This window comes from Nycticebus coucang, chromosome 4, assembly GCF_027406575.1.
Source record: "Nycticebus coucang isolate mNycCou1 chromosome 4, mNycCou1.pri, whole genome shotgun sequence".
NCBI lineage: Eukaryota > Metazoa > Chordata > Mammalia > Primates > Lorisidae > Nycticebus > Nycticebus coucang.
Window position 1 is genome coordinate 6,848,898 of NC_069783.1, and position 144,179 is coordinate 6,993,076.

Genomic DNA, 144,179 nt, shown 5'->3' on the forward strand with positions numbered 1-144,179 from the left:
AGGGCTGGTGGGGAGGGCAGGGTGCTGGTGGCCACCCTTCCAGAAGGCAGCCACTGGTGCTGACTATGCTTTGGAGCCGATTGCCCAGTGTAATGCAACTTTCCCATTTTAACGTGACCAAAATCAAAACACTAACCATTCTACAGGAAATAAAAATCAGTTGGGACGTGTCAGGTGGCTGCTTACGTTGGACCTACCAAAACTGGAGTCTTTAAAAGTTGACCATCTGTAAGCTATGATGGCCACCTGTGCTGTCTCCTTTAGAATTGAACTAGTGGAAACACCTTTGTATTAAAATGTCTGTACCCATGTTTCACAAAGTACTGCTCCCTGGGACACTCGTCCTCAAAATGATCCTTGGGGAAAGAATTCCAAGGTCAAATGCTTCTGAGGTTAAAGGATCCTCAGGGCCCTGCGACACTTCTCCAGTGGATTTTTGAACTTTGCTCACCCCAGCATTTCCCAAATGCTGGCCATGGGAACCTTCTTGTCCCAATACCTGTGTCTGTGGAATGGAAGCGAGGTCGGCAAATCTTTCCTGTGAAGAGCCAGAGAGTAAATATTTTAGGCTTTGCAGGCTACATGGGGCCTCTGCCTCTTATTTTTCTGTTTGCTTTGCTGTGTACAAAGCAGGCATTTGGCCACCGGCTGCATGCAGCCATTTGCTGTCTAGCTTTAGAATATTTTCCCCTGACAAGCAGCTGCCAGCGTGGCCTTCTCCTAACACCTCATCTGAATTCTCTTGAGAATCTCTCACTCCTTCCCTTTGGGAAGTCTCTGGAAATCGTCTGTCCTCATAAAGTCATTTCCTCAGCAATCCCAGGCAAATGCTAAATGACAATGAGCATTGTTAGAGATGCCCTATCATGCCCAGTGGCGGTCACTCTCTGTGGGTCCAGCATGGTCACGTGCGTGTGCCATGGGTGCTGTGTGGGCTCTCAGGAGGTCTCTCAGGAGACGTGGTGATGGCCGTATTCAAACCTGGGCTATCCAGCTGCAGCCAGCTGTGTAGTCCCATCAGATGGCTGGCAGGCTGAATGGCCCCTGACAGGGATGATTCTAACCAACTGCGCAGCAGCCACAGAGCAGAGAGCCGCATGCCAGGGCCACCTGTGCAAAGTGTCATCACTGGCCATAGACCAGCTGTCCGCCCCCACCACCCAATCCTTGCTATGGGTTTTTCCCATAGAGCTATGACTGGTAAGGGCTCCAAAAATCGAAAACACCTGGGTTGAAATCTTGTTTCCATCATAACACCATTTGTGTGATCTTGGACATGTTAATAGATCTCCTTAAACCTCAGTTCTTTGACCCCAAATACGGCCCCACCCCCTGCCTCCCTGGCCATGTTGCTGGGGCCCTGAGGCCAGGGGGAGGCTGGAAAGGGGCTGCTCCTCGTCCCTTCCCCTTCCTCGCCCCTCCAGGACCCAGCTCCCTGTTGCCACAGACGCAGAGCAGGACTGCCCGCCAGCCTCGGCTTCTACCACAGCTGCACTGAAAAAGCGAAACACAAAATAAAACCCAGCAAAGAGGCCTGTGCAGGCTGGGGACATACAGAGGGGAGTGATGCGTCCAGCCAAGGAGCAGGGGGGACCTCACAGGGGCCATCTGAGCTGGATTCCTGAGGGAAATAAGATTTGACCAGTTGGAGAATGGAGGAAGACAGATTTGGGGCAGAGAAAACAGCAGGGGACGATGTGTCCTTGTGAACACCTGGCTGATTCCAACCAGGGCCTGCAGTCCAGGCAGGGCTCTGCACACGCACCCTCTCTCACGCCCAGCAGCCTCTTCCTCAGCCATGGAATGAAGCTCATTCTGCCAAAAAGAGCAGCCATTGTGTCCACAGCCTGTCTCGTCTTTGAGAACAGAAGCCCCCAAGGATGAGCTGTGGCCTTCTCATCCCTCTCCTCCCTGCAATGTGTAAAGCACGTGACTTTGCACTTGCCTGCGTGCTCAGCCTTCAAACGAAGCTGCTGAAAATAAATCTAATAACAGAGAAAACAGGTTTATAACAGAACACTGTGGATTTTCCCATCAAAGCCATCTTAGCCCCACCTCCTGCTGAATTCTTCATCTCTAAACTGCGTTAAGATCACTTGGTCCTCTAGCATTCTGCCAGATGCTTTCATTAAAAATATTCTATTTAAGCCTCAAGGTACCCTATTTTCTTCATTTACAGATGAAAAACAAATCAAGATTCAATTAATTAAGTAGTGTACCTAAGCACACACATCCCTCCAGCGGCTCCCATTCCCTCGACTGTACCGGATACACAGAATTGAGAGCATGAACTCCAGAGCAGCAAGGCAACGCCAGCCCCAGCCCTCGCCCTCCCACAGCCAGGGGATCTGTGCTTCCCCTTCAGACGCACATGCTCACACACGCGGGGCTCAGAATATTAAAGGTGTGTCCGCTGAGCCCTGCTCTTTCTGTTGTGAGGACGCAGAGGAGAAGCACGAAAACCCCAAACCCTCCTCTGTGTTTCTTTCCTGCCTTCAATAAAGAGGAACATCCCCATTTGCGCTCACAACGCCAAGTACAGTTTATTTCCTGCTTCCAAAAGTCCCAGGGAGAAAACGGTTTCCCGACCTTCAACGAGTCTGTCATTCCCAGTAATTTCCCCGGAATTTTTGGTGTCCTCAAAAATTTTCCAATTGCAAAACATTGCACAGAGCGAGCTATGCCGTCACCAGTGAGTGTTGACCTGTCCCTACCATCACTGGTGCCCTGAGCTGCCCTCGGGCAGCTGTGACTCTTGATTCTGTCCTATCATCTTTACCATATGTGCTTGTCAAGTGCCCGACCCTGCTGGCCCTCAGGGAACTGAGAGGGACAGGCCTCAGGCCCAGAATCGTTGCCGTCCTCAGGACGGGGAGCAATACTCCCTGGGCCAGAGTGTTAACAGCTCTTCTCTGTGGTCCCCCAGAGGGTTATAAATGCCCTGGCATTTGTTTACCCACACTAGACAGTAACCAACATTCAGATAAATGAAGTTGGCTCCTGCAAGATTTATGATATATTTCTATGCTTAGCAATGTTTTATCAGGAAGTTAGCATAGGATAGCATAAAATCCCTCACATACAGACAGAGCCACTATGAGCCCCTGGGCAGGCACAGGGGGTCAGATGGGACTGTCAGCCTCTCAGGGAAACTCAGAGGGAACTTGCATAAGTTGTACCCGGCTGGCTGGCAAAGAGCATTAGCAAACTACATCAGGGCTCTTTTTTTTTTTTTTTTTTTTTCCCATTTTATTTACTTTGCTTTAGGTTTCTCATTTTGAAGAGGCAAGGTGGTAAGTGAGACCATGTGAGGGGCCTTGTCACTAGACAGCCCCCACCCCACCACCCACCCAAGTGAGGAATTAGGGAAGGAAAATGAGGGTTGGGAAAAGTGGTGGGAGTTTAGTGTGTCTGGTGAGGCTGAGGGCGTGGGGGAAGCAGCCTGAGGAATCCCACCTGGAGGAGGAGGCCAGCTCAGGCCGGTGCCACGAGCCCGGCTCCGTGCAGTCTGGTCAACATCTGGAATGGATATCAGAGACGCAGGTGGCCCTGGCTGGCGCTCGGATCCACCTTTGTACTTTCGCTGCAAATTGAAAAGCAAAACAGACATCAAGGATATATTTATATAACTGTCTTCAAGTTGCATTTTCTACTCCCATCTGCTGCACGTGGTAAGTTTCAAGTGTTTTCTAATAAAAAAAAAAAAAAAACACGGGAGGGCGGGATGAAGTGGCAGGCAGGCGGGGATGCGCCTGTGTGCCCAACACATGCTCCTTATTCGGTGGGGAGCCCAGGCTTTCTTGCATGTCATTTAAAGAAGTTAAAACATGCAGTCTCTGAAGGTTTTGCTGTTTTAAATTTTTTTTAATATTCTGATATTTTACATGTGAGGCTTATCCAAAAATTTTCACTAGAGCACATTAAAGAAAAGGAGGGCATGTGTCTTACATCCTTAAACTCCTGGCCGTGGTGGAGAAAGTTGCACATTTGTGTCGTTTTAAGTCTTTGGAGAAAAGAGAAATGTGGAGGCGTGAGATGGTGGAACGAGATATTTAGGGAAAAAATACAGTGTAAGATAGGAATACATCAGGTCGATCCAAGATAATTTGGGTTTGTCTATATTTAGGTGAGGACATGAATCCAGATGTGACTTTGTGAGTTATTCACGAACGAAGCTGGAACCACCACCAGCCAAGTTTATCACAGAGCTGGGTAGCGCAGTTACCATCCAGGGCTGGAACCAATTCTTCACTATTTCAGCTAATCAGGAAGGAGAGAAAGAACTGGGGTGGAGGGATTCTATACACTAGTCCACACTTAAACATGGAAAGCAAGGTAATGAATCACAGGACAACTACCCAGATAATTCAGGATTATTAAAACCAACAAACTAAAATCAGGCCTACACATCTGGATGTGGTGGGTAAAAGTAAGGTGTTCTCCTTGCTTTAATAAGCTGGATGTTTCTCTCTGCTTATCACTTTGAAGGGGACAATGCCTGTCGAATATTGGTAGAGAAAAGGAGGGTCCAGTTCATCTGTGGACAGGTCCTCAATCTGTGTTTCTCCTGGTGATTTTTATATATATATATATATTTTTTTTTTTTTTTATTAAATCATAGCTGTGTCCATGAATGCAATCATGGGGTACAATGTGCTGGTTTTATATACAATTTGAAATGTTTTCATCACACTGGTTAACATAATCTTCATGGCATTTTCTTAGTTATTGTGTTAAGACATTTATATTCTACACATAGTAAATTTTACATGTACCCTTGTAAGATGCGCCGTGGGTGTGGTCCCACCAATCCAAATGCACATGAGCTCCTGCCAATCCAGAAAGGCCACGCCCCACAGTAATGGACCCAAGGAAAAGCCCATTAGTAACTTGCATGACTCCTCGGAAGGCAGTGGGGCTGACTTCAGACTGTGGCCAGGAGAAAGCAGGAAAAAGAGCAAGACCTTGAAGTGAGGGAGACACAGCTCACATCTGGGCCCTGCCACTTGCTGCTGGGTAACCTCGGACAAGTTACGTAAGCTTTTTCCTTCTCTATTACCCCATCTGGCAAATGACCCTGACAATAAGTGTGTCACAGGGTAGTTAGAAGAATTAATGGGTTACCATTTGTAAAATGTTGAGAGTGCACTTTTAGTAAATGACACATATTTTTACTATCCTACATCACTAATCAAATAAGTAACATTTGTGCCACCACTCACACCCTGCATACCCTTTGCTGGCGTCCTAATTTATCCCTGCATTCTTTTCCCTTCCAGGGAGGTCTCAGCCTTAAGATCTTGGTCATCAAACTCTTCAGACACCTCCTGTCTAGTGATCAAACTTGTTGCACCAAGCAAAATCTGTTTATCATGTTGCTCGTACCTGGATCAGCACCTCCTGTTAGCAGAGGGGTGGCAGCTACTGTGTTCCCCCAGTGGGAGCTGAAAGGCACCGGGATGTCTCAGCTCTTTCACTGGACGGCCCCTCTCTACAGTGCTTTGAGTTCACTCCCCCATGTGTGAGATCTGACTTGGGTATGAAATCTGCTAGCCCGACTAAAGGTGACATACAGAAGTGACAAAAAGCATTTCTGTGATTGTGAAAGTCTTCATCTCCAGAGAGACAAAGCCATACATTTGCACAAACCATTAAACTTGGGAACTCTTATTTTCAGGAAACATATAATTATTTTACTAAAAGAATGCATGCTTTAACTAAAAATACGTAACTATATTTCTTGGAGACAAAGTACAGAATTCGACCTCCGTCCTTCTCCATACAAAGAGAAAAGAAAAATCCCCAAATCTATAAAATACGGCTTCGTGTTCTGCTTTCTCTGTAACGTAAAAACCAACAGCAGGCAGAGGCAGCCCATGGTTTTATAGGGTTCATTCGAGCCTGGGTCACTCCGAGAGCAGTCGCCTCGCATCTGTCCTGCACAGGCACAGAAGCCAGCCCTGGCGGGTGGGACAGCTGGGGCAGAGGAAAGGGCCCTCCCAGCTCCCTCTACAGAGACTAAACAGAGATTCTGGCAGGAGATGCCTCATTTCCATGAGTTTCACTCATCTAAACAGAAGGAATCTGCAGGGTAAAGGGAAGCGCAAACACTTACATTCTCAGCACCACTGATTAAATCAGAGCCCACACGGAAACTGCTGACTGTGTGTGCTTGCCTCAGTTTCCCCCATAAGACAAGGTGATGACATCCCCAAAGGGCTGCCTCCCGCTGGCAGTGAGAGGCTGCCTGAGGGCTCACCAGCACAGCTTGGTGAATTTCACTGATTCTCTACATCATTTAAAAAGCAGACTGTGTTATGAGAACAATGCTGGGGCAATAGATAAAAAAAACTCCTCTAATTCTGAAGCTTAAAAAAAGTGTATCCAGGTAGTTATAAAAAAGCTTTTATATGTATTTATAGTAAAACTAAAAAATATTAAATATATTTATTTGTATGCATGGTTAACTATGATTTCCAGGAGGACTTTGGTTTCGGCTGAGCTCCTGCACTAGGCCCAACAGACCAAACAAAAATGGAGTTTCTCGGGCTAAAGTGCCTCACCACTGAGCCAAAAGTCAGTTCATCTGATCTTCCAAGAAATCAGGGGAGAGCAGTATTAGGCAACTCCCCAAACAGGCCAGAAGCCCTCTCTGTTTTAACCCTCTAGAGAAAGTCAGTCTGAAGTGACCAATCTGCATTCTGTCATCCTTTCCCGCTTTCTTCAGCCCTTTCTGTCTCGAAAGCCAGCCTGCTCCGCTCAGCCCATCAGAACACTCACTGTGTCTCCCAGGGTGAGGGTAGCCCAGCTCTGAATCACACACAAAAGCCAGTTCAGATCTTTAAACTGAATTTGTTGTGATTTTGCCTTTTGACAACACACACACACACACCCCCAATATTTTCCCGTTTTCAGCCCTCAAGTTTTCTGCTGTCTTTTTAGTTGGGGGAAGTTACAATTACATCAAATTTTGTAACTTAAAAAAAAAAATCATTTTCCCCAAGGTTAAGCAAACACACTGCTATTTGGCCATGAACTTTGGTTGTTCTCACTGAACTGACAAAATTTCCAGTTTTGCTCAATTTCCAAAAGAAGATTTCGACTCTTACCTAAACTGTGTTTGTGCAAAGAGGTCAGGAGCAAGCCTAAAAGAATTTTTGGATCCAGAAGAGAGTAGTCATGCTTTCTGTCATTCTGAGACAGGCATGGAAAATTACAGCACAGATGTTAATACTGGACCTTTCTTCCCCTTCCCAATGCCCCGTGATGCTATTGAACAAAACCAGAAAGAAGGGGAGGAAGGCAAAGGCCCCTGTGGTCAATGACAAAAGGGGAAGACTTTGGGTGGTCCCTCGGGCTAAGAGCAGCCGAGAGAGGGAGGATGCCAGGGGCAGCCAGCGGAAGCTCGCAGCCTCACTGGAACTCGGTGGAGGAGCCGGGGCTGTGTGTCTGAGAGCACTGATTCCAACAGGGCTGGAGCAGGCATGGGTCCCCTCTGCCACCCACTGCCTGTGGGCTAGGAGCAAATGCCACTCCTGCCTCCGCCCTGCACCTGTAAATTGGGAATCAAACAGTGACTCTCATAGCAATGCTGGGAGGATTAAATGGCTCATAAACAGTAAGTGTTCAGAACAGCACTTAGCACATAATGTGTTTAAAGCATGGTGCAAATAAAATAAAATAAAGACTCAAAGGAATTATTTTCCATACTTAACAGTGTTAAGATGCAAAAGCTAATAGTGTGAACTAGTTGCCAGGGTCCAGGGAGAGGGGGAGACGGGGAATGACTACTTACTTCATACAGGGCCTCCTTTTGAGTTGATGAAAAAGTGCTGGGTGTCACTGAATGCCACATTTGAAAATGGTTATTGATTAATTTTGTTCTGTGGCTTTTACCTGAATTTTTTTTAAAGATAAAGGAAGAGAGGAAAGCAGGGAAGCAGGGAGGAAGGGAGGAAAACATTTGGTAGCTATGGACCTAAATGGTCCTAGAAAAGCAAAGCTTTTGAGAAAAATCCCAAGACTCAAAGGTGACGCTACAGTGGCCTGAGAGTCGCAGCTAGTGGCCCAGCCATTCCTGGGTGTCCCTGGCTCTTTGTCTGTCTACAGTGGCAGAGTCTTGTCAGAACAGCTCTACATTCTTCTGCTACAGCTCATTTGGGTGCCCTCAAAATCGCAAGATATTCAATCTGAAGGAAATACACTCACACCCCAAACCCCTCTGACATCAGGGAGAACAGAATTCCTGCTGACTCTGTCCTCTGGGGAAGGTCTTCTTCAAATCCACATGAAGCCATTGTGGAGGACAAACAGCCCACTCCTGTTCTGTTATCGGAAGATGGTAAGAGTCACTGGCACCTATTCAGGCTCAGAGAAGCAGTGGAGACCCCCTGACCCCTAAGCCCACCTCTTTTTCTTAAAAGAAGAAAGGGCAGCAGCCACCTCCACCTCGCACACCTGGAGGCAAAGGAGGAGCTCACGGGTCTTGGAGGTGAGGCGGGATGGAGCAGGCCAACCAGCAACCCAACCAGCAACCCAAACACACCTTACAGCTCCCCAAGCAGCACGCACCTTTCAGCCAAGTTCCCACGGCCTCCCACATGCAGGTACAGGGCAGTGCCCAGCTCAGTCCCGGTGTGATGGAGCTGCCCAGGCTTCTCCAAGTGGCCCGGACAGGTCAGTGAGCAGCCAACAGCCAGCAAATGTCTTCCAAGCCCAGAGTCCGTCACTAACACATCCTTGCTTTCTTTTCAACTTTGTTCAAAGTCTCTCCCTTTATCCCGGTGCTATTTTCCAAGATCATTTTTCCCATCATCACATTCATTCATCCCATAATATATACTGAGGACTTTCTATGTGCCAGAGCATGCCAGGACTTAGAATGTGAAAATAAATTAAAAGTTCTTGTGGCACGGTGTGATCCCCTACAGCGGCTGAGGCGTTGCCCCGACTCCATCTGAACCAGTGGCTCAGAAAAGTGGGGCTCCTCCTAAGTCTTCAGCCGTGGCAGAAAGACAGGAGATAAGAAAGGCACCTCGTGAAGGGATTTCCCGCAGAGGCAATCGCCAAAATTAGATCAATTGGAAAAAATCCATTGCAGCGTATTTAAATTATTTTTTTCATTGCTGAATTGTGTTTATCTTTTAAATGAGCTAAATCATGGAGGGGGGGAGCAAGAGCATGAAAAAGATCAAAGGTGGGAGGGGAAGAGGAGAAAAGGGAGGAATTTATAATTTTGTTCAAGGGGTCACAGAGCAAAGAAATGTGAGAACAAGCTCATGGTCAGTATGAATGAGGTCAGAGTCTCGGCAAGCGGTAGTTCCTGGGTAACTAACGGTCAGAGATCAGGACCGTACGTGTGCGTCACCGGGAGTGACTGTGACCATACAAAACGTGTCTTCTTCTTGCCCTATTTTACAACTACATTTGGTTCTAGAAAATACTTTTACCAAAGTAACAAAGCCACCAAGAAGATAAGGAGCCCCCACATGAACTATAATCAACCACAAGCTAGGGCAAACTTTAAAATAAATAAAAGAGTGGAAGTGACTGGACTGTTCCTGACACAAAGAAATGATAAATGTCTTAGGCGATGGATACCCCAATTATCCTGATTCCATTAACTCACATTGTATGCCTGTATCAAAACATCACATGGACCTCATAAAGATATACAGCTACTATGTACCCATAATATTTAAAAATAAAAACAAAGCCACAAGAAGATAACTGAGGGGGAGAGAGCCCAGGGCAGCAGGTGGCTGTCCACTAACTTCAACCCAAAAGTACCTAACTCACATTTGTCTTCAACAATGAGAACAGATGTCACCATCTGCCTCTTGAAAGACTAAGCTTTAGGTTCTCCCAAAAGAGATTAAAAAGAGTTCGGGGGCCATCAACCTTCGACGTGAGTTGTATGCTATAGAAAGTTAAACTCAGGCTCTCAAGATTATTTTTAATCCCCAACTCTGTAATTCTCAAATAGTCACTCTAACAGAAAATTTTATAGACTCAAAGTTCAACAGGAATAAAAGGCTGGAACCAAACACTGTTCTCAGATGACAGGTGAGTCTGCAGAAGCTGCAAATCTACTAGATGTTATCACCGCAGAGAGGCCGCCGAGGAGGAAAGGCGGATAATTTACTAAAATTCCATTAAGGTTCAGAAACCCCTAAAATACGTTGGTTGGGTTGGGAATCTGCCTTCCCTCCACCTCCACAGTTCAACTGATCCATAGCTGGAACAGAAACCTCCCTCCTGCCATCCACATATCTCTCTGATAAAAACTCCAACTTCAGTCCAAGGGCCCCCGCAGACGGCACCGTGGAAAAAGTCTTCACTTCAGAAGAACAATTGTCTGCTGCTGCAGAAAGAGAGTAACGCCATTCCTATGAAATCTATAAACTCAAAACAGGGACACAGAACTAGTGGTTGCCAATAACTTTAACTTCATTTATCTATATTTGGCAAAAATTGTGCTGCAGCTGGAGATGAAATGCTGAGCTCAATAACTGCAGAGACGTGCGCTCCAGAGCAGCAATTACCACTCCGCACTGCCTGGGGTAAGATTTCACTTTTATTTATTATATTTAAAGCAACTAACGCCATACAGTACAGACGGCATTGTCTATTCCAGCAGTGGCTGCTCCTCGGAGCACCTCCACCTTGCTATGTGTCCACAAGGAGTGCTTTCAGGGAGGGAAAAGAGCTCTCTGGAGGCCACATCAACGCAGCGTAGATGGCAGCCCCACCGCCAAGTGCACCTCTCCTTTGTCCATCATTGGAAGAAACAATTCTCATTTTCAACTCAAACTTGGCTTATCACATACTGTGTACAACTCTGATGATGCCTCTTTTTTCTTTTTATCAGGGGAGATATTGATAATTATAATTGGAAAGCTGAAGAAGATGACTATAAATATCTCATCAGCTGCCACAGAGCTGGGCGGGTAGAGAGAGGTGGCAACCCACACCTCGGAAAGTGGTTGATGGAGGAAGAGAGACCTCCCAGCCATTGTCTACCCAGCCCACATCTGTTCCTTATAGCGGCTGATGATTTTCATAGAATCATAGAAATTAGAGCTGGAAAAGACCGATTAGTTCATCCAGCACAGCTCTCTGCCGGGGGTGGGTGATTCTCGAGGAGCAAGATGACCTCTTTGTTCTCCCGTGAAGCTGCTACATTCACAAGTGGCTTCCCAGCAGAGGACGGCTGTAAGTGGACTCCAGAGGTAAAGGGTCGAAGCATTGTTAAAAACCCACCTCTGTATAACCATCGTCTTTTATATGTTTCTAAGACATGGCAAGATGGAATGTTAGCAATTTACAGAGCTGAGCACAAATTCCACTAGGAATATTCAAACTCAATTCAGAGGAAACTTCAGATTTTTTTTTTTTTTCCAAAAAAAGGAGGAGTAAAGAGCTGGCCAGGCAGTTATTGAAGTTATTTTTTAATCCAGTTCTAAAATTGTTTCTGAAAGTTGAACTCCCTGGGATTTAACACACTTTTTATTTGTGACCGTCTCTCAGATTTTTTATATCATGACTACCTAGCTCCACTTTTGAGCTACTAAATAAATTGATTTCTATTTTTGAAACAAATCCCTTCTTGTGTATTTGATACTGCTTTTTTGTCTCTGAAACAAAGCCCAAATATCTGTCTGACCGTGGAATGCCCTACCTACTTTATCTGCCCTGGGCTATCAACACCGCAGGACACACAGCTGCCCTTGTGCTGACTTGGTTTCTGATTTCCATTCATGCTCTTTTCTCTCATGGAATCTTTAACTGGAGAGAACCTCCACTGTTTCACCTCCAATCTATGCTTCCTAATCAGTGGGAACCAGACCTGACTTTTTCTATCTTGTCCCTCTGTTACTCATGTAACCAACTTCACATGTGTTCAAGATATTCTGCTGATCACACGTGACTCAGTAAAAGCCAACTCTGAAAGTAGGAGCTCGCCTTTTAGAGGTACATGGTCTGAAAAAGTGAGCAAAAGAGACTGCTGAGTCAGCCTCGGAACACCAGCCATTTGGGATATGAATTAACAATCTCACTCCTTCCATCCACACATTGTCACCCTCCTTCACCGAGTGATTAAGTCATACTTGAATATGAAATATTTTGACACAGGTAAAGCACTTCTTTGCATTTCCAAAGGAAAATTTTTTTTCATACAATCGTATTTGGAGGAGTCGCAATAACCCAAGATTTGTTGGTGATTATTACTTGTCATTACCATCATCAAAAGATATTTAATTAGAATCTATTTCACATGTGACATATGAAGAAAGACAGATGGTCATACTTACTCAACAGGAAGTAATTTTTGAGCTCCTATTACATGAAGCACTGTGCTGGGAAGGACATGGAAAGTGGAGTGCGACACAGCCCCATCTTTGAAAAGATCATAGGATTATGAGAGGGGCAGGGAAAGACTCTCCCTGGAGCCAGTATGTTAAGAGAGGCAAGTTCAAAGCCAGATGGAAGCACAGAGGAAGGAGGGGATGACTTGGTTTTACTTTCCAGAAACTCCCACACTAGTATAGGTAATAATTATGTCAACGTGGGGAGCAATGGTCTATAGAGTGAGCAATTTGCTTAAATATGTGTAGATTTCATGATAATTTTCATGAAAGATTCAGATTTTCACTGAGTGACTCTATAACTCAAACACAGGGCAGCAGGTTGTAACGGAAGAAACACATTCCTTTTCAGTTTTAACTCAGAAGTTGTCTACAGTCAAGGCAATGAATGGAAACTGGGAAAACCAAGTTTCATCTGTCTTGTCATGTATGTATTGACTAAGTCATGCCGGGAGGGTCACTCATTCACTTGCTTACCATGGTGTGGGTGATTCTCACTCCTGACGGTCCCGTCACATCCCTAAGTACAAGTTTCTACAAAGCAGGCATAGAAGTACCTACTTTTCCCTGAGGGAAATTAGATAAACACTTAACCTGAACAGTCTAATCCCAATAAATCTGCAAAGAAATATTATTGAGCGATTATCTCCTAAATACACGAATTTAATCAGTTTCTTAATCATCTGTCCATGTTTACATATGGTTAAAGACATTAAGCTGACGTGCTTCCAAGTATCTTTTTACCTGTCATGCATTTCCCATTTTATTCCATGGATATTTAGTTGCATTTATTGTGTGATGAAGCCTGGACGAAGTATTAAGGGAGACTACAAAGAGGCCCTTGACTAAAAGGGCTTAATTTTAGGAGATAGGCTTAAAATTATCTTTTTGATACTTTGCATTGGTTCTATGTCTAATTCTGCTAAGTTTCATGCGGAAACTTCATTATAACAAACCATGTGGTCCTACTAGAGTCACTCTAGCCAGGCACAGTTATGAATGTCCTTTCCCACCTGTGCAGAAATTTGCTGCCATATATCCTTCTGTGAGTGAGCAGGGCTCTTCGGGGGTGGCCTTGAGCATCTACAGTACCAAAAAGCTATGTTTTTCTGCTTCTAAGAGATTCAGTGAAAGATTCCGCTGCATTCACCTGTCAACTCCCCGAGGGATTTCCCTTCTAAAACCGATTTGTTCCCCCTGTCTCTTCTACCTAGGAAATCATGCATGGCCCACAAACTGACTCTCTTGGCCTGAGAAATAAGATTACAAACTGGCATTTTCTTGCTTTTCTTTTCTCTCCACCGAAAACGCAGGCTGCCCTGAGGACTTCTGGGGTGCAGCCTAATAACATTCATTCTCTTCTTCCTTTCCAACTTCATGGGCTCGTAAATAGTGTTTCTTACATCTTTGCTGTGTTTCCTCGTCCTTGACTTTCAGTGTGGGAGCCTCAACTCATTCCCATTTAATAGTAAATTATTTCAAGGCTACCCAGTGGATCTGATCTAAGCAGACAGGAAGCAAAACCGAGCTTTGGCTGAGTGACCCACCAACACGAGGGCCAGTGGCTGGGCCATTTTGGAAACTGCCTTGTAAGTTACTTCACTCTCTCTTTTACTCATCCTTTTTTTCCAGTTTATGCAATTTTGCCAAACAACTTTGAATTCATGAAGGCAAAAACCATGTCTGATTCATCTTCTCACATCCCTTATACCAAGCACCATTCTGGAAAATGTCCACCAATTGCTGATCATCCCGCTGCCCTCTAACCAGTAATCTTTTCGGTTAATGTGCTGGTGAACCGTACAGCCCACTACCCAGGAACCGGTGGAGGCCAGCTCTTCCATGATGAAACTGGACCAGCAATCTTGGTCTTACCAGCACTACCCTCAAACAACAAAGAACAGCCACAAACAAATGAATAACCACATCTGAAGACACATGGGGTTCCAGAAGATTTGCATTTGCGTTTGCATTTTCGCTCTGTTTCTTAGATTATAAAGATTTGGGTAGTCTCTACCTGACCAGCTATGCTACTGGGTAACTTTAGGCAAATTACTCAACATCTCAAAGCCTCAGTCTCTTCATTTCTATGAGATGGGTGAAGAGCCAACATCTCAGGGTCCTTTCAGATGTGAAATTCTTTATTAGGTTTCTGCCAGTGATCACTAAGCAATGATGGGATAAGGTGAGCTGAAAACCAAATATTTACAGTTTATTCATTTCTAGAAAGAAATATTAAAACTTTAAACAAAGTGCCATGCTGGGTGATAGAGGGGTCCTAAGAGAGGGCACGAAAATGCTTTGGGAACTGGGCCCCTTCTCTGAATGACACCTTAAAATTATCTTGCAATTCAGGAAAAGACATGGGCTGGGGAAATTCAGCAATTGTGGCCCTGATACCTCGTATTTAACCAGAGCTGTACACAACTGCATCACTGCTTTGTTAGGGCCAGGCTTTGTCGGGGCCAGACAGGTCTCACTTCTCTCAGTTAATGTTGCTGCAAACTTCACGCCACTACCTTCATCCTGAGGAAGACCAAAACTAGGTCTGCTCTCCTGGGAACTACGATTTGCCGGCTCTGTCAGCACTGGGATTCTCTCCACAGGGCTCCCACTGCCCCGGGCACGGGGTCCTTTCCAGTGATGCCATTCTATCACGATCGTCTTCCGGGTGGAGCTGCCCCTTCCCATTGACCTGCACCTGTGCCGACCTCCAGCGTAGGTGGGTGGGGCACCTGCTATGAGGACACTCACTCTTCACCTGTACCAAAGCCAAGTGTTGCAGGCCTGTCAGGTGCTTTTAGAACACCATTGTTGAAAAAGAAACAACTGCTTGTGCAAAAGCCAGTCTCACATCTGAGAAGCTGACATCACCTCAGATTCGCCCCTTCTTGTAACACTAGAAGGACCTAGAAAAAAGAACCGACCTTGAGCAGTATGTCAAGGTCTCTGGCAGAAACATGCAGAAAGCTGAGGCAATCTCAGCCCCTATTAAGACTCTGTCCTTCCTCTACCTCTATTCTCTGTGTATTACAGTGGCCAGCATGGCCTCCCATGGGACTGTCCTCTTCCTGAGGGCAAGGACAGTGCCCCACCCAATGGCTGACAGCAGGCTGGGTGTGTGCAGACTGCAGGTAGGAAATTCAGTGTGACTGGTAAGGTGCTGAACGCTGCTCAGTTAGCTTCACGGGCAGTAACTTCTGTAAGCCTCAACATGACTTAAAAAGAAATGTGGCGGTCGGGGTTCTCCAGAAACAGAACCAACAGGTTTGAGATTTATGGGGTCTGACAACTAAGTTCTCAGACTTGCCACCGTGTGCTCACCTTGGCAACACTGTACAGACAGCTCAGTAAGGTTTCATAACCTTGGTATATCAGTGTCTCCCAGCTGTGTGCCTGTCTGTGTGTGGTGGTGTCTTGCTGAGGGCCGTTCATTATTGTTGTCACGTGTCTTGGTACCATATAATGACAGCTCTGAGGATCATTCCAGAAGTTCCAAAATTGCTTTGAATCTTGGACAAAGCAAGGTGTTAGTGTGTAGGTTCCCAAGGGGAGGACCTCAAAGGTGACCATAGTGATATTCAGCAAAGAGGAATGTCGCACTTTTTCTAGGATGAGTTCATGAAGGTAATTGTCAGACTGTGTATGTGTGTGTTTATGGACACATAAATGCGTGCATATGATAATATATGTATGTATATATAATAGGTTTACACATGTTATGTGTGCGTTTGTGTGTGCGTATATATGAGAGAGGAAGAAAGAAAGCGGGTGGAGGGAGAGAGAGAAGGTGCGGCTTGTGAGGACGGGCTCCTGCAGTGGTGGGGCTGCGAGCCTAGACTCTACACTGTCAGGGTGCCGGCTGGAGACTCAGGGAAGTCTCATGTTGCCACCTGAGCCCAAAAACAGAATTCCTCCTTCCTCAGGCCCTCCACCCCACCCCAATCCTTTTCTTTCAGGGTCTTCAACTGCCGGGAAGAGGTCCACCCACACTGTGGAGGGTACCCTCCTTCCTCCAAGTCTACTACTTTAAATGTCAATCTTATCTAAGAAAAGACCTCATGGAATACTATGCAGCCTTAAAGAAAGATGGAGACTTTACCTCTTTCATGTTTACATGGATGGAGCTGGAACATATTCTTCTTAGTAAAGTATCCCAAGAATGGAAGAAAAAGTACCCAATGTACACAGCCACTATGAAACTAATTTGAGACTCTCACATGAAAGCTATAACCCAGCTACAACTTAACAATAGGGGGAAGTGGGAAGGGGGGGTGGGTAGAGGGAGGGGGATGGGTGGGATCACACCTGTGGTACATCTTACAGGGGTATTTGCAAAACTTGGTAAATGTAGAATGTAAATGTTTTGGCACAGTAACTGAGATAACGCCAGAAAGGCTATGTTAACCACTGTGATAAAAATGTGTCAAATGGTTTATGAAGCGAGTGTATGATGCCCCATGATCATATCAATGTATACAGTTATGATTTAATAAAAAATAAATAAATAAATAAATAAATAAAAAATAAAAGAAAATAAAAAAAAAAAAAGAAAAGACCTCCATGGAAAGTCAAACCTTGTGCTTAACCAAATATCTGTGTATTATACCCTAATCAGGTTGACACATGATTAGCACTTTATCATCAATATTTCCTCACTAAAAACATTTTTAACAGAACAACATGTCTAACAGAGCCACCTGCTCATTCAGAATCTGCATACACCTGTGTGCTGCAAAGGCGTCAGAATAGCCTGCAGGTGGCCTTAGTGAGAACCTGCTCGGCAGGGTCTTCGTCACTCATCCCGTCCAGCTTTGGTGCCCCCCCCGCCCCCACCCCCTGCGACCACCCCTTCGTATCCTCTCTCCACACCGTGGTCATGGCCTGGCAGCGGTTCGTGCTTCACATATGGAAGCGTGGCCCCTGCTGGCGTCTCCCCCAGGGTACTGGCAGGGACCGTGTCAAGTCTGCTTCCCACCACCCTCATTCTGGTAGAGACAACTTTGCCCCAACTGCCCCATGTTTGCTCCAGGAGGACAATGTCCTAAGTGTTCTTCCAGGGGGCACCAGCTTCCTCTCTGCCTCCTGGAGAAGATAAGTGATTCTGTCTTCTGGGCTCTGACATCATTGCAAATGTATGAACATTGGCCTGAGGCTCGATAAATCTCAGCCATCGTACATTCTCAACTTTTGCTCAGGCTGCAATTCCTCTGCTTAACAAAAAACAGTTATAGGCCAGATGAAAGCAATTTTTCCATATGGCACCTTTATTTTATTTTCCAGTCTCTGTGTAAAAGACCACACCGCTCACCTTGCAGCTGTCATAGCACACAGGAGTGTTGCCGTCCACATGGCCCTTCCGGGAAAGGGTGTACGTTGCCTGCAGTTCTCACAGGACACAAGGCCTCCCCACTCCTGTCCCATGTGGTGCAACCTTGAGAAGTGCTGGACAGCAGCAGGGGCACAGACCATCGAGGTGTTGGTGTCACTAGGGGTGGGACTTGCTCAACATCAGACAAACCGACATGAAGGACCTACCAAGTGCCAGGAAATCCAGCTACTTAGTGAATTTACATCTGTGTCTAAGACAACCCCATCTTGGCCCTCCCGAATCTTACATTTCTTCAAGGATGCACAGTTAATCACTGCAATTACAATGGTGACGCAGCTACCAGAGAGAAGGGCTGAGTGTCAGAGAAACAAAACCCGGGGCCTGGACAGGCTGGAGGTCAGTATAGGCCACCCGAGAAAGTCAGATTCTGTTGAAATCTCAAGTGTGATTAAGAGTGAACTTGGTAAAGTAGAATCCAGAGAGATTTATAGGCTGAGTTGAAAAAGATGTGGGCCTGGCCCCAGCCAGGAGGGGAACATTGTATTCCAAGAAATAAAAAAGTGCCCAGTGGCTCAGGAGTGCAAAGCCAGAACACTGGGATCTTGTAGGCTGTGTTAATGATTATTAATTTTGTCCTCAAAGGCGAGGGAAGACCCAGAAGTAAGCTTAGGCAAAGGGTAAGAAGATAGTGGGAGACCAGAGCAACTGAGATTCAAACGAAAATGGGAACATCCACGCTCATGGCAGCCCTGGAAGGAAGGAAGAACCCAAATGCCCCGCAGCCACTGAAGGGATAAACAAAGCGTGGTACCACCACAGCCACAATGGGACATTACTCAGACATAAAAAGGAGCAGGCACTGGCATGTGCACACGTGGGTGAACCTTGAAATCACGCCAGTGACAGAAGCCAGTCATGCGAGACCACACATGATGTGATTCCACTTGTAGGAAACATCTGAACAGGCAAGTGTGTAAAGACGGAGCAGGCTAGTGACAGCAGGGGCTGGGGGAGGGAGGAGCGCTCAGTGACCTCTTAGTTACATTCTTCTTTTATCATGAAGAATTCTGAGATGAGGCTGGGTACAGTGGCTCATGCCTGAAATCCTAGCACTCTGAGAGGACAAGGCAGGTGGATTGCTTGAGCTCAAGAGTTCGACACTAGACTAAGCAAAGCCAGACCCCGTGTCTCTCTACCCATTGTGGTGGGTGCCTATAATCCCAGCTATTCAGGAGGCTAAGACAAGAGGATCACTTAAGCCCAAGAGACTAAAGTTGCTATGATCTATGACTCCAGGGCACTCTGCTGAGGGTGAAATAGTGAGACTCTGTCTCAAAAAAAAAAAAAAATTCTGAAACTAGATAATGGATAATGGTGATGGTTATGCAACATTATGAACGCACTTGAGGCCTTACTGAACTCTACCTCTAACATGGCTAAAATGGTAATTTTACATTATGTATATTTTACAACAATAAGGAAAAAAAGAGCTGATTAAGAAGGATGAGAAGGCTGCTGTGGTGATTCAGACACCACTTGAGCACAGCTTGGCCAAGGGCAACAGGAGAAATCTTGACCAACTGACTGATGGAGCAGCTGACAACTGGCAGGCTGGGGTTTCATCACCGTGGGGCTGCAACCCACAATGGCAGGAAGCCCAGAGAGCTGGACAGCCAGCACCCAGGAGGAGGTGTGCTGTCAGGACAGCAGGTGAGGCAAGCACAGAATGCAGAAAGGGCCCGAGTGGGACCCATAGTGAGGAGGCCTCACCCACAGGAAAGGGCCCCCCTCACAGCTGCAGGTGACGGTTGCTGAGTCAGAAAGTGTCCCGGTATCACCAGGTCTGAGAAGCTTCAATAAGGATTTTTATGTGAAATTCCCAAATGTTTAAAGTACCAACTCCCTCGAAATCTTTGAAATTAACTTGGGCCCTATAAAATGTATCCTACTGGGACTGCTATTTAGCTAACACTCCAAAGTTCAAAATGGCACCAAACCATTTTAAAACTAGTCTTCTGCCTTTAAGAGGTTTATTAGGCTGGACATGGTGGTAGGATCACTTGAGGCCAAGGGTTTGAGAACAGCCTGAGCCACATAACAAGACCCCATCTCTACAAAAAAATTCAATAGTTTTACGGGGCTGGTGGTGTGCATCTGCAGTCCCAGCTACTGGGGAGGCTGAGGCAGGAGGATCCTTTGAGCCCAAGAGTTTTTTGAGTTTGCTGTGAGCTGTGTCACTGCACACCTGCTGAGAAATAGAGGGAGACCTTGTCTCAAAAAGGGGGAAGAAGAGGAGGAGGAGGAGGGGAGAAGAAGAGAGAGGAGCAAAGACAAAGAAGAGCAGAAAGAGGGTGGGAGGAGAGACGGGAGGAGGAGGAGGGGAGGCGAACGCAGCCGGGGACGCGTGTCAGAGGAGTGGGTAGAGCTGCACCCTGAGTGCTGAGAGCGCAGGGAGCAGTGAGGTGACACAGAGGGAAGGATAGTGGGGGCGCACAGGGAGTAAGGGGACGCGTCACAGCCCTGTACCCACGCACGAACATGCAGTGCAGGACTAGGACTAGAGGCACGGAGAGAACCAAGGCCTAAAGTCTCAACATGGAACCAAACAGGACCCAGCACCTGGGACGGGCACACCGCGTTGACCCCAAGGCACAGGGCAGCAGTGAGTGGCAGAAACCAGGTGGGAAGGGCCAGCAGAGCAGCCCAGGGTGCCTCCCTCTGTCCTGTCTGCCACTGGTGGGGGAGGGACTCTTGCCCTAGGTTTATGGGCATGGCCAAACATAGGACACATGACCATGACACTGGACAGACTTGCAGCAGCCCCTCTGGTCACATACACTCGTAGCCTGTAGAGAGGACACAGGCCACGCAGGGCTATGTGGGGGGAACGGGGGGCCACGCCCCTAGCCCCAACCCTATGCTTCAGCCTCGCCAGCTCCCCTGCCCCACAAGGCAGCAGTAGGGAGCCGGGGGCCCTGTTCTCTCCCCCCCTTCTCCCTGCAGCCTCTGCTGTGGCTACGCAGGCTGGCTGTGTTGTTGGCGAACGCACACTCCAGCACTCACCTCTACTCCTGCACGTCTTCTACTCAGCAATCCTGAAGGTAGGTATTATAAGCTCCATCTCACAGATGAGAAAATTGGGTTCAGAGAGGTTAATTAACTTGCTTAAGTTCCAACTGTGAACAAATACCAGACCGGAGCTGGGATGGTGAGTCTCTGGCCGGAGAACCCAGCCTTGTCTCCCGAATACCACCGCTTCCACCCTGGAAAGATGGATCTTGCCATCTCTGCCCCTTCCTTATCCCAATAATGTGAACTTTCTGTCTCCTTTAAGTCAGAGAGACAAAGTGCTCCACAATGTTCATGAAAATCAGTCCCTCTGCCGCTTAACAAATCATCTAGCATCTGACCATATACCTACCCCCTTAGGTTCTTCATCAGAAAATATCACAAACTATTTACCATTATTTCCTTTGTAAGTTCTCCCAGATAGAAGCAAATGTTCTTGAGTGTAGAGACCATCTTCTACAGAAGCACACACGTCACACACACATGTACATTCTGGTATGTACGTGTGTGTGACGTGTGTGCATGTGTGATGTTCATATTTGTACGACGTGTACGCACGTGTGTCCTAGTCCCTTTAATCCTGAATATGTATGTCCTATAGAAACACCTATCACATTCCTATGATAAATGCTTATTAATGTGTAAATAAAATTAATATTAATTCATTTAAATTTCACAGATAATACTCCTATAGACCATTTGATGCTTTGGAAAGCCAGATATCCTAACTACAAATGAAGGAGGTGGGGGCGAGCCCAGGAAAGGATTCCCCTCCAAGCTGGACGATGAACTGAGGTCCCTGGGTTCCTACGGAGCATGGGCACACCAGACTGCAAGCACCTGCAAGCACCCTGGACTCAGTTCTCAAGTTACGTCAACTGCTCCCAATCCAGCTCCTAAAAGAAGCCTCTATTGGGGGCAGGGGTGCTGACCCGCTCCTCCTCCGACCCTAACATGGCCTTTCTGGGACTTGTCTTGTTGGAACACATTCGGGATGGTCCACAAGGCTGACAGAGGTGTTGGTTAGCAGACCAAGACACCCCCTGCACAACCCATGCCACCACGGCTGTGAGTCACCATGGAAGGCGCCACAGTGGAGACGGAGGAAGACAGAGGTGTGTGAAAGGGAGTGATGTGAGGCAGGATTAAAAGACGGGGCCATCAGACGCCCCCCATCAGCTCCGAGGAGCAGATGAGCCGCCGAGAACCTGGGTAAAGCTCACACACTGCAATTCTCCTTCTGTGCTTGGGGACTGTCAGTCATAAAAGTCACACTACTGGACGTGTCCTGGAGAGAGGAAACCCACATTGCTGGGGGTTTCAAAGTCTCTCCTGCCTGACTCGGAGCAGGTCACATCCCTGCTGTGACTCAGTCCTCTGCCTTCACGGTGGAAACAGCAGCTGTGCCACTGGAGCCCTGGGAGATTGAAGGCAATACACATGAGAGCACTCAGCGAATCAGAATGAGAACGTGTGCATGTTGAATGAAAATAACAATAATCACGTTTTTGAGCTTCTTTCTACGTGTTCGCTTACCTGAAGAGCTTTAAATGAATTACCTTCAGAAAATAACTCCGTAAGGAAGGAAATTTTATTACCCTCATTGTATAGGTGAGAAAAGTGGCTCGTAGACAAATTTAGCTGCAAAGGTCATGCAGCTGAGGGGTGCTGGGTCCTTATTATTAACCTGTGATGACAGTGTGTGCAGGAGCTGAGGGGGAGGAGGACATGTGTTTCCAGATTGTCTTGTTTTATCCTCACAGCAACCCTGTGAGGTAGGTGCTGTCGTAGCCCATTTCACAGGTGAGACAACAAGTCACGGGAGGCTGACCAGCTCCCACCAGAGGAACAGAGGGGACAGCCGACATGGGCCTTGGGGAACCAGAGATGGTTTGTTAGGATGACAAAGAGAAGTGCCTTACAGACAGGCTTCCTCACTCACTGGCTCTATGACCTTACACATGCCTCAGTTTCCCCATCTGTATCACCAGGATAATAATAGCAGCAACCCCATGGGTTGTCGTGAGGGTTAAATACGTTCATAAGACACATAGGACCTGCTGCTCAGGGCGTGACCTGAACCCATACCAGGGGATTCCCTCCCAACAGTGCCCAGCGGGGGCTCTGTAGTGCTTATTTGTGTTATCATCAGCACTGGGGCACCAGTGATGCCTGGAAAACAGACCAGGTAGAGTCACCTGGGGTGAGATTGTGACTCTCAGCCGAGGAACTCAGGAGTCCTGGGGGTGACAGAGGGACGTGGAGAGGCTGGAGCGGCAGGGCAGGGAATGTGACCAAGACCACAGTTCAGAATTCTCTTGAGAAGAAAGTCAAACAAGCAAACACCCACACGTGAAATGAACAAGGAGCTGGCCTCCGTGTGCCCCGGGCCCGGGCTTCCCCGCACAGCCCTGGAATCTGAGGACAAAGCCTGCCAGGCCCATGTGTCCCATGCCCGGCCCACCGAGGGACCTCTGGGCAAATAGAAGTTTCTCCTGCTTATTCTCCCCCACTAGCAGGTGAGGACCTGAAATGAATCAAAAGAGACAATTCATATAAAAGTTGTGTTAGAAGCTGGGAACGCTATGCAAACATGGGGATTCATTATGGAAGAGGAATTACCTTCTCAAGGGAAAGACCCCTGGACCCCCATAAGGAACCCAGGACTGGCATTCAGACTTCTATTTCAAGAGCAATAGCATGCTCTTGAATAGCAATTCTGCATGTTTCTGGGGCAGAGGCTGAGGATGGCTAGGGAAGGCTGGGAAGAGTCCAACACATGTTTTTACAGCATCCTTAGAAGATTCTAAAGAGAACTAGAGATTTTGCTTGGTCGTTCTCAAAGGTGCGCGTGCATCAGAACCTTCCAAGGGTAGTTCAGATGCAGGCCCTCCTCCCAGCCCGCCTGGTGCCACCAGTGGGTCAGGGCTATGCTAGTTTGCTCAGGCTGCTGTAACAAAGTTCCACGAAGGGAGAAACTTAAACAACAGAATTTTATTGCCCAACAGTCCTAGAGGCTAGAAGCCTGGGACCAAGGTAGTGGCAAGGTTGGCTCCTTCCAGAGGTTGTGAGGGAGGGTCTGCCCACAACTGTCCCCCACTTCCCTTAGTTTTCCAGCCCCCTTTGGAGGTCCTTCGTGTGTACACATGGCACCCCAGTCTCTGCCTTTGTGCTCACCTGGTGTTCTTCCTCGTGTGTGTGTGTGTGTGTGTGTGTCTCCAAATTCCCCCCTTTACCAGGATACCTGTCATATTACACAGAGACCCACCCTATCTGGCATGACCTCATCACATCTGCAACTACGTCATCCCCAAATACAGTCACATTCTGAAGTACTGAGGGTTTGGACCTCAACATATAAATTTTAGGGGAACACAATTCAACTCCCAACACCTGCCTTAGCTTGTTCACAGTTCAGAGCCCTCAAACCCTAATTCTTTGCTTTATAGTATTAATGAACAATCCCTAGCACATGGCTTGCTTCCTCTGCACCCCTTCAGCTCCCTCTAAATACACATTTCTTTGCTTGTTGCACCTTTGCTCCCGGACTCCTGCAAGTCGTCTGGGAGTAGAGCCCTGGCCCCCAGCAGGGCTTCTCAGAGGGGTCCCCTGTAGATGCCCACCTCCAGGAAGGCGCCTTCATAGCTGAGCGGTGCTTTGTCCCTCCTAGATGATTCCCAGGGCAATTGCCTTCCCTGTGTATCTACAGAGCTGAAAGTCTGCGGTTACCATGGTTAATATTTCTGACTTGATTGGCACCACCAGTAATTGAACAGTAGTCTCCGGAATACAGCACGCTCTGTTCATTAGCTCCTATTCAAACCACATTATTTTTTTTTCTGCTTACAAAAAAAAAAAAAAAGAAGAAGAACAAGAACAAGAAGAAGGAAAGGAAAAAGAAGAAAGGAAGAAGTAAAGAAAAGACAGTCCTGACTGCAACAACGCCATGTTGCCATATGAGACGTTGCAGTTTTGCTTGGAGGGTAAAATCGTTTTAGACGGAATGTAATGTTGTACCAGCGCTGGCCCCATTGAGAATGGTGAGATGTAAAGTGAGAAATCTTAATTTTGGTGGCACAGTCGCACAGAATCAGAGCTCAAAATCAAAACTAGCCGAGTCCCAGTGTTTGTGTCAGGAAGGCAACTGCTTGTTTACCACCCTGTCGAGATGCAAAGAGCCGCCTGAAGCCCGGCCTCCTGCAGGTCTATTTATACCCCCCACCCCATCCCAGCCTTTTGGAAATCATTTGTGAGCTCCTGGATGCCTTCATTGGGAGAATTAATAAAAAGGGCATGGCTGTGTAAAATTCTTGGATTTTAACCTCAGGTTTCTACTTCTCATAATCTTGACGCGTGTTTTGTGTGTGTTTACGCGGGAGATGCCTGGCTTTGCTTCCCTGGAGTCCCACTCTCCCTTCCACCAGCCCCACCCACAGGCCCAGCTATCCGCAGGCACCTATGGGAAGAATCATGCTTTAAATAACAAAGAAAATGCAAAAGTAAGAAAAGGTGAGGTTCTGGGTTTTGCTATTTTTTTTTTTTTAACATTCCAGCATTTAATTACAAAACTATTCTGCTTTATAATTTCTGGCTTATGTGATGGGAAATTGTGAGGCATCAAAAACTTAGAACTTCCTTGTCCCTTAAGGGGCCCTCATCTGTGCCTACAAATGACACTATCTGGGCTCCCATGGAGTCTCTCTTTGTCATATCCAGCTTCAACTCCCACCTCCCGCTGTTTCTAGAACTCCCCTCCCCATGAAGACCTGTGTTGCCCTCTCCTACAGCAGGCACTCTTGACTTCGTGTAAAACTAACTTCCTGAAACAAATTATATTTCATTTCCTGAGAAAATTGGCAATGTTAAAATTATCTCTATCTAGAAATAGAGTTGAAAAATTCAAAGTCCAATGACTACAACCACTGCAAAGCTTCGTTTCTCTAGCACTGGTTTAAGAAATACGAGCATGGGGTGCCCACAGCCACCCTGCACTGTCCCCCACAGCTCCTGGGCTGCCCCTGCCCTGTTCTGAAGGTTCCTCCGGGAAGACACTGCCTAGCCCTGAAGGCCCAGATGCACTTGTCTTCAGCTGGGCTAAATGCAGCAGACCTAAACTCACCCAGCCAGCTCTTCCACCACCCAGACCCTAAAGTCCCCCAGCGGTCCACAGCCTACATCAGAAAGACTGATCTCCAAAGCTGCTATTCCAATGTCACAGCCTCCCGCCCCAGAACTTCCTTATGGAGCTAAGAGGCTTGCATACGTTGCCTGTGCTCCTCCCTTTCACCCATCTAAACTTCTCTCCAGCTCCAGCTCCAGCTCAGTCCTGGGTTCTTCAGTTCCCAAAGCCCTCTCTGCCTCCCTCCCCACAACCAGGTCAGCCCTGCCACAATACCTGGGCCAGACTGAGTCTGTCCAAGGCCTCTGGAAGCCCCATGTCGGGGGGCTGTGAAGAGCTATGGAGCCCAAGCACAGAGCTGGTGTGCATTCAGCAAATGCCTCAAAATGCCTTAGAATCTGTGTAAGGAAGAAAACAGATACAGAGTATTCTGCTCTAAAAGTTTCTTCTCAGCACAAAATGAAACTCTTCTCCTCTTTAACTTCCTAGGACTCAAGTTACATGATGTGCACTTCCCAAATCCAGGAAGGCTGGTGGGGTGTTCCCTGGGCACTGTCTGGGCCTCTGCTGGGTCTCAGGTCATTGATTCTGGCTCCACCAGCTGTGTCTCTTGCGTTACATGGGGGTAAAGTTACAAGAGGACAGGGACCCTCCCAGCCATGGCCTAGTCCCAACCTCAGACATTAGCCCCAGTGGGCTGCATCTTACTCTGCAGACACCACAGGCCCTGACCCCGCCTTAACCCTGCCGCCTGCACCCCAGCCCCCAGCTCACTCTGCCGGGATGTCCTTCCCTCGTGCTGTAAGCCCCACCTCTGCGCTCCCTTTCCTCCTCCACCCCGCCTGAGCCTGAGGCGTCTGCAGCCCTGGGAACCAGGCTTTTCCTTTTCTGTTTGCTTTGCTGTGCCTCTTCTCTCCCCACTGAAGGTGAGATTCGTCATTTTCTTTCCTCAGAGGAATTTCTCTTATGCTACACCTCTCATCCTTTTGCCTTTAGTTTCTCAAATACCCAGTGTGGAACTTCAGGGAAAACTGGAATCAACAAGAGAACAAGTTGGGGCCATAAAACACCCCTCACCCCACTGCCCATCCCTCTGATAAGGCGTTGAATGTGAGCTGCAGAGCTCGGTATCTGGAAACAGCCCGAACAGCAAAAAAGGCGAACAGCTCTCTTCTCTAATCACAGGAGATGCGAATTCTGACATGACAAATCCCAAGTATTTTAAATGTTAGTAAAATATTTCCAGTCCAAGCAGATATTTAAATGAGATCAAGTTTTCTAAGAGTTTAGCGTTGGGAAAGACCTGGGAAATGTTACGGTAAAAACTCCCTGGCTTTTTCTGTGTATTCTCTGATTAACTCGACTGGCAACATGCACCTCTAAATGAGGCTAAAGACACAGGTTTACTTGCTGTGTTGACCTCCTCCTTCCTCAGCAGAGGGCCAGCCGCAGCCAGGTATCTGCCCAAAGTCAGGGCTCTGAGCAGAACCCGTTCTCAGAGCACAGGAGCACAGGTCCAGCCTCACAACAATAAAGGAACAGACCCACACATCAAAGGAAGGACAAGGGACAGAGCGACCCCCATGGCTTAATCACAGTTCCAGTCTCTGCCCGGGGCTGCTGCTGCTGCCACATCAGGTGGTCAGGTGATGCTCCACAGACCATCACAGCAAGGGGGCACAGGATGGGTAGAAGAGAGCAAATGACAAGCCCCCCACCCAGAGGAACTTCTGGACAGTGGGCAAACATATCTGCTGGGCACTCTGTCCCTGGTCTGCACCCTCTGTTGACCCAATGTCCCCAGGTGCCCCGTGCGACGTGGGTGGCACTTCCTGGGCTACCTCTTGCCATGTGCTCCTAGGAAAGTTTGGTCCTGGGTTCTGGTCTGGGGCCTTCACTCCCTCTGACATCACTGCATCTTGCTTCTCACTGGTGTGCGTACGAGCGTGCACACTCAGAGGCACATGCACACACACACACGTGCTCTTTCCTCTCCATCTAAGCACACTACTCTCAAAGTTCATTTTTCCAGAGGCAACCACAGAGGCCAACAGAGTGTCCAGTGTAGCCATGAAAATCATCATTATTTTGAGGAAAATAGAAATGGAGCTTTTATAACTTAACACCCATTTGCTCTTGAGTTTCTCAAACACCCAGTGTGGAACTTCAGGGAAATCTGGAATCAACAAAAGAACAAGTTGGGACCATAAAACACCCCTTGCCAGCAAATAATTTTAATTCATTGAATCAGATTTCTATCAAACCCCAGGGAAATTTTGATTTGAAAAAAAAAATTATTTATATATGTGCTGTCTCCAAAAATATGTGTGGCAATTCAACATGGCTCTCACTCCAGCATCTTCTGATGAAGCAAGTGGTACTTTCTATTATTTATTTATTTATTTATTAAATCATAGCTGTGTACATTAATGCGATCATGGGGCACCATACACTGGTTTCATAGACCGTTTGACACATTTTCATCACACTGGTTAACATAGCCTTCCTGGCATTTTCTTAGTGATTGTGCTAAGACATTTACATTCTACATTTACTAAGTTTCAAAGCAATGCTCTTCTGTAGGCGATTTAGTCAGCACACCTAATAATAACCAACTCTTTATTATCTAGTTTTATTTTATCCTCTGTGAAGGTTTTCATTTCTAGATCCTCACTCTGGGCGTTTCCAATCTCTACTCAGCATACACTGAGGAATTGAATTAATTTTAATTTTATTCAATGTTTAAATTTAATGTGGTGCTCTGTTTAAAATTAAGATTATGTACAAATCATAATTTATAATGCATTCTAGAGTAAACTATTACCTGGGGTTTCTATTTAGTAAGCTAACTTTTTAGTATTTTAATGAGTGTGTCAATGGTCAAACTGACCCTCTGCAACAGAAAAGGAGCCCAGCCAGGGTCAGAGGGCCCCAGAGGCCGCGCCAGTTGCTTGCAGGTTCTTCGTCTCACTGAGCCTTGCAGTTGTGGGGTGGGTGTCCCAGGGAGGGGCTCTGGGATCTTGTGACAGTCTAGATACTGTCCTTGCAGCCACATCTGCCCCAGCGAGTTTGTGGAGGTCTGTGTTTGCCGTGTCTTCAGTGAGAGGCGTGCAGGAAGGCGAACGTGCTGAGAAGAGCCAACGGCTGGTCTTTTCTATTTAAGGGAATCTCAGAGCACGTGCCATAAATCATCCTCGCCCCAGCTTTCCTACGCACGCTGAGAAGGCCCGAGTCCACCCTCGGGCTTGGTCTCAGGGGCGGTGCTGGTCCCAGGGGCTGCTGACCTGTCCAATGTTTGGTTTGCGAAGGCCACAGCCAGACAGGGACCAGGTCACCCCACACCTGATACTCTCTGATCCACTCAGGCAGTAAGTGGCACAAGAACTCTGAGTGCCTTTATTTTATCTTTTTTTTTTTTTTTAAATAAAAGGGTACTCAGAGTCTCCAAGGCACCAAATTTTACTGAACACTCTAACCTCCAAACATCCATTCTCTGTGAGAAGAATATTTGTCCTGTATTCTTTAGGCCTCTTCTTTTCAACAAAGGCTCCCTCCCCAGCTCCCGTTAAGGAGTCTATTATTTTCCCACACACAAAAAAATTATACATAATTTTTCAGTACATGAAGGACTCTCCTCGCTTGGTTCTTTCCCATCTAGAAGCTAAGGTGGGGAAGAGTCAACATCTGACTTAGCCACAAAGCGGGCCACCCAGAGTGTGCCTGTTCCCCGGCACCTTCTGGTTCAGCTGCACCTTCCAGAATCCACAGGCTCCGGCCATGCAGCCCTGCTGCTTTCCTGACCGCCAGCTTTTCTTCCCCAGGCTAATATTCCCAACATGCGAACAGGTGCATTTTAAGAACAGAGCACAATTCTCGTCCCCCAGTTTGGCACACTAAACTACTGGCCAAGATATATTCTTGGGACAGCTTTTTAAAGTCTGTCTGCAAACAGCGCGGAGATTAAATGCATCTCCCCAGCCTGAAAATGGGGATGGCGCTTCTTGCAAAGAGCAGCCCGGCAGGCCAAGAAGCTCCCAGCCTGGGCTGCACACCCGTCAGTCAGTCTAGACAGCCACAGCTCTAATTTTGGAAGTAAAGGCGATTCGTAAAGGCCACAAGTGGTGCGACTGCAGGTACATCTATTGTGGGCACGATTAAGTAAGTGAGGCTATATTTATGAATTCAAAACAGCTTAGTCATCCTTTAAAATCAGAGTTAAAAAGCCAAACCGGAAATATCCATATAGTTTCTCCTTTTAAGTTACCAGGTTTTATATAATGTATGTGAATGAAATGTATTTTGCAAAGTGAGAATAGTTTCTTTGTATTTAATTAGGAAATAACAGCATTTCTGTGGTTGCTGGAGAGTCTACACAGATAGACACCGTCTAATTGGATCTCTTTCTCCACTCTGGGTTTTCCAAGTTCTCTTGTTTGTAATCCTGTTGCTGCGTTCATTAGAATATAGAAATGCTGCTGTCTTGGCCTGACATTCCCTGCTAGCTGCATTATGGTGTGATTAAAAAAAAGAAAGCGTTAACTAGGAGAATGTGTTCCTTCCCACACCCAGCCTGTGGCGGCAGCACATATGTTAACTCTTTCTAGTTTTGGATGAGAGTGGGTGAGCATGAGACTCAGTGCTGGCCAGCTCCTGTCCTTTTTTTTTTTATTAGCACAGAAAATTGATCTAGCAAATATCTTCTTATGGTTTCACGATGCTTCTGTACGTAACAAGAGTAACAGCCTATCATTTTATGCCAAAGGAGAATTTTCACATGAAAGAAATCACTGCTGTGACCATTTAGAATGGAATATTACACACCCCGAAAAATTAAGTCTGTAAAATGAGCTATGGACATTTTAATTAAAATAATAGAAAAAAATCTTATTTTAAAATTATTTTGACACTGAAAATGGAAAATATTCTGTAACTATATGCAGCTGAGAGTATATCGCGTAACTAGAATCACACAGTGTTTACGTGAGACTTTATGTGCGTGTGTGCGCTGTCTACCTACACAGGTAAATGTGATGGTGTCTGCTGGGAAGATCAGGATGATTTTTAATTTAAAAATATGTTCTTATAGATTCTAAACTTTTACAAAGACATCATATTTTTACAGGCAAAAAAAAAAAAAACCTTGTTAAAAAATCACATTTCAAATAAAATACATTTATTTCAGCAGTCCCATGGGCAATAAAGGAACAAAGCAATATTGCCTAGTTCTCTAATTCTGGGGATATTTTAGCCTTTCCAAATAATAATTCACAGGTAATAAAAGGGAGAGATATTTCCCAAGAGGTTCAGGAAAGCCACTCTTTCCCGTGACTCATGATTTTTAAAATTACGCTCCGAAAGCAAAGCAGAGAGAGGAACAAGAGCCCCCGCCGCTGGGAAAGTGCCCCTTTCCATGTTCTTCTATACTGTGGTGAGCCATAAACAGCCACCGTGAAGGAGCTGATGACGTAGTATCTTGTTGCCACAATGATTATTTGAAAAGTGAAAGGCTCAGTCAATTCATCATACTGTAAGGACTTACCAGAGGCCACTCATGTCCCACTAGGGGACATGAGGGTGCAGGATGCACCAGCAAGAACCTACTGGTAGAGGATCAAAGATTCACGCCGGAGCATTTTTACCTGAGACTTTTTGAAATCATTGTTCCCTTTAGAACAGCGGTTTTCTCAACCTGTGGGTCGTGACCCACAGGAACTGTATTAAAGGGCCGCGGCATTAGGAAGGTTAAGAACCCCTGCAAAAGGTTGGTATCGTTCCCTAAGGATTTGAACAAAGTGGTTGCACGAATGTGCACGTCTCGATGTAACAAATCAGCCTCCTCCAGCTTGCTTGCCCTGGTTCCCAGATAGCTACCCAAACCAAACAAACCTCAAATCCTTGACCCGTGTGTGTTGTTTTATTTTTCTTCTCCTTCTTGGGAAAGTGTACTCTGTACACAGTGCATGATAGAAAGTACCCCAAATATGTCCCCAGAGAAGTTGACCCAGCACTCCCTTTGTCCCTGCCCCTGGCTGGGGCTGTCATCCCGCCCTCTTCTCTCCGTCTCTGCCTTAATGCACCCTCAGCTGTAAGGAAGGAAATTAGTACAGGCAGAGAGAACAATGAATACACTGTAATTTTTACAGTACACTCACAGTAATATTGTGACAAACCGTTCAAGAATAGCAGAGAACAAGATCTGTGTTTTAAGAGCTACTAAAGGATTTACCATGTCCAGGGCCTTGAACATCGTAGGTGCTGGATAATTACGTGTTGAATGAAAAACAAACAAAGGAATGAATGAATGAATGTGTGAATGAATGAAAGCAGACAGTATCTGAGGAAATCCAGGGGATTTTTTTCTACTATGTTTTTCAAGAAAGCTCTCTCTCTCTCTCATGCATTTCCCTTCTCCCTGTCTTTCTCCCTTTCTCTGTGTATATATGTGTGTATATACACACACACACACACACACACACAGGGTGGCCATAAAGTTCATGTGCAATTTTAAATTGCACACTATTTTAAATTGCATACAAATTTGATGGCCCCCGTGAATATGTATGTACGTACGTGTGTGTATATATACTTATATATAGAGTAAAGTGCTTTTTTTAAATTTAATCAAATATCTTTATTTCAAATCACAAGCCATTAAGAAATTTCAAGCAGACCACAAGATACAACACAGTAATAAGGTTATATCAGAAGAATCTCTTTAAAAGTCAAAGTAAATTTTCCCAAATACATTTTTATTAAAGAGAATAAAGTATGTCTAAGGTTGTCAGAAGAGTCCACATCTAAAATGCAAGTTTCTCAGAAACAAAAGTCTATTGCTAACCCGCCCACCTTTTGCATACGTATTTTCCAGTACAACATAGTCCGGTGAATACCACATTTAGAATGGCAGTTATAATGGTGTATGAAAAAAACAGAATAATTGTGGAATTTCTTGGACTTTACATTATCTCTTTATAACACAGAAAAGATTAAATAGCAAGAGCTAAAACAAGTGATATGACACGTAAGCCACCAAGCAGGCAATCGTCACATAAGCTCTGAGCTATATTTGAGGGATCATTTCAAGTATTTAAATATTAATTCCCTCATCAAAGTCTATAAGTGTAGAAAAAGATAAATTAGATTTGGCACTAGAATCAAGTAGAATAAAACACAAAAAATTGAAAAAGCTCTTTTATATAGATTGAAAAAGACTTTTTAAGTACATTTGCAATCCAGGTTCTTGTTAATCTTACCTAAAATAATACAAGTATTTAGGTACAGTTTCTTTTAAAATATGCATATTTAAGAATATACTGAGTCAGAAAAAAATAGGCCTATTTAGAGAGAAAATATAATTGAATTCTAAGACTTCCCCAAGTACTGCCGTGTCATTTCAGCCTGGCTCTTAGATTTTACAGTAGCGTTTTCTGGAAAATACTTTAAATCATGTTAAAATTGGAACTCGAAAATCAAAACTAGGTTAACTTCAGCAGCAGTACCAGTGCTGTTTCCCATATCCCAAATTTCCCTCCTCCTCACAGGTATGATAAACTCCAGTGAGGTGGGAAGGTTTACGTAGATCTTAACTAAACGTGGGAATGAGGAGATTCTCCCTAACCTTACAATAATTTTATAAAGCTTTCTCGCTTAAAACAATATGTGATCCTGATTATAAAGATAATACCTCCTCATGTAAAAAATTATTGAAATTACAAAATGTGAGAAAAGAAAAACTTATCTTTGGTACTTGGTTCTGTCCTTTTTTGAGGCCATTTTGGGGTCATCGTGTATATAATTTGCTGCTTAGCTTATATTTTAACATTACATCTCTAGCACTCCGTATGATATTAACTGCACTTAAGGACAGAATTCACAATATATTTAACTATTTCCCTACTCTTGGACACTAAGGTGGTTACTAATTTTTTGAGATAATAAATAACATTTTAGGAAATGATAACAGAAATGCTATGTTGCACTATGAAATTAAAAACACAACATGCAAATTGGCACACAGAAGATGATTGAATTTATTTTAGACAGGTAGCAAGGTTTTTATAAATCATGATTCTACCCATTTCTTTTTAATATGATCCAAAGCTGTCATGAATGTGGCTTTGAATGCTTCCCTATTCTCACTGATGAAGTGGCTGGAAGGCAGACGTTCACTCAGATTCCTGTGAACATGTTAACCAACGTGTTAAAAATTCACCCGACTCTTCTAGCACCAAACTCAGCCTTTTCCTTCATGTACATGAGAATTAAATACATATTTTTTCAAAAAGTCAATTAAAGGCTAGTAACAGGATAAACATCACTCTCCCAGTTTGCTGGTCTAATACCACAACCAAAAGGAAGAAATGACCTACATTTAGCATATGCATTCTTTTTTTTCAAAGATATTTTTATTTATTTTTTTTAATTAAATCATAGTTGTGTACATTAATGCGATCATGGGGCACCCTGTGGTGCATCTTACAAGGGTATATGTGAAACTTAGTAAATGTAGAATGTAAATGTCTTAGCATATGCATTCTTAATGATCACTTTTTTTATACTTATTAATTTACAAACCATCAGCCAAGATAGGCCACTTTGTGCCTCAGTTTAGAACAGGACAAAAAATTAACAAAGAAAAGAGCAAGACCCAAATAGTAGTGGCCTAACAGAGAGAAATCTATTTCCCCTGCGGCCAGCGGTCCTCATTGAGTTAGCTCAGACTTCAGAATGTTTTCCCTCATGCCCCCTGCTTACCGACCAGAGCTTCTGCTGTGGATGGCTGGGAAGAGCAGGCTCGGAGGCAGCCCTAGAGGGTCAGAGACCCACCCAGGAGTGACACACACCGCCCCTCTCTACGTGGGGTCCTCACCAAAGCAAATCACAAGGCCACAGTGAACTGCAAGAAGGCAGAGCTCATTTCTCCCATGCGTCTGACTGTTGGGAGAACCAGATACTGGTGAGATCTACTACTATATAGATCAAGAAACTTGCCAGGCAGTGACATCGCCGCTTCCTCTCTACAGATGCAGGGACTGCCTTTTCCCCACTTGATAAAGGAGAAGTTGACCCCTCTGCTCCGGGGTGGTCTCAGCTACCCGGTTAACTACTCCCAATAGTAGTTCACAGCCAGGGCTTTGGTATATGTGAAACTTAGTAAATGTAGAATGTAAATGTCTTAACACAATAACTAAGAAAATGCCAGGAAGGCCATGTTAACCAGTGTGATGAAAATGTGTCAAATGGTCTATAAAACCAGTGTATGGTGCCCCATGATCACATTAATATACACAGTGATGATTTAATAAAAAAAAAAAAAAAAAGACAAGGAGTTAGTTAATCTTGACTGCAGAGCAAGGGATGTTTTTGAAGGAGGGTCTACAGTCAAATATTAATTGGATTCAAACCCCAACTTGGTATCCCAATTAGATGGTTGACATTGAAAAGTGTGTACCTCCGTCTCTGCCATCAGAAACTGACTCCAGGTGACCTTTCACTGGAAAGGGAAAATAGCCAGTGGTTCTCACGCTGCGGCCTTCCTTTCTCTGTGATTCCCCTTCACGATCTTCTCTGAGGACCATCTAGTTCTTCAGGAGGACAATAATAATATGGCTACTCACAATAATAAAAAAACTTACACAATATCACCAGATGTGAGACACTGTTCTGAGTACATGTTACCTACGCTCGGCTCTCTGTATCCGTGGGTTTCACATCTGTCACTCAACTAATCATGAGCTGAAAATATTTGGGGAAAAATTGCATCTGTGCTGAGGGTGTGCTGTCGTTCATTTTCTTGTCATTATTCCTGGCCAAAACTGTACAAGTACACAGCAATTTGCACAGCATTGACACGGTATTAGGTCTTAGGAGCAATCCAGAGGTGATTTAAAGTATACAGTAGGGTGTGTGCAGTCTACAAGTACAGACTGTATCATTTTACATCAGGGACGTGAGCTTCTGAGGATTTTGTTACCTGCAGGGAATCTGGGAACCCGTCCCCCATGGATACAGGGTATGACCATATTGTTCACGAGTCTTCACATCAACACTTTGAGGTAGACACTATTGTTTGCCCCATTGCAGAAGGAGAAACCGAGGCACAGGGAAATGAAATGTTCTGCCCAAAGTCACACGGCTAATAAGTAGAGGAACAACATTCAGAGCACAGCCATTGGCCCCAGAGATCCTAGTCACTGTCACTGTACCAAGAAAGGTGCTTGGGGTATGCTCTGGTTGGTAACTCCCCAGATGCACACAGAACGTTCAGTGTTTCCACTAACAGACACAGACCTTGCCCAAGGCCACCACTGTGAGCAGCAAAGGAGGATTTGAACCTGGCTGAGCACAACTCCACAGCCAAAGCGCTTCCTCTGCTCCGGGGCTCTGCTGCCTTTTCTGACCTAAGACCTCAGACCAAGATTTTTCTCCTGGTTGTATTTCTATCAGTAGTGATAATTTATTTCTTCCTACATGGCCTCTCATTTCACTTCACTCTGCAGCCCTCTTATAAAGAGCTTTATTGCTTGCTGCCTTTGACCTTGCTTTGAAGACTTCTTTGTCTGTAGTGGGTTTTTAGCTCTCTTCAGGGAAGCTATTTAATTCAGAACCTCTCCCCTAAAGAAATTTGAATCCCTGACAGCTGACACTCATATTTCCTGTTAAATTCTGTGTTCTCCAAGTGATAATTGCCCTTGAGATTTCCTAGAAGACTTAACCCCGAGCTCAGCAGATTAAAACCTGCCTTTTCCCAACTGAGGTCTGTTTTTACAGCCCTTTCCATGTGGAAGCAGAGGGGAATTACCTGTTCCTCTTCTCTCCTGGCAGCTAAAAAATAGGCCAGGTCAGAGGTAACAGGATAAAAGGTACTTTCCTTGGGATAGAGCTCCCAGAGTCACCCCATGGACTTAGACGAGCCTCTCATTCCCTGATCATGACTTTCAATCCAAGCTTTACCTGATATGTCTTTTTCCTGATAGAAATTTGGAGCTATTGCTGTCTTTAGGAGCTTTTGATAAATATGCAGGATGACTAGAAGCTATGAAGCATAAATGAATTCACAAATATTTGCTACAGGACTATAATTTAATGAGAGCATTATAATTTACTAAGTACCATTACAGCGGCATCACACCCTATTAACCAAAAAGAAAAATGTATGCAGAAATTTTTCTTTATTATTCATAGTAGTTTTCACTGTCTGATTACCTCTAGAGTGAAATGAATATTATTATCATTTTAGCTTCCAGATTCAAATAATCTAAAACTAAGTCAAATTCTAGTCTCTCCAAATTTAACTCATCCAAAATCCAGTACCAGCAAACTGAGGTCCAATTTCTAAAAGTCTCCTTTCAAACATCACATTCACCACATAGCTATCCAAAATAGCTTCCATTTTTATACAGCAATAAACTAAGAATTACGTATCGAGGTTCAGCTGTGTGCGGATTTTACAGGGCTAGATACATTATATAAATATATGGGGAGGTGTGTGTTCTAATCTGAGCATCAGTCTTATAATAAAACTATTCTGTTATCTACTCTTAAGATGAGAAAATAAAAGTTTAGAGAGACCCAATGTCATCTAACTGCTTTCCGAGAAAGCTAATCCGAGGGACCCAGCTCTTTCTGCCACTGGAATCACCTGTCGGTGTGGAGTTTCTCCAATGGAGACAAAACAGGAAGTGTTTTCCAAGATGCTGTACAATCCTGCTCCAGTTGGTGACTTCCTGCCAACATTACTGATTAATGACCAAAATGGTAGCTCTCCAAACACAAAACTGGTGAACCAGCAAAGGGACAGGCATGGACTCCCTCGCAGGCCCCAGGGGAGGGGCGAACTTCTGTGATCTTCATTCCAATGGAGGTGTTCTAAGGGTTCTAAAGGGGCACCACTTACTGCGAGAAGTTCATGTTCAGCCAGCGTTTTCCCCTGCCAATCTTTACAAAGCCCAGCACTCTTAGAACACAACATGCTAACTAAGTACTTGCTCCCTGGTTTTCTTAGGGATGTAGCGAGAGTTCCATGGGAATCTGCATGTTTGGGAAGAACTGTCCATGGTTACCAGGACAGCCCTCCTTAGCTTCTTTTCCCATCAGGCCTCAACCTTGAAAAAGTACAGGCCACATATCTGGAGGCAAGGGTAGCATATTTTGAACAGTGCTAATCTTCAAACAGTGATAGCCAGAGGAACATGCATTGCTTATCTGAGGATCCACAGCACTGTGGAAAAGGTCCCATTCCAGGGTGGCACCTGTGGCTCAAAGGAGTAGGACGCCAGCCCCAAATACCGGAGGTGGTGGGTTCAAACCTGGCCCTGGCCAAAACTGCAAAAAAAAAAAAGCAAAAACAAAAGTTCCAACTACACACAGTTTCTCAGGCCATGCTAATTTGGTATTAGAAATAAGGTCCAACACAAATGACAAAACACAACTATAGTCTAGCAAGGGGGAGGGAGAGGAGGGCGATGGGAGGACGGGAGAGAGGGGGTAGTTGGCGGGATCTCTCCTAATACACACAAGGTGAGGGTGTTCAGCACGGCCCCTGGGTGAAGGGCTCAACTACAACTTGAACTTTACCTTAAAATTGAAAACAGTGTAACCTAAACATTTGTACCCTCATATAAATTTCAAATAAAAGAAATAAGGTCCAAAAGAAAAAGATCAGGGTCGTATTATCGATAAAAGTTACACTTCCCAGCTGTCACCCCCATGCCACAAAGCAGGGATTACATCTTCCTGAAAAGTTTGCTCCACCCTAGAAGACCTGAGGGTGTCCTGTCCACCACCCACAGCCTCCACTGTCTTCCTGGTACCAAACACCCTTTATGACAACACTGCTGGAACCTGCTCCAGAACCAGCACTGCCACGGCTTCCAGGGCCAGCAAGACCCTGAGACTGCCCAGCCCAGGCCCAGAGGTCAGGGCATCACAGGAAATATGCTGAAAGACAATTTTAAAACTCCTTCACACATGATGTCAGGGCCCAGTGTATCCCTAGTAAAAAAGCAGCCACCGTCCCCTCTAGGACAAGAAAGGAAGGACCAAGCCTGCCCTCCCAGCACCGCCAGCCCAGGCACTGGGCTGAGCAGAGCCTTCTTGCCGTTGTCCCTCGTCTCTGAAGCACATCCCTAAATACACACGTGTGCTCTTCCTCATCTGCCCCACCCTCTCAGGTGCCACTATGTGGGGCTGTTTATCTCTGCCTCCCATTTCCACTGCCCTTAATACAGGGCCCCACTTCCTGAGGCTGTGTGGCCCCAGGAACCCTGCCGATGGGTTCTGAGGAGGCTGACATCCCCGTATACCTGTCCTGAGAGTGAAAGGACACTCCTGGCTCACTTCAAGTCACTCTTTGGCACAGCTTTGGGGCCAGGATGCCAGGTGGCCCTGAATACCCTCCCTTCACACCATAGCGTACCTAGGGAGCGGCCCGTGAGGACGTGACGAGGAGAATGTCCCTCACAGGCAGCATGACGTCCTCTCCCCTGTGTGGCACGGTTGTATGTACAAAAATATGTTTATACAACAGCAAAACAAGTATTTCCAGACAAATGGCAAAGGAAAAGAAGAGTTTTCTAGGCATATGTTAACCATAAGCTGACATCTCCACTATACAAAGACCAAGGCTTATGCCTCAGACAATCCCAGAGCCTCCAATGTCATGCCCTCTGTGAAGGGGAGGAAGATTTCCCCTGGAGTTTTGCAATACAGAAACGCGAGGACTGAAAACCATGTTCCATAGAAACATGCCTCTGGAACATGTTTAGTGAGAAAGTAGCAGGTGCTTTCTGGGTGAGGCCTCAAGGAACTCGAGTGAGGCAGTCAGGCTGATGTGTTCCTTGGGAAAGTGAGTAGAACTGAAAAGGGGCTACAGGGAAGAAGAAAAGGAGGCTGAGGTGAGAGGTCTGAGCAACACGGAGAACGCTTGGGCCAAATTAGAAGAATAAATGAGGGAAAATTCCCCAGAGCAGGGACTAGCCAAGACTTTTCAAGCAGAGGAAATGGATTTCCACTGCTCTCATACGAGGCACAGACACTCTACCCAGACTTCTGGCAGAGTCTTCCCCCTCCCATCTGTGAGTCAGTGGTGCTCAAAGGGCAGACGTTAAGAGTGGTCTCCACCGATAAGGGAGGTAAAGAAGAAACTCAACACACACAGGAGGGGAAGCAAAAAGTAAGCAAGTAGTGAGAATTTAGAGGAAGTAGGAACACAGGTCAAGAAGTGGCTGGGAGAAATATAAACCGCCCAAATCCTAAGCCTCAAAATTGCCAGGGATATTATAAAGAGCAGGTAGAAGGGATCCTTGCCTAAACCTTAAAGGATCAGATGACCCTCAGCAAACTGTAAGAGTTATAGACATTGAGAAGCAGAAACCTAGTTTTCATATTAAAAAAGTCTTCAGCCATACTAATAAACAAATCAAAATTAAAACAAAGATATTCTTAGCTAATATTAATACTATTGTCAAAATCCAGGTATATTGTGTGAAGAGCTTACATTTCTACCAGTAAGAGTGGGATACCTTGTAATATGTGGGGCATTGTATAGAAATTTCAGAAATGTTGGACATTAGCAGCGAGGCCCATGTCTCCTTATATTCACGTTAATAAAGCTTAAAAACAAGCTTCAAGGGACATCTGCTTTTGGAAAGAGGGAGTAGACATACTTTTCTCTATTTCTCCATTAAGTAACTAAAACCCTGGGAATTATATGTTTAAATAGAAGGAAAAAAACATAAGAGGGCTTTTAAGGTGGAGAGAAGGCTGAAGGATAGTCAGGGACCTTGGGGCCCAGGACCCCTGAGTTTTCATTTTGCTTCATATATTCCAGTTTCAAGCTAAAGAAGTTGGCAATAGAGAAATGCCAACAGGTACAGACCAAAAGAACCCCCACAAAAGCCTGTTCTCTCTAGCCAGAGGTCCAGGAAAGGGTAGGCCTAGGAATAGAGAAACTTTTAGACACTACCTGCTCTATGCCACTCAAATATCACAGAAGGAAATTATGGCCCCGCCCCACACCTACTCCAGCAAGGGTCAAGTGTGGGAGCAAGACCACCATTCTTCCCAGGCTGTAACCAGGCACCTATGAACCCTGCCTGGAGAGGGTGTATCCAGGAGGAGGTTCCTGCAGGTGGTAATGACCCTTCCTCAACTCCTCAGGGGCAGTGGTGACAGTGTGAGGAGGCCTGATTTTTACCCTACCTCCATAAGTAAGTGCCCTGCCCCTGAGCAGAGTTAGAAATTTCTGCAAGCCCAGTGGTAAAGACTTCACCCATGCAGGGTCAGCAGAAGTTATAGGAAGAGCAGCAATGAAGCACTCCCATCCTCGGTGTTGTCAGCAGAGGCCCAGCAGAGAGCTGGAGAGTCTGCCCAAACTTACTGGAACAAGAAGCCCCTGCCCGACTCAGGTGTCACTGGTGGCTGTGTGGCTGCATGGCTGCATGGGGACCATTAAAGTATGCCCCCACCTGACAGCAATGGGGGGTGCCACCTCTCTTCCCCTGGAGGAGGATGCTAGAGAAATAAGGTAAAAGAGAAGATTTCAACACAATCCACAGTCTCATGATATTCAAAATGTCCAGGTTTCTGTGAAAAATGACTCATCATACTACAAAACAGAAAGATTTCAAACTGATGGAGGGTAAAAAAAAGTCAATAGACTCTAACACCAAGATGACAAAGAAAGTGGAATTATCTGACAGAAGATTTTACAGCTGCTCTTATAAGCAAGCTTAAAGCAAATTAAAAATCAAAAGCCCCAACAAAGAGATAGAAGACATTAAAATGGAGCCAAATGGAAATATTTGAACCAAAAAATATAATAACCCAAATTTTTAAATAAAAAAAAATTAATGATGCTCTCAACTGCAGAATAGAAGGGAAAAGGAAAAAGAAACCAGTGCACTTAAAGACAGAAGAACAGAAGCTACCCAATCAGAACAAGAAAGAAAACTGTGAACGTTTTCTCAAGAACCTGAGGGACTCTCTTCTAGTATTTTTATAATTTCATGTTTTAAGTTTAAACCTTTTATCCAGTGAGAATTGTTTTTTGTTAATGGTGAAAGTTGAGGGTCCAGTTTCAGTCTTCTACAGGTCTCCAGCCAGTTCCCTCGGCACCATTTGTTACATAGGCAGTCAATGCCCCACTGAATGCCTTTGATAAGGCTTATCAAAGATCAAATAGCAATAAGTAGCTGGTTCATCTTTTGGTTCCCTATTCTGCTCCATAAATCTACCTATTTTTGTGCCAGTACCATGCTGTTTTGATCACTATAGATTTATAGTATAGCCTGAAGTCTGATAACGTCATACCTCTTGATTTGTTTTTATTTCTGAGTAATGTATTGGCTATTTGAGGTTTTTTATGATTCCATATAAAATGAAGTACTATTTTTTCAAGATCTTTAAAGGATGACATTGGTGCTTTAATAGGAATTGCATTAAATCTATAGATTGCTTTGGGAAAATGCTTGAAACAGTGGCCTGAGAAAATATTTTATGAGGAGGACCCCAATGGCAATTGAAGCAAGACCAAAAATATATTACTGGGATCTGATCAAACTGAAAAGCTTCTGCACAGCCAAGAGCACAATAAGCAAACAGACAGCCTTCAGAATGGGAGAATTTCCAGGTTATGTTTCCAACAATGGTCTGATAACTAGAATCCATAGAGAACTCAAACTAATCAATAAGAATAAAACAACTCCATTTCTATGTGGCAAGAGACTTAAACAGAAACTTCTCTGAAGAAGACAGGTGCATGGCCTACAAACACGTGAAAAAATGCTTACTAGAGAAATGCAAATCAAAACCACTTTGAGATATCATCTAACCCCAGTAAGATTATCCCACATCACAAAATCCCCAAATTATAGATGTTGGCATGGATGTGGAAAGAAGGGAATGCTCATACAGTGCTGATGGGAACACAAGCTAATTCAGCCTTTTTGGAAATAAATTTGGAGAATATTCAAGGAACTAGTAGACCTACAATTCAATCCTGCAATTCCTCTACTAGGAATATACCCAGATGATCAAAAATCATTTTATAACAAAGACATTTTAACCAGAATGTTTATTGCAGCCCAATTCATAATTTCCAAGTCATGGAAACAGCCCAAGTGCCCATCAACCCATGAATGGATTAACAAATTGTGATAAATTTATATCACAGAATACTACGCAGCCATAAAAAAGGATGGAGACTTTACATCTTTTATGTTTACATGGATGGAACTGAAAAATATTCTTTTCAGTAAAGTATCTCAAGAATGGGGAAAAAAGTATCCAATGTATTCAATACTGTCATGAAACCAATATATAATCACCTATACATTCGTATGAATGGTAAAACACAACTATAGTCCAGAAAAAAGAAGGGAAGAGGAGGGGGAGGGGAGGCGAGGGAGGAGAAGGAAGGTTATTTGAAGGCACCTCACCTATTGTGCACAATGCAATGGTACATTTCAAAACTATTAAGAGTATAAATGTCTTACCACAACAAATAAGTGAGGTGATGGTTATGTTAATCAGTTTAATGTAAGTATTCCACATTGTATACAAATCAGTACATTGTACCCCATAAATGTACACAGTTGTGATTTAATTAAAAAACAAAAAAAAAGGAACCTGAGAGACTGTAACATAACATTAACATTCCTGCCATCAACATCTTGGGATGAACAGCGAGGGCTGAAAAAATACTTGAAGAAATAATGGTAGAAAACTTCTCAAATATGGGAAAAGGGACAAACCTCTAATAGGTGAGCAAACCCCAAAGAAGCAAGTGCAAAAAAAAAAAAAAAATCAAAAGACATAACACAGTCTAACTTCTGAAAGTACAAAGAAAGATCTTGAAAGCAACAAGTTATAAATTCTATTTTACCTGTAGGAGAAAAAAAATCTGAATGACAGCAATATTTCTTTTTACAAAAAGAAACCCAAAAGGCACAACATTTTAAGTGCGGGGGGTGGGGGAGAACTGTTAACACAGAATCTTGTATCCAACAAAAACTATTCCTAAGAAAACAGGGGGAAATGAATGCTAGATACGAAAAAAAAATTGAAAGAACTTGTCAGAAAAATCTCTCCTAAAAGAATGGCTGATGGAAGTTCTCAAAAATAGAAAGGAAATGATAAAGAAATGAATCATGGAACATAAGGGAGGAAGAAAAACCAACAAGTAGAAATCTGGGGAAACACTGTCTATTTCTTCTCCTCTTAAGTTTCCTCAGTTATGTTTGATCACTGAAGCAAAGATATGCAGATAATAATGTTTGATGCCATTCTATATTTATCTGGAGGAAATATACATATTTAAGGACATTATATTATTAAGGGGACTATAAAGGGATGTAAAGGGAAATAAGATTTCTTCACTGTACCTAAGCTGGTAAGATATTGACACTTGAAATAGACATATTTAAATACACATACAGTTAATAAACAACCAGACAAAATATCAGCAAGGATATTAATGAGCTCAACAAAACCATCAACTAACAGAATCTAATTAACATTTAAAAAAATACTCCTCCCTCCCCTCCCCGACCAAAAAAAGTAGCACCATACACATTCTTTTTAAATACTCACAGAACATAAACTGAAACTATTTCCTGGGCCATTAAAACAACAAACCTGGCTGGCACCCACAGCTCAGTGGCTAGGGCGCTGGCCACTAACATGGGGGCTGGAGGGTTCGAACTGGCCCAGGCCTGCTAAACAACAATGACAACTACAACAAAAAAATAGCCAAGCATTGTGGGAGGCGCTTATAGTCCCAGCTACTCGGGAGGATGAGGCAAGAGAATCACTTAAGCCCAAGAGTTTGAGGTTGCTGTGAGCTGTGATGCCACAGTACTCCACTGAGGGTGACATAGTGAGGCTCTTTCTCAAAAAAAAAAAAAAAAAAAACTCACCAAATTTTAAAGTGAAATCACATGTGTGTTCTCTGTTCCCAGTAGAATCAAACCAGAAATCATAAACAAAAAGATGGCCAGACATGGTGACTAACACCTATAATCCTAGCACTTTGGGAGGCCAAGATGGGAGGCTCACTTGAGGCTGAGCGTTCAAGACCATGCTAAGCAGCATAGCAAGACCCCCATCTCTACAAAAACTTTTTAAAAAAAATTTAGGTGGGCATGGTGACATGCACCTATAGTCCCAGCTACATTTGAGGTTGCAGCAAGCTATTATGATGCCACTGCCCTCTAGCCCAGGCAATAGAACAAAACAGTGTCTCAATAATAAATAAATAAAAGAGAAAAGGAACATCTCAACATACCAAGAAACTAAACAACATATTTCTATATAGTCCAGGGGTTAAAGAGGAAGTGTTAAATAGAATAAAAATATATTAAGTTGAATGAAAAATGATATAATAAAATTCATAACGAAGAGCTAAAGCAGTGTTGAAAGGGTATTACATCACTATGTTTGCTTTAGAAAAGAGAAAGATCTTAAGTCAATAATCTAAGCTCCCACTTTAACCCAGATACAGAAAAGCAAAATGTACCCAAAGGAAGAAAAAGAAAAGAAATCCTAATTATACAGGACAGAGAAAAGTAGTAAAACAAAAGAAATGGTTCATTGAAAAGATTGATAAAATTGGCAAGTTTCCAGCCAGACAAAGAAAAAAAGAGATAAGTAATAAATTGCTGGGTGGTGCCTGGCCTGTGGCTCAGTGAGTAGGGCACCAGCCCCATATACCAAGAATGGCAGGTTCGAACTCGGCCCAGGCCAAACTGCAACAAAAAAATAGCCGGGCATTGTGGTGGGCACCTGTAGTCCCAGCTACTCGGGAGGCTGAGGCAGGAGAATCGCATAAGCCCAAAAGCTGGAGGTTGCTATGAGCTACGACGTCACAGCACTCTCCCGAGGGCGACAAAATGAAAGCTCTGTCTCTAAAAAATAATAATAAAATAAATAAATAAATTGCCACTACCAAAAATAATAGAAGGCTATCAGTACAGTCCCCACAGATTTCAAAAGGACATAAGTGAACACTGCAAATCACCTTTTATATATATAAATTTAACAACTTAGATGAAATGGACCAATTAATCCAAAGTACACATGATCACGACTGACCAAAAATGAAATACATAATTTGCATGGCAAAGAAGGAAATCAAACGTGCAATTTAAAATATTCTAAAAAGATGGAATGGAATATTCTATATGATGCTGTCTTAATGTCAATACTCGGTGATACTGTACTGTGGTTTTGAAACATACTACCTTTGGGAGAAACTGTGTAAAAAAAACATATGGAATCCCTTTGCACTATTTTTACAACTGCATGTGAAGCTACAATTGTTATAAAATAATTGTAAAACATATTAAAATTTCTCAATTGCCACTAACCATTACATTAATTTTGGCTATAAATTATAAAATTTAAAGAAAACTTTGTATCATTAAAGGCTTAAATTATAAAAAAAATTCTTAAATAAAATAAAGTTTCTTAGGGTTCTAAAGAAACTGAGAAAACAAGAGCCATCTTAACCTGAACGAATAAGAAAATATTTTTCAGTGATCGCTTCAGCAGCACATATACTAAAATTGGAACCATACACAGTAGATTAGCATGGCCCCTGCGCAAGGATGACACGCAAACTCGTGAAGCGTTCCATATTTAAAAAGAAAATATTTTTCAAAGCAGAAATCAATAAAATTTAAAACTGAGGACCAGAAAGAAAATCAGTAAAGCTAAAAACTGGTTTTACAAAAACATAAATAAACCTGATACATCTCTACCCAGATTGATCAAAATACAGAGAATGTGTAGCTTTTTTTATTTGTTTTTTGGCTGGGGCTGAGTTTGAACCTACCACCTCCAGCATATGAGGCCAGCGCCCTACTCCTTTGAGCCACAGGCGCTGCCCGAGAATGCATAACTTGTTGACCAATAATGAAAAAAGAGACATCACTACAGGTAGGTACTCTAGACACAGAAAAGGCAATAAGGAAATATTTTGAATAACTTCATGATAATAAATATGACAATTTAGATAAAATGAACAAATTTCTTGAAAAATACAAATTATTAGTACTGAAATGAGAAAAAAAACATAATACAGCAGAACCTCCATAGCTGACCCCCTCCCTACATTGACCACTCCCTTTAACTGACCTAATTTTCACAGACCAGACGCACACTCTGTGTACCTATCAGCACAGCAGGCCTAGCTCCTTATTTTGACCTGTCTGTATGTTGACCAGTTTGTTACAATCCCTTCAGTGGTCAACTTACAGAGGTTCTACTCTGTTTGAAACATATTTCTGAACTATTTGAAGTCCTATATTTCAATTGCAGTTGAAATTGAATTTATAATTGAAATACATCCCTACAAATAAAACTCTAGGCTCAAATGGCTTCATTCATGAATTTTATCAAACTTGTAAAGAAAAATATTGATTCTATATGGCCTTTTACATGATTTTTAAAAGGAAGAAGTACATCTCAATTTATTTTGTGAGACTAACATTACTGTGTGACCAAAACAAGACAAACCTGTTTTTTCTTTAAATTATACAATATTACTCAGGAATATAGAATAAAAAAGCAGAACTAGAAAAATGCAGCATTCTTCAATGCTGATTCCCAAGTCTTCCTGGATTTAATAATTTCCTCCTAGTTGCATTTACATTTTTCTGTCATTTATTAAAAACTTTTGCTCACGCACCTGCTCTTTGCAAAGGACTACAGGATAGTGGCCATAGCCCCTGCATGTAAGGATACCAGTAAATCAATAGGTCTGCATTCATCTGAGGCACAGCCAAAATCAAATTATACCTGGAAATCATCTCTTAGTTACCTTCTTGTCCTCCTCACACTTTCTCTCTCTCTCCTCTCTCTCTCTCTCTCTCATACACACACACACACACACACACACACACACAATCTTCTAGCAAGTATTCCAAAGAAACAAACTGTTAAAAATTACAAAGGAATACATTCTTTCATTAGTTCATCATTTCATCTTTGTCAATAAAAGACAATTAATTTTTGCTCTGTTTATATTTTATGTTAAATAATCCTCAGCCTTTAATGTTGATTCCACCTTCTTCCAATTCAGCATTGGTGTTCATGTTTCTATAAGGTATTCTTTTCTATTATTTTTTCATATCAGCTTTCACTTCAGGTCAGTCCCTTCAAATCTCATACTCTGAATCATCTCCCCTCTAAAATGCAAATGGTAGAAAGATCAAGGTTTTCATCAGAGAAAAGGATGATTTTCTGAATTCTGAGGGTGATTAGCGTTGCCCTAGATTCTGGTCTAAGACTCAGCCTCTGTCCTGAAAAAGAAAAGTACTTTTCTTGAAAGATTTTTTAGAGATCAGATGAGAAAAAGGACTTTTAAGAAGCCAAAGGAGCCTTGCCTTGGAGGGCGGCAAGGGAGGGGAGGGAAGGGGGGAGGATGGGGTGGAGGGAGGGTAATGGGTGGGGCCACACCTACAGTGCATCTTAGAATGGGTACAGGCAAAACTTACTAAATGCAGAATACAAATGTCTACCTACAGTAACTAAGAAAATGCCATGAAGGCTATATTAAACAGTTTGATGAGAATATTTCAGATTGTATATGAAACCAGCACATTGTACCCCTTGATTGCACTAATGTACACAGCTATGATTTAATAAAAAAAAAAAAGAAGCCAAAAGAGCTGAAAAGTATATAAAGATGGTTTTGTGAATAGTAAAATAATGTGCAAATGCAAAGAAATGTTTTATTTTAACAGAGTATGATTTATACACATGGAAGCAACCGTGAGTAACACACAGGGATTAAGGATTGGGAATAATATCTCCAGAGTTCATGTCTCACCTTTCACTGTCTGACCTTGGGCAAGTGACTTATTCAAGGTCTTGTCTTCATCATCTGTTAAATGGAGATGATAATATCTATAGTATTAAATAAATTTATAAAGTGGTTACAAAGACATGCATTAAGGGATTAATAGATTGAGAGCTGTGGGCTTGAAAACTGGAAATATGCATTGTGGTAGATTAGGAAGGACCTTGCATAAAATGATAACCCATTTCTGTGTCGGGGAGAAACCACTGGAAGATTTTGAGGAAGGGGAATAACATTAACAGACAGATGGTGTGAGAACATTAAGCTAATGGGAACAGGAGGTGCGGTGGGAGAATCTTGGGAGGAAAAGGCATTTGGGAACATACTGCCCAGGTCTGTGTGACAGGAGCACTCAGTCTGAGGAGGTAAGGGGAGCAGGTTGGAGGCAGAGAAGAGAGAGAGCTGATTAAAATATGGTAGGACACAAAATTCTTTGCTTCCCATTGCAAGGCCAGTCGTGATGTAACCCAGTCTAAAACCTGAACAAGCCCATTAGCAATTGGTTGCAGAAATTCCCTACACTTTTTCTGATTTTGCTCAAATTCAACGTTTCCATCATACCAGGGGGATGGCTATCTAATTTTTAATAAAATGAATGTCCAAGTCCAAAAGGCTTCATTTTGAATTTCGGCCTCACTACACTGTTTCCCTGAAAATAAGACATCCTCTGAAAATAAGACCTACTTACAGGAAAGATAAGACGTCCCCTGAAAATAAGACCTAGCGCATCTTTGGGAGCACACCTTAAAATAAGACACTGTCTTATTTTCGGGGAAACAGGGTATTTACTGCCCATGGTAGGTGGTTAACTTATCTGAACCTCTGTTCTTCAACTACAGAATGAGACTAATATCTCCTCCATGGTTTTGTTGCAAAAATGATGTAACATGACATATAAACGCCTGGCACAAGTTTCTTACACGAGGATGGTATTCAATAAAATAATTTCTGTTTTTAATCTCTCAAATCCAGGAAATCTTACTGAAATGGTGTGAGGTGGCAGGGGACGAGGAGGCTGGACCAGGGACTTTCACAGACTGGAGGTGCCATCTCTGACAAGGGCCCAGGTCCTGCAGAGCTCTTCTTACCTGGTTTAACATCTAAGTCCAGCTATAGCACTCCTGATGGGCAACCTTGCTAAACTATATCAAATACCGAGTATGGCATTTTAATTCAAAATTTATATTGGAATTTATTTCATTAGAGATCTTTTATTTTTTTTCCAATTTATTTATTTTTTTATTAAATCATAACTGTGTACATTAGTATGATCATGGGGTACCATACACTTGGTTCATAGACCGTTTGACATATTTTCATCACATCTACAGCAAACCCACAGCCAATATCATGTTGAATGGAGGTAAATTGAAATCATTTCCACTCAGATCAGGAACCAGACAAGGCTGCCCATTTGTCTCCATTGCTTTTGAACATTGTAATGGAAGTTTTAGCCACTGCAATTAGGGAAGAAAAGGCGATCAAGGGTATCCACATAGGGTCAGAAGAGATCAAACTTTTGTTCTTCGCAGATGATATGATTGTATATCTGGAAAACACTAGGGACTCTACTACAAAACTCTTAGAAGTGATCAAGGAATACAGCAGCATCTCAGGTTACAAAATCAACATTCATAAATCGGTAGCCTTTATATATACCAACAATAGTCAAGTTGAAAAAACAGTTAAGGACTCTATTCCATTCACAGTAGTGCCAAAGAAGATGAAATATTTGGGAGTTTATCTAACAAAGGACATGAAAGATCTAAATAAAGAGAACTATGAAACTCTAAGAAAAGAGATAGCTGAGAATGTTAACAAATGGAAAAATATACCATGCTCATGGCTGGGAAGAATCAACATTGTTAAAATGTCCATACTACCCAAAGCAATATATTATTTCAATGCAATCCCCATTAAAGCTCCACTGTCATACTTTAAAGATCTTTAAAAAACAATACTTCGTTTTATATGGAATCAGAAAAAAAATTGAATAGCCAAGACATTACTCAAAAATAAAAACAAAGCAGGAGGAATTACGCTACCAGACCTCAGACTATACTACAAATCGATAGTGATCAAAACAGCATGGTACTGGCACAAAAACAGAGAAGTAGATGTCTGGAACAGAACAGAGAACCAAGAGATGAATCCAGCTAATTACCGTTATTTAATCTTTGACAAGGCAATTAAAAACATTCAGTGGGGAAAAGATTCCCTATTTAACAAATGGTGTTGGGTGAACTGGCTGGCAACCTGTAGAAGACTGAAAGTGGACCCACACCTTTCACCATTAACCAAGATAGACTCTCACTGGATTAAAGATTTAAACCTAAGACATGAAACTATAAAAATACTAGAAGAGAGTGTAGGGAAAACCCTTGAAAAAATTGGGTTGGGCGAGTTTTTTATGAGAAGGACACCCTCGGGCAATTGAAGCAGCTTCAAAAATACTCTTACTGGGACCTGATCAAACTCAAAAGCTTCTGCACAGTAAGTAAAGCAAGCAAACAGCCCTCAGAATGGGAGAAGGTATTTGCAGGTTATGTCACCGACAAAGGTTTAATAACCAGAATCCACAGAGAACTCAAACGCATTAGCAAGAAAAGAACAAGGGATCCCATCACAGGCTGAGCAAGGGACTTGAAGAGAAACTTCTCTGAAGAAGACAGGCGCATAGCCTTCAGACATATGAAAAAATGCTCATCATCTTTAATAATCAGAGAAATGCAAATCATTAGAGATCTTTTAAAACCAATATTGATTCGATGATAAAACTTTGTTGCTTTAGATAAGAAATTAGTTCAGTCATATACCTCCAAGTAAATATATATATATATATACTTTTCACATTTGATCGTTTTAAATTTTTTGCACTATAATAAATTTTTTCTCTTTTCATAGTTTTTTGATAGTAATTATATTTGAATTTAATGTTTTGTTTCTCTTATCTTCCAAACTAAGTTTGAAGTTTTATCTTTTACCCTTGTTCACTCTTACTAATTTTTTTTTTTCCAGAGGCAGAGTCTCACTTTGTCACCCTCAGTAGAGTGCCATGGCATCACACAGCCCACAGCTCCAGCTCCTGGGCTTAGGCAATTCTCTTGCCTCAGCCTCCCGAGTAGCTGGGACTACAGGCGCCTGGATATTTTTTGTTGCAGTTTGGCCAGGGCCGGGTTCTAACCTACCACCCTCGGTATATGGGGCCGGCACCCTACTCACTAAGCCACAGGCATCACCCCACATCTTATTAATTTTAATCTGTAGAATTATGTGCTTTATGAATTGGGCTGCAATAAACATTCTGGTACAAATATCTTTGTTATAATGTGATTTTTAGTCTTCTGGTGTATACCTACCTAGTGGAGGAATTATAGGATCAAATGCTAAGTCATGGAAAAAGCCCAAGTGACCATCCATCCACCAATGGATTAACAAATTGTGGTATATGTACACCATGGAATATTATGCAGCCTTAAAGAAAGATGGAGACTTTACCTTTTTCATGTTTACATGGATGGAGCTGGAACATATTCTTCTTAGTAAAGTATCTCAAGAATGAAAGAAAAAGTATCCAATGTACTCAGCCCTACTATAAACTAATTTATGGCTTTCATATGAAAGCTATAACCCAGTTATAACCTAAGAATATGGGGAAGGGGGAGAGAGAGAAAAGGGAGAGGGAATGTGGGTGGAGGGAGGGTGATTGGTGGGATTACACCTGCGGTGCATCTTACAAGGATACATGTGAAACTTAGTAAATGTAGAATGTAAATGTCTTAACACAATAACTAAGAAAATGCCAGGAAGGCTATGTTAACCAGTGTGATGAAAATGTGTCCAACAGTCTATAAAACCAGCGTATGGTGCCCCATGATCGCATTAATGTACACAGCTATGATTTAATAATATAAATAAATAAATAAAAAAGAATTATGTGCTTTAAGGAACATTGTAACCCTTTATATCCTAGTTCTCCCTTCATCTTTGAAGTATGGGCTGGGCATATGGAGGACCTAAACTTTATCATTTCTTTTTTTTTTAAACTTTATCATTTCTTAAGGATCACAGTTGGAAACTGCTAAGGACCTTCAACCTAGGCACTGATAGCTCCTCAGTTTAAGGACACACTAATTTCACCAAATTATGCTATGTATGTGCAATACCACCTCATAAGTATCTGTGGAGGCATTACAACAGTCATACCACATTGGGGCTGGACTAGAACTGAAGGACTGCTGATCTCACCACCACCCCTATTTTGTAGATGAGAAAATTATACTATAAAACAACCAATACAAAAAGGGATTTTGTTTAAACCACCATTCCCTGTTCTTCCACCCATGAGCAAGACACGGTTTTTTTTTTTTCTTTTTGAGACAGGGTCTCAAAGCTGTTGCCCTGGGTAGAGTGCTATGGCATCACAGCTCACAGCCAACTCTTGGGTTTAAGAGATTCTCTTGCCTCAGCCTACCAAGTAGCTGGATTACAGGTGCCCACCACAACACCAGGCTATTTTTTTGTAGTAGTTGTCATTGTTGTTTGGTGGGCCCGGGCTGGATTCGAACCCACCAGCTCCTGTGTATGTGGCTGGTGCCTTAGCTGCTTGAGCTACAGGCGCTGAACCGTAAGACACATTTTAAAGTAAAGTATTAGGTTATTAGGTCTTTTCATCTATCTATACATAATCACACTAAAGGATATTTACATCCAAGGTGAGATAGGCATTTTGCTCTTGCAAAGGGAAAGAAATATATTCAGTAAGCATTGTCCAATTTTGGATGGATGCAAGACACCACGGGGACTGCACTTCCCAAACTGGTGATGTCCATTCTTGCCTTATTACAAATGGGGTCTCTGTGTTGGTGGTGGGAGTATCTTAAACCCATAAGAACTTAAATACATTTTGCTTCTCTGCAACAATAACTTGTGGTCCTGTTTTTATAAACTACCTAAAAACCTTTATCTTCCTGAATGAGTACATATTGATACAGATAGAAATATAGATCTTGACCCTGTAGTGGCTTCTAGCTCTCTTTTTCCGTGCCTTATTTCCTCATTTGTTTGGACATTTTTACTGTGATCTGCTCATTCTTCTTGGGATTGTACAAGTGGGAATCCTTTGTGGACTGGGAAGAAGTTATTATAGATTCCTCCATAAAGAATTTGCACTTAATCCTACTAGGCGCCCCTGAACATTGTTAATCAAGGTTGTTCCGATTGATGTTTCTGCCATGAGTCCCTTTGGACCACCCAAAGGAATGAATTAGAACCCCAAACCCACATATGGGCTGATTTGTGCTCAAAATGAGGTATGTGTATACATTGGTTGCTTTTAAAAGGAGAGGTGGTCCAGGTACCTAGCCCATCATTTTATCAGAAGTCTGGAATAATGTTTCCATAATAATTATTTTTCAAATATTCTGCCACTTCAAGTGTTTATTATTTTGGTTTTCATTTCTAAGTTATAAGAAATTTTCTTTCCATTAGATTATTCTGCCAGTTACCATTCAGCTACACTTCAGAAAACCATAGCTGAGCGCCGTAACCTCAGGTGGAGGACTGTGCTTCTGGCTCACAGAGGCACCAGGCCACCTTGTCAGGATGAAGCCCCTCCCCACCTTGCCCAGGAGGCCTCCTGTGCATGTGGGTTCACAGCCCCTTAACTCATGTCTCTCGTCTCATGGTTCTAAAGTGGCTCATCCCCCTCCAGGTGTCACATTTACTCTCCAAGCAGGAATCAGGAGAGAACCAAAAGTGAGAAACAGTGGGGACAGCCTGACATCAGGAGAGCAGAAGCTTTTCCAGAACGCTTAGCTTCTAGCTCACTGGACAAAATTGGGTCACACAGTGGCTCAGCTGGGAAGACTGCCACCCCAACAAGACTGAGGTTCCAACAAGAAGGCAGCAGAGGTAAAAAACACGGGGAGGTCAACAGCCGTGCCTGTCACCGCTGCTCCGATCCCACTTTGATGGCCTTGTCATCAGCCACTGTCTGAGCTATTTCTACTGCAGAACACTGTTTTCTTCTCTCAATACAGATCTATTTTCCGTCTTTTATGATTACTGTCTGACTTTTTCTCTCTTCACTGGTGTTCATTTACTTGATATACACTGAGCTAAGGAAGGTAAATTAAAGTTTGCCTGTTCTCTTGTGTTTCTATCCATATATTTTTCACATCAGATGCATTAATGTCCATGACTGATCTTCACTGTGGAGTGTTATCGTTAGTGTTTCTATTTAATGTATTTTGTTTTCTGCTAAAATGTGTTGGATACACACATATCAGTTTGACAACTCTGCTGTGTTTTTATGTGTTTTCTTGGCACGTCACCCCCACGTGTATTCATACAGGAAATAATTTTCTGTATTATTTTGTTCATCCCCTCAAATTTGCTTTTTATGTCCCAGAATGTGTTTTTAGCCATGTGTATCTTTTGGCTTCTTAAAAGAAGGTTCCCATTTCCGTGATGACTTTTTCTCATGTTTAATTTCTTTCTGTCTTATCTTCCTTTTGTCTTCCTTTGAGTTCTCACCTCAGAAAGGGCACATTTTCATTCATATCTTTGAATCTATAGAAAACTACTTGCCCATATATTTCTTAAGCTTTGTGTTTTATATTTTTATATGCCCATTATTTTTCATACTCTAATTCTCTATATGTGATTGAAATAAATTTGCATGGCCCTATGCCTCAGGTTGATGATTTATTTTTGAGTGAATCACCTGTTTGCAGGAGGGGGCTGGAGATGGGAGGGAATGGAGCCTGATTCACTGCAAGTCTGAACTTTAGTCCATCTCCCTGAGTTCTCTCGGCAAGTCATTTACCTGAGGCGTGGCCCTCCTGTGGCCCCCATGTCATAGGTTTTAAGTCAACTTTATTTTCAACTCTTCATACCTGTAGCTGCATTTCCCTTCCAAGCACCTGCGCTGATTGCAAAGTTCTGTTCAGTGTTGTAAAGTTCCTTCATTCTATCTCCCCTCCCATTCCAGAGTCAAAGGGAGGACAGAAATCTCAAGGTCAAGGGCAGAAATCTAAGAGCCAGGAGGCTTCCAAAGCTTGTCCATTAGCATTTTCTGCTTGATTCAGACAATCCTCTCTCTTTTCTTTTTTTTTCTTTTGGATACTGAGTCTCACTTTGTCATCTGGGTACAGTGCCATTGCATCATAACTCACAGCAACTTCACACTCTTGGGCTCAAGCAATCCTCTTGCCTCAGCCTCCTGAATAGCTAGGACTACAGGTCCCAGCTATTTTTAGAGATGGGGGTCTCACTGTTGCTCAGGCTGGTCTCAAACTCCTAAGCTCAAGGGATCCACCTGCCTTGGCCTCCCAGAGTGTGGACAGCGACTCTGTGTCCACTGCACACAAAGTTCATGGAGATGCACAGCCCCCACCAGAGTTTGCCCTAAATATCCGTTAGTCATTGATGCTTATTCCCCTTACAGGGTTTTTAATCCTGTAGGAAAATGTTGGCAAAATAGCAAATGATAAAAAGGATACAAAAATCATATAATTGGAAATGGGCAGAAAGTATCAAAATAGTAATGATGGTTATTATTTCTGAATAGCAGAATTATGGGTGATTGTCATTTCATTTTTTACATTTTTAAATTTCCTACAGCAGCTACATAATGACTTGTACAACCAGAAAAATAGGATCCAGAATCAATTCTATAGTATGTAATTCTTCAGAGTACAGTCTTCACTTATCTATATGATTATATATCTTTAAACATTATATTCAATAATTTTAGCTATGACAAACCCAACCCACTCATATTTTCTCTTAACCACAAACCACCAAATCCCAGAAAACGTCCAAAGACATGTCCATGTCATTTCTGAATGATTGCTAACAAATTTTTAGAAGGCTTACCCATGAGCAAAGAGGAGGCTGAACATTTTAAGATGACTGTAGATGGCCAAGATTCCAACTGTTGGATCACTTCCTGAATGTTCTGTGCAAAAACATCAAGCTTTAAAATAAGAACTACTGTTTACGAAAATGTGAAAAAAAAAGAACTTTCCAAATGTACCTCATGTCATTAGATTAATTTGCTATGCACCTCAGGCAATTATATTAGTGGAAAGCTATTCTTCCAGACCTTGTCCCCAAGCAGGCACTATAATTAGAGGAAGCCTACCTCCCAGCAGACAAAACCGCTGCCGACTGGAGGGCAGAGCCCATTACGTTTACCCCGAGCACCTCTGACTCTCTCTGCGTGCGGAGGATGAGGCAAATATGCACTCTGAAAATTAACACAGCCAGAAAGGAAACGTCCCACAGGGTGAATCAATACCCAGCAAAGGATAATGGGATTCCTGTTCAGGCAGCTGTGTCCTGCCCCCTCCCATTAGCACCTGTCACTAAGAGCAGTGAGGGCCGGCATCGGGCAACCGCCTCCCAGCTCAATTCTCAGGACGATCATTAGCGGCAGCTACACACTGGCACCCCGCACAGCCAAATAGTGTCCTTTTATCCTTAAATGCAGATAAACAATGACTGCTCCCCTAACAGCTGGCACAGACCTTGTTAATCTTTCTTGTTCACTTCTGTTTTGCCCTTTGCACAGTGTGCAAGAAGAGATCAACGCAAAGGTAGAAATTAGGTTATTCAAGTTAATTTCAGGACACGCTAGTCTACTCTGAGGCTTGGAACCACCTAAGCTGGCCTGTGTCACTTAGAGGTAATCACAGAATGGAAATAATACTCCACAGATAGTGTCAACCGGTAAGTGATCAATATGCCCTTTGGAGCATTTTTGTGACCATTTGCTAAAAAAGAGAACTGATTGATTTCACGTGGCTAAAAATCTCTCCCTCTCTTCTTTCCCTGCCCTGCCCGCCTCTCTCTCTTTCTCTCTCTCTTTTTTTTTGTCTCCATCCTCCTTCCAAAGTAAAGGTGAATCCTCATGGAAAGGAAAACTGGACATTTCAGATATTGGTCTCAGTCCTGGAAAGGGTAAGGTTTTTCTAAGTGATTCTGCTCACAGAGTTGCAGGGGCTGAGGGGGCTACACCAGACTGTGGAGGACCCACAAGGGCCAGGCCCCACCCAGGAGCCCCATAGGCCAGGCTGCTTTAGAAATGGCTGCATGGTAAAGGGCCAGGAATTCTAACATCTTCCAGAAATCCACAAAGAACTGGAATGTTTACCCAGATATCTTATGTTCCATCCAAGAGAACAGCAGAGATATTTCTAAACAAAATCGGTGGTTGTTTTTGTTTTTCTCTCTTTCAGTATACCTGGTTTTCCTCCTAACAGTAAGTGTACATGGACGTACAGCCCAGCTGAAGCCTATTCCTAGGACGAAACAATTGGTTTCACTGGGCGGAAATCAGCAAAATTTCAGAATGTATTATTACATCATTTCATTGCCCTCCCTCATATATTCACTCCCTCTTCATTCACAGGGACTTACTGGGCACCTACTGAATGCCAGATGATGCACGCCAAAGGAGAATCAACTTAGGGCAGAGGAGGAGAGGGAAGTGTAGGTTTTTTGACTGCCTGGCAATTTCTAAGGAACTCCAGAGACCAGAGACCAAAAATCTTCAAATTTACTGGCAAACAATGTGAACAAGCTCCAAATCCAATCCCTTTTTGCAAAGTGCTGCTTCTGGAGCTTCTAATTTTTTTTTCCTTATGAAAAAAAGTAATACACATTCATTCTAGAAAGTATAGATATTTTTTAAAAGAAAGAAAGAAAACTAAATTTCCTATAATCATCATCCAGACCTTGGGTGAATGTCTTCCATGCGTGCGCGCGCGTGTGTGCATGTGTGTGCGTGTGTGTGCATGTGTGTATGTGTGTGTGCACACATGCATGCATGTGTGTGTGTTTCTTTGTCCATATGGCTTGAACCATCTGAAATCGCTGATATCAAACCATTTTGACATGCAAAAGAGCAAGTTTATGTAGCTCAACAACACATTGTAGATAGGTTATAAAAATGGGAACATAGTATACAATTTGTATCCTGATTTCTTTTTAATTTAAGTAAACAGCATAAATTCCTGTAACATTAAACATTTTAACAGCTTAAAATTAAACAATAATTTTGATAGCTTACCATTTCTCATTATGTGGCTATGAAATAAACGCTTAATTATAGCAGACTATCTGAAGACAAATGTCTCGATTTTCTGTATTTTCATATTGTTGTCAACAACATCCCCATCTCAAGCTTCTTCCAGTCATGGTTTTTATGCTTTGAAGTCAAAGATGAAAGATGCGCCCTACAAGGCAAGAGCAAACAGGACTATTTAGTATTTTGTAAGTTAAGCTCAGTCTTTGAATAACGCCTGCAAATCAAAGACTGTTAGTGTGTACACTTGACCCTGACCTCCTTCAGAATTAGTTCTTGCAATCAACAACGTGTGCTGCCTAAATATTTAACTTCCACCATCATGCTGCAATCTATTTGTTGAAAAATGTTTCCTGATTTAATAACGTCCTTTCACATGGATGTTCTGCAACAAACTCAGAACTGACTCCTGACAGCAGCAACTACAGTGACCCTTCCCAGCCACCTGAACAGGGAGATGCCCTCAGGATTAAAACTGGAAAAAAGAGACGAGCTCACACGACGTCCCAAAATTAGAACATTCCCTTAAGAAGCACTTTGGGGATCATTCACTCAAAAATCTGTAACAAAGGAAAATACTTTTATTAAGGCAAAAGCTTCAGCGGGTTGCAAAGGGAGAAACTGTGTAAACTGACTGCATCTCAGCCTTCCCCAAGAAAACTCACATGGAGATGAATCACCCTCCATCCATATGCCTTGCCATATTCCACCAAGCACATGACAGAAAACAACTCAGAAAACCCCCACAAATGCCACACCAGCCCCAGCCACTCTGACAATGGTGGGAATGGGAATTCCAAAGATAGACTTTGTGTATGTACGTGCAATGATGTGTTTTTAAATGGTTAAAAATGAAACCAAATCCTTCAAAAAAAATTCAATTCCAAGAAACTATAGAGAATAAAGATTCTTAAAAAGTAGTTTTATCTTAGATAGTTGGCCTGAGCTCACATTTGAATTGAAAAGCATTTATCTGTTGAGGCAAATTCACAATTCCCCCTATAGAACACTCTGCATGGAGCGTTTGTGGCCAAATAGCCTAAAATGTCTGCAGCAGGTGTGGTTTCCATCTCTCCATTCTCTGAAACTTACACTCGCAATTTCTGTGTTCTACGGACACACGTTTCCTTTAAAAACTCTTGAGTTTGCTATGGTGTTGTTTCTACGTCTCCTTTAGAAGTGGAAGGAAGAAATCAGCTGTTTGTAAACAGAAGGCAGAAACTGATGGAGAATGATCATAATTGTCACTTTGGTAGTATTTGGCCCTTGACCATCCTCAATATTCCCTCATTTTTATTAAGAAAACTGGGCACAACTACCCAAAGTAGTAAGTTAGCCGAAGTCGTCGGAGAAGCAGTCAGTCCTGAGGCTTCCTTCTTTGCAAGCTGCTACATCATGCTCCTTGTGAGTCACGCCGAGCAGAGAGATGACATCATTAGGGTTGACCCCTGTCAGAACAGCACACACAGAAAATCTTTGAAAGCACGTGGAAAACATTGCTGGTCCTGGGGAGAGTCTTTTGTCATCTGGGAGGTGATTGATCACATGTCCACAGCTGGAAATTAAACATATCCAAGCATGCAGCGGTTGCTGCCTTTTGTCATCATTCCAAAAAGAGAAACAAACAGGGGATACCAGGGAGGCAGCCTCCTCCACATGTCCAGATGCTCCTCCTACCCGCCCTCCACTGAGTGCTCAACACTAATTATACTTTTAAATGTCAAACCCTATTTATTTTGACATTAAAAAGTCTCTGAGCAACAAAATTGTATCTTTAAAGATGAGCAATCCTGATAGTAAATTTACAGCTATGCGAGTCAACATGTGTCTCTCTCTTCACCATGCTGATAGTTTTGAAGTCTTCTGCAAAAACAAGTAGTAACAAGGGTCCTCAGAATCGATCTTTCAGAACATGAGCCAAAACGCAAATTAGTGCCCACTAGGAAGCCCCGTTTATTCCTAAGAATTGCAGAGATTATTCAAACAAACATGCATTGCCACGTGTACAGCAGATCAATAGCCGCTGAATCCATTTTCTGTTTTTCAATCAATGTATCAGATTAAACACAAACCAGTTTATTCTATAGGACAATTTATGTAATCCCTTTGGGCAAATTTGACGTGCCTTTTGTTTTTGTAAATAAAGTTTTATGGACACTAAAATATACCCACTTATTTACAGATAACCCGTGGACTGTTTTATGCCACAACAACACGGTTAAGTCACTGAGATGGAAAACTTGTGGCCACAAAATCTGAAAATTTCCTATCTAGCACTAGCCATTTACAGAAAAATTTTGCCAATCCCTGGTTTCTCTATAAAAATGGGTTAGCCTTAGAACATGCTAGAAAATTACAAAAGAATAGTCACTTCTTCAGAGCAGATTCAGGAGTGAGAGCCCGATTCAAAACACCCCTTCTGATGGTGGCCATGCTCCTGGGCACCTGCTTACCTCACCTGTGACCAGGAAGTTAGCCCATGAGGGGAGCACCCATCGCCAGATCCTCCTCACTGAAGCACGTGCAGCCTTGGAAACAGGGCAGAAGAAATTAGCCCAAGGTCATCTGACCCAGTCCCCCATACTGTGGAGGAATCCCATCCACAGCGTCCACGTAGTCAGGAAACTCCTGGAATCGGGGAGCAGTGACATGAGGACACATGTCTCTCCCGTCAGCCCCCAGAAATTCTATTCATCAGTCTTACTTCATGTCCCACAGAAGGCTCCAGTTCACCAGCACAGAAACTCAGCAGATATTGAGAAAGAGCCCCCATGACTCCATGCTCAAGTCCCCATTCTCTTGTTACCAGCCTAAGCAGACAACTTCCGTTGGCTGTGGCTCACAGGCTGCCGTCTTAACACTCTGGGTTCCGGTCCTAGAAGGCCTGGCGGGGCGGGAGGGCCCTGCCCTGCATGGCCACATGGGCCCCCTCTGGTCCTTTGCACCAGCACGTGAGCACAATCCTCCCTGCGTGGAGGGACAACCCAGCAGCCAAGGCATGTGTCTCTGCTGTTGTTTCACACACCCTCAGAGTCACATCTCATTGTGGGCCCCTCTCACTTTGCTCAGTGCAAACAGCATAGGACTAGAACCCCAAAGATTTAAGGTCTAGACCCATCTCTGCCCCTATCTGGGTTGTATGAGCTCAGTGCAATTGTGTAATCTATGTGGGCCACTGTTGCCTCATCTATAAAATTTCCTCATAGAGAAAGAACCATGTTCCTTTCCCCTCTGGAGTTAAAGAACACTTGAGGAATCCAACAGATTATTTACTCCCTTTCCCTGAAAAAAAAAATTGTGGCTACATATTCTGTGATTTGAGAGAACAGGGGACTAAGAGGCAGGTGGACTTGAGGCCATTCGATCACCCTGCATATCCCCTAGCTTCTCCTTTATTCTGAGGCTAGGGGACCCTAACTAAAGCTTTTAACACAGGACAGGAACATTCTCATATCTTCATTTTAGGAAATTAGAAGGTGGTTGTGATTGGAGAGAATGGCCTGTGAGTGGAGGGAGTGCTCTGCAGGGTGGCGCATGACCTGAGAGGACTGTAGTTGTCACGGTCACTACTGCTCCAGGGAAGGCCCCAGAACCAGCAGCGGCACCTGGGACTCGTTAGAAATGCAGCCCCTGCAGCCCTGCGCAGACCTTTCAAGTCAGCGTCCACACTTACACAAGTTCCCCAAGTGGTTTGCACCTTGAGGGAAAAAGCGCTGTGTTAGATTTTTGTGAATGGGCCTTAGGGATGCTGAAGACAGAACGGGATCTACTGAGATTCATGGGGAAAAGAAGCCATGAATTTGAGAGTTGTCTCTGAGGAAGGCTTGAGTGAACTTCGTGACACTGAAGGTAGGAAGGCAATGGAGAAAGATCAAGGAAATGGCTGAGATTCTCCCTCTGGGGGCTGGGTGGGGGGCATTGCCACTCGCCCGAAACAGGGACACAGGAGAGGGGTGATTGGAGAGACATTATTGAACTCCTTTTGTGCTGTGTTAACTCAAGTGCCAGTAAGACTCTACTGGGGTTTCAGCCAATGAGCAAGTGGAAATACAGGCTTAGAACTCTGCATGCAGGTTATCAGTTAGGATACACATTCGGAAGTCAACGTGTAGGGATGTTAGCTGAAGGTGGAAGAATGATGATGTTTCCCAGGAAGGATCGATAATGACCATGTGAATCAGACAAGAAGAACATGGGGAAAAAATAGAGAGAGAAAGAGGTGAGTACAGATCTGAAATAACCACCAGTAACAGCAAAGGGAGGAAGGTGAGTCCCTCAGAAGTATTCCCAGAGGTGCAGAGACTGAGAGACTGTGGACGGACGTTTGTCCCTCTCGCTGTGTCAAACTCGCTGCCTTTGCTCAGCACCCAGCTGCTCGGTCAGCACTGTCACATGCCTCGGAAGCCGAGCGAGATGAGCTCTAGCGTCTCCAGATATGGCGATCAGGGAGACAGCGGTCACTTTGATCAGAGCAGGAACAGGGAGGTGGCCAGGCCGGAAGCCCCCGTGAGCGGGAAGTGAGAAAGGGGAGGAGCTACGTGGAGAGCGAGGGTCCAGGTTTTGCAAGAAAGGAAACGAGAGAAGAAGAGTGTTCTACTTTGAGGAGGAGCTCCTTAAAAGAGGAATTTTGTTTTGCTTGGTTTTGTTAAGGATGGTTTCTATTTAAATCTGTTTACAGGCTGAGACGAAGAATCTGGAGAAAATCAGGAGACACAGAACAGAGGGAAGTGGTAGAGCCGAGCTCAGAGGAGCAGGAAGGTATAGCGGAGGGACAGGTGAGGGCTGTGCAGGGACCAGAGGGGAACCCACACCACAATGGCTACCAGGGCTCCAGTCGCTGGGCTCATTATGAGCCAGGGAGCAGGTTAATGGAGTGGAAACGCTGCCCTGATGCAGCCGGGTGCCCACGCCGCCGGCCACGGGGCCAACGGTGACCTGACGTTTAAAGTGGTGGCTACGTGCCCGGCCACACTGCGCCCTGCAGCTCCTGCCTTCGCTCCGCGTCCTGCTCCCTGGGACACTGTCTCAAGCCATTCAGGGCACCTGAGAAACCGCAAAGCTGTCTTTGAAGAGTCTATGTGCATATTTGCAAAAATCACATTGGCCTTAGCTTATAAACCTGGCCAATGTCTCCATACCGGTATTTATACAAGATGTAGAGAAAACATCGTATTTCATAAAAGGTGAAAAGCCTGGGAATCAAGAGAACCATTGAGCCACCAGAGGCGAAAGCCCTTTTTGGTGTTGACACTGACTCACTGTTTACAAGAGCGCTTTCAGGAAGCCTTCAATGATTCCGGCAGAAAACAAAATCAAGAAATTACTTTGTCAAAATGTGCGAATTTAACCTCCAGGGATTTGGGGAGGGGGCGGCGGGCACAGTTCTGTAATTACAAGTAGCACGGAGGTACTTCGTTCTTGGCAGTGATGGGGATACACAAATTGAAAAGTATGTAGTGACAGTTGGTGGCAGAAATCCTAGAGAAAACAGAGCCTGCCAGGTACCAATCCGTGCATTACGGGATCAGCGCACATGCACAGATGACTCATGGTCCCCCCTACAATTTAATGCTGGTTTCACCATATGTGAATTTTGAGATCTTACAGTTATGCCTGGTGTCACACATGGTCTCTGATAACACCACAACCTTTTTCCCACTCCCTTCTCTCAGGTCAGAGATCCAGAGAAGCAAAAAATAATCATTTGAGGCGTGAAACATAATTTTGGGTTTTCTGAGAACTACACAAAGAGTTAAACTCTTCTGTTTTTAAAATTAACAATGAAAAATAAAGGTTAAACACACACACATTAAGGTGGCACATGTTAAGCATCATATTAGCAACAAACTTTGTGAGGCTTTATTCCAAGTAAGAGGAAGGGCTGTGTCACCCCATGAGTTGGGTCTTCCTCCCGTGGTCAACAGACAGCCATTGGGCCCTGTGCGGGGCCTCTAGGGCCACCACAAAAACATCCACAGATTGGAGGATTACACAACACTCACGGACCAGCTCACAGTTCTGGAGGCCTGAAGTCCCAGATTAATGTCCTGATCGGGTTGGCTCCTTCCAAGGACCGTGCGGGACCCTGCCTCAGGAGGCTACCCCAGCTTCAGCTGCTTTGCGGATCTTCTTTGTGCTCCTTGAGACTTAGAGAGGTTAACTTACAGCTGGGATGGGTTTCTAACCCAGGCAGTCTGCCTCCAGAGTCTGGGCTTCAGTGACTATGCTATAGAAGAGGCTAGAAGATAGGGAAGAAGGACTCATGCAGCCGGGGGGGCTGGAGGCTGTCAAGCCCTGCTTCTTACAAGGTGGTGCACATATATTTTTATCTTCACACAGCGCTGTCCTCCATGTGCCCCTCTGTCCAGGCTCTCCTCGTTATAAGGACACCAGTAACACAGTGGCTTGAGGCCCACGCTAAGAGCCTTATCCTAACTTGATTACCTTTGTAAAGACATTATTTCCAAATAAGGTCACACCGGAAGGTGCCAGGGTTTAGGACTCTGACATACCTACTTTTTCGTTTTGTTTTGCATCGAGTGGGAACACAGTCCAGCCCACAACAGGCCTTTGCTTTGAATTTGGCAATGGCCTCGGTGCAGGTGGATGGTGGTGAATCAAAGAGTAATTCTTGTCCTCACATGGTTCATACTCAGGGAAAAGGGCCGGTGTTTAACAGGCACTTAACAGATAGTTTCTCCATTAGAGTCAGTGAAAATTGCTATGAGGTAAAATAGCAGGTTATGTTAATACATACAACGAAGGTGTCAAAACAACCTTAGGGGTCAGGGTCTGCCCTGCCCCCAGAGTGAGGATGTGTGTCAGGTGGAGAGTGTAGCCCTGGAGGAGCTGGTGGGGCAGGGGAATGGCTTTGGTGAACAGCAGGAGTGGGTCACTGCTGGGCACATGTCTCAATGCCACAGTATTCCCATGAGGGACAGGACTTACCATTGTTCACTGATTGCTCTCTTATACCCTCACAGTCAACTGTCACCTGGGTTACTCCCTGCCTATCCTCTTTTTATAATACTGAGAAGTTTTAGTTTTGTGTTTTCTCATTTTGGGGGAATACATTCCTGACCTATCCAAGGCCAATGGCCTATTTCAAATAATGGTGTGTTCCCTGTACCTGTCTCAGCTACCACTTTGTAGGAAGCAGGGATTGACAGGCTGAACTGAATACTTCTTCCCTACTTTCTAGCATCTTCTATAGCATAGCCATTGAAGCCCAGACTCTGGAGTCAGACTGCCTGGGTTGGAAACCCATCCCCACTGTAAGTTAAACTCTCCAAGTCTCAACTTCCTCGGCTATAATGCAGAAACGATAAGAGCACCGTACTCTGAATATTCTACTTCACAACTAGTTGTAAGAATCAAACCAGCTCCTGGCACATAATAAACACACAGAAACACTGTGACAGCACTTAGAGCAGGCTCTGCCCCCAGGTGTCTCTCTTCCTTTCCATTCTAAATTTTTAAGGATCCTTGGACCCAGTGCCTAACAAACTACACTGAATATAGTGTATGCACAGTGGGCAGCCACCAGTAAATGAATGAATGGAATGTTTGATTCCAATTTCTGTCTCAGATAGATGGCTTAAGTGAAAAGAGTAAGGCCCTTTCTAACTTTAAGAATCTTAGTTTATTCAACCAGGCATGGTGGCTCACACCTGTAATCCTAGCACTCTGGAAGGCTGAGGCAGGTGGATCACCTGAGCTCAAGAGTTCAAGACCAGCCTGAGCAAGAGTGAGACCTCATCTCTACAAAAAAAAAAAAAAAATAGCTAGGCATCATAGCTGGTACCTGTAGTGCAAGGTACTTGGGGAGTTGAAGCAGGAGGATTGCTTAAGCCCAAGCGTGTGAGGTTGCTGTGAGCTATGACTCCAGGACACTCTACCAAGTGTGACAAAGTGAGACTCTATCTCAAAAAAAGAAAGAAAGAAAGAAAAGAATTAGTTCATTCACCTTCTGTCAATTTAATCTGACCCACAAATAGATAGGCCACAGCTACCGAACAAACTTTGTCCTTGTTTGATTTAAAGTGATTTAAGATAAAAAATTATAGGCTCATATTTAAAAACATAAATAACAAAATGATCAAAAATGAAGGGACATTCTGAAATTGCCTTTGTGAGAAGGCCCCGTGTCGATCAGATGGGCACTCCCTCCATTCAGACAGATGAAGTACAAGTTCGTTCAACACAACTCAACAGCTACTGTGGGCTACAAAGATCTCTAGGATGCATCGCAGGGATTCAGCGTCAGCTTTTGCAGCATCTCGTCTGATCCTCACACAGGGATGGGTGGTGAATCTCATCATCACACTGTACGGGAGTAGAAGGACACAGATGCTGATTCAAAGCCAAGTTTCTCCTCAGAGCCCTTTCTAAAAATTGCCATGCTGGTTTTATGCTGGATGTGCTTTTTAATCTCTATTTCAAATTTGGTTCACAAAGGCATACGGCAGTTTTATTGTGTGTTTTTTAATTGACACATAATAACTGTACATATTTATGGGATACATGTTATATTTTGATACACGCATACAATGCATAATGATCAAATCAGGGTAATTAGCATATCCATCCCCTCTAACGTTCATCATTTCTTTGTGTTGGAAACATTTCAAATCTTCTCTTTGAGCTATTATAAAATACACAATATATTGTTAACTGTAGTCCCCGTGCTGTGCTCTCGAATACTAGAACTGATTCCTTCTGTTCAACTGTATGTCTGTACCACCAACCACCCTGTCTTCATTCCCACCCTCTCACCCTTCCCAACCTCCATTACGCCTCCCTCTACTTCCATTCGATTCAGGATTTTAGCTACCGCGTATGAGTGAGAACAGGCAATACTTGTCTTTCTGTGCCTGGGTTCTTTCACCTAACATAACAGCCTCCAGTCCCACCCATGTTGCTACCAATGACGGGATGTCCTTCCTTTTTATGTCTGCACAGTATTCTACTGTGTATATGAACCACATGTTCTTTATCCATTCATCTATTGATACAATAACTCTACCTTTGCTTTTCCTCAAGGCTCAGACACGTTGGCTCCAGGAGCAGAGAAAAGAAAGCTAAAATTCTTTCTAGCTGCTGGGAGGCAGAGGAGAGCCACCCATGCATGGAGCAGGTGTCTGAGCAAGGACAGTCCCTCACAGGCATTCTAACTGGCTGCTTCCCCATGTAGGAGCTGGTGGTACTGGGTGTACCTGTCACCTTCCCAGACACCTCTGAACCCAACCTGCTACACAGCCATATGTGCTCCACCTGAGAATCAGGAAGGTAATGGAGCAAGTCCAGGTGGAGAAAAGTTGGTGACTTTGATTTATTCAGGGAGAAATACTGAAAAACACATATATATTCCAATAGAGGGAATACATAATCCAGGATGAGGTTTTTAGTGTCTTCCAGCTGACCTAGAGTACCATTACTGTAAAAATCATAGCATCCTCTCTTAACACACTAAGAAATAGACCCTAGCTGTAAAACAGTATGTTCAAATAAATAATCTAAGGTGCCAGAATTCCACCCTGAAGTTTAGGTTGTACCTCGAATGTCACTATCGGTTGATAAACATGCGTTACTCAAAAAAGCCATTAACAATTCCAATCGCCCTGTTTTTCTAATGGCAGAAGATGACATAATTAGAAGTTGAATCCAACACATCCCAATTGTAGGTGAAGCTATTTAATGTTTTAGACAACATCTCTAAAAAGAAAAAAAGGGAGAGAGAGAGGAAGAATGGAAGAATGAAAAAACATTGGAACACCACAAAGCGATTGGGTTATATCTAAGCTGACCCAGAAAAGAGACTTGCCAGTCAGATGCAATACATGTAAATAGTTCAAGGGGTGTGCATGCATCAGTGTGATTACTCAGACGAAATTCATCATAGAGCCTTTGAACTGGAAATTTTATTTCTAAATTTTCCACTGCTGGAATCCATTTAACATGTAGCTGGTAACATCATTCACTGTATGAGAACAAGAGTCTTTCTGACAGTGCTATGATGTCTGGGGTTTGGGACTTCGCCCAGGCTAATTGGTGTCCCTGCTGCTGGCCTTTCCCTCCTGCTACTCAGCCCCAGCTTACTCTCGACACAGCAAGCAGAGTTTTCCTTTCCAAACCTAAACCAGCTCATAGTCACTCCTCAGCTCCTATCTCCTTCCAAGTAAAAACTAAGATCTTCAGAAAGGTCGTACATGGTTTAACCACTTACCACCCCTCAGATCTCAGTTCCTACCACTCTGACCTCAGCCGCTGAATATTGGCCAGCTGGGTACTGCGACTCCTCTGACCTCCCTAGGGAAAGAGCAGCCACCACCACATCCTCGTTCCCAATTGTACTTTCTTTTGCTTTGTAGTTAATAAAATTACACTGCATTCTGCTTTCATGAAGATTAAATCAACGTATTTCATCTTATTATTTTTGCTACATACAACTAAATACTCTGAAAATGTATATGTAAGACAAGTAAGAAAATTCTTTTTTTTTTTTTCTTTTTTTACAGTTCTTGGTCAGGGCTGGGTTTGAATCTGCCACCTCTGGTATATGGGGCTGGCACCCTACCCCTTTGAGCCACAGGCGCTGCCCAAGTAAGAAAATTAAGAACCTCTGAACATAAGGAAATATGGTATCAGTTCTCTGGGTGTTCTTTTCATCTCTTGTATTTCAGACTTGGAGCTGAAGAAGCCAGCAACCTAAAAATGGAACATAAGACCAAGAAAGCCTCCCCAAAAGCCTGCTTTCTCTGGCCAAACCATCAGAAAAGGGGCTGCCTAACAATACAGAAAACATTTAGAAAGCAACCACCCTAGTTTACACAAACAGAACAGAAAAAAATCTTTACGCATGCAACAAAGGCATAGGAGAAAAAAAAAAGATTTCCACTTTGGCTGACTGTAATGAGATACCCCAGCCCATTCAGTCCTGGGATGAGATGAGAAAGGGCAAATATGAATCCCCCACAGTGTCAGTGGGGACCACACAGACAGCCTGGACTTCCACCCCAACCAGGATGTAATGAGACATCCCTTCCACTCCAGGGGTGACATCAAAGAAGGCTAGAGAATGGAGACTTTACCAGCACCAGTGACAGCAAAGCTGCCCCCACCGCTACTGTGCAGGCCATGTCAGAGGCACCAATAAGGCACTCCTCAGCCAAGATGTTAATCAGTGGAGGTCTAGTGGAGAGCTGGAACTCCACTCACACTCAACAGGAATAGGAGCCACTCCTTGACTCATGTCATTGGAGGCTTAGTGGGGGATCCCAGACTTCTACTCCTATTTGACAGTAAAAAGGTATTGATACTCTCCCATTTTTCTTGGACAAAGGTTTGAGAAAGCCAGCTAAAACAGAAGATTTAAATAATCTCCAGAATCTTATCATGCAATGCTGAAAATGTTCAGGTTTCAACTGAAAATCATCTGCCATGCCAAGAACCTGGAAGATCCCAAACTGAATGAGAAAGGCAATTGACAATTACCAACACTGAGATACTCAATCTGACAAAGATTTTTAAGGAAGCATCGTAAAAACACTGCAACAGGCACTTATGGATAGATTCAAAACAAATGAAAAAAAAAAAAAAAACTCAGTCTCCTTGAAGAACTAGGTATATAAATAAGAACCAAATGGAAATTTAAACTAAAAAATAAAATAATTGAAATAAATATTCAATGGATGGGCTCAACAGCAGAATAGAGAAGACAGAAGATAATTTGTGAATGTGAAGATAAAACAAAAGAAATTGTCCAACTTGATCAACAGAAAATACACTGGAAAAAATTAACAAACCCTCAGGGACCTGTGGCTCAAGGAGCACAGGAATTCATAACAAAAGATCCAACATTCATGTCATCAGAATCTAAGAAGGAGAGATGAGAGAGGGAAGAGCTAACTAAGTACTTGAAGAAATAATGAACAGAAAATCAATCCTGAACAGAAAAAATCCAGAGAAATTCTCAAGTTTTCATAAACCAAAGACAAAGGAAAAAAAAAATCTCAAAAGTAGTGAGAGAAAAATAACATTTTTTTCCTGTAAGGTTAAACAATTTTAATGACAGTGGAATTCTGATCAGAAATCATGGAGGCAGAAGGAAGTGGCACATTTTCTTTTTAAATGATGAAAGAAAGTAATTGTCAATCTAGAAATTTTTATCAAGCAAAAATATCCTTCAGAAAATAAGAAATAAAGACACTCTCAGAGAAAGGAAACTAAGCAGATTTTTAACCACTAGACCTATTCTGGAATAGCTATAAAAGCTTATCTAGGCAGAAATATATAATAAATGAAGGAATATCAGAACATCAGAAAAGAAGAAAGAACAATAGATCACAAGAGTCAAAATATGGACAAATACATTTTTCTTTTATCTTGAGTTTCCTAATTTATGATTGACAGTTGAAGCAAAATTATGACAATATCTGATTCACTTTTTATAAATAAATATATGCAGTAAAAATATTTAAGACGATTATACTGCTAATGGGGAAAAGTAAAGTGTAAGATTTTTTCACTTCACTTGAAAATGTCAACCTCAGTAGCCTGTGATAAGCTATGAATAAAAAATGTGACACTTACCAACAACTAAAATATCCATACAAAGAGATATGCTAAAAAACAGAATAAATAAACCAAGAGAAAAGTTTAAGAAATGTTCTAGTTACCCACAGGAAAGGAAGAAAAAAAGATAAGAAAAACAGGGGTGGAAATAACAGAATACAAAAAATAAAATTACAGACATCAGTCCAAAAATATCAACAATTACATTAAATGTAAAAGGCTTAAATATACCAATTAAAGACAGAGATTGGCAAAGTGGATTAATCAAGGAGCAAAGGCATTACCAACCTGTCCTAGATGTAGGAGAGGTAGTTCAGAAGTTGCTGGCGCATCTGTGGTTCTCTAGAAAAGAAAAGAAAAATAAACTCAAAATAAGGATAAGGAAAGAAATACTAAAGATAAGATCAAAAATCCATGACTTTGAAGACAGAAAACAACAGAGAAAAATCATTAAAAAGCAAACGGTGGTTCTTTGAAAAGATTAATAGAATTGACCAAGCCTCTAACAAAACAGAAGACAAAAAATATTAATAGCAAAAATGAAACAGGACATCTCACTACACACCCTGCAGATATCAAAATCTTAATAAAGGAATTTTATGAATAACTCTACACATGTAAGTTTGGCAACCTAAATGAAATGAACCATTCCTGAAAAAGCACAGGCTGCTCCAACTCACCCAATATTAAATACATAATTTGAACAGCACTGTAACTATTAAGAAAATGAAAATGTGTAATTTTCAAATTCCCATAATGGAAACGTCCAATCCCAAATAGTCTCACTAGAGAATGCCACCGGGTATTTAAAGAATAACACTAATTCTATGCAATAACTTACAGAAAATAAAGAGGACAGAACTATTAGTATTATTATCATGATTTCAAAACCAAAGAAAGTAGACAAAAAACAAAACCACAGATCAACATCTCGATGAACACATTAACAATATTAGCTAATATTGATCAGTACATAAAGAGAATTATATACCATAGTCATGTGGCGTTTATTCCATACAATTAGAATGCACAAATGTCCAACATTTGAAAATCAATGTAATCTGCCATATTAACAATTAATATATTAACAGACAATATTAGATTTAATTTATATTAGTTGTTACCAAAAATTTATTTGGCAATTCATTGGCTAGTCATGGTTAAGTCACTCAGAAAAATAGAAATAAAAGGAAATTTCTTCAACTCTATAAAGAGCCTCTACAAAAAACAAACAAAAAAATCTATAGTTAACATTATACTGAATGGTGAAAGACTGAATTTCTTTTCCCTAAGAGTAGAAACAAGACCCACTCTCACCATCTTACTCAGTCTAGGATTTATCAGTTCTAGCCAATGCAAGAAGGCCAGAAAAGAAAACGCAGAAATGAAGATCAAAAATGAAGAAATAAAACTGTCCATATTTGCAGACACTGTGTCTATGTAAAAAAATCACAAAAAAATCTAAACAAAAAAAAAAAACTTCTAGAATTAGTAAGTTCATCAAGATTGCAGGACACAAGGTAAATATTCAAAACTCAAATATATTTCTATATACTACCAATGAACCTGTGGACACTAAAATTAAAAACACTGTAGTATTTACAACTTCTCAAAGAGTAAGAAATACTTAGGCATAAATATAACAAAACATAGAGAAGAATTGACTGAAAACTACAAAAAAAAACTGATAAAAGAAATCAAGGAAGACGTGAATAAATGAAGAGATATACGATATTCATAGATAAGAAGACTCAACATAGTAAAGATGTCAGTTCTTCCCAAATTAATATACAGGTTTAATATAATTGCTATCACAATCACAGCAAGGTTTTTTGGTAGGTATAGACAGATTATTCAGAAATAATTTATATGAAAATGCAAAGAAACTACAATGGCTAAAAAAATTTTTGAAAAAAGATGTATGAAGTGGGGGAATCAATCTATGCATTTCTAAGACATTATATACCCTATTTCCTCGAAAATAAGACATCCTCCGAAAATAAGACCTACTTACAGGAAAGATAAGACATCCCCTGAAAATAAGACCTACCACATCTTTGAGAGCACACCTTAAAATAAGACACTGTCTTATTTTCGGGGAAACAGGATAGTTACAATAATCAAGGCTATGTGATATTGGTGGGGGAATAGACACACAGGTCAATGGAACACCATCAAAAACACAGAAATAGATACACACAAATATGCCCACTGATTTTTGACAAAAGGGGAGAAATGGAAGTCTTTTAAATAAGTGGTGCTGGAATATTGGATATCCATAGGCAAAAATTCTCAAGTATCTCCAAAAATCTTCTAGAATTAATATCCAAGTCATGGGATACAAAATAAACATGCAAAAATCAACTGTATTTCCACAATTTCTTTAACTTAAACTTCACAGCTTATACAAAAGAAGATTTTTAAATGGATTACAGATTTAAATGTAAAACAGAAAACTACACAATGTAAAGGAAAAAATATACAGAGAAAATATTTGTGATCTTGGGCTAAGCAAAGATTTCTTAGACTCAATGCCAAAGCATGAAAGGAAAAATTGGTAAATATTGATATCACCAAAATTTACACTTTTGCTTTGTAAAAGATCCTGTCAAGAGGATTAAAAAGGCAAGCTAAGACTAGGAGAAAATATTTGCAAACCACATAATCAACAAAGGAGTACTCTCTAAATTATATAAACAACTCTCAAAACTCAGTAGTAAAAAAAAAAAAAAATCAATTAGAAAATGTACAAAAGACATGAACAGACATTTTCACTGAAATGAATATCCAGATGGCAAATACACACATGGAAAGATGTTTACATCATAAATCAAGGGGAATGCAAAATAAAATTGTAATGAAATATCACTACCTAACCATTAGAACAGTTAAAAAACAGTGACAACACCAAATCCTGCCAAGGATGTGGAGAAACTGGATCATTCATCCATTCTTGGTGAGAATGTAAAACAGCATAACAGCATTGGTAAAAAGCTAAATTTGCAATTACTGTATACTCAGCAATTGCACTCCTAGGCAATAATCCCAAAGAAATTAAAATTTATATATTAATCAGGTCAAGGGCATGGGATCTTTCTGTATTATTTCTCACAACTGCATGTGAATCTGTGATTGTCTGAAAATTAAAAGTTCAATAAAAATAGTATAATTCTCGAAAGCACAAAGATATCCAAACTGCATGTTTCCACTCCTCACTGCCAGAATGAAAGTGACCAGAGAACTGGTGGTAGATTTTGATGACCTGTGTGTCCCCTGCAAAGCAGTGCCCCATGGACAGCGGATGCTCACACCTTTGTTGAATAGGTCAAGGCAGGGACAGCAGCTGTGGAACAACTTTGCTAGAGCGAGGTGTGCCACGGTGAGACCTAGCAAAGAATCCCATAGGGCAGTGCCCTGCCCACATTTATAAATAAGACTGAAACCCATGCTCCTCTGTCAACAGGTGCCTTGCTTGGCTCTGTCCCTGAATTCCTCAAGAAACCTGAAGATAAAATGGACCTTGTACTTGTTATCCCTGTCCTGTCTTATGAAGCACATCATTGGGTTTGCCTTTTGAATATATCATTAAAGTTGCATCCTATAATTAAAAAAAAAAATGGCATTCGTTGAGCATTTACAATGTGCTGGCAAATGCTGAGTTCTTTCTAACTATTTTTTCATTGAAGCCACACAACTTGGTAATCCTGGTGTTTTCATTTCAAGAAATTGAGGTGAAGAGATGATAAGTAATCACAGAGACCTACAAGCCGCTAGTGTTTGAAGCAATATCCAAACTCTGCAGTCCAACTCCTGAAGCCTGTCAGTCATTCCAGCTCGTGGCCTCTGGGAGGCCGAGATTGAGCAACCGCCCTACGTTTTAACACCTAAGGCATTTCAGTAGGAGTAATCTATCATTTGTACATGGAGGGCTGACAGCCTATCCTTCCCTTCCTCCTCTCCCTTTTTCTGTATTTCCCCAACCAAAAGGAGCTATTATTTAGCAGATAATTGTTAATTCAGAGCACACATTTATTACAAATATAAAAAGAAAAAAATTGTAACCACCTGAAGAAACTAGAAAAAGAATGTCTATTTAAGGCCCAGAAAATAAATAGTTATAAATTTTTCTTCATTCTACTTCTGTAAATAAAATGTATTAAAACTGCAATGTTGGTTAATAGTTTCTTCTTTCGTAGAATTTTATGTTTTATGGTATCTGGTACAAATTGCTAATCAGTCCTTCTAAGGGTCAACAGATGTCAGTCAGCCATTTTGTTGTAATAGGAATTTTTATAACTTCTCTATTCTTTTAAACACCACATCCCCAGTCCCAAAATAGTGAGTCCCAGGAGGGCTCTTTGTTTTTGGAGTAGGAAGGGAGGCCAAGGGGTGACTACCAGGAGGAAATGGAGTGAGAAGTAAAGAAAGTACCAAATTATTCCACATGAAAAGTGGAGTGGACAGATGCCAAGGAAAGATCTGGAAGAAAGAGTAGGCTCAGGCGAAATGCAGAGGCCACCCCAGGAGAAGGGAACAAGGAACCTGGATCCTCTGCTGTCAGGGGGCATCGGGAGAAAGACTGGAAATGTTGGAGAATTTTTGCGGGTTCACCATATGGTGTTCAATGGAAGCCATTTTCTGGGTCTCCCCATAAATCCCATAGTAAAACTCTCACCTTCAATAATTTATCTAGAAAATTTAGAAACTTATTACAATCTTACTAAGAAATTTCAAACTGTAAGTCACAAGCAGAATAAGGCACAGTCTGTTAACCAACTTGCTAATTAAAAGACAAAAAATTGGTACATGTCTTAAGAAAACTGGTTCTATTTATCTGGAGTAACGTTAAATTTGAAACTAAGCTCTGGTGTCATTTATTAATTTGTTAATAAAAAGACAAAAAATTGGTACATGTCTTAAGAAAACTGGTTCTATTTATCTGGAGTAACATGAAATTTGAAACTAAGCTCTGGTATCATTTATCACAGCTCATGCACAATTAAATTTCTCCTTAAGTTTTTAAGTAGAAGACCACCTTGAAATACTGTACTAAGATGGATTTTAATGGAGAGTGGGTCGCAGAAAGACTGTGGTGCGCAGTGGGGCGCCTACAGCTGGCGGTTGGACCTCAGAGTCCCCTCAACCCTGGAGCTGTCGTGCGCCAGCCCAGCTGGCAATTAAGTAAATAATTAGGTAAAGATCTTGCAGGCTCTGCCAGTGAGACCAGAAACACCAAGGTCAACAGACCCCAGCAGAACCGAATGTGAGGAGCCTTGAGGACACTAAATACATCAGCTCCTTTGAACTCCCCAGCTCATCACCATGGGACTCCACCTCCCCGTGAGGATGAAGAAGCTCACCATCCTCACCATCAGTAAAGTTGAACTAGAAATCAAACCTAAGTCCACTTTTTCCTGATATCCCATTTTGCCTCCCCCATGACTCAGAAAGAGGAATTGAGTCTCTGGCCAAGCCTCATGTCACTCTGTCCTGATTTGTCCTCTGGAGCAGTAAGTAGCCAGCTGCCTGGTATGCAAGCTCTTCTTGGGATGGATGCAAACACCACTGGGCCACTTGCCATGAAGTCATTCCCAGACGATTGCATTTGAATAGCTGAACCTGTCCCTCTGTTAGTGGGAGGGAAAACCCTCTCAGCTGGGAGTAACCAACACCCCCAGTCACTGGAGCAATTGGACTCCAACTAATCGATGTCATCCCCAACACACACACCCGTGAATGTTAAGTCATTTGTCCTTGAATGTTCACTTCTTTTCAACTACTTCTCTAGGGGGGAACAAGATTGGATGATAAGAAACTAAAGAATAAAAACAACCTCTGTACAAAGGATTTAATTTTCTAACAGACACATTCAGAGAGTTTGGACACCAGCCATATTACTCCTGATGGTCAATCTCATCACCTGTGAATACAAGCATAAGAAGCTTTTTGTTTCCTGAGCTAGTCCTTTTTCTATGAACCTCAACATACTATTCATCTTCTTCACTAAAAGCAGGCACCCAAGTTATTTTCCAAAGCTCGAGCTCCTGACATCTGTTGGTCCTAAGTCAACACTGATGTGCAGGTTTCCTTTGCTGAGAACTTCCCCATCAAATCCTGCCTCTGAGCCCCCAGTTCTTCTTTGAACACGCCCTAATCTTGTTCCATTCTCTCCATCCGAGGGCAGTAAGGGCCTGACACGGTTTCCAGTGTGGAGCCACCAGGACAGAGAACAGCAGCCAGTGGCCATCTCCTCCCTCGCTACTGTCTTCCCCTCCCAGGCCACTCCATGTGACAGGAAAACACGAGAAAGTTCTCATCACTGGAGTGCCGCACTGTCGGGGTGGACGTGGTGAAGTTTGTCCCACCGTTCCCACTTCGCACTCCAGGCAGCATGCATGAAACCAGCATCCTCATTAATTATTTCTTTGCATATGACAAACATGTCAGTTCTGCTGTTATAGTGAGACTATAAACTTAAGTTCCAAACTGCCACTGTTTCAAGAGTGAAAGGCAATGTCATAATTATTCAAGGACTTGAGGGAGGAAGGTGGACTCGGCCGAGCTCACCCGGGCGCGTGTCCCACACCTCCTAGGACTGGAAGCTCTGTTAGTGGTTCTCAACCTTCCCAATGCCGCGGCCCTTTAATACAATCCCTGTGGGTCGCGACCCACAGGTTGACAACTGCTGCTCTAGTTCAATGCGTATTTTCCAATAAAGAGATAAAAGTTCATTAATTCCGTAGCTCATTTTGTTTCCTTTCTCATTGCTTTGCATTCACTATGCAGGTGTGTCTGCAGAAGAGAAAATTCTGCTCTGGTCATTTCCACTGTTTTTATCTCCTTGGTCAGTATTTTTCTATGTTGAGTTAGCTGCCACCAAAATCGCACCACTTTCTATTCCTCTTTGCCAATACTTCTTTAATTGTATCTTTTTCTTTTTTCTTTTTTTTTTACTAATGTAGAAATGTTATACCGTAGGTGTTTTTGGAATTGTGTCATTTCTATTGAGATGGTATCTTTTATTTTAAAAAACCTAGAGTTGCTATTTTGAGATCTAATTGTGCGGCATTGAATATGCTCCTTGCTCATTTGTTTTAGCGAGAGCATCCTTAAACTTGGGCTTCCGGGTTAGGACACACACACCTGCTGGGAAACATCACGTTCCAGCCACAAGTGTGTGAGGGGGAGAGGAGGGAGCAAGGCTGCCAAGTATCGGATGGGGTGAGAAAGCAGGTGCGTTCTCCCCCAGGGACCCTCGGGAAGCCTTACCTGGCTTTTAGACTTTTTACATGATAAAGGGAATTTATGTTCTATGAAGCCCACTTTCAAAAAACCAATTTGGTAAAGAACAGGAAATAAGATGATGAGAATTTTGTTGAGAAATCCAAATGGAGATTAGATCTGGTGAAGAGTAAAATATGAACAACAATGCCAGCCACGAGCCCTTCCAATGAAGCAACCAATGTGATTTCACAATCTGCCACCTCCCCACCTCCTCCCTAAAAAATCACAAAGGGATGAGACACTTTATGCCACATAAACAAATAGAATCGCCTCTCCCTAAAAACATTGCTCTAAAATAACAGTGCTGGTTTATATTTAAACTAAAGCTTCCATTAAGGTAGGTTTGTTTTTTAATTCCTCTCAGAAAAACATGTGGTTAAGGAAAGTAGTATTTTAAACAAGAAAAAAAATGTTGGCAAAAATTTTATAATAACATAGGAAGGACGTATTCAAAAGATAGGACTCCAAATTAAATAGCTAATACAATTTTAGCCATAGTAAAAATGATTCACACACACACACACTTAGTGAGCTCTGTCTTTGGAAGACCAGAAATAAATAAACCAAAACCTTCATTAGGGTCGCCCTTTTCTTGATGGTGGAATCATAAATTATTTTTTCCTTGGATTCTGTATGCATTTCAGAAATTTCCATACTTTCTGCCCTGAGCATAGATTCCTTTCAAAATACTTTTAGTACAAAGAGAAACAAATAGGGGGAAATGACAGCACCTAAAAGACTAATCCGTGGAGCTTCCTGAAAGCTTTTTAAGCAAAATGTTTGAGGCACAGCCTTCGTCCGTTTGCGCTTCCCCATCTCCATCCCCCCAGCTGAAAATCTTTGACATTTTTTAAATTATTAAAATCCCATGCACAATAGCACCAGGACAAAATAGTGCCTGGGCAAACTCTGTTAGATCTGCGGACAGGTGCTTTGGCCAGACACCTTCTCACAGTGCTGGGATGGAAGCCGGGCGTGACAACCTCGCCTCAGGCAGACAAAACCTAGGTACTCCATGCTTGAGAACGACCCCGCTTGCTCTCAAGGGCATGCAGTCTCAGTGACACTCACACCTGTGTGGCCACAGGCTGCCTGCAGATTATTCAAGGCCTATTTTGCTTATCTGTGGTGTTGGATATCATAAAAATTATGCACGGCCCTTTTTTTTGCTCATCCGCTTGCATTAGTGTTTGTGTATTTAATGTGTGGCCCAAGGCAACCCTTCTTCGTCTAATTTGCAGCAGAACAGAAAAATAATTGAACACCCCTGTGTTGGGCACATGCACCCTCACAGGTGCAGAGCCAAAGGTGTTTAACGCACACCCACAACAGGGACGAGCACTCCTCTCAGAGACGCACATGAAGTCTTTCTAAACTAAGAGGGACAGGCTGTCAGGACAGCCACCACCATTGCCTGAGCGATCATGCCTCTAGAAGGATTCAGAATCTGCTTGAATTGGCAGTTTCTCCAAGTCGTGAGCAATATCCATCCAACTCGGCGCCACGTGCTGAATTCATTTTTGTCCGTAGAACAGCTGAGCCTCTTAAATTCCAGGAAGCAGTTAGTGAAGGGCTTCTCCCTCCAGCCTCTGCCCCCACTTCTGTTTTAATGATAGACACCAACACAAGGAAGGCAAAGTGACAATGCGACTCCTTTGTCCACAGAGAGAATAGCCACAATAATGTCCCTTTGCAAACCTCCCTGGTCTCCTGGCGTTAATGAATCTCATTAGTATGTGCAGGTGTGTGACCTCCCAGCTCCCACGATTTTGACGCACAGAGGTCTTGGGGAGAGTATTTCATTTACTAAAAGGGGCACCCTAATCAGTAATGTTCTCCTGCTTTGTTGTTAGCTCGCCCTCAAGGCAAAGCTGCAGACCTAACATGGCTATGTTTTCTCCACTCTGGCTCTGCTCAGCCTGGGCAAGGATTCCACACCCCACCACTCCCACAGCAGGGCCCGTACACCTCAGCGCTCCCTAAAATGATTCGTTCTGTTAGCTGAAATTGCAATAATCAGACTGAATGCTATGGGTGCGGGGCAAGTTATAGTACTCATATTTTCAAGATAAATAACTATAAGATCACTAGGTCAAAATCACCAGCAAAGAGAAAGAACACATTAAAATCAAATTCTGGTGAATCTTCATGGCATCGGTTTCTAGCTGTGGCATTAGCTCTATAAAGAAGTACAAATGTTTAACAAGTCTATTCTACACAACCCACCCTCTATGCTCCTTGTAGCTGTTAATCACCTTCCCTAAGCGCGTGTCCTCCCGTAAAAATAAGATCAGCTGTATCCCTCTGTGCTTTGTAATCTCCTATCATATGCACACCACATAATTATGTGTGCATTGATCTTTTACATTAAGCTTTACATGTGGATAAGCAGAGTGAACGCAAATGTTAAGAAGCATGGCTTAACCAAAGATCGCAGGCTTTACCATCTGAAGACCAGCTTCTAACTTACAGAACAACTCACTATCTGTGTTACTCGGAGTGAAACTGGAATTGCTTGTCCGGGAAAAGGGATATCTGGCATGATTATTGAAAACTCAAAGGTCACAACTGTGTGTCACCTTGAATAGTAGTTGTGGCTGTTACACTTTATTTTCTAGTAGAAATAAAGCTTCTTTTCCTCCGACAAAACTTTTTATCACTTATATAGCATAATAAGTGTTAATAGTTTAATTCAGTCATTTCTCATTGTTTTATTATAGTCTTTTTAAAAAATAATATTTCTAGCTAAAATAAATATTTGATAAAATTCCTATTGTCTGGAATACTGCCCTCTGGGAACGTGGACCCTGAATGCAGAGCCCAGTCTGATGCAATGCAGGCATCTGGAGCAGAAGCGGGTCAGCCCAGATGGAGCACCTTGCCCACAGCAAGCCACTGGGGAGGACTGGTCTGCTGCATTCAGTGAAGACAGGACAATGGGGACATGCTGCGTGGCCATGGCTGGAAAGGACAGGGGGTGCATGTTGTCAGCTTCGTCATCCAGCATGAGCCCCGGGACCAAGTGATCTGTAAGAGGTGTTGGAGACAGAGTCTGTGAATGAGTGAGAGAATGAAGGAAGGGTGCCCAGTGGGTCCCCAGTGGTCAGTAGGTGGTTCTGGAAAAGGTGGCTTAGGACCCTGCTTTTCCCAGGGCTACTGTTGGAAATTACTTGATCATACAGGAGATGCTTCCTGGTCAGCTGAACTTGCTCCCAACTGTCTCCAGGAAGAAAACCGGATGCCCATTGGCCTATTCCTTGTCCCTCCTCCTGGCACAGAAGGACAAGATCCTGACCTGGTGTCATGAATTCTGGATTTGGTGGCTCCACCCATAGAAACTTCTGGATGATGGCTGGCTCCCCAGTGTGGGACCAGGCCTGGCACCGTGCCCTGGGAAGCCAGAAATCTGGCTCTGGTTCTGGTGCCACCATTTCCCACCACACCCAGGCCCAGGGTGCTCTCAAGGTGAGTTATTTCTGCCCCTCACAGAAGGTTCACACACCAACTTGGAACACTCATGAGGCACTGTGGCCTGAAATAGAGGGCAAATGCTGACCACAGTTCTAAGGTCCAGCTCATCTCCCAGCTTGAGAGAATCCCAACATCTCGGAGCAAGAAAGCCCCTCTGAGCTTCCCTGCAGCCCCCTTGCTGGACACTGCCCAGTGGACAGGACGAGGACAGAGGAGGCCCCGTGACGGCTGCCGCTGCCTGCTCAGATGTTATATTCAACACTGTCATGCTTGGGCCACCAGACATGACTGGCTGCAGGACGCTTCTCACAGAACTTGGGCACCCATCAGAGGCTGGTTGAGGCCTCTGTCCGGAAGCTCCCAGAAACAAGAAGCCATGAGGTCGCAGAAACAGACAGCAGCCCGTCCACAGGAGAATGGATCTGTTTTCAGAGCTGCAGGCCAGCACTCCGCACACAAGAATTCCATGAGGTAAAAAAGTAGGTTTCTCACAGTCGTCTTATTACAAGCAAAAGAACCGAATTTGGACTCGGTTCTGTCTGGCGCTGATGCAATGCAGTGAGTTTCTCTGTTCGGTTTGGTCCATTCCCCTTAACTGCTCTCTACACACCTGTTGTCCATAAATCCATTTTGGGATTCAGATCAACAAGATGGCAAAATTACAATTTGTGCCTAATATTTAACTCTTCCTGATACGGTTCGAACTCTGTCTCTGCATAAACAAGCGCCAGTCTGACTCGTCCAGCTCCTGTACCCTGGCTGGCTAACCAGCACACATTCATGGGGAGGCACCAGGAATGCCCGCAAGCACAGAGGAGCAACACGTATCCATCCCCCAAGGAGCAACAGAAGTAGCCATCCCCCACCGGAGATACAGGGGAACACATCCATCCCCCCTGGAGGTGCAGGGGAACCCATCCATCCCCCCTGGAGGTTCAGGGGAACCCATCCATCCCCCCTGGAGGTGCAGGGGAACCCATCCATCCCCCCTGGAGGTTCGGGGGAACCCATCCATCCCCCCTGGAGGTGCGGGGGAACCCATCCATCCCCCCTGGAGGTGCGGGGGAACCCATCCATCCCCCCTGGAGGTGCGGGGGAACCCATCCATCCCCCCTGGAGGTGCGGGGGAACCCATCCATCCCCCCTGGAGGTGCGGGGGAACCCATCCATCCCCCCTGGAGGTGCGGGGGAACCCATCCATCCCCCCTGGAGGTGCGGGGGAACCCATCCATCCCCCCTGGAGGTGCGGGGGAACCCATCCATCCCCCCTGGAGGTGCGGGGGAACCCATCCATCCCCCCTGGAGGTGCAGGGGAACCCATCCATCCCCCCTGGAGGTGCAGGGGAACCCAACCATCCCCCCTGGAGGTGCAGGGGAACCCATCCACCCCCCTGGAGGTGCAGGGGAACCCATCCATCCCCCCTGGAGGTTCAGGGGAACCCATCCATCCCCCCTGGACGTGCGGGGGAACCCATCCATCCCCCCTGGACGTGCGGGGGAACCCATCCATCCCCCCTGGACGTGCGGGGGAACCCATCCATCCCCCCTGGACGTGCGGGGGAACCCATCCATCCCCCCTGGAGGTGCGGGGGAACTCATCCATCCCCCCTGGAGGTTCAGGGGAACCCATCCATCCCCCCTGGAGGTGCAGGGGAACCCATCCATCCCCCCTGGACGTGCGGGGGAACCCATCCATCCCCCCTGGAGGTGCGGGGGAACCCATCCATCCCCCGGGAGGTGCGGGGGAACCCATCCATCACCCCTGGAGGTGCAGGGGAACCCATCCATCCCCCCTGGAGGTGCAGGGGAACCCATCCATCCCCCCTGGACGTGCGGGGGAACCCATCCATCCCCCCTGGAGGTGCGGGGGAACCCATCCATCCCCCCTGGAGGTGCGGGGGAACCCATCCATCCCCCCTGGAGGTGCAGGGGAACCCATCCATCCCCCATGGAGGTTCAGGGGAACCCATCCATCCCCCCGGGAGGTTCAGGGGAACCCATCCATCCCCCCGGGAGGTGCAGGGGAACCCATCCATCCCCCCGGGAGGTGCAGGGGAACCCATCCATCCCCCCGGGAGGTGCAGGGGAACCCATCCATCCCCCCGGGAGGTGCAGGGGAACCCATCCATACCCCCTGGAGGTTCAGGGGAACCCATCCATCTCCCCTGGAGGTGCAGGGGAACTCATCCATCCCCCCGGAGGTGCAGGGGAACCCATCAATCCTCCCTGAAGGTGCGGGGCAGCTATGGGGCAAGACAGGAAGGATGAACAGGGCCGGAGATCGTGGGCACAGGAAGAGCAGAACTCTGAGCAGGCAGGCAGGGCAAAGAACCTCTACACACTGTGATGTCGCTCGGGCTTTGTGCCCTTCATGCTCAGAGCAGAAAACCAGCTGGAAGCCTTTCTGCCCAGGCATCCGTCAGAGAGGAGCCCGCCAGTCAGGGACAGACATGTCTGTCATTCTCTGTGCGCTGGCTGCACTGTGCACCTTCTAGATGCTCATCCTGTTTGGTCCCTCCTCCATCTCTACTCAAATTTTATTTTTCAAAACTGAGTCCAGGGCGGCGCCTGTGGCTCAATGAGTAGGGCGCCGGCCCCATATGCCGAGGGTGGTGGGTTCAAGCCCGGCCCCGGCCAAACTGCAACCAAAAAATAGCTGGGCGTTGTGGCGGGCGCCTGTAGTCCCAGCTGCTCGGGAGGCTGAGGCAGGAGAATCGCGTAAGCCCAAGAGCTGGAGGTTGCTGTGAGCTGTGTGACGTCACGGCACTCTACCGAGGGCGGTACAGTGAGACTCTGTCTCTACAAAAAAAAAAAAAAAAAAAAAAAAAAACTGAGTCCAACCTGATGCTGCCTCTTCCTTGAGGTTCTGGGTTCTTGCCAGCCAGGATCCAGTTCCCAGTGCACTGTGTTGACTCCATGAAACAACAGTTCTCAACCTGTGGGTCGCAACCCCTTTGTAACAATGAAAATACACTGGACATTAGGAAGGTTGAGAACCACTGCCCTAAAAGGAAGGGCTGCCCCTTCCCATCACTGAGGTCCCTGTAGCACCTTCCCACAACAGACAAAGAGGGAGAATCCGCAAGAGTCACCCATCCTAGGGACACAGCCAATGACTCATATCCAGAAGGGACAGGCTAGAAGGTCAACTGAGGGATAGGGTTTGACTCACAGAAGTGGATAATGCTTCACCAAGCCCAGAGCCAAGCCAAGCAGCACAGGAACAAGAGGAGTGGTGTGGCAGCTGGGCAGGTCTAGGTGACCATCCAGTATCCACCCCTATATAGCAGCAAAATGGGAATAATAATACTATCACTTTCAGGGAATTCGGTGAGGATTATGGATAATGCATAGGGAAAACACTATAAAACCCCAACTCATGTGAGCTGTGAGCAACAGCAGTAGGACCATCGTTTCTCCTTTCCACGTGGCTTCAGGTCATTAAGAGCTGGAGCTGCACACGATTTGCTGAATGTGCAATCAGGGCTGGCTCATCTGAGGCCAAAAGGGACGCCAGGGCTGGCCTTTCATGAGGGCAGTGGGAGGAGCCTGGGGCTTGAGAGGGTGGCAGGGCAGCCTGGGGCCATCTAGGAACATTGTCCTCTCCTGCTCCGTCTCCTCCTTGGCCTGATGGCCTCCAGGACCATGTCCAGATTGAGAATTTACTGTTCTAAAAGCTCTAGGAGGAGAATTCTGGGGTATCAGAGCTGCCACAAATCCATGCCACACGTCCCATGGGAACACGCCAGACTGCCCTGCTTCTCCTTCTTGGGTTCTACCAGTTAAGTTCTACTTGCCCTAGTGAATGTATCTGTGACTGTCTGTCTGCTCCAGCTGCTACAACAAAACACCACAGATGGGCAGTCTTGACAACAGAAATTTCTTTTCTCAGAGTTTTGGAGGCAGAAAGCCCAAGTCCAGGCTTGGTTTCTGGTGAGGCCTGTCAATCTGATAGGAACAAACTGAAGCAGGAAATACAACTTGCAAGTCTCCTGGAGTCCAAGGGAGGACAGCTGCCCAGCAGACTGAGACCCAAGTACCCCTGGATGTGAGCACCCTCGGCCTTTGCACAAGCAGGTTTTTAAAGGCAAACAAGGGGGACGGGAGTGGGCTGCTGTGAAGCTTTTGCCAGGACTTCTCCTTGGTTCTCAGGGATAGCACTGATGAGGGAGTGGCAGTGCAGAGTTCAGCTGCATTCAGGGTGTGGTTACTGGTGTCAGAGGCGGCGTTATTAGGACAGTTCGCAGTGACTTGTGACCCCAGCAAGCAGCGTCTGGAGATGGATATGTAATTCAAAGATGGGAGTAGGATGGGATTGCCCTCTCATTCTACAGTCCGACAATTTAAAAAAGACTCGCCCTGCTCAGACAAGTCTTTTTCCTTCCTCAGGTTGCCCTCTTGGTACATCCTCGCGAGTCCCACCTGCATGTGTAGACAGTGGGCTCTGTGGTGTCTCCTCCTAGAAGGACACCAGTCCTGTAGGACCAAGTCCCCACCCTTATGAGCTCATTTAACCCAAACACAGTCACACTGGGGCATTTGTCCTGGGAGGGACACAACTCAATCCACAGCAGTGACTGTCCCCTGCGTGGGCTCTACCATCAAAGATCGGGCCCAGGGTTTCTATCCTGCCCTACTACACCATTCAGTATAGCAATGACCTCAATTTGTCCCCATCTACAAATGCTTGCAAAAGATGTCTCCGGTCGCTAAGATCAGAAGCCAGAAAAAGGGGGTGGGAGGGCTGCCTGCACAGAGTTTGAATGGAAAAGGGCCTGAATGGAGATAGGTGGTATCAGACAGACTCCAGGCTCTCCCAGATCTGTGCCCTGCTGGCGGACTGAATGGAGGAGATTTCTTGTATTTAAGCTCAACCTCCCTCCCAAGCATGGTGCCCTTATCACAGCCACCAAAGTCCTACTGTGGCTTTGACAAGTACAGGCCTGAAGGATTCTACCCAGGGTGCTTTACCAGGAACTGAAGGCTTCCCCACCCCCTGCCTTTGAAACACTATTGGGTGACTGGGTCATTTCCAAGGCTAACCACATGAAATCACATTTGATCAGCAAACACAAACTCCACGTCCCTCTCTGCTAGTCTCTGGGGAGCCAGAAAGAAGCCCTGGAGGTGGCTTGGAGAAAGAAGAAACTCACAATACCTGAGAATTTTTATTTATTTATTTATTTTCTTTTTCTTTTGAGACAGAGTCTCACTCTGTTACCCAGGCTAGAGTGCCCCAGTGTCAGCCTAAGTAACAACAACAGCCCACAACTATTAACCTCAAACTCCTGAGTTCAAGAGATCCTCCTGCCCCAGCCTCCTGAGTAGCTGGGACTACAGGCATCTGCCACCAGGCCAGGCTAGTTTCTCTGTTTTTAATAGAGATGGGGTTTTACTCTTGCTCAGGCTGGTCTCAAACTACTGAGCTGAAGTACTCCATTGACCTCAGCCTCAAGAGTGCTAGGATTCTAGGCAGAAGCCACCACCCCTGGCTCCTGAGACTCTTTAAAAGCATCAGACCACATGAGCTCTCTCTCAAAGATCCATTGTCAAAAAGCCCGCAGCTAAGAAAAGCTGATGTAAAGGAAAAACCAGAGGGAGGGCCTGAGAGGGAAGGCTCTAGAACAGTGGTTCTCAACCTGTGGGTCGCAACAAAATTACAGTTATGAAGTAGCAACAAAACTAATTTTATGGTTGGGGGTCACCACAACATGAGGAACTGTATGAAAGGGTCGCAGCATTAGGAAGGTTGAGAAGCACGGCTCTAGAAGGATGGATTCACGCTGAACCCACAACCGTTAACAGGCAGAACTCTGCCCAGGTACAGAGAAGGAAACTCCATCACGGGGGCAGCAGCTCCATCCTCTGAGGGTGGGGAGAGACAGGAGGACATCTAAAAGTATGTACACTTTCTTATTTGTGACTCTTTCGCATCTCACCAGAGCCTAAGAGTCTGAGAAGCTGAGAAAGTATCTTTTTCTGACCCAAACATCCTGGGCAGGGCTCGGCAAGGAAGGTGCTGGCCATAGAAACCGTACCGGAGTGGGCCTGAGAACAGTGGTAATGACGCTGAGTGTGGGCCCAGGACCGGCGCTGGCCAGGCCAGCTCTCTGAGCCTCGGTCTCTTCACTCAGGAGATGGGGAGTGATAACAGCCACCCCTTCAACTTGGCCAGGTCCCTGCCAGAATCAAATCAGGAGAAGGACGTGCCAGGTACTGGGACCTCGGTGCTCTGTGGCTGCAGGGCCCCTAGCCAACAGAGCAAGAAAGTGAATCCACAGCTCCAAGCCTCCACTCCCAGTCAGAGAAACCGTCTGCATTGGAGCCCCGGCTCAGCCTCTTCCTGGCTTGGGAGGTCAGGCAACCTCTCTGCTGGTTTCCTCACCCGTTAAAAGGAGATGAAAGCGATCCTCACACTTGATGGGATTAAGTGAGTACTTAACGAAGCCTCTAGAACATGCTTGCTAGAGAGAAAGTAACAGGAGCTATTAGTAGCAATGCCACATTTTTATCACTGTTGAGAGGAAGCAGTCGCTGACAGCGCCCAGAAGCCCAGGCGCACACTCAAAGCGCGAAGCCTGCAGAGTGAGGCAGGCGCCCTGGTCCCAGGCTGCGCCTCTGCCCTCTCTGTCTCGGGCTCTGGTTGGCCCGGCCGCCCTGCTCTCTCTCATCCTCCACGTCCCCTTTGTGTCATTTCCTCCACGTGTCGTGACTGCTTCCCCCGCGTGCCCTTGGCTAACTTCTGCTTAGTCTCCTGAGATGGCGTCCATCCGAGGAGACTGTCACAGTCTCTAAACCTTGCGAGTCCGGCTGTATACGCACCTACCTCACTTCACTGTCCCCTCTCTGGACAGGAAGCTCAGCTTATTACTCAGGATTCTCCAGAGAAACAGAACCAGCAGGAGAGGGGAGAGAGAGAGAGATTTTAAGGAGTTGGCTCACATGGTCTGAAGCTGTCAAGATCTGCAGGCTAGCAGGCCAGAGGCCTGGGGACAAGCTGAGGGCCACAGCCTGAGTCTGAAGGCCATCTGGAGGCAGAATTCTTTCTTCCTCTGATGAATTTAGTTTTTTTTTCCATCTCCCCAGTTAAGGCCTTTAACTGATTAGATGAGGCCCACCTACATTATGGAGGGTGGACTGATCTGCAACATGTAGACCGGGGTTTGAGCAGGCATCTGCGGGATATGGCCCAGGCAGGTTGACACAGGGTAACCTTCACAGTGAGGGCTGCTTCTCTCTCCTTACCCTCTGCTGCTTTGCTGAGCAGAGGACTTGGCACTTAGCAGGTGTTCAATAAAAATATTTGTCAAATGAATGAGCGGATGGATGGGTTGGAGGCTCTATATAATCATTTAGAGAGAAACTATTGTATTACAGAGATAATCTGTTTTAAATATCCATGCTTAACTGGTTTTGGCACAAAACTGATGGGCTTTTGGAAAAATGCATTTGTTCTATTTTAAGGCTTCCCTATGGACCCCAGAGGCCAGCAGCATCCATGGTCCAGACCAGCCTCCCCTCCCTGTCCTGGCTCACACCCCAGAACAAAGAGCACCACTCTCTGGAGGGCAGAATAGGAAAGGGCAGGAGGCACTCAGCCACTGCCAAGAAACAAACCACTGCTCTTCTGCCACAGGAAACAGCCGAGGCCAAGAGGAAGCCACTGCAGGTGTCCGATCAGGGGCCTCCGTGCTCCTGAGCATTCCCACGAACTGGGAAAAACATTGCGCAGACCCAGCTAGCTAATGCTTCACACGTTGGCCAGAAAACACACTTGTAAATAAATATCTGACCAGATCATTTACTTAAATGTGCCTCACATCCAAAGTACCCCTGAGCCAGTCTGACATTGCCTAGGTTACCCAAGTTTGCCTCTGTATTCCTCTGTGACATCTTAAATATGGTACAACATGAGGCTTGGGGATCCCAGGAATTTACCATTCAGGGAATCAAAGGTTTTCTGAGGATGTCTTTGAGATCAGAGAATTACAAAGCATATAAATTGGAAGGAAAGGTGAGGTCCTCCAAACATCAGAAGATAAAGTAGAGGCCCAGGGAGGCCAGGTGGTTCTGGAGCCAGACACAGGCTCACTCCTCCTGTCCTGCCAGGGACCCGCCGTTATTCTGTGGTTTACCATTGTTCAGGGAAAGGACAGCCTTTCCTGGACTAATAAAAGTAACCAGTTAGACTACAACTTGCACAGACAGAAAAATGCTCTCTGGCCTAAAATTCAAATCACAGTTTAGATCAGAGATAAATTCCATGATTTTCCCTTTGCCAAAACCAGTATTTATGGCATTTGAGTGAGCAGTAAATTACCAGTTGCAAGCAAAAAATGTGCTTTCCACATGTTCACAAACATATCATCACCTCCAATGCTACATCACTATAATACAGTATATGGCAAATTAGCTGGTGATATTTGTGCTAATTTAATCAACTGTCTAATATATGCTACCAACCCATGGATGTGACTCATAATTACAGTGTATTGATTCAAGCAACTTCATATTAATGAGCCAACAAAACACTTGAAAATGAATATCAGCCTTATCTTGTATATACATGTTTATTTTATAAACTCATGAAGGTTGGTTGCTATCTCAATGTACAAAAATACACTTATCTTTGAGAAAATTCCAAGGACACTTAGCTTCAGAATGGCGAGGACCCAATGTAAGAGGATCTATCTGTTTCAGAGCCCCATTCATCCAACTCACAGAGACACAATTTTCCTTGATTAAAAGATCCTGGGTTTCATAAACTCAGTTTCATAAACAACAAAACCCATGCACGTCCATGAGGGCAATCAGAACTTTTGTTTTAGTGTCTGCCCAGCAGGTAAACATTTGGCTGTCAGGTTTCTACTCGGACCTTGTTAAGATAAGGTGTGTGAGAAAAATGAGAAGGTCGCCCATTCTCTTATTGACACGTGTATATTATGTCTATAGGGAATATTCTCCACGCTCCAGGAAGGCTGCTCTGAGCAGGCTGTGGTCCGTGTGGAATGAGGCTGAGTCCAGCCCACAGCTCTGGCCTTGGAAGTGTTGGGTTGCAGATTCACATTCACGCTCTTCCTCCTCCTCTCCTGCTGGGAGGACACTGTGTGTGGGTGTAGAGACAACTGGGAAGGTGAGCTGACAGATGCCTAAGGTTTCAGCCTCCTTTCTACGTGCCACCCTGCTTCGCCCAAGTGGCAAAGTCTCTTGTCTTTGCTAGAACATTTGCAAAAGCGTTCCTACTAATCACTTCTCTAGTCAAAGAAATTCTCCCAGTCGCTGCTCATGGGCCAATCATCTCACCCCCTTTCTCACCCCAACCCTCTTGGTTGTTTTTTAAATTTGTTTGGTTGACCAAAAAAGAACAGGAATTTCACACTTAGCTACTTTGGCATGAATGTAGTATTGATTGTGACAGTCACACACCCAACTGAGGCCCAAAGAGACACAGAGGTCACTTGTCAAAAATACCTCCAGTGTTTACAGAGCATATTCCTGGGAATACAGGGCACCAGGGGAGAAAAATTCAGGCTTTCTTCTCCTGGCGGCATTCCCAGCATAGCCCAACATGTGACCAAAGGTAACTATCAGTGTTACTATGACACGGAGAAAATCCTTCCCTGGCTTTCTTAGGAAATTTATATTTTTCTGAATCCCAAGTCCTAAGAAAAATCAGTTATGAAAACAGAATAATTATTATGATGTTTCTGCAAGAAATGCAGTGAGCAATCAAGTCACTGGTTCAACGGAAGCCATAGATCCAAGTCAAAAGTAAGAGCAGAAAATGCCTTCCATGGAGTCCAAGGTTAAGGTCAATGTTTCTAGAAATCAGGACAGCCACAGAGGAGTTGCTTCTAGCTGTTACTGAGTTATCATCAGAGTGCCTTCTGGACCTATCTGCTGATAATGATGTATCATAATTACAAACAATATAAATATTAATTCCTTTATACACTGTATACTTTACACAAGTCCTATGAGTGGTGTTCAAGAAATGACAAAATATATCCTTAAATTAGCATAGTGACAGGTGATTCTGGGCACTTCTGTTAACCGTACTAGCAGATCCAAGTGTCACATTATTTGAACAACACCCCATAATATTCCCTCATATTTTTCAATGTTTGAATATTTTCTATAGGCTACAGTTCTTTAGAACTATAGAAGAAATAAATTAGAAGAAATAAATGTTGTGAAATACTACATGAAATTAGAAACTGATATAAAAATTTGAATTAGCAACAGTAATATCGATTCTAAAGACAACACCAAACCAGGACGAGTAGGCAAAATATTTTTACTGTCAAGAAAGAAACAAGCAACATGGCCCTAGTGCCCAAATTGAAGGTGACTTGAATGTACACTTTTAATTTGACCAACTTAACACAAAATAAAAGAAAATTTGTAATATTTGTTATGAAAAAAATCAAAATTATTGCATACTATAGGTGTTTGAAAATATTAGGAATGGAAACTTTTAAATATTCATGATAATATCTTATTGTTTTTAATTGATTCCATTTTGTATATGTTGTGTGCTACAGTTTTCTTCTTTCACATTTTCTATATCAGATGTCTCTGTCAAGAAAGCTCACTTCTGCACTTAGCAAAACATGTGATCTTGTCACAATACATCAGTTCATAACAATAATAAACCACACATTTGTTATTAGAGATTTTGTTTACACAAAGCTTCTAAAACTTTAAGTATAGCCCTATTAAGGGAAATAAACTGATTTGCTATTTATTATAATCGCTCATAATTAAAAATACATAATTAAATATCACAAAAGACAGACTAACTTATGATTTAGAGTTTCCCTACAATTCCCAGAAATTTCAACTGCTCATTTTTAAATCTCAAATATTAATATTTTGGGGGAGTTTGAAAACAGTTAACATGATGGTTATGGAAAAAAGAAGCAAAATTAAGATTTGCAATGTAGGTTTTGGCAGATAAAAAGTACAATTTTTGCCAAAGAGCACTATTCAGCTGAGTAATAATCTAAAAAGAAATCCAAGTTTAATAAATGATGAATAAAGTTAATAAAATGATATCACATTACTTCGATGATATAATAACACAAAGGTAAATGTCTCTTCCAGCGTTTAGCACTTATTTAGAGCTAACTTCTATTTCACTTAGAAATATTTATAGAGTATTTATGTTATTCTATAAATAGCAATAATAATAATTTAAATAAAAATCCTTATAAATTTAGGTTGTACCCTTACAAGATGCATTCTTTTACTATAAGCCATTTTATACACCTTAGCCCTTGATATTGATGGTGAGAAAAGAGCAAGGAACTAAAGAAATAGAAAAGAGGTAATTCTCATATAATCTCATAGAAATATAGATTTCCTTGAAGACTGTTTTTGGAGAGAAGCCTTGGTTCTGAAATAATTCAATAAAATAAACATCTTCTGAGCTATACCCAATTTATCTTTACTTGATGGGGGTTGCAGATTAGACGCTCCTGGAAGCAGATGGTCAGAAAGACTTGAGAACATATCCAGTGTATCCAGTTTTTTAGGGAGTAACACCTATTAAAGAAAATGGAGGGAGCAGGGTTGGGCAGATAGAGCTGACAGATAGCAAGGCCCAATGATGTGACCATGGCTCCGCCAGGGAGATCCAGGGAAAAGGTCACCTTAGGGCATCCCATGTTGGGCATAGTTGGCAAGGTTTTGGTCCCACTTCTTTGCAGGGACCTCGGCTTGGGCCACCCTAAGAACAGCATGTCCTCAGCTGCAAAGCTGAGGCAAACCTCCACAAACCTCCAGACTCACTGCAGCAAGAAGGAAGTCTGATTTTGGAAGAAAATACAACAGCTCAACTTTATATCCCCCACACAGCAAATAGGACAACAAAACCAAAAACACTAAGTTGATAAATATTGGCAAGATCTTTCTAAATCCCTACCAAATTTTAACATAGTACTTTTGTTAAAAAGGAGTAATTTAAATACTAGATGGAGTAGATGTTTACAGGAACGGATCAAAAAATACACTCCAGTATTACATATTGAGTCCACTATGTAAACAGCCTAGTCTCGGTAGGGTCCCATATTCTTTCTGTGAACAACAGAACTAGAATAACCACTTCAAAAGGTTCTCTAACAAGTATAGTGTAATCATGGAAACTTTTTAGGAAATAGAACCACTTTGGATATATGTGTCATAATAAAGTAGTTGCAAAAGTAGGCATTGAAGTGGTAAGTCATATTTGGGGGTATTGGCTGATTTCAATATACTTAAATTTCTTACTGGAACAGAAAAGCCTAGGAAATGTTGGCACTAGATTACTGACATTAATTTGGTGTGCAGCAAATAAAACTATATATTTTCTCCATCTCTTCCTGAGGTCATCTTATATTTGCAAAGGCTCAAAATGAGATAATAGTCATAGATTTATGAATGGTACTATCCATTTTAACCCTGCAATTAAGTGGAAGGACAAAAACTGCCCCCACAATTGCCTAATTGCAGGTGCACTCAGTAGCTGGCAGGTGCAGTTAGACAGGACCCCTCATTCAGAGGCTGTGAGTGACAGATTAGTCAATTAGTCAATAGCAAACACAACGATTTTCACACGCAATTTTGTATTCCAAGCAATTCATAGGCTCCAAAATTGATAAATAATGGGATAGACCCATGAAACATTTCTTTCTCAAACTAATTGTCTATCATTACCAAAAAAGTGACTGATTGTATTCTTGGCCTTACTTGTGAACTTGGGCTAACCAAAGACAGCTGTCCAATCCCTGGCTTAACCCAAACTTCTTTGGAACCCTTGACAAATGGAAACTTCAGGATCGTTTTTCACTTTCTAAGGCTGCTTCTGGCCTTAGCAGACCTTATGTACTCCTCCCATTGAAGCTCATGCCTTTGGAGTTAATGCAAACTTTATCATGTTTTCATCATTTATTCAATGAAAGTCATTAAGAGCTTTCCTTGTATCAGGGACTGAGGTATAAGAGAGGGGGACATGATCCCTGCCAGGAGGTTCCTATGCTCACAAGACATAGAAACTTGTAAATAAGCAGATGTAATAAGATGCAATACCTGAGAGGGCAGCAGATAAGGAGCCTCCCTGACTCAGTAGACTGGGAGGATTCCATGGGGAGGCAGGGACACTGAGTAGAGTCAGATAACAGACTTCAGAGCAAAAGGACCTATGTTCATTGGGGAGTATACTTGTGCATCAATAAATGTTACCCAATAATAGTGTATTTCATCCTACAAGTTGCTTTGAAAAGAGTAACTTATTTTTTTTTATTTTTTTTTTATTAAATCATAGCTGTGTACATTAATGCAGTCATGGGGTACTGTGTTCTGGGTTTATATACAATTTGAGATATTTTCATCACACTGGTTAACAGCCTTTCTGGCTTTTTCTTAGTTATTGGGTTAAAAATTTATATTCTACATTTAGTAAGTTTCACATGTCCCCTTGTAAGATGCACCGTAGGTGTGGTCCCGCCAATTACCCTCCCTCCTCCCATCCTCCCACTTCCCCTACCCTCCCTTTCCCCTTTCCCCATATTCTTAGGCTATAATTGGGTTATAGCTTTCATACAAAAGCTATAAATTAGTTTCATAGTAGGACTGAGTACATTGGATACTTCTTCTTCCATTCTTGAGATACTTTGCTAAGAAGAATCTGTTCCAGCTCCATCCATGCAAAGATTATTTTCCTATATTAGTTAGGGTAAACTAAATTCTTTAATAAATAAGCCCAACTGTATCTTTTGACTCTACTGCCCCAGAAATCCATTTAACAGTATAATAGCTTTCAAACCAAATAAACAATAATTTTATTAAATATAAATAGGCTGTGATATAAGTAAAAGATAAAGATCATTGGCCTGAATTTACAAAATTCAAATTTACAAAAAGCAAAATGCTGCCCATAAGAGATGGACCTTAAATATAAGGATACAGGAAAATTCCAAAGTAAACAAATGAAAAAATAAATACTATGCAAACACAATGATTTTCACATGCAATTTTGTATTCCAATAAAAAGAAAGCTCTTTTGTATACAGAAATATTAGACTGGGGACATTTCATTATGATAACAGGATCGATCCAATGAGAAGAAGTAACAACCCTAAATTTGAATACACTTAATGATACAATCTCAAAGTATATAAATAAAAAAATTGGCAGAACCAAAGGCTAAAAATATAAATAAATCCACAATCACAGTCAGAGATCCTGGAATACTTCTTTCAGTAACTGAACAAAAAAACAGGCAGTCATTAAAAAAAAAAAAAAAAACAGGCGATCATAAATATCAGTAGAGTCCCTGGAAATGTGAATAATGCAAATGCATGTGACGTGATTAGCGTGTGCAGAACACTGCACCCAACAACTGAAAACACACATTCTCTCCATGTGCAGTAACTCCAGGGCTAGCTGAGTCCTACTTCTCAGGTGTGACGGGTTTGGTATCCCAATTGCATGGCACAAGCATTCAGTGAGGTCCATTGACTTTGGTTGGATAGAACTGGAACATCTCCTTGGCCTATGTAAGCTTTTTGCTGCCATCATAGGATTTTATACTCCGCATGTTTAGATAAGTAACCAGCAAGAGAGTCAAGGGAAAACCAGGGCACTCTCTGTCACTCTCTCTGCATGGCACCTCCACCTGCCTGAGCCCCTGTGTCTGTCTTCTCAATTCAGCAACAGCGCCAGGCTTTGCCCAAAACCCACACTCTGAGAACCTCCGGGAGGGAATCCAGGGCATTGGTTCACCACATTTGTTTCCAATATCTGTAGTCTATTCTCTAGGGTCTGACAAGACTTATTTTCACATAGTCCACTTTTTTACTTGTTTATGGCAGGATAGTAAGTTTGGTCCTCATTACTCCATTATGACTGCCTATTACTTTTAATTCTTTAAATATATTTTATTGGTTATTGATGCATACAGACTCACTGAACAAATCTTGGTGGAAGGCTTCTTGTCAAACTTCACCATTGGCACACTGCTTCTTTTTGATGTCACTAAAATGAAGAATATACTTCACCTGTGGAATGCCACATATGGCTCCTTTCATGCCCAAAGTCAGGAGCTTATGAAGAGTAGAAGCCTTAGAATCTTGCAGTGGTTGGGTTTAGACCCAAAAGGAAACTTTAGTGGTCTAGTCCAACCCCTCATTTTTAAAGGCGAAGTAAAAAGTAATTATTTATCAAATCTGTTTCTCCTTCTTCTTGACCAAAGCTGGAATACACAGTCTCATGTACAGTTAAATGGGGCCATGTGGTTGATTTTCACCCAAGGAAATGTGAACAGATATGATAAGTTGCTTTTTTTGTTTGTTTGTTTTTTGGCCAGCACTGGGTTTGAACCTACCATCTCTGGTATATGGGGCCGGCGCCCTACTCCTTTGAGCCACAGGCACCGCCCAGATATGATAAGTATTTATGAAAAAGTACTTCCCACATAATCTTCAGCTCTTTTCTCATCCGCCAGCTTAATAGCAAGGATGACATCTCCTAAAAGGAGGGCAGAGATTTGATATGGAGAGATCCTCGACCACTGAATGACCATGTGGAAAACTAGTAAGCAGCAAAAACGCCCAGTTGCCCTCTGTGCAAATTGGAGGGTTTTATATTTTTACAGTGGTAAGCTGCTGGGGTTTAGGGAGCTTACTTGTTATAGCAGCAACTGTCACCTTAACAAATGCACAAGTGGAAACCAATGGAAGGGAAAGTGAAAGTCTGTCCACCCAATATTTTTTGTCACACCAAAGCTGTTTCCATATTGGTTTGTAGCAAGGCCTGAGACTATACCTGATATATTATTCAGTCACTTTCAGTACCTGCCCTAATCCCTTCTTAATGTGGCTTTTCATGTTTTATACAATATGTATCAGTAGATTATGATTAAGGCAAAAAGGCCCATTCCATTTTCCACATGCCCTAAAACAGCATGGGCAACCAGTAAAGACCTTCGTAGCATCTTCCCCAAACAGATCCGGCCAAACTCATGAAAGGAAAAAAGACCTTCATCAGAAAAACTGATAAAGAGTAGGTTGATGACTTCCTGAGTGGTAGCTCTTTGCCCAATACATTTTAAAGAAGAGTAAATTATGAAGCTATGTAAATAATCAAAGACTTGATTTAAATAAGCATAAGAGATTCTTGAAAATAGGCCATTGCACTAAGTATTCTGTTGTCTGAAACTTCTACCCCTGACTATTCTAGGCCAAAGGGAGACCAACATCTCATGTAGAAGTGGTTTTCTTCTTCCTGGACACCTTCTACTTCCCGTAGCATGTTACGGTTACCCCTCATATCCCTGGGGAACTGGCTAGGGTTCCCACATATACAACGTCCTCAGACACTCCAGTCCCTTATGTAAATGGGTGTAGTATTTGCATATAACCTACACATATCCTCTTGTATACTATTTAATCATCACTAGAACGCTTACAATACCTAATACACTACAAATGTCATCTCAATAGTTGTTATACTTCATACTCCATTTTTTTATGTGTTCTTTTTTATTGTTTGTTTGTTTTTTTTTTAATATTTTTGACCTGAAGTTGATTGGTTGAACTCACAGGTCTGAACCCATGGATGTGAAGGACCAACTGTACCACCATGTTAAGACCTTGGCCATGCAATTTAGACACATTCATTTACGGTCCTTCAGCTCTAAATCTGCTTTTCTTTGGCCTGCTTTCTAGAACCCGAAGATTCTCCGTGTTCCCATCTGATAAATGTGGGATAACATTGACACTTGCCTCCTCTGTGTCAAAGGATTACTTGAAGATCAAATGAGCTGAGCACCCGTGTTCCTCATCCTATGTTTACAGCCACCTCTGCGTCACTGTCATCAGGGGGCACACCCTAGAGATGTGGAACTACTAACTCAATACTTGTCTCACAAGAGGGAATTTCTGTCCCCCTGGTATGTCAGCCCCTGGTAATATACAGTCATATGGAAATAGGAAGCTAGCAAGCACAGCCACGTCAGCTGATTTCTGGGCCCTTCTGCTTTTGCACCTGCCTCCAGCACTGTAAGTCATGTGGAAAGTCCACCCTGGTGTCACTTCCACAATGGGGAGAATGAGAGGAAGGAAGGAAATGTTTCTCCAGACCCCTCTGGCAGGTGTGGGAACCTAGTAGGTTGAGGATGGTCTGTTCGCCCTCCTCTTTTATTGAAATAAACTCTCAAGTCCTGTCATGAAAAGATAAAGCTCAAATTGCAGCATCACTTCCTGGGATATTCACACACTGCAGCTCAAGGGTTGGGTGTGGCCAGGAGTGTGAAGTTCCTCGGCTGAACTGACAAGGCTGCCCCAGCTTTCCTCCATGTTAGCTGTAGTCCGGGCAGAGAAGTGCAGGTGCGCGGCTTCCTGTGGCTGAAGTGACTGGCCTGATAGAGAGGATGCAGTGACAGTGACTATGTGCACAGGTCTCTGACCACAAGCAGATTGGGCTGGGGCCCACCCAAGCTCCCTCCCAAAGCTCAGATTCAGGGACCTTGTGGGGGAAAAACAGGTGTGAGGGAGTGGGGGCAGCAGAGTGGCCTCTATTGTTTTCATAACAATCCCTCCTCATTTTCTCTACTGCAGCCTCCAGTCCATTAAATGCAATTTCCTGGCATCGACCAACTTTGAAAGGCCAGATCAAAAGTGTGGAGCATCCCAGCTGTGTGGGCCTCATTCAGACCAAACATTAACCACAGTCCCTGCAAATAATTTATTCCATTTGAGACTAGGAGACACCCCATGAGCTTCCTTTCTCTGGGATCGGCATCATTGTTCTCCCTGCACTCCAACTGTGAAAACATTTCCTCTGAGCACTCATCTTCCCTGGACAGAACAACTCTGCCCCTGCTTTGGTTTCACACCTGTCAGGCACATAAACAGGGAGGGACTTGTGGAACTGGGAGAGCCCCCAGTGCTCAGACAGACTGACTCTGTGCAGAGAACCTCTCTCATTTCTCACGTGAAGATACTAAAGGGAGAGGGTTTGAATTCACATTTTAGGAAATGCAGTGAGCGGCTCAGACAGCTGAATTCTCCACTGACAATCACATTTCAAGATTGTATGTAGGAAACCCAAAAAAGAAGATATAGCATGCTTGGTATATGATAGGTGATAAATAAACGGCAACGGAGTCTAAGTAATGGGGTAAGAGGAAAACTGGGGTTGAAGCAAGGACCTGAGGCACAGCACTGAGCGGGGGCGTCTATGCCCACAATCCGCAACTGTTCATCCTCCACCCATCACTCTCCTGACAGGCCCTGTGATGCCCACAGAGACACCGCAGAGGAGGGCACACAGGAGCCCCAGTCTGGGCTTCCATTCATTTCTTTCTTGCAACCCTGCTCAAGCCATCTAACTGCTCTGGTGCCAACCTGTTAAAATTAGCAAGGACAATTGTGATCTGCCTCTCAAAGGTTGTGGTGAGAACCAAATGAGATCAGGTAGATGGAAGTTTCAAGGAAGGTATAACACCAAGTAAGAGGAAGAGGTTGTGTTGCCAATTCAACAAGATCATCCAAAAACACAGCGGATTATTTTGGCAAAACCTGGACTAGCTAAAGAACAAGAGCTCTCCACCCAACACACTGATGGTGGGTCTTCCTCAGACAGTTCACGTGGCTGTTTCAAAGAAAGGACGCTTGCCTGTGGTGGTCTCCCAGTGACTAAGCCATCCAGTCACAGGCGAAACTGCCCACTAAGCAACATGTGTATCTTCCAGTTCAGTTTCCTTCCCAGCTGCTTCTGCCTCAGGCGAGATAAACCCCATCCTCTTCCTCTGATCTGCCTCCTTAGTAACAAGTAAAGGTCATCAAGACTTAGGGCTGCCAAGAAACAGTTGCATTTCTGGGGGGGGGGGAGTCTTGAAAAGCCGGTATCTGCAGAACCCACAGGAAGAGGGTCGCAGTGGAAGAGTGACAGGTGGATTGCCCTATCCTATCTGCATGTGCACAGTCAGTGCCCTACACCTTGGAGAGCTCTGAATGTGGCCTCCTTTCAGGACAGCCTCACTGTTTTGCTGCTGTTATCAGAAATACTTTCATAAACAGATTGTTTTAGAATCAAACAGTATGAAATAAATGAAATAAGAACAATGACACTGACGGAAGGAAAGATATCAGTTTTGTTTTGGAATCCAAGAAGCCAAAGCTCTGGAATGCCTAAGTGTCGAACTTCTAAGCTCAAGGGACCCTCCCAGGCTGCTAGGATTATGGGTGTGAGAAACCAGCCTGGCCGAATGCCCAAGTCAAGTCTACTATGTGATATAATGATTTTGTTTTTCTTCTGGGTAGATAGATACCTGATAATGGGATGGTAGGATCAACTGGAGGGTCCATTTGGAGTTCTTTGAAGATTCTCCATACTTCTTTCCAAAGAAGTAGAATCAAGCCGAGTGCCCATCAACCCAGGAATGGATTAACAAACTATGGTATATGTATACCATGGAATACTTCTCAGTCATAAAAAAAAGATGGAGACTTGACATCTTTTATATTAACCCAAAGAGAATTAGAGAACATTCTCTTTAGTAACGTATCACAAGAATGAAAAGACAAGTATCCAATGTATTCGCTCCTAATATGAAACCAGGGGATGAACTAACACATGCTTGCATAAGAGAAAAACTCGGTTCAAGTCAAGCTGGGAGGAGAGGGATGAGGGAGGGGGATTAGTATGCTGTCACCTACTGGGAAGAATATAGAGATATATGGTGCACCTCCAGGGTGAGGGACAACTACAACAGGGACCTTACCTAACAGACACAAGCTTTATAACCTAATCATGTGTACCCTCAAATCAATCTGAAATTTAAAAAATAAAAAAAATCCAGCCTGTGGCAGTGGGAGCTGGTACGATCTAGTTCCCAGACCCTCTTTGCTCACTGTGCCTTTAGTGTCTCCGTAATTTTTTCACAGGGTGCCAGGGCCAAACACGGCTCCTCACTGGAGTAATTAGGTCATAGGCATGCATGTCATAGGAAGTTAGAGGTCATTTCACAAATAATACACGAATTGAAAGTAAAGATGATATTTTCATTTCACTCTGAAGTGGTAACGTACCGACGGTGGTGTGTACCCTCTGGACCCTACACCTGCTCAAGCCGCGGCCGCACAGCGGACATTGCTACCCTCATTGCCTGTCTCATACTGACTTTTCTGCAGCAGGAGCTTTTTATCAAAGCATTATCTGGAAAGTCCAGCTTTGAAAGGTTTGTAGCATGACCGGTATGGAAACTGGGAATGCTCTCAAACTAGTAGTTCATACACTGACAGATACTGAGTATCACTGGGTCCCCTTAGAAAAATGAAAATGTAAAAATGCAAACCACTTCAGGGCCTGTCTGAGTTCACGGTACTATCTCAGGGTGCCTGATAGCACATCTGGGCAGGGGAGAAGAAGGCCTGGTTTGGGCCCCTGACACTTCCCCCAGTAAGCTATGCTGTCCCAGGCCAAGTAGACCCCTCCTAGGCCTCAGTTTTCTAGTTACAGAAGGGGGTGAGAATCCCTAAAACAACTTACTGTAGCATTCTCTCCCCAAAAGGGGTAACTCCAAAGTAATTCATACATCCTGACCATCAAACTCAGCTGTAGTTCCCCCAAATCTGCCCACCGATCTCATTAAAAACAGACACATGAGCTGTACCCACAGGAATTCTGATTCAGGTCTCAGATGGGGCCCTGAATGTGTATTTTTTAGAGTTCCTCCAGATGATTCTGTTGCCTGGATTAATTTGGGAATCATTTCCTACTGACAACACAGCAAAATCGAGAGTCTCATGTTCCAAAGCACAAAGTCAGCACAAAATGTTTGTGCATATTAAGATCTATCTCATTATTTGCTTTTAATGATACTTCATTATATTCTCTTTTCCCTTTTAATTTGATCACATCCCTCAAGTGGTTTTGATTCCCAGTTTCTCCTCAGGGCATGATGCTTCACGCAGTCCCTGTAGAGCTCATGGAGAAAGAAAAACCACGGAGTCACCCCATGTGGTTGGCACCCAGCCTCCAGCTGTCCCTCTGCAAAGGATGCACATTTTTATTTTCACAATAATTTTTTTAAAGACTTCTCAAAATATCTGCTTTTGATTTGACTGACTTCTATGACACAGAAGTTCAAGTCAAGTTTAAAAAATATAAAATAAAATAATAATGAGGAAAGAACAAGCCAGCTGCTCAGCCCTGGCCTTGCTCTTTCACTGCTGATCCATGTAAAAGGAGACATGAAATTTGGACACAGAGAAATCATCCCTTTCCCTCTGGACTCAGCTAGAAGTCTGTAAGAGACATTTGGAAAGCTGGCCACCCATGAGAGTTACCTTTTAAAACATGAAAAAGAAAAGAATTTTAAAGCGACATCCAGAAAGTCAAAGTTCAGTTCCATTGTAAAGCACTCCCTCTTCTGTGACAATTAGGTACCAGTTATAAAATTCCATGTTTGGGGTTTGAGTTTAATGCATATATATACACATATATATTTTTTGGCTAGTTGTACATCTACAAAGCCATAATCCATGAAATATAGCCTAGCATCTCGTGGGCCTAGTTCTGCATGCTTACAAACATTTAAAATTGCACTTGCGGTACATAAAAGATTTATAATGATCTTACCCATACATATAAATTCTGTCTCACACAGGATAGAAAGATCTAGAAGCAGAAGTAGTGAACAGCTGAACTGGAGCACAGAGCCATAAATTCCTAACACTCACAGCTCTTTAATAACCCCATCATAAATGTGACTGACTTCACTTTAATTTATGGCATTTTGTAGCCGGGGCCAGGAATGTCTTTTGAAAGTTAAAAATTTAGAAATAACAACGTATATTTTGTGTTTTCAAGAAAACAGCCATGGTTGTCAGGTGACTCTGACAAGATGACATCCAGGTAGTCCTTGGTTATGCAAAAAAAGTGGGGAAATCCCTAAAATCATTGCAGCCAAGAGTAGGAGTCAGAAGACTGAGAACACACAGAAGGGTCAAACCGCGGTGCACAGAACAAAGGCTGCACGGGGGTTTCCAGGGAAACCGTCCGAACAGCAGGAAAATGATCTTCTGTAAGACAGACCTATACTCAAAATCCAGTCACCTCTCCTTAGCAGGGTGATCATCACATCAGGGACAAGGTCCTTTTAACCTTAGTTTCTCCACATATTCTTCTTAGCAAAGTATCTCAGGAATGGAAGAAAAAGTATCCAATGTACTCAGCCCTACTATGAAGCTAAATTATAGCTTTCACATGAAGACTATAACCCAACTATAGCACAAGACTATGGGGAAAGGGCCAAGGAAGGGGAAGGGAGGGGGGAGGTTTTGGTGGAGGGAGGGTAATGGGTGGGGCCACATCTATGGTGCATCTTAGAATGGGTACAGGTGATTGCACTAATGTACACAGCTATGATTTAACAAAAAAAAAAAAAAAATTCATTAAATGAGGTGCTGAGCCTGAAATACCTCATCTCAGCTTCACTGCAATTTCATGGAGCTTTTTTTCAATCTCATTTTATACACAAGGAAACTGAGGCACTCGGGGATAAGCCCTTTTCCAAAATCTCACAGCTTGTGAAAATAAGCTTTGCACGTAGGGATCAGACTCCAAAATTCTTCCTTTGACCACTGTAATAATATCCGTCACTGTAGGCCAGGAATGGTGGCTCAGGCTGTGATCTGAGCACCCTGGGAGACAGAGGAAGGAGTACAGCTTGAGGTGTTGGAGGTTACTGTGAGCTAAGCTGAGGCCACGGCATTCTAGCCTGGGCAACAGAGTGAGACTCTATCTCAAAAAAATAAAATAGCCTTCACTCTAAACTCAAGGAACTGGATCTATTTCAGAAAACGACATAAAGTAACCTAGGACAATGATTCTTAGCTCCCATTTCTGAGATAACACAATGTCTCACCCACTACCATTTTCAATAATTCACTCCATTGGCCCAAATTTAGGTAACAGAATCTGCCAAACTACTGCTCACTGATCTGTCTAAATAAAACATCTTCTTTCACTCAATCCAGCGTGATCCTACTCTCGACCTGGGAATCAAAATGTAATGAACCTTTGTCCCAGGGAAACTCCACATAACCCTTCAATAAAAGTGCATCTCCCCTTGAAGGAAGAGCCCGTGTGTGTCATCTGTGGGCACCTGAAATATTTTCAATCACTACTTCCTCCAGGAACACACATTGGCTAAGCACCCACTCTGTCAGGCATGGTGCCACCTGCCAGAGACCCCAGAGCAAACCTGACCCAGACACTGGCTTCTAGTTCAAGATGAAGAGAGGCTGGGAGCAGCGCTGTCAGCACTGTGCATGCGAAGGCTGCCTTTGAAGGGCCAGGCACAGGATAGGCAAGGAAGGGGGCCAGAATCACACATCGGGTGAGAACCAGCTTCCTGGAAGATAGGACCTCAGAGCTGGCACAGAATCTGCAGGGATGACCAGAAGGAAGTCCGAGAGGAGCCACTCAGAAAGGCACCAGGAGGGTGCACAGCTGCCATCAGGACAAGAGCTTCCCAGGCCCAGAGGAAAGGGCCATGGTGTGCGGGAGTGAGAAGGGAGAGGGGCGTGATACCACTGACGGCCTCACCACAATGGTGCACCCTCCTTCACTCAAGAACCAGACTCCACGGAGTGCCGACACATCCTGCAACGTCACAATAAGCCCTGAAAATACAAAGAAACACAGTACAAAATGTCTATGTGGCCCTCTGTCCTGGCTATAATCCAGTTAGAGTTGAGTATAAAGGTTTTAGAATGAATCAGAAAAATGATACAATTAAAACTTTCATTATCAAATTTGCTTTGCGGTAAAAAATTACAAAGTTCTCATGGTCTTTGCTTCCCTTTTCCCTAAACCCAGCCCATATGAAATAAACATTCTATATCCCCAAAACTACTTTGCAAATAACACTTTGCATGGGTCTGATTAACATGCTTGAGTATATTTCTGTCTGTGCAAAGTAAAATTCCATTGAGTAAAAGGTACTTGATATCTCCAAGAAAAAAAAGCAAAGAATAATCATTTCTTTCCTCGGAGTCTAGGAGTTAATTTCCATGCTGGACAATTTTTTAATAACATTGGATATGCCATGGGATCTTCAGAAGTTCATTTAGTTGTGAACCCTCTCAAGTTGTAATTTTTCTTCTAGCTCTGATGAATCTTCTGTCTGTTGTGCTCCTAACACCCCTGCTAATCTTACTATAGAAAAGCTTCATAATTTGAAAAAGAGAAGTTTAACAAGACATGAAGTTGATTGTTTGCACAATCAGAACATCTAATTGAGCTATAGTATTCTAAACCATGCTTGCGTGCAGGGAGATGATTTTTCCTTCATTTCCTATTTTATCAGAAAATTAACCTTCATTTAAAATACTGTGCTTTGAAACACTTTTATAGCTACATTCTCCCTGCTGCTCATAAGAATTTGAATTTTATATTTTCCATCCTGGTCTTTCAAAATGAAACAAACTGCAGATATTTTAGGGACCAGGTGTTTATGATCAAGCAGACATCAGGATGTGACTCGTGTCCAAAGCACCACAACTGCTTACCAAGGAGACTCTCTAACCATGTCTGCTCGTATTTTTCAACCTTTGGTGAAGTAATGAGGCTCTGCATTTGCATAGCAATCTTTTTGTGTGAGAACCTAAGAGCCCCACAGATATTTCATTTAATTATACAAACATTGGAAGCATTTATTAAGCATCCCTCTGCATGTGGAACTCAGCTTGGCCCCAGACAAGCCAGATTTGAATCCTGCAATGGTGACGCAGCGTTGGCTACAGTACAAGAGAAGTTAGGTAATTCGTCTGACAAAACAGTGCGCTAAGCACTAACCACTCCTGACACATGTGTAACTTGAGTGGACCCAAGTTCATCTGGGGTCACCTTAACTTGTAATATCCTGGAAAAAAACTACCTAAACTGTCATTTCACAGATTGCTGATATTTCTTCCAGAAATTTATTTCTGAAGACTCTGAGAAGGGTAGAAGGGGCTATATCTTCACATCAGGCCATCTGTTATGGGTTGAACTATGTCCTCAAAATAGCTATGTTTGAGTCCTGACCCCTGGTACCTGTGAATGTGACCTCATTTGCAAACAGGGTCTCTGCAGATGTAATCGAGTTAGAATGGGGTTGTCAGGATGGGCTCTAAGCCAACATCTTTGATGTCCTTACAAGAGGGGGGAAATTTGGACACAGCACACAGGACAATGCACTGGGATGACGGAGCCTGGGAGTGGAAAGGTGCAGCTACAGGTCGAGAGACACCAAGGGTTGCCAGCAACACCAAAAGCTGGAAAAGACAAGAAAGGATTGGCCTTTACACACGAGAAAATGGAGGCGCCCAGAGAGGAGCCCTTTCCCAAGATCGTACAGAGTGTGCATGGTGAGCATTGCACGCAGGTGGTCTCACTGCCAAGTTCTTGTCTTGAGCATTGCTCAAAGTCCTTCACTCTCGGATGCAAGGAATTGTCTTTCTTCTGTACAGGACACTTCTATACACTTCTGTACAGGTCCTTCTGTACAGCAAGGGGTCCCTTGCTCCCCACCTCTCAGAAGCAGACTTCCCCCCAGAACCATGGCCTAATCAATAACCCTAAGGCTCCTTCACACAGTGCTCTCACCACCACCAGAGCTCTGAGAAATAGTTTGCAAAAAGCCCCTTGCATCAGAATTACTGTGAGAGCTCAACAAAAATGCAGAGCCCTGGGGTCCACACCCAGCCCACTGAATCGCAGTTTCTGCATGGGGAGTTTAGGAACCCACATTTGAAAAGGACCCCAGGAACTAAGAACCATGGTTTTAAGCCACCAGCACAAACTTCAGCCCACCTATAAAACAGCAGCGCTTTCCTTCCTTCCACATAAAACCCTCCTGGATGAGGGAAAATGATGAGTCTTTGCAGCATCCCGCTGGGCCAGGTCCCACTGTAATCCTGCTCATTCTGCACGTGGGCTCCCCCGGGCTGGCCTTGGTCTCCTGGCTGGCATCCCCTTTGCTATTGAACTTGAACTCACTGCTAATGCTGCTTCGCCATGGAGACTTCAGCAGCAGTAGCCAGAAGGAACCACTTCCTACTCCACCTCCGGCTCACCCTTGGGCCTGGTCAGATGGCCTCTGGTGTGCAAGAGAGGACAGCAATGTCTCAAGGTGGCATGGACTCCTCAGGAAGCCTTCCTCTTTTCTAACCTGGTTTCTAAATTAACTTAATGAAATAATTAAGATTCCCAACAGCCCTGGCCACTGGCCTGCTGACCTTCCTTCTTTTCCTTCCTGTTTATCCACCCTAGGGAAGAAGGAGTCACCTCTACTCTACAAGGATTAATTGAGCGCCTGCTTTGCACCAGGCAATGTGCATAAATAAGTCAAGGACTATATCTCTGAGGAAGTCACAGACTTGCACAGAAGAGAGAAGTAAGCAAAAGACAGGGGATAAATATGGACCATGAGCCGTTGGAGTTCAGAGGAGGGAACCACCTGCACGACCTAGTCAAAAAGCCCATCTCAAAGCCAGCCCAGGTGAGGCATGTGAAAGAACAAACCCTTAGGTTCTTTTGCTCACAAGCCAAGGAAATGAAAACATAATTGAAATATGAAATAAGAGTTCTGACAATTAAGTTCCCAAACTTGTCACCATGCATTTAGGTTGGCGGCACTGTACAAACAACTTGGTAAGGTTTCATTACTTCGGTCTATCAGTGTCTCCCAGCTGTGTTCATGTGTATGTGTGGCGGTGTTTTGCTGAGTGGCATTCTTCATTATCATTTTGTGTTTTTGTGTGCCCTCGCAAGAAGTCAGAGCTTAAATTAAAGCAAAAAAACAAGCATTTGTAAATTTCTTCTTAAACTTGGCAAGAATAGAAATGAAATTAGGAACATATTAGTCCAAGGTTATGGGGATAATGCCATGAAGCAAACAGCTATGTACAAAGGGATTAAACATTTTTCTAAGGGGAGAGAAAGTGTCACTGATGATGACAGGTTGGGGCAACCAGTAATAAACAGAACTAATAAAACATTGCAAAAATTCATCAAACCGTACATCAAAATTGTCAGCTGACTATAAGAGCATAGCAAACCAAGTGAACATCAATAGAGAAACAGGAAAATCTTGACTGAAAATCTTGGCCAACAGCTCATGGCTCTCACATCGTGACAGTGTACCAGCCTGCGCGGCACTGTCTGTGAGAGTTTTTAGCCAATAAACAAATGACTATATTGAAACACTCTCCCTACTCATCTGATCTGGCCCTCAATGACTTTTTGCTTTACCTGAAGATCAAGGAAATATTGAAAGGAAGACATTTTGATGACATTTAGGACATCAAGGGTACTATAACAACTCTGATGGCCATTCCAGAAAAAGAGTCCCAAAATTACTTTGAAGGTGGACTAGGTGCTGGTCTTGGTGCATGTCTTCCCCAAGGGAACACTTCAAAGGTGACCCTAGTGATAGTCAGCAATAAGGTATGTAGCACTTTTTCTAGGATGAGTTCATAAAGCTCACTGCCAGACCTTGCACCTTGAGGGGCAATGTGGCATAGCCATTACAGTGACAACTGTATTTGCTTCAGGGGGTTATGTGGCCTTTCCCAGCTTGAATTTTCTCATCTGCAATATGGAAATAAGAAGAGTTTTCAAAACAAAATACTGCATGTGTAGTGCTTAGCAAAGTACACAATAGGCTCTCCATAACAACATATTAGTACTGAGGGAAGAGGTAGACTTCACAAAGATAGCTCTCAAGATGGCTCTCAGAACAGAAGAAAGACTGACAGCCATAGCCCATGGAGAGCCAGGACAGCTCAGATGGCTCTCCTCAGATGGCTCTGCTCCAGTCACCTGCAAGGCAAGTGCCAATCAGCTTCTGCAGTTCCCAGGAGAAAGAGCTTGATTGGCCAGCTTGGAGCAGAGGACAGGTCCCCAGAACATAGGCCTGGAGGCTTAGCCATCTGCTTTGCAAGAACATTACAGACAAGGAAACTGACGGATCAGGTGTGGTATAGTTGGAGCCACAGGTTTGTACAGAGAGCGGCAGGATGGAACTAAATTTGGGGTTTGTCCCATGGGCAGTGAGAAACCACTGAAGGAATGGTGAGGATAGGGCTGAGCACTCTTCCAGGGACATGGGTCTGGGGTCACTCCTCAGAAGGCACCATCAGGCCCCTGGAACTACCCACCTGTCCTCAGCCCCAGTGGGCAGTCCCAGCCCACCAGGCACTCTTGTCAGCCCCAGGAGGCTTCTCAAGGATGTATGAATACAGGAATATCCATGTGGCCAGGGTCCGACCCACCTCCTTGCATCATAAAGGTCATCTCTGAATAGTTCTCCTTGCTAATGTGCACACCGCTATACCACACAGAGATCCTGGAATTCGAGATACAATTTCCAATCTACTTGGCCCCCAAATTCAGTAGAATTTGGATCTTTTCAAGTGTTTTAAAAACAATCTGTGCTAATGGCACAATGTTCCTGCTAATGCCCTTTAAGGGCCAAATTTTCAAAAATGGCAAATAAATTTGTTTGTCATTTGCATGTGTAGTTTTATGAGTGGGTATAAATACCGCAGTCAAAATAACAAGCTGATTTTTCCTTGCAAACATTTACACTCAGGATCAGACGAAGAGTAAATTGGAACGATGGTCCTGTCTATGGGAACAGAGCAGGGCCATCCTCAATAAGAGGCAAAGTCAGAAAGTGCAAGGTCTGAAGGTCAGAAGAGGGGTGCTCCTCATGCCGCAAGAGAAACTGGACAGGGCTGTCTACACAGCAGGCCTCAGGAGCACTAGATGTGGCCTGTCACCTGACCCAACTGTCCCCCTCCTCTCCTCTCTCACTGCACCCCAGGTAGGCCCCAGACTGCCCACCCTAAACATCACAAGAACCTGACCTCCCAGGTTTCTGATCCCAGGACACCAAGTAGAGCTGCCTACCTTTGCTCCAGGATGACCTTGTTTGGACAATGGGCTTGGATTAGACTTCAAACCTCTTCAAACCTCAAAACTTCCATCCCATATCACCCCAGGGCTCGAGTTTGTTTCTTTGCTTAACCTCTGAGTCCCCAAGAGTCTAAATGAGATCTTCCTGCCAGCCTGAGGCCCCTCGGGCTTCCACCAGTGGACTAGGCCATGCCGCACACCCGCCCTGTGCAGATGCTCAGAAGTGTGGGGTCCAGGCAAGCAGGTGCGCGGAGTTCTGACTATTCCAGACTTTAAGTTAACAAGGAAAACTCAAAGCAAATGGCAAGACTGAAGATGGGGGCATGGGGCTTCGTGTTCCTCTGTTCCCAATATATTAGTGGAGGTTAGAGAGAGGGGTACAACCCTAGGGTATGCCAGACCTGTGAGCCAGAACCTTGTAGCCAGCTGGTGACCCTCTACATGGCCACACCCACACCACTCTAGTCATTGCATTTTGTGACAATCACCCCACACAGTGCCCAGTTAAAGCAGGAAGCAAGAGGGAGGTCAGTATTGGAGTCTAGCTGTGTTGCTAAGGACAGGGATATTGGGAACACGTGGAAAGTAAAGTAATGTAAAACCCCCAAGGCTCAAGTATCCAGTCTCTTTCCCCAGAAAAGGAGCAAGCAATGACCAGAGGGGACAGCTGGCTCTGCCCCCTGCCAAGCAGGCCAGGCCAGACACCTGGCAAGGGTCAGGAGGGAGGGGTGCTCAGAGTACCTTAGTGACCACCAGCAGTCAGAACCTGCTGCCCGCAGGAATGTGCCCCGGGGAGACCACAGGCTTCTGGAAGTTTCAGGTCCTACCTCCCAACAGGAGGCCTCCTCCCCACCAGCCTCGCCCTGTCCTCAAACACTTGGCATTTGGCAACATGTGAGTTGAGTCTTTATCAAGGGAAGGCACGACGTTCTTGCTAGTGCCCTTCAAGGCCAAATTTTCAAAAAATGGCAAATAAATTTGTCCTCACCTTGAACCCTCAAACCCCCTCCTTGAAGCTTGCCAGGCACACCCTCTCCCCAGGGGCCACACTGTCCTCCACTGTGTTCCTGCTGGCCGGCCTCCCTTCCTCTACAGGACATGGGACAGAAACTCAATAAACGCTTGCTGAATAAAACACATATTTTGTTTTTGAATAAATTCAAAATTTTATTCAAAAATAAAATAAGTTCCCCACATAGAAAATAATAAGCATGAAGGTAAGACTGTCTGCTCCCTTCACTTACTCAAGCCTACCAACCAGCAGGAGCTCAGGAAATATATGTTGACACAATAAATGAATTAATCTATTAAAATATTAATGATTTCCTAGGACTGGCATTAAAAAAAAATCTGCACGCAGCTAATATTTAATTCTCAGATAAACAATTTCTTGTCACCTGTAAGTTCCCTAGTTTGTTTCATAGTGAAGATTAGGTCTCTCTGAATCACGACACTCAGATCAGCTCACCAAGAATTACTCAGAGGAGGGCTGGATTGCAGATGAGTTTAGTCAGGAAGTTTCTGGCTTCATGAAAGTTAGTTTCGTTACTAGGAATTTTCCAGCACATTTTCTCTAGCTTTATAAAAAAGGATATGATCCAATCATGATTTGTCTATCTCCCCAGAGTTTCTACATTTAGCTTCAGGATTTATCAATGACATTTTCTCAAAGCAAAAAAAGACTCTTGAACCAACAGAATATCTGGTTTTGAACGGAAAAGTTTTATCTTTTTTTTTTTCCTTTTTTAAAGACATTGGTGAGTCTCTGGGAGGCTATAGGTTCACCACCAGCTTTTCTGGGATGGTTTTGGGAAAACTAGTGAATTTGGAATGGCACCTGCCTGAGCTACAGATACCAGTGTTCTTAGTGGCATCTTGCCAAAGACCATTAATGAAATACAATCCAACTGTCCTAATTAGCATGCCCCCGAGTGGCCATGTGGAGAATCTGGACTGGCTTTTGGCAATGAGCTGTCTGCATGAAGTTCACGTCTTTGCTTCCAGCAGACTACGTCACCGAGGAACTGTGGCAGTGAGTCTTCTAAAGGTCGAGAGCAATGTGCTAAAGGGCACGTTGCTGCCAGCCACTGGTGCTCTGGCCAGGACCGGGCACCTCAGAGTGCTGGTGGGCCAGGCTGGGAGGTGATGTCAGATGTCCCTGTCATGAGCTGGCTTCTGACTCCCATGTAATGCAGGAGCTTCTTCCCTGCTAAGCTTCAATTCTGAATCCTATTAAGATCTCAAATCCTGCAGGAAGCACCAATTGGGTTTTGCTACTGACATAAAGTTCTGATGTCCTCAGTGGTGCTTAGATAAAAAGAACAAACATTTCCAAATCCATCCTAAAGCTGGTCCCACCTTGGTCCACTCGAGAAGAAGTGCTTCATTTATAGTTTTGTTTTATAAATAAATAAAGCTACTCTAAGATAGCTTTCTGCATGGTGGAATTATAAAGAAAAGAATAATTATCACTGCATGTTTTTGGAAAGCTAGACTTTTGGGGTCAAATTTCCTTTGCTACTGAAATAGTGGACACAGAGCCTCCAGAGGTAGATTTATCCAAAGGTGAAATTTTGTATGCTGACATGAAATGAACCTTGGACATCTTGGACGTGCATTTACATAAACTGGAGGGGCCTGAGAACTCATTACACTCTAAATACTATGCCTCTGAGGGCGTATTTCCCCACACTCGGTTCAGACAGGAATAGCCATGTTAGCACAGGGGCTGGTAGGACTTTCTTTACAAGACCCTCTGTCCTGATCTCCAAAATTACAAATCTTACATTTCAATATTTTAGGCTTTGCTCAACCTCAAGTCAACATTGATCCCTGTGTCCTTGGCAGCCAGAGCAGAGTCTGGTGCCTGGAGGAGGAACAACAAATGTTTGACGAGTGAGTGGTCATCACCATACCTGGCCACTTCAAATATTTATTCAGTGAAATCTGTTTTCAAGCCATGATGAGTGTCATTGTGAAAGGCAGCTTTGCTGAAAGCCTCCCAGGGACCAACACAGCTATAGTTGTGGTGTCTCTAGACACAGGCATGGTCTGTCCCTAGGAAAATCATCATTGCTGACTTTTTAACAATGTTCTAAAAAATACAGAACGTGGCCACTCTCCTGCTTCATCCCTCCATCCCCCTCCGCCACCTGACCGAGGTGTCCCCTGCCAAAGGCTCAGCCCCTTCCTACAAGGCCACCACTCTCCAAGGCCAGCAGCAGCCATCAGCCACAGCGGCTCCTGCTTTGCCTGCTCAGAGTCTGGCGGGAAGATACAAATGAGACAGGAAGCACCCAGAGCTCAGTGTGGAAGCATTAGCAGCCACTGTCAAGGGCTTCTCCCCAGGCTGATCTGGGTTGTCCCTCAGCACCTAGCCCTAATCTAAAATCCTCCATCTCATGGGGGAGTCCCAGCATCGGTACATTTCAAAAGGAGCTTCTAATGTGAAACTTAGTTTTGGAAACACGTGTCTGAGGCCTTGGTCCTCAGTGTGGTCTCCCTGCTCATGGAAGGTGGCATATGACGTGGGGTAGAGACCCACAGCAAGGCATGAGGAGCCCAGACTGTCGACCCTGTTGTCTGCTTCCTAGCACTGCCCTAACAAAGCCCCCGCACTGCGGCTCAGCAGAGAAGTGCCGTCTCCTGGTTCTGGAGGCTGGAGGTCTGGGTTCAGGGTGTCACCGGGTTGGCTATTCTGAGGGCCATGGGGGACAGTCTGTCCAGGGCCTCTCTCTTTGGCTTATAGGTGGTGTTCTTCCCTCTACACACCTATCTCTGTGTTCAAATTCCCTCTTTTTATAAAGAGGATCCTATTGGACTACAGCCCCCCTTAATGACCTCATTTAACTTAATTACCCTAAAGAGATCCTATCTCCAAATACAGTCACATCCTAAGGTCCTGGGGGCTAACGCTCTAACATACAAACTGAAGGGGCATAACTCAGCTATGGGGGGCCAGGAATGACCATTACCCCACCCACTCCCACCTTCGCCCTGGACAAGGCTCCAGGGCACAGAGCTTCCTGCAATCCCTGCAACCACAGTGCTTTCTCTCCCAGCCTCCCAGGGAGCCACCGCTGCCTTTTGTAAGATAGATCAGCACTCACTCTTCTCTGTCAGCTCCCCTGACCCTGCCTGCCCAGTTCCCACCCTGTGGAATCCTGCTGGACTCTGAGTGTGACTTCAGGGCAGGGCTGTGCTTCCCACTGGGCTTGGAGGCTGAGCCTTCCCTGGCTTTCTCTCCTTTCGCCTGGTGCTGGGGAGATGCACTTTCCTAAACAATGCTGGCTAAAGCATGAAAGAGATACCTCAAGAATCAAAACCTAAAATTGGCATCAGAAAAGTCTCTCGTTCTTATTCCAGTTGCTGAAGCGCAGGCGGCAGCAAGCAGTCAATGGTGGAGACAAAGACATTTCGGTGCCTTTTACTCTGTGCCCTTCAGCAACCCTGGGCTGCTCGTCTTGGGAATTACCTGCCTATGAGGGAATGAGGAGGGCCCTCCTGCCACCCTCCAGCTTCTCTGCCTGTGCCCGTGCTCCACCGGCTCTGCTCATCCCGCAGAAACCCTGACCACAGTGCCGAGGTGGCACTCAAGTCCCCTGTGTCTTTGAGGAGCACGTCCAACGCACTCATGAAATCCCTGGGACATCACAGGGGCTGTGTCCTGAGCAAGGCAAGATGCCCGCGTGCTCAAGCAGGACACAGTCACAGTCCGAGCACACACTCACCCAGTTGGCTGCTTCTTCCAGGGACAAGCATTGGGGGAGGTTTGTCCCTATGAAGTTCACAGACACAGAGGCAGTGGTTTCCCTCGGGCTCTCTTAGGAGTCACCCTGGGTATTAGTTTTAATATCAAAGTCCAGATTTTTTTCACATCCCAAGTCAAATCCCAAACAAGTTCCTTGTCACCGGTTTGATTTCCCACCTCTCCCCTTCACAGAGAAGAGCAGGTGACACCACTGGCCGGCAAACACGAAGACTATTCACCTCTAATAATGGGTGCATTGTTTAAAATTAGCATATTGGGGGAGATGAGTTAAAAGGGAAAAACTATAGCTAGTGTGGAAGGAGTTAGCAGCAGGCAGATGGCTGGGGACACATCGGGGCAGACAAACGTGGAGCTACAGCCAAGGTAATTATAATCATAATCTGGCCACAATTCTATCTGCTGAGGGTACACAGTTTACTGCAAATTTTCCCAGAGCTGTGCAGCCTTCCTCCTTTCTCCCTTTCCTCCACAAAAGTAAAGCATATCCTTATGCAAATACAGGCTTTTACTTTCCCCTGAAAGTTGCCTGTTTATTTATTACAATATTCGGGGGGTAGTCACTTATATGGTAGGTGACTTCACACATACTCTGTTCTTAAAATGCGCAAGGACACAGAAATTACTTTCTTCTAAACCCTTCTCCCTATGCCTTCTTTCCCTCTCTCTCTCTTTCCAGCTGATATGACACGATGGACTACGCTTTCCAGACCTGAAAATACGTAAAAGGCATTTATGAACGCTTTCAGAAAGAAGTTCATTGTCTGATGCCATCAAATAGAATATGTGTTTGGGGGAAGACAGAGAAACAGGCGGTGAAACCTGAATTCATTTAAAATTTAAGAAAATAGATTTACTCATTGCTCTAGAATAAACTCAGACAATTTTCTCCCAGATTTGCCTCTGTCATAAAGAAAGCTATTTTAGAGGTCATTGTAAGAAGGAATAGTGCTGTTTTTTCCCTTCTATCTAAGAAAATATATATTCTGCTCAGGGGGAATAAAAGAAATAATGTTGCCTCTTTTCTGTGGGGAAAAGGAAGCTTCTTATTTTTATGTTAAAGAGTTGTCAAGACACTTATATTTTTCATAGCATTAAAGTTATTTTTTTATCCCACTTAATTGTTCATTGAGATTTCAAAACCAAATATGCCTCCTTGCCAAATATCTTTGTAATATGTACATTTCACACTGGCTTATTATAATAGGTTTTCTCATGGGATCTAGCATTCTAGCATCTGCTTTGTTATGATATTATAATAATAATTAACATTTAGCACTTACTGTATAGGCAGCCTTTGATCCATATTTTTTTAACTGTAATAACAATGCTTTTGCACACAGCATCTTTCATCTCAGAGCCTCAGAGTTGGCAGCACCATATTATAGCCTGAGATGGTTGTATTCACTCCTGAAACCTCCCAACACCCCATGGGGTCTAGACACAGCAGGCATGTTCCTTAGGGGGAAAGAAGAGAAGAAAGGTCAAGTGAATTGCCAGGCAGCTACACAGTGGCGGCAGCGCCAGGAATAGAATCCCATCCCTTCTCCTCCTCGGCCAGGGATTCCAAAGCTTCAATAGCATCTATTTTTAAAATAAAGAAGATGGGGAGAGAAGCAAAAGGCATTGAGCTTATTATGACAAGGATCTGGATATGTCCTAAAAGTCATGCTATGTGTTCTGAGATGAATTCCTGAGAACAAAAGTCCGATTAGATGACCAGATAGTCGTTTAACGGTCAGTGGTGAGCACCTACTTTGTGCCATGTCCTGGATCCCTTTCCTTCAGAGAGGGGTTAAAAAGACGCACACGATGTCTCTAAGAATGCTAATTTTCGATCTCTCTAATCAGGCAAATCAGTGGACTCTGCATTCCACTGAGTAGATGGGCAGTGGGCATCCATTTCACCATAGCTGCTGTGGGAACAGTCACCTCATCGCATCTGCTTTTCTCCTGTGGGTCCTGACCTTAACCTTCAGACATCCTTACAGGAAACAAAAAGCCTATCACCAGGTTAAATTTTGGATTATTTTGGAGAATACTTGGTCATGATAACTAAAGGAGGCCAGTTGTCTTAAATTCAGAAGGATGTGTGGCCCTTATAGGAAAATTATCTATATTTTCATCCTATTTTCACTTCACTCCACTTTACAAAATCGCAGGCTTGTGTAAAGATGCAGATGGAGATCGGAGACTGGTGTGAAAGGAGCAAGGCCGTGTGTGTGGTAGCAAGAAGCTGCTCTGAAGTCATCCCTGGGCCGCATGACAGTGAGAGCTGCAGAGTGAGCAGAGACGGCAACGTGGCTCCCATGTGGATGGAATAACATCAGTAACCACCATGGCTAACCCAGCTGACACTGTGCTTCAGAGAAGCTGAATCCAGTAACCCTATAAGGCAGGAGCTGTCATCATCTCCACCAAGGTGCATAGAGTGGAAGTGAGTTTTCCCAAATGACAGGGCCAGTAAGCAACAGAAGCAGAGACCAGACCGGGATGGAGATGGAGGTACACTACTTCTGGTGAAAACAGCCATCATCTCCAAAACGTGGGCTAGATATGATTGGTACCAATGATGGTGATCACCAGCCACAGGAGTACTGTGGCAGTCAGCATGCATAGAGCTGTATGTGCCAGGCACAGTGCTAAACCCTTTAAATCCATCAGCCTTATAACAACCCTATGAGACCAAACTAGTATCATCATTAAATGGCTAAAGAAACTCAATCCCGGCACGAAGGCAGCAAGTACCTACTTTATTTACTGGGTTCATTTACATAAAATCATCTGCTGTCCCCCTTCCTTTCCTTTCCTCAACAAGACGGGTAAGGAGAAGACAATATCACGTTGTCTGATCTGATTCCGGAGCCGCAGCACCCCTGAAAAGAAAGGTTGTGTCCCTTCTTGCCACTTCCTGTTTGTCTCTTACAAATGCATGAAACACAACAGAATTCACTATCCTCTGATCCTGCATGGTGCCCCGATTTCCATCACCACTGAAATGAGAACAGACACTTTTAGAAAATGAGTGATCCAATCAAGCACATTCCAGGCCAGCCCGTAAAGCAAGACTTCAATTTTAAAATGAATCTAGCCCAGGTCTACATTTTTACCAACACCATATGCGTCTTGCTGGGGCTGCCTCTTAGCAGGCTCTCATTCCACATGTAAATAAAAATAATAGTGCCCATCAGAGCAGATCCCTAAAAGAGAGACTTCCCCCTAACAAAACACAGAGCAGAAGAACGTGTCTGGCTGGCTTCCAACGCCCCAGAGCCCAAGTGTGAACTAGAAGCTTGCATCAGGATAAGCTCTTCAGCAAAGTTCTTATCCCCACAAAGCCCAACAGCCATTCTAAACTGAAAACCAGAGACCACAATGTTGAGAAACCCAAGCAGGATTTCATTTCTTATAACATGGGGCGGTGAGCTAAGAGAAGTTATAAATACTTTAATTTACAGAGAAATATCGGATGGCGCCTCAGCACATTGGCGCAGACTTAGGCTGATGCTTGTTTCTTCTTAAAAAGAAAATTTTGCCATGTGGGTAAGTTTGAAAAGGATTCAAATTAGACCGATGTAAGTCATTACAACTGGTCCCTATGGGATGGCATTCTCAGAGCTCATAATATCATATCTTCCCCTGGAATCTATTTTTTTTTTTTTTGGCATCTTTATATCATTGACTTTTTACAAAAGAAACTCCTAGAATGAACAGTGCTTGGTATAAAAGTCTTTACCATAAAAGCAATGGCAGGGAGAATTCTTGTCTAAACAAGAAACAAATGCTCCCCACATGGCAACATTGAGAGGCCCAGTCCTCGAGCACACCAATGATTAATTTGATCAGAAGAAAATGAGGCACAACATAAAGTCATATGCTGAGGTGTAGGTGGTGTCCTAGAACGGGGAGTCCTGAGCGAACAAGGCAGCTAAGCGTCATGGGCTCACAGCTAAGACAACCACATGCCAGCTTCACAAAGGTGTCAGGATTCTATGCCCAAAACACACACCCGCTCTGCCTTCTACATACTCAGCCAACAGCACCTTCCCTGGAACCTTCCAGAGCTGCCTCTTTCTTACTGGGTTGTAGGAGTGAAATGATCATATATGCAGAGTACCCGAAATACTCACTGCGTTTCTGGCTGCTGAAAAATTCTAGGGGAAAATGTTCCATTTGAAACACAATATTGCTTGTGATTCTACTCTGAATCCTTCCACGTTCCTATTTCTCTAAACTTCCTATGAGCATCAGGTAAAAACGTAGGCAGCAAACAAGCGGGGGGGCGGGGAGAGAGAGAGAGAGGTGCTGCTCAACGATTCGGATACAGAACAAGCCATTCAGACATCAACAATTCCCCTCTTGTCCCTACTTATAATTTCAAAAGACAAAAACATAATTTCTGATTTTGACCTGTTTGCACATTATTTGTTCAGGTAGAATGCTATTTAATCAAACTCATTAAAAGCTAAGTGTTAGAATAAGGGTAAATTTGGTTACATGGCGTGGGAAGCGGCTCTTGGTTTAAAATGTGCTAATCTGTAAGAAACTGGAACGTAGCATCTGAGAGCTTCCTGGTCTCCCTCACAGGGTGGACCACAGGCAGAGCTCAGCTGGACACGCTCTTCAGGACGACTCTTCTAGCAGAACCTGAGTTTGCAAGACTGAATCTATTTTTGAGTAGCCAGAAACTAAAAATTAGGAGGTAGCTCAGTCGTTTGATTAAAAACGAAGCTGAGGCCGTCCTCGCCATGACTTGCAATTTGGGAAGGGCAAGTTACCGGGGCTTCTACTCCAGCTTCTGGGCAAGTGGCCAAGAGGGAGAGGAAGGTGACCAGGTGGAAGGAGGAGGATGGAGCCTCCACTAGATCCTCAGCCCAGGACCTGTTAACACGAAAATGAATGCCATTTGGTGTCTGCTTCTCTGAATGCAGAGGAGCGAGAACCACAAGAGATCGCTTTGCGAATGATAAAGCTTCCTATCTAGTTCACAACCCTGGGGAGACCCAGAAAAGTATGGATTTTGATTTGAACAATAATGAACTGGTAAATGATACAGCTTTCGGCTGGATGATGACTATATTAATTTTCCAGCTCTGATGTTAAACCCAAACAGAGGCCCCAAAGAGATAGGACTGTTGTTATCTGAGCAACAATTAATATGCTGGAAACACTGTTTAGAAATAGCCCCATAGTTCACTCTGCTATCATGAACATAACTTTTATTCCTTGGCCATCTTGATAAATTCTCATAAAAAGTTAATAAATGTGGAATAATTTAAAGGAGAACAGGGCTGTCATTTACACATAATGTTAGTTTTATATCACCACCTTGAAAACACATTGAAAGGGAGAAAGTGTTCTGTATTCCGACCTATATTATTTTCCCGGTTTAGGAAAAATGTCCTTGCTTTTATAAAGAGATTGAATTTTACCTCTGCTTGGCATTGCATCCGCAGGGTAGACCCTTGTCTGTGAATCTGCCAGTGACATGATTTTCCCCCCAATGGCACTTTTCCTTCTCCACGGTGAGAAAAACCCTTCTCAAGTTTAAGTGTGGAAAGACAGCAAAGGACACAAGTGAACTTGAACGCATACTTGGCACTCCACTCGCCAAGCTTAATGTGATTCAAGTGGGCAGTGCTCCTAGGGCTGTTTGGATTCACAAAACTCCTGGAGAAGAGACAACCTGACCAGCTCGAGGGGCTGCCTCACCCACAGCTGAGTCGCAGCCATCATGGTGTAATTATTTTATACTAGATTGAGGGGATTTCCTGCACATCCTGGGGTTCAGTTTTATTATGTTTAGGACTCACCTCTAGAAAGGCATTTCAGAGCATGGGGTGCGGGAGGATGTGATTCGGGGAGTGTTTGAGAATTGGGCATTACCTGTGCTGCCCTCTCAACTCTTCACAGCTCCCTTTGCTGGTCATGAACCAAGACGTAGGTGCTTTACCAGGGCTGGTGACCCCACTTCCCTGGGTGCTGAGTCTGACGCCAATGTGCCAGGTGAAAGGAAGGCAAAGGCCAAACCATGCCCAGCAGGTTGGCAGGTGGCTTGTCACTTCTTCAGTCCTTCCAGAACACCCGGCCCCAGAATCCTATGATGTGCCTGGAACAGTGAGTAGGAACAGCAGAGCAGCGGCTCGGTTCCTGCTCTCCCCACAGGGCACGCTCCCCTTCCCCACTCCCTGCAGTGCCGAGGCTGGACCACAGAGTGGTCAGGCCAGCCACCTGCATTGATTGCCTGGGAAACAGAGTTGCCACCGTCCACTCATTTTGTGACCTCAGACTAGATACTTGCATTACTTAATTCTCCATTTTCAAATCTGAAAACAGGGATAGCCTGCCATGCAGGGTTGCTGTGAGGCGTCAATGATTTTACCCGCAAACACTCTGGGTGGCCACGCCCTCAGGACGGGCACTGACAGTGACGATGCACTTGGTGAGTCTCCCACTTCCACTTCCATACATTTGGGGGCTGGGCGTAACAGCTGCATTCTCATCTGTATGGGCTGACCTCCCCCTCTCTAAACTGTGAGCCCTGAGAGGAACTGGGCCACACAGTGGGCAATGCTGACATGAAAGAGAAACAGGGTGAATGGGTTCTGCCTCTTGAACAAATTATACCTTATACTTCCTTTGCATGCCTCCGTTAATTAAAACAAAAGAAAAATATGTTAAAGAAAGACCCTGACGACACCAGCACCAAAGGGCTGTTGAAAGGATCAGAATGGGATAACAATAAAAATAATTCCACACGTTTGAAAGCACTTTGCGAATGTCTATTTCTGTAACTACTGGGCATGCAAATGTATTTGTCAATTGTTTGAATCCATGATCCTGGCTATGGGATGTCCTGGAGTAGTGGGACTTTGAAATAGAATACCCTCGTTAGAATTCCAGGCACCCCAGAGTAAAAGGCTTAACAGATCAAAATAGATTTTCCTCCTCTAAATTCTGCCCAAACCCTGTAGGGGAAAACTCTCGTCAAGGCCCCTTCCTGCCATGGCATCTCTTTCACTGCAGCCAGGGAACTGAAGGAATCCCACTCCCAAAGGTTCGTCCCAAGCCATCTCAGAGTTCTCCTTAAAGGACACTCTCAAAGTCCTTTCAAAGAGTGTGTAAATGAATAATTCAAAGGAAGGAATCCTTTTGTTGCATGCAAAGTTGTTCTTTCTGAAAAGGCTAAAAGCACTTTCGCATCAACGATCTCCTGACCTCTGCTCCGACCCTCAGAGGCAGGTATTAGCAGCTTGGCTTTGTTGGTGCTGAAACTGAAGACCAGGGCGTAAGTGACCTGCCAGGCTCCACAGAGGCCTTTTGTAACCTGGGGGAATCTCACAGGCCAATTCATTTTGGAGCAAACAAAACCTCCAGAGAAAAGGAGAATAGTCAGTCCCAAGTGGCTGCTGCTCCCTCTTGCTCCTGGAAGGTGAAATTAACAAATCAAATCTGTTCATAGAACTACAGCATAAAGGGAGGGTGAAGCCCTTGTGTGCTTTTGAGCCAAGTGGGAATAGAGTCTACAAGAAGAAAATAAAAGTAATGCTTGATCAATTCTGAACTATTTTCCAACTCCTGTTTTGGGAGCCCCATAGTAGCAAATGCCCTGTCCACAGCAGGTGCCACACTGATGGGACAGTCTTCTGCAGTGAACATGGACCACAGGGACCTTCCATGGCTAGGGATGAATCCAAGGCTCTAGTGAATGTACACTCCCCTCCCCATTAGTTCCCATGCCATCCAAGCTCTTCATTCTGTGGAGCCAGCCAGCAATGCCCGCCTCTCCTTCCTTTAGCACTTACACAGACCTTCCTGCCTCAAAAAAGGTTTTCCTAATCATTCCTGCCCAAACTCCACAACTTCAATTCTGAACTCACTCATTCAATACGTTAACAGAAAAAAGAAGAAGAAGAAGAAGAAAAAACCTCAATCTCTATAAAATAATTTAAAGAGATTTTGAGCCAATGTGTGTGACCACGGCCCAGGGAGCCACACTCAAGAAGCCTTGAGCAAGTGCTCCTGCAGTGATTGGGTTACAGTTTGGTTTTATGCATTTTCAGGGAGGCAAGAATTTCAGATAAAAATCTATAAACCAGTGCATGGAAGGTATACATTGGTTTAGCCCCAAAAGATGGGCCATCTCGAAGCTAGAGCTTGTAAGTTACACGTGGGTTCAAAGATTCTTTGATTTATAATTAGTTAAAAAAAATAAATAAATAAAGCTGTCAGGCGGTGCCTGTGGCTCAAAGGAGTAGGGTGCCAGCCCTATATGCCGGAGGTGGTGGGTTCAAACGCAGCCCCAGCCAAAAACTGCAAAAAATAAAAAATAAAAATAAATAAAGCTTTCCATAAAAGCTTGCAATGTTTTAAGTTAAGATAAGGAAGTCTGTTAATCAGAGACAAGCCACAATATACCCCCTCAAGTGATCTGCAGGAGATTTGATGGCCTGCAGGAGATTTAGCCTTTGCTCTGCATGGCCTTAGGTCCTGTTAATAATGTTACAGCCCAATCAAGTCCACTGCCTGCTGCTCAAGAGGAAGCCAATACATTGAGACAGCAGGGTTGCAGTGCAGAAAGAGTTTAATATCACAGGCGTCATGTGAGAAGACAGGAGGGATGTCTCAACTCTATCTCCCTGAGAATTTGGGAGAAAGGGTTTTTGAAGACAGTTTGGTAGGCAGAGGGCTAAGCAGTTGGGTCTTCTGATTGTCTGGGTTTGGGGTGGAATCACTGAGCTACAGTAATTTTCTCATCCTGAGCTAATTCCCGGGTGGGGGGTCACAAGTGCAATTGTGTCAGTCCCTTGGTATGGGCCACTGGCCTGGACAGGTCAGCAGCCCATGGGAATGCAGGCCCTAGGAGATATCTCAAAAGCTAGCCTTAGGTTTCACAAGGGCAAAGTCATGTATGGGAGCAATGAAGAAAGCTCGGAATCCTTCCGACTGTCAGTTATATGACTCCTGAGTAGTCAGCAATGATGAGAGAGCAAACCGGGAAACAGTGGCTAGTTATAAGCATATTTTAACTAGGCCTATCACTTATCATAGTTTAGGCTCCTACCACAGTCCCCATCTTGTGGCCCTTTTACTAATTTCATAAAGGGTGGTTTCGGTAATAATTTAGTATTATCATCACAGGGATGTCTCCAACCTCCCTTCCCTTCACAGCCAACAATTCAATCTTAAGTTATTTCTGGGATCCTCTTGGCCAAGAGGGGGTCCCATCAGTTGGTAGGAAGCTTAGGATTTTATTATAGTTTACAAACGCCCGATTATTCACCAAGTTCCCACTGTCTGCCAGGTGTGGTTGACAGCAGGAGCATGAAGGGACCCTTTTACTTACATTCTTCCTAAAGATTTGTTGTGTGGCCCCTCACGCTAACTCCTGCTCTTTTTTAACATACCAAATCCTTGCCTGTGAATAACAGCACTGCTTTCCGTGATAGCCCAGGGTACTTACTGAATACTTGGAGGGAGAAGTGGGAGTAATAAGAACCAAGGTGGAAACAGAGTCTTTGGAGGCCCAGCTCAGCTCTTCCCCAGTGGAGAATGTGTGTCCACAGGGCCATAAAGCACCTCCCTTCGGGAGTGCCCAGACCTTGCTGGCTGCAGCCTTGGAAGCTGCTGGCCACTGCTGTGCTGATGAACTCCTGCCCAGCTCCTGATGGACTGTTAACAGCACATGCAGGTCACACAGGTTTGATCCTCTCAGAAGAATCTGGCCATGAGCTGGGCATAGTCTTTGATGGCCTGCAGGCTCACCCGTTGGTCTTCAGGAAAGACGTGGTCCAAGGAACTAAGACCCTTCTGAAAGTTCATTACTGATTACTGACACTTCCTGTTCGAAATCTAAACTTGCATTTCTATCCTTCCCTCTGTGTACATCAGCACACATTTTCCCTGTTAATTTGCACAGTGATCTGCAGAGATCTTATTCTCCTTAATGGTACAAGGCCAGGTGGGGCAAAGTAGGCAGGAAGGCTCTCTGCGCACAGGTGCCTCCCTGCAGGCCTGAGCTGGGGCTGAGACTCCCACCAGGACTGCCAACTCTGGGAGAGGTGGGGGCACATGCGCTCCAGAGCATGGAGGGGTGGGTAGCATACGCCTAAACAGCCAAATGAAACATGCTGGAAAGGGAACTTGGAGGAGGTGACATGTGGAAAGGGCATTGGGGAGCACTTGGCTGGAGGAAAGCCCAGAATTTAAACGTGTGTTCCTGCTACTATTCAGGGTTTGAGTAGCACTTTTAATTACAGGCGAGCAACAAACAACAAACGCCCATGGGCCATCATGACTGGTTCCATTTTTAACATGGTGAGAGGTACACAAGGATTGGTCCACTCTGTGCTGCCAGGTGGGAGCCAGGCCTCCCCAGGCTGCTGACTTCCCACCTGCTGATCATATCAGCACTGCCTCCAGCTTCTCAGGGCACAACCCTTCGTGGGTTTCAGGGTCCCGAGGCAATTGGCCCAGCTCCTCACCTTCCTGAACAGGTGCCCGTCCCCAGGCCAGCTTCAGTGCAAGGGAGCCCAACAGGCACATTTGCTTCTCTAGAAAAACAGGGGTTACTACAGTGGAAAATTTCAGTTGACCCCACCAGATGGAAGAAGTAATAGCCAGGCTTACCCACGCCCTCTTCTCTAGGGCATAATCACAGAGATGGGAGTCCAAAGCCCAGACCTGAGGTCCAGCCCCCTCTTGGGAATCACCAGCTGTGCTGCCATTTGTCCCAAGATGGGAAGCACATGGTTTTTCCAAAGCCCTGGATTAAGATTTATTTTCCAAGTAGCTGTTAATGAGGCCAATGTAGAGTTGTCTCCATGTCAACATTTCAGAGCATTCTTCCCGTCTAGTTTGGGAAGGTGGGACTGTGTCTTCTTTCTGCCTGGGTCATCCAGCTTGGTACAGTGATCATTCTCTTACCTAAAAATGCTGGATTTTGCATTTCATTGATTGACTTTGGCAGTTGGCATGTGACCTTTGAAAAATTTACGGAATGTCAGCCTCGAAAGTAAAAAAAAAAAAAAAAAAAAAAAATCATTGGATGAATGTAACTGAAGTGCCAGTGAAAGCACAAATGTTCCCCATGGACCTGTTACCACACTGGAAGTTCACAATCGGTCTCTTGAGAATGAGCAAGCTCATGCAGCAAAATATTTACTAGCTAAGCGAATGTTGTCTAATAGGTACAGCACACAAGTCTGGAGAGTCACACCTGTGTCCTATAAACTACCAAAGCCCGAAGCAGGTTACAATTAATGACTAAATAAAAGCAAAAGGCACCAAATTTTTAAGATAACAACAGTGGTAGGTCAAGAACTTGGAAGTCGGGAGGCGCCTGTGGCTCAAAGGGGTAGGGCGTCGGCCCCATATGCCGGAGGTGGCGGGTTCAAATCCAGCCCTGACCAAAAACTGCAAAAAAAAAAGAACTTGGAAGTCATCCCGCAGAAACACAGGGCTGAACGAGCACCTCAGACCCATCTTCCTTCACGTGGTGCAGTTGTGTTGCAGGAAAGAAAAACATAACCAGAACACGATGCCGTCAGCAACTGACTTCCAGTGCCATCTGCATACATTCCTGGCACTATTAATTTGCAATTAACAAGGGCCTTATGTTTAATCCCCTGCAATTCCCTGCCTTAAAGGCTGAGGGAGGGGGGTTAGCGGAAGAGAACATGCAGGTGGGTGGTGAGCCTTCTCATAAACAAATAATTCTGCTTTTTGATACTGACTCACTGGCATGTAAGCTGCTCTCTCAAACTAATAAAAGGTCATTCGCTGAATGGAAAAGGAACATTTCCATTATGTCACTGTGTTAGGCGACTCCTCTGAAGCATAGCAGTACATTACAGAGTGGGCGCTGTGTCACGCTGGCCCACGCCCCAGGATGAAGTCTCTGTCTACACAGGACACACCCGTATGGAAAGTGCAAGTGGGGTGTGCAGACTCCCAACCTCCCAAAATAGACAAAGCAGAGCACAATCTGCTGCCGGCCTGCGGACACCAGGGAGCAGGAGGAGTGTGAGCTCTGGAGTTGGTCACCCCTGCCTGCTGAGCCCGGGCCTGCCCCTGGCCAGCTGTGTCGGCTTCTGCAAGCGACTTAACTTCTCTGTGCCTCAATTTCCTCAGGTATCAAAGAGGCAAAAAGCTCACTGTGAGAATTTCATGAGAGCATTGTGAAGTGTCTGCCACAAAATGCCATAAATGTGGGTAAACTCTGTGTCAGACACTTTGCTAGATCTTTATTTGGTTGTTCTGAGGATTCTTAATAGCTTTAAAAAATCCTTCAGCCACATTTGGGTAAGGAGAACAAGGCCATTCATGCTCATTTTACTGAAAAAGAAGTGATAGTCCCAGGGCCCCCTCCCACTGCTCCCGCGTGTACACAGCCCTGCACACGGCCCCTGGAAAAGCTGGCTTTGTCCAAAACAAACAGCACTTTCCTCGTCCAGTGTAATTCCCATGCTCCAATTGCATTTATCAGAACAGCTCGTTTTCTGATTTGATCTTGTTCTCAAGAAAAAAACTATCACAACTATGTCGTGGCAAAATCTTAGGGAATTATGTATTGAATCCAGCTTATCAGTGATCTAAACGTGGAGAGCAAAGAAACAGATCTTTTTTGCTTCACATTTGGTAATCTATGCAGCTACAAACATCGACTAGAGATGATTAAATGCCACTGTAAAGCGAAATAGTTAACCAATGGTCAACTAGAAAGTCATTACCTATCCTAGAGCCACAACCAGAGCCCCTGCAAGTAATAATAGCAACAGTTAGGCACTGATATTAATCACATATTTCCATCCCGTCTTGCAGCCAAGACTATCGATAAGGTTTAGACTGAAAGTCTCTGTGACACTCAGAAAAACATAATTTCCTCCCAAGCTGGTAGAGAAATGCAGGTGTTTCTCCATCACCCCAGGAATCCTGCCATTTGCAGAAAGGGCATTTCACGTCTTGTGGAGGCTGGGACACAATTCCCATGAACACCCACTCCCTGGACAAGCACTTAAGGACATGACTCATCTGGAGTGAACAAGGCAATTTTCTGTGGGGAAAACTTGTCTTCACCCCAGATGTTAGCCAAGTTCTGCTTAATGAAGTAAAATTCTGTGAGCCTGGACACGTACTAGCCAGGCTTTCGGTTCTCCTTTAACCACTGTGAGAAAGGCGGCATCAGGCAACGGGGAGAGGTTGCCTGCTTACACATTCACGTGAACAAATGCTCTTCATGAATTCCAGTTTTTTGCACAAAGATAATGATCAGAAAGTGTCCATGAATTCTATCAAAGGAATTTACGCTTCACAAAAAGATAAACTGAATTCACGATGTGTTTATTTATTGATCATCTATCATGTATCAGAAGATTCTGTAAAAGAAAAAAATTGAGGCTCAATAGGTATAAAGGTGGGGAGTGGTGAAGAAAGGAAGGGAACAAACATGTCAAGGAAAACATTTCTTCCCTGATAAGCTTTCAGTTTTGTGAGCGAATCTGCCATCAGCAACCTCTATACAAAACAGAATTCCTATGAGTTAAAGAAAAACTTAAGGTAGATAAAGAATTGGTTCATTTTCACTGGAAAAGCATTGGACCTCAGGAAGGCCTGTTTATAAATGATGCCCCACTAGCACTTTATTAATTACACCCCCACTGGTACTTGATGGCAAATAAATGATTTGCATACAACTTCTTCATATACATCATCCCTGCTTAAAATACAGTGTAAACAACCAACCCAGGGGTGATGGTTGGAATTGTATCACCTCCCCCCAAAGATGGCAGAGTCCTAAGCCCCAGAATGTCAGAATTCAACTCTATTTACAGAGAGGGTCTTCACTGAGACGACAGAGGTAAAATGAAGTCATTAGTGTGAGCCCTGATGCGATACAGACAGGGTTCCCATACACAGAGGAAATCTGAGCACAGACACAGTTGCACGGAGGGGGGACTGCGGGAAAAGACACCGGGATAACCTCAGGTGGAGACGAAGGCAGAGATCGGGGTGGCGCTTTCACCCAAGTGAGTGAAAGATCACCGGACATGGCTGACAAACCACATGGAGTAGCTTCTCCCCGATGGTTTTCCAAATAATTGACTCTGTTGACCCCTTGACCTCTGCCTCCTACACTGCATAACCACAAGACAATAAATTTCCATTATTTAAGTGACCCTCTTGTTATGGCAGCCCAGGAAACCGACACAGCAGGTTTGCCAGGTTGAAAGACACTGCCCTTGGTCCAGGGCCAGCCAGTGTTCTTCAAAAATATACAAGGAGATTCACTAAGGCACAGGAAGAAACATCTACAATGTCTATATATCTCTTGAGTTTAAGATTTCTATTTTGGCATATGTTTTTAAAGCATTATATGTTAACACAATGATACAGGATATAATTTGTAAATAAGGTGTATGCCTATAGGATCCTTTGTTCAAAAATAATTTACCAATAATCTCATGTGATGAAGAATCAAGTAATTGTACAATTGTTAAAGTGATACAAATCTCAATAATCAGAAAGAAAGAAAATTAAATACTCTACTCCCTTACATTTCTCATGGCTAAAATACAACACCTACCACATCTTCATGGCATTACCTTTAAACCATACTCAGAGCAAAACGCAGCCCTCTTTAAAGGAGTGTAACATAACTCAGTGTTTCTGCATCACGTCATAAATACAGATACACTTCAGAGATGTTTTAGGTTCAGTCCCAGATCACTGCAATAAACCAAATTTAGCAATAAGGCCAGACACATGAATTGTTTGGTTTCCCAGTGCAAACGTAGAAAAGTCATGCTTGCACTATACTGCAGTCTGTTAAGTGTGCGATAGCATTATGTCTTTGAAAATATATACACCTTACTTTAAAACCTTTTGTGATAAAAGTGCTAATGATCATCTGAGTGATCATTCAGTGAGTCCTAATTATTTTACTGGGGGAGAGTCTTGACCTAATGTTGATAGCTTCTGGTTGACCAGGGTGGTGGCTGCTGACGGCTGAGGTGGCTGTGACAATTTCCTGATATAAGACAACAGTGAGGTTTGCCACATCATTTGACTCTTCTTTTCATAAAAGATTTCCCTATAGCACATGATGCTTTTTGAAAGCCTTTTACCCCCAACATAACTTGCAAAATTAGAGTCAATCCTCTCTAACCCTGTCACTGCCTTATCAACCAAGTTTATGTAATATAAATGCTTTGCTGTCATTTCAACAATGTTCACAGCATCTTTACCAGGAGTCATTTCCATCTCAAGAAACGACTTTCTATGCTCATTCATAAGAAGCAAGTCCTCATTCATTCAAGTTTCCTCATGAGACTGCAGCAGTTCAGTCACACCTAAAAGCTCTACTTCTAATTCGACTTCTCTTGCTATTCCAGAAACATCTGCAGTTACTTTCTCTTCTAAAGCCTTGAATCCCTCGAAGTCATCTATGACAACTGGAATCAACTTCTTCCACAACCCTGTTAATGTTGCTATTTTGACCTCCACCCATAATTCATGAATGTACTCAATGGCATCTATAATGGTGAATCCTTTCCAGAAGTTTTTCAGTTAACTTTGCCCAGATCCATCAGAGGAATCACTGCCTATGACATCTATAGCCCTATGAAATGTATTTCTTAAATAATAAAATGTGAAGTCAAATTATTCTTTGATCCATGGGCTTCAAAATAGATGTTGTGTTAGCAGGCATAAAAGCAACTTTCATCCCCTCACACGGCTACATCAGGAGCTCCAGGTGCATTGTCAATGAACAGTAATATTTTGAAAGGAATCCTTTCTTTCTGAATAGTAGGTCTCAACAATGGGCTTAAAATGTTCAATAAACCATGCTATAAACGGATATGCTAACACCATGGCTCTGTTGCTCCATTTATAGAACATAGGCAAAGTAGATTTATCATTATTCTTAAGAATCTAGGATTTTTGGAATAATAAACGAGCATGAGCTTTAGCTTAATGTCACCAGCTTCCATGGCCACTAACAAGAGAGTCAGCCTGTCCTTTGAAACTTAAAAGCCAGGCATTGCCTTCCTTCTAGCTATGAAAGTAGCATCTTCTTTCAGTATAAGGCCATTTCCTCTACAGTGAAAATATGTTTAACCACCTTCATTCATTGTGTTATTTAGATCTTCTGGATAACTTGCTACAGCTTCTACACCAACATTAACTGTCTCACCTAGCACTTTGATGTTCTGGAGATGACTTCTTTTTGTTTTGAAGCTCATGAATCAAACTCTGCTAGCTTCAGAATTTTTTGTAGCTTCCTCACCTCTCAGTCTCATGGAATTGAAGGGAGCTAGGACCTTGCTCTGGGTTAGACTTTGTCTTAAGGGAATGTTGTGGCTGGTTTGTCTTCTATCCAGACCTCTAAAACTTTCTCCATATCAGCAGTAAGCCTATTTTTCTTTCTTATCATTTATGGTAGCACTTTAATTTCCTTCAAGATCTTTTCCTTTGCACTCACACTGGCTAACTCTTTGGTGCAAAAGGCCTAGTTTTCATCTGTCTTGGCTTTCGACATGTCTTCCTCACCAAGCTTCTTCATTCTTAGCTTTTGATTTAAAATGAAAGACATGTTACTCTTCCTTTCACTTGAACATTTAAAACCCATCACGGGGTTATGAAGTGACCTTATTTCAATGTGTGTGTCTCAAGAATAAGGAGAGGGAGAGAGACAAGGGCACAGCAAGTTGATGGAACAAACAGAACACACAACATTACAGATTAAACCCATAGTCTCACGTGGGCATGGTTCACGGTGCCCTAAAATAATCACGACAGTAGCATCATAGATCACTGATCCCTGATCATCATAACAGACATAATACTAAAGTTTAAAATATTGTGAGAATTACCAAAATGTAATACAAAGATGTGAAGTCAGTACATGCTGGTGGGGAAAATGGCACCAATAGACTTGCTGACATGGGGTTGCCACAAACCTTCAATTTGTAAAAAAAAAAAAAAAAAAAAACCAGTATCCCTGAAGCACAATAAGGCGAGGAGCAAGGCATGTCTGGACATGAGTATTTTCTCATCGTTCCTGTCCCACTTCTCTCTCCCGTCCTCGTGAGGTCCCAAAGTTATAAACACTGACTCTGGTGACTGGATGCCACATCAATCCGATCATCTGCTCTGCCCTCTTCTCCATTCTTGGTGTTTTCCCTTGTGTGCTTCAGGGTGGACATTTTCTAATGATTTGCTTTGAGGAATTTCATTTTACTCTCTCTGCTGTGTCCACATGGCTATTAAAACCGATCTGAGGAATTCTTGCTTTTAGATAGTTTTTTATACTTATAAAATGTTACTTGATTCTTTTTTTATAGATTCTAATTCTCTGTAGTAATAAATACTCCCTGTCTTCCTCCATTTTGTCTGCCATTTCTTCTATTTCCTTTGACAGATTGATCACAGTTTTTGTTTTGTTTTTTTAAATCCTTCTCTGCTAATTTCATCCACTGGTTTCCATAGACTTTTTTTAAAAATCTTGATTTCTGGTCCCCTTTTGCCTGCCCCTTCTTACATGTACTAATCTATTCTTGCAGGCTGCACGTCACATGGATCACACAACGCCGAGGTTCGGAATTATGTTGTCTTCCCGAGGAGCTGAGATGTTGTTCCGGGAGGCAGGAAACACGAGCGGGTCATTCTGATCCTGGCAAGGCTGGGTTCTCAGCTTCCTCAGGGAAGTTTGTGTCAGTTTTTCCTTTAGTCCTGGAGTTTACCTTTTTTTTTACTTTTTTTTTTTTTTGGAGACAGAGTCTCACTGTACCGCCCTCGGGTAGAGTGCCGTGGCGTCACACGGCTCACAGCAACCTCCAGCTCTTGGGCTTCCGCGATTCTCTTGCCTCAGCCTCCCGAGTAGCTGGGACTACAGGTGCCCGCCACAACGCCCAGCTATTTTTTGGTTGCAGTTTGGCCAGGGCTGGGTTTGAACCCGCCACCCTCAGCATATGGGGCCGGCGCCCTACTCACTGAACCACAGGCGCCACCCCCTGGAGTTTACCTTTTATGCCTTCCTGGGGTTTCATGTAAATGTTTGGGGGTATTGCCAAAGCTCCTATCTGCAAGTGGAAGATGGTACCACATACTTTGCCTGAATGTGGTAAAAATCAGCAGACATTAGCATAGTGTTTCAGGCACAGTACCCTAAGTTGCATCCTGGCCAAACACTGACTTTCCCCTCACCTTCAGCTTTCACTGGTATCATACTGGAGTCTGTTATGATCGTTAAAAAAAAAAAAACCTGGCAAAGCCTGAGCTCTACATTCAAGAAAATCTAAGAACCAGGCCCAGAATGTTCTTCCACTTCTCTGAGTCTCAGATTCTTCATCTAGAAAGTAGAACTAAGAATGAATATCTTCCTTGGAATACTGTTATGAGAATGCAGGTAAAGTCACTAACGTGGTATCTGGCACACAGTCAGGCTGCAGACAAGCATCACCATCTTAATGTCCTTACCACCCTACCACACCAAACTCCAGAAACAGGAGGCAGGTGGTACTGCTATTAGTAAATGACATCAGGCCTGCTGCCACGTCCCCAGCCCCACACACTGCAGTTCTGACCCCGTATCTATCTGCGCTTCAACACTTTTATATAGTGCAAGAATTATACATCCTGATTACCTTTATTCACAGACTTAGCACCAACTATGCATAAATAAAACTATCTCCTAAAGCCTCACTGTTAGAACTAGAATCTTCTCTGCTTTCAGTTACAGGAAAGCAGAGCTAAGCTTACAAGAAAAGAGGTTGAGACCTCTGAACGTGGCCACGTTGCCTTGTTCCCCCACCCTGACACCCACTCAGAGGGTGCCCACCTCTACCACTAACATTTGAGAAATGGGAGTGAAGGGAAGGGAAGGGGGTGGTGTCTTCCATTTTCAAATCAATACCTCAGTAGATCACTTTCTGCAAAAATCGCAAGTCCAGGCATATCCAAGTACCCTTTGAGAGGCTTCATTCATGGAGTTTCCTGGATTTGACTTAAACAGAACCCAAGATGTGTTGTTTTTCAATGAAATCTGGGGCTAAGTCATTATTTCAGGATATAAGCAAACTTGGGATTAATTCTGAGAGACACAAGTGAGAAGTCTAAGATTCGACTGTTTAGCAGTGAACGTCCACCATGAGCTGATGGCAGGAAATCAACCATGTGAATTGACAGTGACCACAATATTGCTACAAACAGTCAATGCGTAAGGTACCCAGACAGGCAACCAGGCCACTGCCACACCGGGCACTTCTCACCCGATTCCCCGCCTCCCCGGGAAGCAGACTCAGAAAGGACTCAGACTTGCTCCTTTCCTGGGGTGGGCGTCGTACCCCGGGAGCAGAGAGAAGGAAGTGACCACAGGGAGCAAATGGAACAGAAGGCGCTGCAGATAAGGACATTTCAAAAATGGGGGACATAACCTCAAAGCAACACTTTTGGAAAATAAAGCCACCTAGAGCTTCAATTTGCTCTCACTTTCATCTTAGCCTTGGGGCCAGGGCTGAGTCTGCCCATCTAAGGGCCACAGATAATATCTCCAGATTTGCAAAGGCTGCCAAGGCCAGGGCTGGCTGACCCTCAGCTTATCTCAGGGCAGCTCCATCAGACTCCCAACCTCCTGAAACACTTCTGGGAACCTGTGGTCCCACCAGGACCAATTTGGATAAAGGCCTAATCCAGGAAAGCTGGCCCCCTGCACACGTCACCCACCAGCAGCCCCCGAGGACAGGCTCCCGCTGACCTGGGCTTCACTCCAGTTATGCCAACACCCTCCCTCCGCCCCTGCACCCCAGCTGTACCCCTTTACGCCACGAGAGTCAGTGGAGAGAAAACAATTGTTCAGGGAAGATTGAAAACACCCCTCGTGCTTCTTGCCAGAGAATTTGCATTTTTGGAACAGGTTCTTATTTCTTTTTAAGGCCCAGAGTGAGAAGCTTTTAGAAAAGCTAAAAATATCTGTTAACGAAGAAGAAAAAGAAAAGCTATCCAGCTTTCTCTTCATTCTGTGCAAGAGGCCCGGCCGCACCCGGAGGTGCAGAGTCAGCTTTTAGATTGTCTCCTGGGCTGAAAGCAAGGCGGGGAGGGAGGTGTCATGGAGGCCTGGATCTTTCAGAAAGACTCATGAAGATGAAGATAAAAGAAACCCAAGAGCACACTAGAAATCACAGAACTTTAAAGCTGAAATGGTCTGTAGAGTTAACTTCATATAAATTCCTCGCTTTACAACTAAGAAACTAAAATGCAAACAACTTAAATGGCTGCCCCAGAGCCCCTGTGCGGAAGCAGCCAGCAGGGCCCTTCCCTGTGAGGGGAGACATCCCAGCCACCAGCCCAGCCCTTGTATCTACAACCCCAGAATGACTTGGAGTGATCTGAGTCAACAGCTGCTAATGAGACCCTCCTAGGTCACAGACGCACTGATTTTCCACCAGGCCAGGGTGAGCTGCTACGTTCTATAGCAAGGGGACCTGGCTCCCAGAATGCCACGGAAATTCAGACACTTCCAAAGACAATTTCCACAAGGACCACAATATCAGTAGGAAGGTCACTAACTTGTTCAAGCTCAGGAGAATTTAATTCTCAGTTGCCTTTAGGGCTGAGAATTAAATTCTCTGAACTTAGAATGACTTTAGAGCCACAGTCTCAATTCAAGAGACAGAAACAGGAGCCAAAAAGGGCACATGATTTGCCCAGCGACACCAGGGCAGGGCCGGGTGTGAACTCTGCTGTCCCGACAGGCTGGCCCGTGGCTTGTCTTTGTTTTGGTTTTTCCCTTCACTTCCTCTTCCCAGCAATGCCCTCTAGGGCCCTCCATGCACCAGGCATGATTTGGCACTGAGGCTGCAACACTGGGCAACTTGAGACCCCTTAGTCCTATGGATAGCTCATCCCACTGATGGCACAGAACCCATGTCGCCTGTGAGACACAGGGATACTGCACAAACAGGGGATGCCCTGGGCCCCCCTCGCAAGCACCTGCCTGCAAGTGTGCAAGCAGACTCCACCAGCTCCTGATCACCTCTGAGGTGAGAGGATGCGCTGGCAGCCTCTGTGCTCTGCCCACCTTCCCCCGGGTCTGCTGGCCCCCACAGCTCTGTTTCTAGCCACACGGACGCATGCAGGTTCCTCCCATCCATAACTGACTGCGTGGGAGGTGCTCGGCCTGCCACCCACCTGGGACACCTGTTCCTCTTCCCCTTCCCTTCCCTTCTCTCAACCTTCCTCCTGGTGGAAGGCGTGGACCATTTGCTGTGTTTTAACCCCAGGCCGACACTCTGGAAGGACTTTACAGGGCTGTATCACTCACCCCCCAGCATCACTGAGATGACTTGTTCTCAGCCTTGCTCGCCGGGGAATCACCTGGAGGAGATTAAAATATGTATTGCACCTGGTTCCTCTGTGCGCTCCTGATGTAACTGCGCTCAGGTGTTCGGGGCATGCTGCCATGCAGATGGTCCGCAGATGATTTTAATATGCAGCCCAGACTGCGACCACTCAGTGAGGTACAGATGAAGAAAGACGTGCAAGGAAATTACCTGGCATGCCAATACCAACTCAGTGATTCCTGTTTGTGTTTAAAAGACAAAAAGCAGTTAACGTGGGAACGGGCCTTCTCTCCTCAGTGCCTGCTGCAAACCAGCACCTCCAGTGTGGGGTGTGTGGATTTAGCCAATAGAATGCAAGATGCCCCATTACATTTGGATTTCAGATCAAAAACTAATAAGTTTTTAGTATAAGTAAGGCTCAAATGTGGCACTGGACTTACTGGTACTAGCAGATTTTTGTTGTTGATCTGAAATTCAGATGGAGCTGGACGTCTGGACTCTATTCAGCCCCCTGGCTCCAGAATCATCATAACCAAGGCCTGCCATGGTCTGAGATATCAGGAGGCCAATTCCTAGAAAGTGCTTTCAAGCTTTTACATAAAATTTGACTCTTGCCCTTAACTTACCTACAACGTCACTTACTTACTAAGACTCACCAATGGAATATTCATAATGCAAACAATGACATACATAAAATAACAAAATAGCTGAGCCTTCTGGATCCTGATACACCTACACTTTTTTTTTTTTTGCAGTTTTTTGGCCGGGGCTAGGTTTGAACCCACCACCTCCTGCATATGAGGCCGGCGCCCTACTCTTTTGAGCCACAGGTGCTGCTTGATATACCTACACTTTTATGCACCTGATAATAAAGCACTCAGTCCAGGCTCGTACTGCATTTGAGCTCTTTCAGTGAATTTTATATATGCACATAACCTCTTGGTTCTCATAAACTACATGTAAGAGAAACAGGCTTGGTCTCATTATTCCCAAGTCACAGGCAGGCCACCACTTATACTGGATATGGTGGGAGTCAGAAGCCACGTGCTTCAGTAGGTGTTGATTTTTAGGTGACACAGCGCTGCTGCAGGTGGAGGTCTGCTCTTAGATTTCCTCATCTCAACAATAAAGTTCACATCTTAAAAATGCAGTAAATGAATGGCTAGCTGAATAATTAAAATAATCCTGTTTCATAAAATCACACCCTCAGGAAAGGCAGCAGTCTCATGACCATGGCCCTGTGTTCAGCCAGCATGACTCAGGTGAGAGGGCCTAGCTTACGGCCCCACCCAGGGCTCCGGGGCGCCCACCTGCAGACCAGAGCCCCTCTGCACGCCATGCTTGCAGCCTGTTTCTTCCTGCCCTCCCCTCAGGAGCACAGTGGCTGCTCACCTTCCCCCCAAGCATAACACCTCCCTACGATTATGGTAACAACTCAAACAACTTCAGAAAATGATTGAAAATCTCTCAACCCTGTGATCTCATATGTCCATATTAGGTATTGGCCAATTGTCTTACTGCCAACGCCAGACAGAAGAAACCAGAACAGCAGAGATGGAGATAACTTCTCTTCCTGATCTCTAAACCCCCACAAGCACCTGTAACCTTGAATGTTAAAAAAAAATTTCAGTTTTGTTTAACAAACCATCTCAAGATGAGACAGAGATAATCCCCTACACAGTTAGCCAGCCCCTCCCCTGTCCTGTCCCATGAGGCAAAGGTCAGGAGACCCTGACCCCCGATTCCTTCCCCTGCTTCAGGGGGCAGCAGCAGAGGCAGCCTGGCTAGTACCACATCATACCCCACTGTGCTACCACTGGCCAGCAGGCAGGCCATGCAGAAATAGCAGTGGCCACCCAGGGTACTAGCCAGAGGTCTCCAGAGAAACAGAACCAATGGGATGTATATAAATATATACAAGGATATATGTATTATAGGAATTGGCTCATGGGACTGTGGAGGCTGAGAAGACCCACAATCTGCCACCTGGAGCTTGAGAGCCAGGAAAGTTGGTGGTGGGATTCAGTCTATGTCCAAAGGCCCAAGGACCAGGGGAACCAACATAAGAGGGCAGGAAAAGACGAATGTCCCAGCCCAGACACAGAGAAGAGAATTCTCCCTTCCCCCACCACTTTGTTCTCTTCAGACCCTCAGCAGATAGCACAATGCCACCTACATTGGTGAGCAGGTCTTTGTTCTGTCCAGCAGTGCGGTGCTAATCTTTCCAGAGACTCCCTCCCAGACACACCCAGCGAAGATGTTCAACAGCTATCTGGGCAGTCCCTAGCCCAGTCAGCTGGTCACATAAAACTGACTCTCACAACCAGTTATGTCTTTGACCTCAGCTAGGTAGCAGAATCAAGTCTACACAGCCTTCCCCCCCTACCCTCCCAGGTATGACCCTAAGGTTGGCTTTAAATTGGAGCCTCAAAACCAGAAAGACAGAAAACAAAAGGCAAGAAAAAAGTAATTGTTTTTGTCAACAAACTGTGCATTCATCACCTCACTGACAGAGCTCATCACAGGTGAGTTTCTCATGGGAGACTGGCACAGGCCCTTTGTGCACACACTCTCATGCATGGGGGGGCGGGGGGGTGCACACACACACACAGGTTAATCTTGGTATCACTGGCTTCCTAAGAAGCTTAACAGGTGTGTTCTGACTCCTACAATGAGCTCATTAATGGTTTTACATCTCTCTCAAATATTAGACGCTGTCTCTGCATTCTTATCTCCTAATGAAATCAATAGATTGAGGTGGCTTCAGGAGAGTGCACAATGCCAGGACCAATGGCACCACAGTGACTCTCCCCTGCTAAGCCACAGAATTGACATCTGAAAGTGATTGCAAACCTTGACTTCTGCTTACAGAAATGCAGTTGCAGACCTCTTGGCAAAACACAAATGTTGTTCCATTTTACTTAAAAAGGAATGATTTGTCCCACACTGCTGTGACTTTGCTAACACTGAACACACTCTCCCTAAACATTCTACTCCCTGCTTTTGAGGCCACCTGTGGGGTAGCCCACAGTCTCTCTGAACCCTGTTCGTGGCAAGGGGCTCTGTAGGTGAGAGGTTCAGGAATTGTTCCCATGAGTTGGCCTTGATAGTTTTTATTTTTTATTTAGATATTTATTTATTTATTTGGTTTTGTTTTTGGAGGCAGAGTCTCACTCTATGCCCTAGGCAGAGCACTATAGCATCATAGCTCTCAGCAACCTCAAACTCCTGGGCTCAAGCAGCAATCCTCCTGCCTCAGCCTCCCGAGTAGCTGGAACTATAGGTGCCTGCCATAACATCCAGCTAGTTTTTCTATTTTTAGTAGAGACAGGGTGTCACTCTTACTCCGGCTGGTCTCAAACTCCTGAGTTCAAGAGATTTACCTCCCTCGGCCTCGCAGAGTGTTAGGATTACAGGCGTGAGCCATCCCGCCTGGCCTGGCCTTGATCTTTTTAAAGGCTTATAATTTGGCCCCTACTGTCATCTTCCTCTCCAAATTGCAAAAATCATTCTATATCTTTAGTTAACTTATTTTTTCCTAATCCTCTCTCACTCTAGGGCACAACTTACCACTAGCCACTAGCCACAGATTTCCACTTATTTTACTTCTGGGGCTTGTCATTACTCTTAAGGGAAACAAGGAGCCCCTAATTGGGCCCTACCTGCTCGCCCACCTCATTCCCTCCCATCCCACCCCTCGGCCGTCTGGGCTCCAGCTGGGCGGGTCTGCGGCCAGCTCTTATGACAGCTCTGTGGCTTCTACCTGGGGCTCCCCCGCCCTGCCTGCATGCCGGGGGAACTTCTCCTCAGCCTCAGACCGGGGCCAACTGCCCCTTCTCCAGGGCCCCTCCCTGGGTAAATGTCCCTCCCTACACTGTTCCTAGCACCATGCACCTTGTCATATCACTGGTCCCAGCTATGGTTTAACATTTATTTCAGGGGTTGTTTGATGACTCACCTTCCTCACCAGACAGGAAGCTCCATGCAATGAATGGCTGTATCTTGCCGGGGTCTGGCGCACAACCAGCACCTGGGAAACATCCCATAGAGATTCCAAGCTTGACCAGTGTGGGAGCCCGGACGCCTACAGACAGGGAGAGTGGGGTGTTATTTTCTCCCCTGTGGTCCTCCGCCCCTCAGTGCACAGACAGAAGTCAGGTCATGGATGAGTGTATCTCGCCTACCACCAGTCCTAATCAAAGTTCCCCTTACCTCAAGTCCCAGCCCCCCCACCCCCAGGAGTCTCAGTTTACCCCAGCTAAGGCCAGGCAAGATTGGCCTTACTCCGAGAAACAGGTCAGCCAGCCAATATGGACATGTCTCCAGTTTCCTGCCCCTGTGGCCCCAAAGTCTCCCCCAAAATAAGAAGTGCTGAGCTGAGCAGGCACCCAAAGTCACTGTCCTGTGTCCCGTCACATGGCTACCTGGAAAGACCAGTAAACCTGCCCTGTGACCTCAGGTGACAGAGATGGGAACACACCCGTCCTGTGAAGACAGTCCAGCACCCAGGTATGCTCACACCTCCTGGACGCCCTTAACCGTGACCTGTAAGCTGAAAAATAGCTATACCCACACAACTCGCTGACCAGGGGGAGGAGAAGAGGAGAACCCCCACACACACCAGGCTGGGCCCAGAGAGGACGATGAGGAGGTGGAACCTGGGAGGGCCGAGGGCCCCGCAAGGAGGGTGCCACCTGGGTGACCCTCACCACACCCTTCCACAGGACCCCCCATCTCTGCCCAGCACAGGTGTGTGCTGCCTTCCAGGCTGGCCCTCCCGAGACTTTCACATGCAGCTGAATCCTCTAGGGACAAGCCAGAGTGGTTAACACCTCCTGGGCTGCACCTACCCTGGCCAAAGACCAGACTCGGAGCAGTGTGGGTCTACTGGGGCATCTCTGTAACTCTAAATCGGCCAGCTGAAAGTCAGCTAATAGTTTGCCAGGCTGTTGAAAATACTTGAGCCTTAAGCCCTCAGGGTCACCTTGTCCTCAATGGTGTCAGTGACATGACTTCAACCTCCCTCTCTCCTGCCCAGGGAGCAGCTCGACTCTCTCTGTCTCTCCCTTTAATTCCCAACTGCCCACATTCCCAGGAGCAGCTCATGTCCATACCTCACATCGCCTGACCTCACAGGGGTCCTCACTCCTCTGTCTCACAACAAAGTCAGGGGCTGATCTGCTCCCCAAATGCCACCCCCACTGCCAGACACCAAGGCCCGTGTGCCGTGTGTACGCAGCTGCCCGCCACTTGGAGTAGAGGGTTTGGTACCTGAGAGGACTTCACTGCACTCACACAAACACTGACTTCTCCGATGTCCTTGTCCTCAAAAGCTCTATCCATCCTGTAATAAAAGATGTTGCTTCAGCTCCACGGGCCTCTCTGCCCACCCCCACCCTCAGTTTTCCTTTTTGTTGTATGCAAGATTGTATGTTCTTCTCTCTGCTTTATTGTTTTCTTCCAAAAGATGCCTTTCATCCCAAGCAAGAATGTTGCTTAAAAAGCAAATGACAATTATTCAGAAGAGAAACTTACACCGACTGTTCTCTTCAGGACAACACATTGCTGGTCAGGTTTGCCTCAAAATATAATGTTGTTTTTTTCAACAACAACAACAATAAATATATATATGTGTGTGTGTATATATGTATTTTTTTTTTCTTCTTCTGCTCAACACAGGTTACACTAGGATATGTGAAGTCACTTTACTGATTTCTGGTAGATGACCTTGGACAGGTCATTTCGACTCTGCATCTGTGGTCAGTCACCTTCTGAGGTCAGTGATACCTTCCTCACAGGTCATTATGACATCTCAAAAGCTAACCTGGGAAAGGTACCTGAGGCCATCCTCAGCCCCCCACAACCTTCCTACCATATGCTCCCCCACTACTTCCCCCCAAACTGACGTTCATGATCATTTCAACCTTAGTCCCTGGGAGCAAAATTAGAGCACTCCTGATGAAAGGAAGGGAAAAAAGTCTCACCATCCACAAATTATCCATGCCACCCCCTCTTCCAGTATCACGGATAATTGAAAGTTGACTATAGCACTAAATTAACCTCACCTTTAAGGTTTCACTTTAATTAAACCCGTGTTACATTATTCCTCAGTGTCAAGGAGTAAATCCTTAATCACTAATGTAGCAGTCCACCCCAGCCTGGGTGTCAGTTCTGTACTCCTGGAATCAGCCCTGGGCAGAGCCCCACCCTCAGCCCTTTATAAAAGTTACCATCCTATTTTTCCTCTGGGTATCCTGGACCAGAAATCAGAAAGAGAAGCAGGGAGCATCTGAAAAGGAACGCACCATTTGGTCTGCCTCCAAATACACCTGCAAAGATGCACGCCTTCCTGTTGCTGTATTTTTCCCCTCCAGATTTATGACATACACAAACAGTAAGAAGACGAATGTCCCTGTTAAAGCACATTAATGTCATAATAACAAGAAGCACAAGAAGGACAATTGGCAGGAAGCTTCGAGGAACCAGCTAACCCTCCATCACGGCAGGCATTCTGGAGTATTATCGCAGCCACTGGGGAATAAAAATCAGAGAGGTGGGTTGGCCACCCTGGCACACGTGCCTCTCAGTGCAAACTCGGGATGGGGCACTCACTACCCCAGGTATCTCTGCATCCCTGGACTCTGCGCCTCATCAAGATTTGCAACTCCAAAATGTTTCCTTTTAACCTTTTTTCCCTTTAAATAAAGGAAACCAAAACATGGCCATTAATGCTGGTGAGTCCCTTTATAAGAACCTCAGCTGCCAAATCAGATCAGGCCCTGGAGTCCTGGGGTCCCGAGGGCAGAAAGCTCCAAGGTGGCCCCTCTGACATTCAGAGGACACTCACCATGATGGCACCAGTAACCGGACTTTAGAGGGAGAGAAGAAAAGGAACAGGGAGAAAGGGTGAGACGATCAATCCATTGTAGAGTATGGGAAAGGGATGA

General features: G+C 44.2%; 1 long non-coding RNA gene and 1 other non-coding gene across 4 annotated transcripts; one reads left to right on the forward strand and one right to left on the reverse strand.

Annotated features, from left to right (window-relative positions):
• Positions 1-2,784: 2,784 nt before the first annotated feature.
• On the reverse strand, positions 2,785-71,758 carry LOC128584538 (uncharacterized). Of its 3 annotated transcripts, XR_008379686.1 has the most exons (4): positions 71,704-71,758; positions 58,828-58,993; positions 56,631-56,712; positions 2,785-3,583 (listed from the first exon to the last, which is right to left on the reverse strand). It is a non-coding gene; the product is annotated as an uncharacterized LOC128584538 (long non-coding RNA). The 3 variants fall into 3 exon arrangements; XR_008379687.1 differs by lacking the exons at positions 58,828-58,993; positions 71,704-71,758 and adding an exon at positions 57,116-57,204; XR_008379685.1 differs by lacking the exons at positions 58,828-58,993; positions 71,704-71,758 and adding an exon at positions 56,899-56,966.
• LOC128585129 (U6 spliceosomal RNA) lies at positions 46,423-46,529 on the forward strand. Its single transcript, XR_008379874.1, has one exon. It is a non-coding gene; the product is annotated as a U6 spliceosomal RNA (small nuclear RNA).
• Positions 71,759-144,179: the final 72,421 nt, after the last annotated feature.